The sequence below is a fragment of the Gobius niger genome (assembly GCF_951799975.1).
Source record: "Gobius niger genome assembly, chromosome: 14".
NCBI classification, from domain to species: Eukaryota; Metazoa; Chordata; class Actinopteri; order Gobiiformes; family Gobiidae; genus Gobius; species Gobius niger.
This window is the reverse complement of record NC_136865.1, coordinates 4,822,811-4,948,607: the sequence shown is the minus strand read 5'-3', so window position 1 is coordinate 4,948,607 and position 125,797 is coordinate 4,822,811. Positions and strand designations below refer to the sequence as shown.

At 44.1% G+C, this 125,797-nt stretch overlaps 8 protein-coding genes across 15 annotated transcripts; all 8 read left to right on the top strand.

The window, feature by feature from the left end:
• Positions 1 to 7,685: 7,685 nt before the first annotated feature.
• On the top strand, positions 7,686 to 11,749 carry LOC306974306 (homeobox protein Hox-A10a-like; the record flags this gene model as incomplete). Its single annotated transcript, XM_079571500.1, has 2 exons — positions 7,686 to 8,487; positions 11,475 to 11,749. The coding sequence occupies 2 exons, from the start codon at positions 7,686 to 7,688 to the stop codon at positions 11,747 to 11,749; spliced, it is 1,077 nt and encodes a 358-aa protein (XP_079427626.1).
• A 4,416-nt stretch (positions 11,750 to 16,165) lies between these two features.
• On the top strand, positions 16,166 to 18,089 carry hoxa9a (homeobox A9a). The gene is made up of 2 exons (XM_079571451.1): positions 16,166 to 16,775; positions 17,582 to 18,089. Exons 1-2 carry the CDS (start codon positions 16,184 to 16,186, stop codon positions 17,821 to 17,823), a joined length of 834 nt encoding a protein of 277 aa, XP_079427577.1. The 5' UTR covers positions 16,166 to 16,183; the 3' UTR covers positions 17,824 to 18,089.
• Positions 18,090 to 26,073: 7,984 nt separating this feature from the next.
• On the top strand, positions 26,074 to 30,805 carry LOC306974201 (uncharacterized protein). The gene is made up of 2 exons (XM_079571370.1): positions 26,074 to 26,402; positions 29,758 to 30,805. The coding sequence occupies exons 1-2, from the start codon at positions 26,156 to 26,158 to the stop codon at positions 30,102 to 30,104; spliced, it is 594 nt and encodes a 197-aa protein (XP_079427496.1). The 5' UTR covers positions 26,074 to 26,155; the 3' UTR covers positions 30,105 to 30,805.
• A 5,797-nt stretch (positions 30,806 to 36,602) lies between these two features.
• Positions 36,603 to 40,132, top strand: hoxa5a (homeobox A5a). Its single transcript, XM_079570736.1, has 2 exons — positions 36,603 to 37,512; positions 39,344 to 40,132. The coding sequence occupies exons 1-2, from the start codon at positions 36,831 to 36,833 to the stop codon at positions 39,589 to 39,591; spliced, it is 930 nt and encodes a 309-aa protein (XP_079426862.1). The 5' UTR covers positions 36,603 to 36,830; the 3' UTR covers positions 39,592 to 40,132.
• A 2,126-nt stretch (positions 40,133 to 42,258) lies between these two features.
• On the top strand, positions 42,259 to 87,667 carry hoxa3a (homeobox A3a). 8 transcript variants are annotated; one of them, XM_079571284.1, is made up of 5 exons: positions 42,259 to 42,408; positions 48,162 to 48,274; positions 68,732 to 68,795; positions 72,791 to 73,464; positions 85,908 to 87,667. In XM_079571284.1, the coding sequence occupies exons 4-5, from the start codon at positions 72,909 to 72,911 to the stop codon at positions 86,681 to 86,683; spliced, it is 1,332 nt and encodes a 443-aa protein (XP_079427410.1). In that variant the 5' UTR covers positions 42,259 to 42,408; positions 48,162 to 48,274; positions 68,732 to 68,795; positions 72,791 to 72,908; the 3' UTR covers positions 86,684 to 87,667. The 8 variants fall into 8 exon arrangements, with proteins under 8 accessions (XP_079427410.1, XP_079427414.1, XP_079427411.1 ...); XM_079571288.1 differs by lacking the exon at positions 68,732 to 68,795; XM_079571285.1 differs by lacking the exon at positions 42,259 to 42,408 and having other exon boundaries at positions 48,114 to 48,274.
• hoxa4a (homeobox A4a) lies at positions 49,937 to 52,089 on the top strand. Its single transcript, XM_079571394.1, has 2 exons — positions 49,937 to 50,609; positions 51,437 to 52,089. Exons 1-2 carry the CDS (start codon positions 50,156 to 50,158, stop codon positions 51,778 to 51,780), a joined length of 798 nt encoding a protein of 265 aa, XP_079427520.1. The 5' UTR covers positions 49,937 to 50,155; the 3' UTR covers positions 51,781 to 52,089.
• Positions 87,668 to 90,984: 3,317 nt separating the features above from the next.
• On the top strand, positions 90,985 to 93,873 carry LOC306973527 (homeobox protein Hox-A2a-like). The gene is made up of 2 exons (XM_079570450.1): positions 90,985 to 91,950; positions 92,790 to 93,873. The coding sequence occupies exons 1-2, from the start codon at positions 91,593 to 91,595 to the stop codon at positions 93,554 to 93,556; spliced, it is 1,125 nt and encodes a 374-aa protein (XP_079426576.1). The 5' UTR covers positions 90,985 to 91,592; the 3' UTR covers positions 93,557 to 93,873.
• Positions 93,874 to 104,963: 11,090 nt separating this feature from the next.
• On the top strand, positions 104,964 to 107,349 carry hoxa1a (homeobox A1a; the record flags this gene model as incomplete). The annotated part of the gene is made up of 2 exons (XM_079571418.1): positions 104,964 to 105,558; positions 106,259 to 107,349. The coding sequence occupies 2 exons, from the start codon at positions 104,964 to 104,966 to the stop codon at positions 106,639 to 106,641; spliced, it is 978 nt and encodes a 325-aa protein (XP_079427544.1). The 3' UTR covers positions 106,642 to 107,349.
• Positions 107,350 to 125,797: the final 18,448 nt, after the last annotated feature.

The window sequence follows — 125,797 nt, the reverse complement described above, 5'->3', positions numbered from 1 at the left end:
TTATTTTTTGGAAAGTTATAGATATTTGTCTTAACGTGTGTCCCGCCGTTGCAGTTCCATAACATGCAGCAGCCTGTTCTTAGCCTGGTGCTATAGAAAACAACAGTAAACACACTGTACTGTATAAGGCCTATACTCTCACAGATTCTTTGCATCGTTGGGCTGTGTAAGGCTAAATGATCAGAATACGTATAGGGTTTGAAATGAACAAACAGTGGAATATGCCTGTTCTAAGGTCAAAGAATGTCACACTACGGTAAAAAGATTAAAAATGTAGTTTTTTGCAGGTTATGCAGGGCTACTTTATCACCAGAACATATGGCTAAGTTAGCATTATTAGCCAAATAAGATTTGGCAAAAAATACAATTCTGTGTGATGTTTATTATTCCACTTCCTTATTGTGAATGGCCAACGGTTGTGACATAAGAGGACACGTAAACAAGTAAGCCTTACCGTGCAACCATACATAAGGGCCATAAGGGTCACTTGTTTTGGAACATTAAGGTGTTTGTTGTTGTTGTTTTTCATCAAATTTCCATGATTTGTACCGACCATTGGTAGTATCTTATTAAAGCTGACTTTTTCCTGTTCAAAATGTGAAATGTTTAGTTTTGGCCCAAAGTCATTTCGGTATCACTTTATTTGACAGTACCTTGATACATTATACACAACTAAATTTAGTACAATGTAATCTGCTCTGTAACATTCTGTAATAATTTGTATCTGTGTAGTGCGTACACAATGGAATAACTTGTATTAGTACTTTGTAGGTACATCATGTAGTAGGACACGAGACCCTTAGGTTTAGGGCTTAAGGTTAGAGTTAGAGTTAGAATTATGTCTTATTACATTATGTACCTACAAACTACAAATACATATTATTCCATAGGTATAACTTATTACACATTGTTACAAAGCCTATTACATTGTACTTAATTTAGCTAGGTACAATGTATCAAGGGTAGTGTAAAAAAACAAAGTGTTACCCTCATTTCTAGCTCTCACAATCCCTCCTGCACACAAGAATTGTTCATGAAAATGTATTGTATACATGTTTCACGCTGTGTACAGCTTTCAAGTGAAGCAGTGGGAACACCCACAAAATAAATTGCACTAATTTAGAGTCTACTTCTATTTTGCTTCTACAACAACAACTACTACTACAACTTGTTGTTTGCTGAGCTTACAGTACTTTGTGGTGAAAAGAAAAAAATATAATTTTACTCTACAACAACAAAAAGTTAGGTAGTAATGAGGTATTATTATTTACATTGTCGCCTTGAACCACCAGGGCTTTGCCAAACACTTGCCATTTGTTTTCCTGTAGCAAATTTAAAAACTACTATTGACCAAAGTGGTGAGCTATAGCTAAAGATACATACATGCGTGTATGTAGCGGCCAAAATGCCCTGTGCAGTGTCCGCTCTGGCTGTAGTGTTTTAAGGCGTCTCGGACGCGCGTCTTCCAAGAAAGTCCATAAAAATACTGTGTTCCAAAAGAGGTTTTATTGGCATTACCTTTAGCCATCCACAAACCACAACATACACAGGAGACTCCACAGCCAATAGACGCGGTCGAAAAACTGTGTACCTCTACACTGCAGCACCTGTGTGCCCTTCCTTCCCCGCTTATATAGGGCAGGTAATTATAATAAGGTACACACAGCGCCACACAGTGGCAGGAGGCTAAAACAGATACAAAAGGCATATATGGCTCCAACACACCGGCCCCTTAATTGTTTGAGCCTGGAGCGATAACAATTAAATACAAAATTTTATATGGAGCCATAACAAAGCTTGACATTCTGTACGTTTTACATTTCTTGGGAACACATTTTCAAACAAACCAATTATCCATAATCCAAAAATCTTGTCAATACTCAACATATTTCATAATTAGCATTAGCATTCCATCCTTGTTACTTTAGAATAAATACATACATTTCCACCTTTTTCTTTTGAAGGCTTTGTAACTCTTTAGTTGAAACAGTTTGTGGGCTTGCCAACCAAGCAGCAACAAAGCAAAAATCATCCAAGCAACAGTACATTTTTCAGAGTTCCTTGACTCTCCAGGAGTTTGTGGGGATAGCGCAACAACCGTTGTGATGTCCACTTCAAGATGGAAGTAATTTGTGGGCAGTGCATCCTTGGATGGGCCACTAACTAGCCCAAGTGGCAGCCATTTTGGAACTGGCCAGTCACTGTCCTCCTCCACAGTGACAGAGATGGCAGTCTTCTCAGGCTCCTCATCCTTAGAGCCTGCAAAAACCACCTCAGCAAGAGGCTGGTCAACACGTAACCTGCTCTCAATGTCCAAGTTGACTGAAGCCGATTCCATCAGGTCCACATCAGGAACCTGAAACTCCGGTTGGTGTTCAGGAGCAGCAGGTAGAGAACTGTGCGAGGATTCATTACAAGTGTGCTTTTCAGCGGGGTTACTGGCCCCTGTATCAGTACAAGGAACCACAACTGGGACGTAGATCTCTGGTCCTTCCCAGTCAATTTCTTCAAATTTACCTCCGGCCCCAGTATCAGCACAAAGACTCACCAATGGGACATAGATCTCAGGTCCCTCCCAGTCCAGTTCGTCAAATTTGTCACCGGCCCCTGTTTCACCAGAAACACCTTCTGCCGAGGCTTGAGTGTCATTTGGTTTAGGCTGGGGCTTTTCTTGAGCCGTAGGCCTACTGGATTTAGCAGATTTAGGCCTATGTTTCTTAGAAGCATTTAAAACGGCCAGTTTTGCAGTAACCTCAGCTACTTTAGTTTCAAGCTCCAGTTCTTTTAATCTTCTTTGAATACCAAGTTGCTTAGCTTCAAGCTCATATTGCTGTTCCATAAATGAAGCTTTAACCATTAGCGCAGCATGCTCAGCTTTTGCCTTCACCAGCGTAGCTGCAATCGAAGCTTTCATTTTCTTTAAACTGTCACGAGTGTCTTTATGTGACCTTTCACTTTTTATTTTGTCATTTTTATATCGAAGTGGGTTGTGCGCAGTTTTTACAGTGTTCTTTTTTACAGTGCACACCAAGTCCCGTTCCCAAAAGTCCGTATTCTCTCCGTGCGCCATCATGGGCAAGTCGCTTTACAATCAAAGCAAGCGTGTTTCATACCCCATGGACAATCCACGCGGCCTTCTCCAAACGCGTGGCGCTCACTGCGGGGCGGGCTGCTTCCTCGTGATGCTAGCGGCCTCTCCGTTGCAATCAATGAAGCTCCCGCGCAGTCTCCGTGCCTCGCCACCGTTGTAGATAGAGGACGCAGACCGTCTTCGATACCGTCCCTTTCCTTCCTCCTCCCGCCAACAGTCCGCCGGCTCGCCGTAGACCTGCGACGATCTCCGCTACGGTAGTTGGTGGGTCCTCTGCTCCAGGTAACCGTGCCGTGCCAATCACAGCAGGCGCCACCAACGCCCGGTGCCTGAGGAAGTTTTTCGACAAATGTAGCGGCCAAAATGCCCTGTGCAGTGTCCGCTCTGGCTGTAGTGTTTTAAGGCGTCTCGGACGCGCGTCTTCCAAGAAAGTCCATAAAAATACTGTGTTCCAAAAGAGGTTTTATTGGCATTACCTTTAGCCATCCACAAACCACAACATACACAGGAGACTCCACAGCCAATAGACGCGGTCGAAAAACTGTGTACCTCTACACTGCAGCACCTGTGTGCCCTTCCTTCCCCGCTTATATAGGGCAGGTAATTATAATAAGGTACACACAGCGCCACACAGTGGCAGGAGGCTAAAACAGATACAAAAGGCATATATGGCTCCAACAGTGTATATTAAACATTATAACGACAGCTAGGACAATAATATAAATTGGTGATTGCTTTTGTGTTAGTTGCTAGATGTCACGCCATATCGCCTTCATTAGAGAAAACCTTTGTGGTGAAAAGTGAAACGTCCACTCCTCTAAAAAAAAGACAGAACAGATAACGACTGAAAACGACAATTACAACAAATCTCAATGAAAAACCCTCTGCATGACTCCAAATTTTTATTTAGTTTGCATAAAAGAAGAAGAAAAAAAACACTGAACCAGTTTTGCCCCCACTACAGCTCACACCGGCGCTGCTATTAAACAGTCCAGTCGTGGTGTCCAACATTGTCACTGTCTGCTGCTCTTCCCCAAAGCCCTAAACGCGCTCCTTTCTCTCCCCCCCCCCCCCCCCCCCCCCCCTTTTGTCTCTCGTGAAAAATAAACCACTTCCGCTGGCTGTAATAAAACGCCGCGTTATCCTTCATAACTGCACTCGGGACGAACATGAGCCGCGTCCATAACGGCCTCTCTCCGGACTCCGGGCCACCGCTGCACGGGCCCCGATCAAAGCCAGCGGTCAGGGTTACCCGCGCGCAGGGGCGTAACGAGCGTGGCCGGCGTGAAAATGAAGATTTAACAGCGTCGATTAATAACTGTAGCGCGCGGATATCGATACAGGCCGCGGAGCCGGAGCGCTTTGTGCTCCACGCTGCACGTAATGAATTGGCGTATTTAGTTCCCCTCTCCGGCTCATGTGTCCCCTAGGCCACACCGAGAAGGGCACTTTGAAGCCCCCCCCCCCCTAAACTTCATTTGAGTTGATCTGGAATTATGGGGATTTGGGCAAAAGTTGACGCACGCTCTTCGTCTTAAAATCGAGCTATTGTCGCTTATAGCACGTAATTCACGTAATGTAAAGCATTCGCGTTCACATGAATAACCTCTAATTGTGTTGTACTGTTTTGGAGACGCAGCGATTTACGCGTATCCGCAAAGCGCGCGTTTCGGTTTCCTTTCTAGCTCGTGTGCCCCCTAAGCCAAAGCTTCTCCTAACTGGATCTGGCTATACTATATGTTCTGGAATGTGTGCACACTTTTTTACCCCTCCACCCTAATACCCAAGCACTGTATATCACGTAGCTCTGTCTTATTGTAAAGCCTTCGTGTCCCGCATAAATAACCCCCCAGATTCGTTTAATCCGCTTGAAATACGTTTCGCTTTTTGGGTCCGCGGCGACTGACAAATGTCCGCCGACCGCGCGGTTTAAAAAAAAAAAAAAAAAAAAAGGTTAAACAAGTCCGAGCTGTCAATGGGCGCGCGGCGCGAGGAGAATCTAAAAAAAGGCCTCCAATTTATGAATATGAGAGCACGAAAATCTCCCCACTGCGGCACATGCTGGACCCGAGGGGAGGGCTGCCTGCCGCTGTGGTATACGGGGGTGAAAGCGATTGGGAAGTAGGGGGAGAAGGAGGGGGTGAGGACACCTGGGCCTGGTAATGGCAAAGCTGGCCCACATTATCGTATAGACGGTACAGCAGCAGCAGCAGCGGAGGCAGCAGAGCGCACATGGCCAAGGACACAGCTAAGGCGCATAGGGGAAGTTTATTGTAGAGCTTATTGCCCCAAATTGGTGCATGTGAGGCGAGGGGGATGTTTTTTTTTCTTCCTTCTCTTTCTTGGGGAAGTACAGGGAGGACTTTGAGCTCCAGACGCCGTTTGGTCAGTCAGTCAACACTAAGTGTACAGTCCCCCCCTTATCCACCCCCCCGTGCCATGCCATGCAGTCACAACAGTGTGCGTGAAAAAGAAGCGCATCTATAAACGGGACACTTGGACACAGTTTGGACTCCCTTGTTCAAAGCGGGGTGGCTTTATGGAGGGTCATTTTGTTGTTTGAGGCGGAGGAGAGAAAAGTCCGGATTGCTGTCAAAAGATTCACTTCCGGGGTGGCTGTACTCTTCAACTTGTTTGTTGGCAGGCAGCGTATGAAGCATGATCGCGATATTCGATATAACCGTCTCATAATGCGATCTTTGACTACACCTCCATTAAATAATAATACATTTAAAAAAAAAAATTGAGTCAAAACCAACAATAAATACATAGGCTTAATAAATAGGGAAGAGCTCTGTGTTTGTTTGTTTTTTCGATATATTGCGGCATCTAGCTATATTGATATCGCATCACAGAATATCGCAATAATGATATTTTTTAGCAGTGTATTGTCCATGATTGATGCATCAATGTCACGTTTGTTGACTTTGCATTCTCCTATTGTTCGGAACTGGCTTTGTGCTTGTTTACACACACTCTTTTTATCGTTGCTATTTTATTATTTGTCTTTATGTAACTCCCTCCTCCGTGGTGATACGCCTTCGCTTTATGAAGTGCACCTTTTGCAAATGCTCCTGGCTTTAATTAACGTTTACTAGCACGGTCTTGTTTTACACATTTTTTTATACAACAATAAACCTCCTGCGATATCTTTAAAACATCTTGTAAAATAAAATCTGGGGTGAATGAGGTGTTATTTTTGAATAATACCACATTATGCATTTAAATGTACAAACTTAAGCAACATCGTTACAAATGCCTGGAAACGAAAATAAAATAGATAGTAATGCCCTTAGTAACTTCAGATGTTGCCTTTGTATTCCAAATAAAACTACAAACTTGCAAAAATATTTTGAAAAATATTGATATATATAATACAATATATAAAGTAAACAAAATAAATAAAATAGATAAAATAAATAAAATAAGAATATTAAAAAATAACAAAAATAATACATAAAATAGACAAAATAGATAAGATAAATAATTGAAATAAAAATAATTAAATAATAATAATAACTGAGTTATTAGTTGCATGTCTTATGCGCTTTTACGCACGACACTCACACACACACACACACCGTGGTATTTTGAACTCTGTCGCTGAGCCCCAGTCATAAACTCAAACTTTGCACCAAGCCCAGGTAAATCCAGTCCGTCAAGACCAGCTTTGGGGCTAACCCCTGCGCGCTCTGGACGGCCCTGGACGCGCCGTTTAAGCGCTTTGTTGGCCCCGTCATTTTGCCAAAGGCGCATTGGGCTCGGGTTCAAACGCTTTATGACAGCCCTGCTTTGTGACTTTATGTCTTTGTTGCGGCACAATCAGCTTAAACTTGGATTGTGGCGCTGCGGGCCACAACAGGACGGTAATGGGCAAATTGGGCTATTTTCATTTTCGCCTTTTTTTCGCCGTATTTAAATGTTAATCTAGCAATAAAACATGCGCATGAGCTGTAATTGGTGCCTCTTTCTCTTTTTTATTTTGTTCTACTGCATTTTCTGTGTCACGTGATGTTTGCATGAAAAAAATCTGTTTATGTTTTGACTGCAGAGCTTTAGGTATATGTAATCCCAGAAATGTGTACACAGCATCAGTGCGCAGTCTGGCTGAACAGAATGTTTCATGGATTGCTCTAAAATGAAGTGTGCCAAGTTTATGTGAGTGTTTTCAGGTGACTAAAGCCTTGAGCTATTTTGGCTACACCTGTAACGTCATCGCTGTAATATTTTGTATATTCCTCACAGAAGAACATGTTTTATTTGAACACATCTGTTGCAATCAATGCAATGTAACCTCATATAAAAAACATGAATGAGCTGGAACCTAAAGTACTCTTCCCGTCCACAAGCCGCAAATCAGTGTCGCTCGTTTGAGCCCAGCCGGTTGAGAGTCGGTTCCTGGTCGAGGTTAGTGCGGCATTGGGAGATTCTGATTTCTGTGTTGTCTCCTTTCTGCTCAGCTCCATGATGGATGTCTCTACGTAGCCTCAAAGAGGGCGGGGCTGCGCGCGGTGCGGCCCTTCCATTGGCCCCGTGCAGCTCGCGGCCGCAGGGGGGGCGCCTGTGATCACATCCAGCATGTTTTGCACAAGAAATGTCAGCCAGAAAGGGCTACTTTCTGCCTTGGCCCAAACCCGCTACAATAATGTCGTGTTCTGAGAGTGCGGCAGGGAACGCGTTCCTGGTGGACTCTTTGATCAGCGGCCGCGCTGACTCTGCAGCGGCGCACTACAGCGCACCTCACAGCGGCGCGGTTGACGTGCCTTACGGACTCCAGCACTATGGATACTTCCCAGGTACGGCCAAGAGGAGTGAGCCGGGCCCAGGTGCCTACCTCTCCAGTATGGACCTGTACATGGACGCGCAGAGATCGTGCCGCGTGGACGCAGACGCGGCGGCTCCTCCGTGCTCGTTCCCGCAGAACATTAAAGAAGAGAGCGGCTTCTGTCTGTACGAGCAGCCCAAATGTCCCACAGGAGCTACGGCAGAAGACCTGACATACTCCCGGCTGACCTCCTCCGCGTGCTCTCTCAGCGACACTTCTGGCGGCGGCAGGGGCTCGGTGCCAGTGCCGGGCTACTTCCGCTTGTCTCAGACGCACGCACACGCTCATAAACTTTACAACAGCCCCCAGCCGAACCCTTCCCTGCCTCACTATAGTCTGCATACCCCCGCTCCTGCCGCGCCTGCCGCTCCTGCCGCGTCTTCCGCTCGTTTTCACGCGCCTCCGAACTCCTCAGCCCAACAGCATGCGGCTGTGGAGGAGCAGCCTGCGGGCCCGGGCAGCACGGAGCCTCAGGGGAGCGAGGAGGCGCACGAGTCCACGGATGGAGAGGACTCTTCAGCTGAAGACAACGAGGAGCCGGACAAAGACGCAGCAGGAAAGACCAATAAAGGTATGACGTACACGTCAGGACGCACTGTGTTGGAGCAGCAGTGTAGATGAGTCAGTGCAGTAAAACAGCCCTAAGGCATCCATGATGGTCTCCCAATGTTGAATGGGAAGCATGCCTATGTCTCACTAATGCACGTTTGCAGTTCAATGTTATCATTGTCCAGTTCTTACACAAATATCAACGTTCCATTCCAAAACCACCCACATCAATCAAATACATATGACACGCTCCATCTGCATTGACATTTGACAAAACCTGGTGTGTTGTGATTCAGATGCGTTACACGGTGGAGCTGGCATGCCCCCTTTGTCCATAGCCATCCATGTAGCGCTTGGTAGGTGTGGCCCTGCACCATGTTGGATACATGACCAGGCCGTAAGTGTCAACATGTTATAAAAAGACCACCGACATATCCAGCATCAGCACAGTGCAGTTCACTCATCAAAGCCCAACAACAAGGGCAATGGACTGCAAGATACAGGTTCCGCGCTGGTACGGCCACAATACGTAGATAGACGTTTATTATATGTGCATTATCATCACATATTGTTCAAAAAGGAGAGAGATTACGCTTTAGTTGGACGTAATTACGTTCACTATCATCATTTGTCCACACGCTTTTGGACTTTGAGAGTAGCCAGTGCCACAAGAGCAAATAACAACAGTACACTGTCAGTCCCTTAGCTCTTTCCCACGCGCTGGCTCGGGCCTGCAGTAGGTAACGGGAGCTCGTGGGCATGTGTTCTTTTTTCTTTTTTTCTTTTTGGGTATTCTTAGGTCATGGTAAAGTTCTCCTCGCAGCTGCAGCGTCACCACTTTGTTGTGAGTCGTCACGTTTCAATGGCACTCGATTAGATTTGCCTGACCGCGTAACGCCGCCCTCTACGCACCCCCCAGAACGCTTTACCCATTTAAGAACGTGCACAACACACATTGACACAAGCCTTCTAGTGTTTACTATTCTGAAGTTCATTTTCATATATTTCTGGACAATGAGAGTTCCAGTTTACGTAAAGAGCCCAATGTCACCTTTTCTGCGACGTATGTGCGTAAAATCCTACAATACTAACAATGGCACCCTGTTAAACGACATATATGAAAGCGGCTCATGCAAACAGGGAAACGCAACAGGCCTTCAACTTAATTACAAAGTTACAAGACCTGGGGACAAGGCGTAAACCTGTGACAAACATGTACCCAATAAAAGAGTCTAGCTAAATATCATTCAAAGATGCGTCAACAGACACCACGATGAGCCAAATAATGCGTAAAAGCAGCGCGCAAAGCCACACAAGGAAAATACTGAAACATTCGTATTAGTTTTGAATTATAATCTCAACACAAACCCAATTTAGAACGCACAAATTCTCCTTTTCTGTGTGTCAGGATTTGGATTAGCCATGAGCGCAACGTTGCATTAAACCGTTGCAAAAAAAAAAAAAAAAGCAAAGACAGTTGGCTCAGAATGCTCTACACACACTTACAATTCTGCCAACCACCGTCTAGACTCGCCCCGTGCCATTTCTGTTCTAATTAAACCCACGCAAAAACACGGCACGTCTTTCAGCGGAGAGGAGTGTACTAATGCGTGCGTAAAAATAAAAAATAAAACACCATGCGCAAAAAGACCTATTCCGTATGTGCGTAATTGCTATCCATCACTATTGGCTAATCTCCAAAGCTTTGCCCTCGCAGTAATGCAAATCCAGAGGGTTAAAGTTGATGCTTTTCTTGGCCGGGGAGTAAAGAGAAGCGAAGGCGTCGCGCGGTAATACAGGCCCTTTGTTTCTAAATGATCTGCGTTTCCTTCCACTTTTACGACGCCGCAATAAAGGCGCTGTTGTGCTGCAAAGCGCCGATTGGAGATATGATCAGAGCGCCTCTCGAATGTACTTCAGTGTCACGTTTCATCGTTCGACATTCGGGGCAGGGAGACGATGGGATTACGCATTAATTACGCACACACACACGCTCACACAAACAAACTTCACACACCGGCTCGCTAACCTGCAACACACACTCCCACACGCAGGGGGCATGGCTTTTTGTTTGTGTTTAGTTTGCGCGCACTGGCATTAACAATTAACACCGGGCAGCTTTGACTATTTTCTATTTTGGTTTCGACTTTCACTGACAGGTTTGGCCAGTGCGTTTTATATACATGTAGTCTTCTTCGTTTTGTAAACAGAAAACTAAACGTCGTTGTCTGTCGTGCCCAGTTGTAGTCTATTCTATTAAAACAAAATAAACAAACAACAAGTCATAACAAGTTCAAAATGTGGAACTCGAAGTGCTGTAGCCACATTAGCAAAAGACTAGCCTCGGCGACCGGAGCAATAAAAGTTAAGGTCAAGCCCTGGGTGTAAACAGTGTTAGCCATTTTGGATTTCAACCACAGAATTTCATTGGGGGAAAAACAAAACAAAACAAAAACAAAATAAAGCCCAACATATTACAATTTCACAGAAGTTACCAGAGATAGTTTGCAGTTTGTTGACATTTATTCTTTTATTTGTATACACTAAAAACGAATCTGGAAATATTCTACCATTGATTTGAATAAGTCAAGGGAGCGCGTAATGAGCCAAGGGAGTGCGTAATTTTGCGCGTAAAATTAGATTGAAATATTTAATTTTCTAGTGATTCTAATTTATTTGGGAATTGTAGTTGCAAAGTTAGAAGAAAAAAAAAGAATGTAATGCCGTTTTCCCCTTGTCAAGTAAAGGTAATGCCAGAAAATATAATTCGACAGATATTTGTATTTGGCTAACATTTCCATGCAAAGAAGTCAGACACGTTGTAACGTGAGAAATGGCTAATTGTCGAGTGTGTTAACAGCCAAAGTCTTTGCGCGTTTGGCTGTTCAGTGATTATGGCCAAGCAGCACATGCACTCGCTGACATAACTGGAGTGTGTGTGTGTGCGTGTGTATTTGTGTGTGCGTATCCGTGTCATGTGTACGTGTGTCCCCTCTCTCCCCACCGCAGGCGAGTCCAAAGGTGACGGCGCGGGGAACTGGCTGACGGCGAGGAGCGGCCGGAAGAAGCGCTGCCCCTACACCAAGCACCAGACGCTGGAGCTGGAGAAGGAGTTCCTCTTCAACATGTACCTGACCCGCGAGCGCCGCCTGGAGATCAGCAAGAGCGTGCACCTGACGGACAGACAGGTCAAGATCTGGTTCCAGAACCGGCGCATGAAGCTCAAGAAGATGACGCGCGAGCACCGCATCCGGGAGCTCACGTCCAGCTACGGCTTCTCCTAGTGCTGCCGTGATTTATGCGCGCGCGTGAAAGAAATGAAATGACTCATCCCCTCCACGCTAACACACACACACACACACACACACACACACACACACACACACACACACACACACACACACACACACACACACACACACACACACACACACACACACACACACACACACACACACACACACACACACACACACTGCTGCTCCACTTGGTTGTTTTTTTTTTAAAAGAGGTTCTGCTCCTGGAAGGCAATGAGGGATGCTGCAAGTGCGTGGCTGCTACAATTTACACACTTTATTGCCCATTTTTAAGGTAATTTGACAAATTCAATCTTCATTAAATGCCATTCCAAATTACGCACACACTTGCATTTGGAAATGCATGGTGTAACATACATTTCTGATCGATTTAAACGCCCAAATATTATGATTTTGTTTCCCTAGTTAATTCCTATACCCGCCCTTCGTGAAAAAAAAAAAAAAAACTGGATAGGTTTCTATATAAATGTATATTTCTGTGTACATACATCACTGTGATTTGTGTAATGCCTAATAAATTATCGACAAAAAGAATATTGGGAATACTTTGTTGTGGAGGTGGTTTATGGTAATAGTCGCGTGCACATTGAACTGCGCTTTGCTGCGTGGCTTCAGTGGATATAATTCAGATATAGGCTGCTGTAAGGTGTGTGTGTATAGTGGAGTCTACCCGGAGCGGCATGGCCAGCCGGCTATTGTAGAGTTTTATGACCAGCTCGTATATGAGCCTTCTCCCTCTCCTGCGAGCTGCTTCATTCGTGGGAGAGCTGTGCAGACGAGGAGCAGGCCTGGCTCCCAGCGACTGTACCGTGGGATATACGAGACCGACGAGTCCGGAGTGGGTTTGGAGAGGACTGGATTAAAAAAAAAAAGGAAAAAAAATCAAAGGGAAGGTGAGTCCTCTCGTGTCCACGCTCTTGCTTCTGCTTCTGCGGTGTACGAGGAAGTCCTGCTACGTGTTGTGCTGAATGTGCTGAATGTGCTGTCACATGTTGTCCATAAGGTGTATTAGTGCATTTGTTTGGGATTGGTGTGTGCTCCCCCCTCCCGCCGCCGGACTTGACTGCCGTGTGGTTTAGGTAGTTTCATGTTGTTGGGGTCCTTTCTCTATCTCTGCAACATGAAACTGTCTTTATTGCTCCAGTTACGCACAGCGAATGGATAAACGTGGATTTAGTTTCTATATATTGACTTAGAGAAATGTGATACGCTTGTGGTCAGAATGTATCTAAACGCACGGCTCCCTTAAGGAAACGACCAGAAGCACGTGTTTCTATTCTCAAACAGAGGAAAAAAACGACTTACATCCCTGCCTTAATTTGTAACATGTGCTTACCATGCATGGGGAGGCGATCAAAGCCGCGCGGGTATTAGGAGCGATTTAAAAATGACATTTTTCCTGCGAGCCGTACAGTGACGCAGACGCGCCAGACAAGGCCTCGGTTACGACCACTGCAGCAGTGGAGGGGAAGGGGAAGGTGAATGGGCCAACAGCGACCTCCGCGGGGCAATGGAGACCGGATGCTTCCGCTGCGCAATAGTGGCCAGACAAAAGGAGGGGAAGGGCTTTATGGCGATATTGAGATCCGCCAGACAGGCTGTTATCTGCCGAGGCAAAAGAAGTCAATAGCCCCTGCGGTAAACTGTCCTGCTAAAACACACCCTGATTTAGGTTTACAGCCCTGAGAAACTATTGGCAAAGTGGCGTCCATTCCTGCTCCGAGGTGTTTGTCTCCTCGCAGCTGCAGCGCGGTTTTTTTGATGCTTAAAAATCAGATATAAAGTGCATGAGCATAATCTGCATGTGCAAGAGCCGGAGAGTGTTTCATTGACAGTCTGATGTGGCCTTGTGGGTGTTGGCCAAACCCTGTTTTTTATTCCCCCTGTAATAAATTGGAGGCGCAGTGGAATGGAGACGTGAGAAATCAAGGTGCAGCTTTGCCCCCAAGGTTTAGCGGAAATGAGACCCCATAAACAGCGCGCAGATCGATACTGGTGGGCTATCTTCAATTTGATAATCGCGCGACTCGGCCTGATATAAACATTAGCCTCTGCATTGTATATCAGGGAGGATGTGTTTATTACACGCAGAGAAATACTTTGATAACAGATGCACCGCAGTGGGTTTTCTCTCTAATATTAATCAATGATAAACTGCGGTGGACTGATGGAAAAGTGCGCATATTTACGCACAGTTTACGTCGCTGTGTGTGTGCTCATATGCGGCCATTTTCCCCACTAAATGTTGTTACATTTTGTATAGGCGTAACAGACATGATTATTTTATGGAGCAACGTGTCACACTGTTCAAAAATACACCACCGTTTTTTTCATCTGTTCTATATCACTTTTTTCCAAGTGATCATTTCAACGTACATTTATGAAAAGCACGGGTTTCCTGTTAGAGTAGTGACAAAAACACGACCATTAAAAGCGTTGAGACGAAAATAATGCTGAAAATGCTGCTTACGGCCTTGTTTTGTCAAATATACTTCGGATTTTACGCACACATTTGTACATTTGAATACACTCCTTATCAGTCAGCACTAACATACCCAATGCGTCTTGATAATGCAATAGCTGCACGGATAAACGCATGGTACGTATCTGTTGTTATTGTTTCTTCATTTTATTAAACGGGCAACATGATGCTGTGAAATATTTTAATATGACACACAGCTAACCCCACGTCACTGCTGTTTAATCTCGTGCGTATTTGCCTAAACCACTTTCACTAATCTGGTATTCAAACACAGTTGCGGAAAGCGGTGTCGCGATGTTCCAAAACCACAAGCACGACAACAAGCAGCTCTCGGTCACTTCTTCTTCTTTTTTTTTTTTTTTCCTTTCTTTTTTTGAATATACACGTCAGCCTACAACCGCGCAGTGCGTAATATCTGGCGCTCATTAGGGGCTTCGCGGCTCGGTCTGATTATGGCAGCGATGAGGGCTTTATTTTTAGGTGCAAACAAGTGGGAACGAGGCCACCAATAATTAGTGCAATATATACGACGTGTTATAAGCGGCTGCGTGAGGGACATATCGTCAATAAACGCAATACGCCGGTGATATTTTGGCACCTCCTTTGCGCCGCGGAGTTGATCTACGCGTTAATAGATGGATATACGACTCTGTGTACGCGTATTAAATGTGCATTACTCGCGTTTGTCGGGATTCCACAAGGTGCGTTCCGTGTTATTCAGTCGTGCTGGAGATCGGACATTTTATTATTCATTTTGTTAATTGTATATTCCTGTTTAGGATGTTTTTAACATGTTAATTTCGCAGCACATTGAATAGTTTAACACATAGACTAGTTTTACTCATGAATATTGGTGTGAGCTACAAGAGGTTTCCATTGTAGACAAAGGTTCAATGACATGAAAACAAAAATAAAGCCAGTTTTTGCGCAGTGTCACTGTTTCTATCTGCAACGTGCAATAATGAAATGTATACATATGATGAACTAAACATAGCCTAATTGCAAATATTTATTTCAAATTCATTGTATTGGGAAGGCTTCGACTCGTTGCACTGTGTAAGACGCCTTTGCAAAGAAGGAAAAAACGCTTTTACGCAGTGGGTTTGGATTATGCGTAAACATGAGACAAAACATTGGCATCTGGAGCTTAACGTTTGATTCTTGATGCAAAACCGGGTTTTATTTTTTAGCTATTTTTAGCAATACGTAACCCAACGTGGCCTGTTTGCTGCTCACATTCCGTGCGTATTTGGTGCCTAAATGTGTGTCATGTGGAAAACCGTTGTAGTGTAAAGGAGGAAAGAAAACGTTGGTATGTGAGCATCACCAAAAGGGAGAATCCAGTTGGTTGGAGCAGATTCAGCTCGGTTACATGCGCCATAAGCGGTGACTTTCTAACCTCCCTGCCTCCTTTGTACGCTGCAATAGTAGGGCGCTTACGTGTCCTATAAAAGTAGCTCGTAAAAATGGGCTTTCCCCCAAAAAACATAGTGTGTCGTTTCATTGTAACCAATACGAGTTTCTGACAGCGGATTGTGGCTCGAATTCTCTGGGAATATGCTTCATCCACACTGTGATTCTCATACAAAACATTGGATTATTATTAGCTTTAAACGTGGAGCTGGTTATGGGATAGGGCTGAGTATTTAATGACCAGAGGGATTGATTTATCCTTTATTGTTCAGCCTGTATGATCACGTGCGCGCGCTGCCCAATGGCACGGCAGCGTGGCTCCCCATTACTGCCCCACTGTAGTTGTGTGAGGGGGCCAAGTTGCTACTTGATTTCTCCACATTGTTATTTTGTGGGGCTGGCTTTACTGCCGTATGTGTGTGTCGTGTGTGTGCGCGCTCGCTATTTGTTTGCGTGGATCTGTCCCTCCGAGCGCCCGGTCCATGTGAAGTCGCTTTTTCTGCGACATGTCGACATCCGGAACACTAACCAGCTACTACGTGGACTCCCTCATTCTACCGGAGAGCGAGAATGAACTCTCCACGCCGCGATACAGCTCCGCTCCCGGGCTGCACCATTCCAGACAGACCTCCTCCTCATCCGCGGGGGCTATCCACGAGCACAGTGAGTTCAGCACCAAAGGCGCGGTGTTTGGAGCTCCGTGGAGCCATGTTCCCACGCAGTTCCCCGCCTCTGTCTCCTCCATGTACCCCCACCACCACCACCACCCGCACTACGGACATCCTCAGGGGTCGTTGGCCGCTGACACTGACCCTCGCTACCAGTCATGGCTGCTGGAGCCCATGTCCGCGTCTTTACCCATCACGAGCCTACCCAGCCACCACCACTACGGGCACGTAAAGCCGGAGAGCGTGCGCAGCGGCGCTGGTGGGGAGAGCGGGGCCGTGCTGAGCGCCTCTCACACGGCTCTGCTCCTGTCCGACTACGCCAATGGCACCGTGGCCACGACGTCTCCAGCGGACGATAAGGACGCGCTAGCCGGACTCGCGGCGCACGAGCAGAACGGGGACGCAGAGGACAAACCAGGCCTCGACCCGAGTAAGTGCACATAGAGGTCACATTTAAATACATTTAAATGTATTGTCAGGCACAATATTAACAGAAAAGCGCTATGATGCCGTTTGAAACCTGTGTCTGACCCATTTCAGCTTTTGGTAACAGTTCTCAGTCTATGTTGACAAATGAAATAAGTGACGTATTACGCAGTATAAAATAATTGAGCATGATCCATAAACTTGAATCTGCTCTGGTGGACCATCGTGACCAACAAAAAGGAACGGCATTGTGCAGTAGAACAAATGGAACCTATGTTTCCCTGTATATTTTGTGTGAGTTTGGTGAAGAAATGATCACACACACAAACACACACGCACACACACACACTCACACACGCACACATGCACATACACACAAACACACACACATAAACACACACTCACTGGTTCAAATATAACTGATGTGTTCTTTATTCTTCAGTTAATAAATGCTCTGTTACTGGATTGTATATTTATTAATTAAAAGTGAGAGAATCTATCTGAAATTTAAATGCAATTACAATTTAGGTCTAATTAAGTTCCAAAACAAAACCACTTTCACCCTTTTTGACTCAGCACATATTTATAATCGCAACAATGAAAAGTGTTCGTGTTATTTAGTCTCATGAGCAAACACTTATTTACAAACACAACAATGACGCATTACCAATTTCCAACTACATTTACGCACAGGCACCGCTCAGTCCCGCAGACACGGCCGACTTTTACGCAGCTCTCATCCTCATCCATTTGTAGAATATTACGCATTTGTAAATAATGATGCACTTGTATTCACTTGTGCTCCCCCAGACAACCCCGTGTCCAACTGGCTCCACGCGAGCGCCACGCGGAAAAAGCGCTGCCCGTACACCAAGCACCAGATCCTGGAGCTGGAGAAGGAGTTTCTGTTCAACACGTACCTGACCCGGGACCGGCGCTACGAGGTGGCCCGGCTGCTCAACCTCACCGAGAGACAGGTCAAGATCTGGTTCCAGAACCGCCGTATGAAAATGAAGAAGTTTAACAAGGACGGCCCGCCAAAGGACGAATAACGAGAGTGCTGACGCGCGGGGCGGTGGACGGCTATAGCCCCGGGATCTGCTGGACTCCTTTTTACTTCATTGTCTTACTGTTCTCTATAGAAGCTTAATTGTCTTGTTAAAAAGCATGTTGGCCTTCGACTTAACGCGAGTACATTTATATATTGCACAATTTGAGCGTGCTCCCCCCTCAGCCCTGGGTTGAACGAGACCTCGTTGTAAGTGTATTAGTTTGGCCTGGGTCCCGTGCTGTGAATGGATGTTTTTAGCTGTGCGCGCGCGTGGTTTGTTTTTCGTTTATTGTTGTCAGTTTCAGAGTCACTTTAGCTTATAGTTTGTATAATGTACCCATTCCCTCTAATGATTATAACAATAACTGCTGACCAGAGTTGAATCTAACATTGGGAATTTGAATAACAGGCGCGTTATAACCTTCTGAAAATGCCCCGAAATTAAGAGTTAACCTAATGATTGACTACCTATACATTTCAACTACCTACACTCACGTTTATGGCGTAGTGTTTGCTTCCACTGCAGCGAGAGTCAGGAAGTGTTTTAGTGAAGGGAAATGGAACACTGTAGGCTACTTAAGGAATACCTCACGGTCTGCTGACCGGTTCACTTTGGTTCACAATGTAATTTGTACTTATTTATTAAATAAAACAAATTATATCTGCGAATGCACACACGTAATGTGGTCATTGTCGTTGGTGTGCGCTTGATTTAAGCTCATGTGTCCAGAAGAGCTGGACGCAATAAACAGAGAACAAAAACAGATCTGCACAAAACAGTCAGTGGAAATACAGTGACTGTAGAAATGGTCGAAATGTAAAGGAAACGGTTTGGTTCCTTAGTATTTGAAATGCTATAGATTAACTCTTAGAAATTAGAACTGAATGTGCGTTTTATTATTCTCAGAGAAGAGTATTTTATTGTCTCTTGTCCACAGCCTTTACATGGATTAGACTTCTGTTCTGTGATTTGGAATCTCTACTTTGTGTTTGAACTGACCACACGATGTGAACTAGACAGTCGATAATAAATCTAATATTATTATAGAAAGTGGATGTATGGGTTTTAGTGAAACTCTCCCCAAAGCCTCGGGTGGATTTCTCACAGTGGACACTGCAGCTTTTACAACATTTCCAAATGCACACAGTGCGTGGATGGACACCGTGTGTGTTTCTGATTGGCTTCTTGGCAGAGGATGTTGTTAGCTGTATACAGCCATAAAAGACAATTACCGCCATAACCTTTTATGGGGTGCAAAGCGCTGCGAGGCGAGAGGACACAAAACAAGAAAAAAGACGTGCGGCCATTCGACAGCTGAAGCCTAAAATAATACACGGCCCAGAGTGTGTGTCCAGATACACACTCTCTCCATGAGGAGGATGGAGCAGACAAAAGGAAGTGAGATTTTGACGAAGATAAGGCAGCATAATTACTAGATATTAGCGCTTTGATATGAGGCTCTATCAGATGCAGAATGTGGACATATCTACACTTGTCGGTCTGCTTAAATTATAACCTTCGATGTTCAAGCCTGAGCATGTCCGCGCGTCTGCCTCGGAGGACGCAGAGCATCCAACATCCGCGCGTAAAAAGCGCCCCGATGCTCCAGACATCAGTGGTCATTAAGAACCGCGCGGATAAGCCTGGTTAAAGCCCAACCGGACCCTCGGTGCTGTTGTGACGCGTAAGGGCACACAGATGGACCAAACTTCAAAGACTCGAGCAAAGACAGCGCCATAAAAAGCGAGGTCTGCTCCACTGTCTGGCATTCCTGTCCCAATGGCTTTATGGCCGTCCAGACACAATTAGGCCGTTTCCACAATGACACCCATTTGTTTTTCCCCTGCTCATTCTGAGAGCCGCTCTGGACAAAAGGCCCAGCGGAAATAATCCCTTTTATTGGACTCTTCCCGACGGGGACGCGCGCGCGGGCTCACGGTCGTTTTGCAGTGGGGGGGAAGGCTTTTGTGTTTTACCTGGGAACCTTCCGCCCTCTGCTCCTCTGCTGCGGGCAGCGCCATAAACGCACGAGAGAGAGAGAGAGCGGGAGATGGGACTGAAAAGTGGCCCTTATTTAGAGCCGCTTTGAAGCTCTGAGACAAAAACAGGCGAATCTGGACTCATCTGTTTAGATATGGTCAAGATATTTTTTCATGACCTACAAGGTGCTGGTTTAGATGTTTTATTCCTGTATATCCCAGGGTTCGGCGACAGGAACTTCTAGGCCGAGAAACAATAATGTTAAATGTATAAATGCGATTTAAATTCCGAAAAATAACTTTATTTAATCATCGTTTTAAACTGCAAATTTAAAAAAAAGAAAAAAAGGAATCTAAGTTAAGATATCTCAGATTTAGTCTAACTGACCTGAGCGTGAGTTTTAGACCAAATCAGCCTGTCGAAGAAGGGTGTTTTTGCACTTAAAATAAGAAAAATAAACAAATATCTAAATATATACTATAATTAATCACTACAATATATATTTATTTTATTCTACCTTTGATACATTGCACCTGCCAAGTTAGCACAATGTAATGTGCTTTGTAACAATGTGTAATAACTCCTATGGCTTACATACACAAAGTAATACTGTGTATTATTAGTTTGAAGGCACATAATGTAATAAGACATACGATCAGAGGTGGCCCGGGGGCCAGATTCGGCCCACCTAACACTTAAATCCGTCCCGCAAACATGATCAATCCCAATATGCATTACCTTAAGTGGCTGAAAATCACTCATGTTTTCACAGACATAAAGAAAGATGATCCTGTTTCCCCTTTGAATGTGTTTATATGAGAATTGTATTGGTTTAAAACAACCCAATGTGCAACACGATTGACCCTCGTAAGGGAAGTTCAAAACTCTAACCCTTGCATCAATAAGTTTGCCCATAAGACCCCAACTCTAGCCCTAACCCTAAGGCCTAATGACATCATGTACCTCCAAGGTACTTTATTCCATGGTGTGTGTACTATAGGTTGTAGTTATTACAGATTGTTACAGGTGCATCAAGGTAGTGTGAAAATCTAACTTTAACCTTAAGCCTTTAGCCTTTATTGAGGGCATTTTCTCCAGTCCGGCTTTACCCAAATCCAAAAGCTTCTTGACTGTAGCTTACAGACTACAGGCCATTTGAAAGCTAAGACCTACAAAACTCATTGTAACGTTTTTGTTGCCCTGTCGATGCCTTTTTGTCACATGTTTTGACGTGTTCTTGTCGTATTTTGGTCACGTTATGGTTGTCTTTTTGGCGCTTCTTTATTGTGTTATTGTTGCTTTTCCGGCACGTATTTGTCGCTCTTGTTTCCTTTTTTACATTTCATTTGTTGCGTTTTCATCCTCGTTCAAGAAGCTTTTAGATTTGGGTACAGCCAAACTGGAGATAATGTGTTCGGTTCAGCAATGACATATATTTAAAATGCTTGTTCCACTCTCTGTAAACTCACAAAGACTCATTTGTAAAGGACTTAAGTAGAAAGGTTTGTGTCACCTTTATGTGGAACAGCCTCAGAGCAGGATCTGTCCGTCGAAAGTTCCCCTTTTTTTCTGTCCATTCTGAGAGTGTAATAGAAGTCACAAACGCCTCATGCTCCGGATCCTCCACTCGCTTAAAGGACAGGACAGTTTTATAGCTCCAGTGCTAACATAATTGCACGAGGGTTTTCTGATCATAAATTAGCCTGTAACACGATTAGCTCACACAATGTGCCATTAGAACACTGGAGCGATGCGCCCGTATACACTTATGCAAGTCTTCCATGAAAAATCGCCCGTTTCCAGCCAGAACAGTCGTTTACCACATTGACACTAAATCCAGACTAAACCAAGACCTTCCTCAGGACATTCCCCGCAATGGGCAAGAAAAGAAGCTTCAACATTTCTGATGCTTTCTCTTGGCCCTTTTCTGTTTTTGTTCTTTACAGCATATTGGTTTGTCAGAGTAGGAGGTTTTCAAAGCTGGACTGTGTTGCCTGATTTAAGAAGACGTCGACAAGATCATCTGAACAAACTCCTGCACCCCTGAATCAAATCTGTGCACAATAATGTGTACAATGGCTAAGAGGTAAGAGTGACTCAAACAAAAACCCGTAAGGAGACGCAGGAGGGTGAAGCCGTGTCCATATTTTTGTTATGCAGTGTTGACAAAGACTATGAACTAGTCCATCCTTCTTGGAAAGGAGATTTATTGAAAGCGCAGGGTCCTTACTAAAGAAAACACGACTCAAGGTGTGTTTTTCAAGAGGGAACGATACACTTGAGTCATAACGCTTAAATTAAAAAGTTAATGCAGCAAATAACCACTGCTGTTTGAGAACCACAACCCTCCAAGCTTTTTATACAGACATTCATTAGTTATGGTCGTGGTTATACGCGCAGAGCTTAATGTGGATTTATTTTATTTTGTCTTTTTCAAATGTTGCCAGCCATCTGCAGACCCTGTCCCTGGATTATGTTTGGTTTCTCCAGCTGCGAATGAGTGAGCATGTAAAATTTAAATCCTTTGTAAGTATACGGTCATTCCTAATATCGCCAATGTAAACAATAACAAGAACTAGCTGTTATTAATATTATTATTATCATCATTTTGGTTTATTTGGGCTGCAGAGTCACAGAGAGTAACTGTATTTGTACAATATTCCCAAAGGGAGTAGGTGGAAGATAACTTATAAATACCCAACCCCTCTCATACATTGTCAAAACCATATCTGCATAATTCATTTCATTTCACTGATACAATTCATTTCAGTTCACATTCATGCACATCGTGACTATAACAACAAGGCCATACACTTATACGCATGAGATCACCTTTGCTTTTACTAAGATACAATCGACACATGACATTTTGGGTCAGGGTTTGTCAGCGGCATATTCACGATTACTTTAGAATTAGACGCACAGATTCACAAAGGTCTGACTTTACAATGTATGAAAGGGCAAAACTAAATAATACCAGGAACAGGACCTTGGTTTCAATATAGTCATATATAAGACTTAAAATGGTACTGGATACTAGATATTTCGAATGTAATGAAAGCCCATTGGCGATAGACTCATCCATAAAATATTACATAGTGTAAATAGGCCGACAGTGTGTAATAGTAGAAAGTAAATAAATACATAAAATAATGGTATTATATAAAAGCATCTGTTTTCATGTTTTATAGTGAGGAACACTTTATAACTTCTCCTCAGGCCTGACTCGGCATGGAGCGGGACGTTGCCGGCTCGTCTCCACGGAGATGTCGCCGCTTTGCTTCGACTTTGCTTTGACTTTGCTTCGCCAACGTTTCATTACGCAACATGCTCCTCCAAATGCTTAATTGCTCGGTTAATCTCAGCACGGAATCCCCGTAATGTTCCGCAGTGTGGCTTTAAACTGCTCCCAAAGAGACTCTCGACACAAACCATTACGTTCAGAAATCTCCCAGCGCACGCAGTTCGGGGCGTTCTCCACTGGATGGCGACACTGGCCCAGAGCAGCGCCGCAAACGAGAGTGTCATAAACGCGTCTTCTGGCCCTCACAGCTGGGGTGGGTGGGGGGGTGGGGGGGTTTATGGGCTCAGGAAAATATCTGACGCATTTAAAACACGTAATAACTTTCGCGCCTGCGGACGGGGTAAGGAAAGCCTCATAGGAGAGCGGAGTGCGGGCGGCTGTGGAGCGGCGCCGTGTGCGTGCACGCGGCCGCGGAGCTGGCGGAGAGCGCGGGGAACAGCGTCAGGGGTAAGATGGAGAATGACTGGGTGTCTGTGTCCTAAACTGACAAGAGCAGCCAAAAAAATATAAGGGGGAGTAACGTCACTCTAGTGGAAGTGTAAAGTTGTGACTCACGTAAAAGAATACGCAGGGCCTAACCGTGCGTAAAAGTTGAATTGTGTGCTTGTTTTTTTTTATTTTTTTTTATTTATAACAAGAAAACAACCAAAGCAAGTCTAGCCTATTACAGCTGAAGTGATTTCTGTTGACATCAAGCTGGATGTCACGGATTTATCCACGAGCAACCAAATGTTTAGGTAAGACTACTCATACTTCAAAGTTAAGTTTGTGAAGTAAAACCAATGCGTGTGTGTTCGTGCGATGAAACGATATGCCAAGAAGAAGAAGTTACTCAAGTCAGTGTTTACAGTGTTCACTCATATAGACTTGTCTCATCACTATCCCTGTCATCAGCTCGGGCGCTTAGCTTTAATTCTACCATGTAAGGCGCGCACAGAGGGTCAACATTAAGATTACAGTGCAGGAAACAACAGCTCCCATTCTGCACTGAGGACTGGAGGGAAAATGGAGAAAATAGTTGAACCATCTGGGCTTCGACTTTAATACTTCTTTTTGAGTGCAATGATTTTATTTCAAAGTAATGTTAATATTTCTTGGGTGAATACTTTGCCAAACCCCCTTAGCGTAAGACAGGTAGGCTACTTCAAGATAGATATTTCTAAGTTCTTGTCAGTTTAAACGCCTCTGTTAATGTCTGCACTGTGCATTTGTGTAATTTACGTTTCAGCATTAGAGAGTCTTGACCGCTGCCCTGCACTTCCCACACACCAGCTCATCCGTTGGTTTCGATGTCGCCTGAAAATCCGTTTAAAAGATTTGGATACGCAGCGCCCTTTCCGCTTCGAGTAAAACGTGTGTGTGTGTTTTGGGGACTGATTTGCATAACTTTAAAATACGTTAAGTCCGCGCTTTTCCCTGTTTCGAAAAGCGCTTCAGTTATAAATGAAGCGGCCGCCTGCTGTGTTATATCACATGGAATCAGTATTGTTTTTGTTTATCGGATATTTACACATTTTTCTTCACTTTTATAGATTTTTTCCCCCCTTTTCACTTTTTTTCAATAAAGTTGCTCGTACAGACACCACATTTAACGCACATACAGCAATATTTTTTTTTTAGTTTAAATAATTTTCTCCCCTATTAATAATGTGTTTATTAACCTCTTATTAAGTGCATTTTCTCCAATTCGGCTAGACCCCCTGTATCGCCTCATTTGAAAGCTAAGGCCTATAAAACTGATGTTATAAAAAAAAAATGTTGTCGCATTGTTATTGTCACATTTTTTAAGCATTTTTGTCGTTTTTTTTGTGGTGTTTTTGTTGCTTTTTTCCTTCGTTGCTTTTTTTGTTGCGCTTTCGTCACATGTTTGTCACTTTTGTTGTTGTATTATTGCTGCTTCGTTGTGACTTTTTTTTTTTTTGTCGCTCTGTTGTGGCTTTCGTTGCGTTTTCATCCTCGTTTTTCGCTTTTTTTTGTTGTTTTGTTCCCGAGCTTAGATTTCGGTAAAGCCAAACTGGAGAAAATGTGCTCAGTTCTGGTGAGGGATTAAGAGGTTCAAAATATAAGCTTGTAAATTTAAAGTCCCCTCAGAAAACATATCCAAATGTCAACGAGAAATTTGTGTCCGTTTTTTTTTTTTTTTTTTTTTAATATACGAAATCATAAATAAAAGTGATCCATCTTTCATTGTGTCGGGAAAGGTTTGAAAATGCCATCACTCACTTGCAAAACTATTCTGCTTGATTTACACAAACACATCACGCATTACACAAAAAAAAAGAAGAAGAAGAAGAAGAATGTTGCGACTCGCAGCCACACATTTAAAACTTCAACCTCAAACTGTTGCGATCCTGGCCTTAAGTTTTATTCTCGGGTGTAATTTTTATGGTTATTTTATGACCATGATTATTGTTTTGGCCGAGCCCTGAAAGCCTCGGAGCTGGAGAGAGAGAGAGAGAGAGAGAGAGAGAGAGAGAGTCGTATAACGCTGACTGTTTTATTGCGCTGCAGTTAAACATCCAGTGCGCGCGGCCTTTTGTTGCTCACTCCCAAATTTCAAAACGCGCGGCTGCAGAATATTTCCACAAATAATAACCCAGCTGTAAAATGTGATCGATCACGTGTGTATGTGTGGATATACCGGCGCATTTATGAATGAGAGGTTGTTGTTGTTGTTGTTTTAGAGAGAGAGAGAGTTTGGAGAGAAGGGGGAGGAGGAGGAGGAGGAGGGGTGTGAGAACTTTTCGAGCGCCATCATGAAAAAGAAAAAAAAGAAAAAACAGCCAGCTATTGCTTCCCGATTGGTCCAAAGTGCGCGCAGGCCCGGGGCTCACGTGACCCGCGTTCCTTTTCGGCTGCGTGAGTTAAAGTAAAATGGCTTTTGGCGTAAATCTCCCGACCCCGTATTGAGGCGGTGGTAGTGGTGGTGGTGGTGGTGGGGGGGGGGGAGCGTATATCACCGCGGCTCGTAAACACGACACTCAGGATTCTGGGCCAACAAATCAGAGGCGGCTCTCTCTCTCCAAAGACTAGGAGGAAAAAAAAAATATGACTTCGCATTTTTTGGAAGCGGTTCGGGCTGCGTTCCCGGTTGTGGACGGCTGTAGCAGTAGTGGTGGTGGTGGTGGTAGTAGTAGCTTGCTTGGTGCTGCTGCCGTTCCTTTCCCAGGGCTCTACGGTCATGGCGCTCCGAGCTGGGAGGGGGACCACCGGGACTTTTACGCGCGAGGAGGACAAGTGGGGGATCGTCAGCAGCTGCAGCAGCGGCGGGTGTATCCGTGGATGGCAGTGGCAGGTACGTAACCACCATGGCGCGCGCGCACACACACACACACACACACACACACACACACACACACACACACACACACACACACACACACACACACACACACACACACACACACACACACACACACACACACACACACACACATACGAAAAGCCAGCTCGGGCGAAATGTAGGTCACTCGATTTCTGAAAATGCAATGAAATAGGGAAGGAGGTGCTTTTTTGTTTTCGTGCAATAGAGTAAGATTAAAGGCCCTGTACCTGTTTTTTTGTTTTGTTTTTGTTATAGCAAAAGCAGAGGTTATTTTAAAAAGACCTTTGTGACCATCTAACTCAAACATTATTATTTTTTCTATCGACGGGTTGTTGTTTACATTACTGTGACAGTTTGGTCCCTGAAAGCTGTCAAACTTTCAAACTCATCCCTGTGAAGAATTGGGATGTTAGAAATGCGTTATTGGGGGAAGTTGCAATATGACCACAACTGTGTGTTTCATTGTCACGGAACAAACAATAAAAAAAAATAAAGAAAAACAGCTACTGGGCCTTTATGTAAGTCATTATCATTTTCAAGAATATTTGACAGGCTGTACAACACACGAGGACACTGATGAAATGTAGTCAAGCAAGTAATATGCATATATATATATATATATATATACATATATATATATATTTATATATAATTTTGTGGTGGGTCGTTATCGGCGTTAACATGCTGCGTTAATCTAGTAAAATGGCCCACATTACCCGTAAATAAATACTTGGGGACTCCTGCCACAACTGTCCCATGCGAGAGACTTTTTTCTTTAGCAGGTCATAGTTGCAGCAGAGGAGATTTAGTTTGTCACCAGAAAATTGATTGACACAAAGCTACTGACTGTAAACAGTTCATTAGGACCTCTTAGTTCAAAATTAATGTTTAACTGAATAAACAGTTAGGAAACACAAGTGCATCTTCTTGAACATGAATTATTTTCATCACCAATTATCATAGTAAAATGTTCTCAAGCAGTTTGTGATGCATTTTGGAAACAGGAGATGAGCCCCTGGTCTAACGCACCACCTGACTAGAGAAACTCGTTCTCAAAGACTTACTTTTAGTCATTATTTGGGGAGCACACATATTCTGAATGGCTTCGGCAGAATTCAAGCGAAACATTTTAATCTAGATTAATCTAGATTAAAAAAAAATAATCTATGCCCACCTCTAATATAATTATATTTCACAGACACGTAGCCTATGTAACGTTAAATATTAGCTTGACTTGTCTAAATCAGATGAATGGATCAATGGATAAATAAAGACAACAATGCGCACAAATGCACAGATTTTTAATGAAATCCAATGTAGCAAAACACACCGTTTATGTGTGTGTTTTTTTTACCTGAATAAATTGTATTACTTCGGCCTAAAATGGATTCGACTTCCTTTTGTTGCAGCTAAATAACTAAAGGAGGACATAAAGCAAAAATGGTGCCAAATGAAGGAGCATTTTAGACATTTAGCCCCAAACCTAACAATACAGGAAACAGCCCATAACACCGAACGCAACGCGCAAATCGTTACACTCCGAAGATAAACCGCGCTTCCCAAACGCCTAAATATTACCCACCGTATAGCTTTAATTTCCAATGGCGCAATGGAATCGTAAAAGTTTTACTGCGCAACTAATGAGAGCTGCGCCATAAATTCATTTGGCTCCCGGGTGGACTCTGCCGCTGGGCTTTCTCTCTCTCTCTCTCTCTCTCTCTCTCTCTCTCTCTCTCTCTCTCTCTCTCTCTCTCTCTCTCTCTCTCTCTCTCTCTCTCTCTCTCTCTCTCTCTCTCTCTCTCTCTCTCTCTCTCCCCTCTCCTCCCTCCACGGCAGTAAAGCAGCGCAGGCGGCCTCCTCCTGCGCGTAAATCACCCCTTCTCCCCTTTTTTCCTCCCTCTAATGGGGTCCGCAGTGCAGAGGGGGGGTTTTCGGTGTGGAAGGAGAAGGAGGAGAAGAAACCGGTCCGTGCGCATAGCTCGGATCGATCCGCGCTGGCTGCCTAATATTGTCGGCGACGTAAAGCAGTCAGGTGGATTTAGAATGCGAGAGATTTGGAGTTGTGTTTTTTTTTTTCTCTTCTTCTTCTTTGAGTCAGGGGAGAGCTGTCTCTAATTGGAAAAGCATGTCTGGTGTCACACAAGAATGAGACCAGCCCCGTTAGGTATAGAGCGAGCGAGAGAGAGAGAAAAACACTTCAAATAGAAGCGCATGTCTGGAAGGTCACGGCGGTGCGTAAAAGGAAACCCAAGCCTCGTGCAAATCAAAGGGCGGTTTGAACAGTTTTTTGCTTTAATTTACTGGCTGCTGAAGTGCAGGCTCAACAGAAATGTGCAATATTTTTGTCAGCTAAATTGATTTCTGCCTGGATGCGTCGCGCGTATTTCTTTTCAAACCAAAAGGGGCCTGACAGTCAAGTTGGTTGGGATAATAAGGGCATTTAGGGCGGTATCTATTTGACCCAGGCTATAATTATTTCTCAGCTTTCATGATTCACGTGAGCTTATATGAGGAAACCAAACTGCGCTGTTTTACAAAAGAAAGGAAGGACATATGTTTCAATCTCATTGTCCAGTTTTGGTGCCAGCTCATTCCCTGCGCATTTCTGACAAATCCGAAATTCTTCACAGAGAGAACCCCCCTACAATTTTCAGAGAGAAAAACTGTCACGGTGCATGTAAACAGGCAACAACAACTTCTAGGCTATAACAGGTAGTTCAGTAAGATGAGAAAAAAAAAGATACGAAAAAAAGGCTTTAATCATAAGATTCACTGCGCACAAAGGTTTGCTCTTACAATTACTGAACGCATTTTATTCCACGACCTGGAAAACAAAATTCAGTATAGAGAGAGTGTTTTTAAAGCATTAGCCTTTGTATTGATGGATTCTCGGGCACATGACTTGTCCCTGTTATGGGCGCCATTTTGAGAGTTCAAAGGATATAGAATGTTTCGTTTTGGACTCTCACTCACTCCTCGTTTGACATCACCGTCTTTAAAATGGCTCCCACGACATCATGGCCCCCCACCCCCCCTTGTGGTTGGCATGGATACCAACCATTTCGTGACGTCACACAATAAAAATGACCCCATCTTAAGAACAGACACCTACAGCGCATCTATAGCGTGCTGTGTTTTTGTTACAATTTCCTGACGCGTACGTGACCCAACACACTCCTTTATGACAAACAAATTAAATCAATTGTAGCACACATTTTGAGTCACGCTTTTTTTTTTTTTTTTGATGATGATAACCTTGTAAACGTGCCACCCTGTCATTGTGATTTAACGCATCCGCAACCGTTCCATGTCGTTTCTGGCCCAGATCCGAGCAGGAGACGCGGGAGGCAGACGTACTCCCGGCACCAAACTCTGGAGCTGGAGAAGGAGTTCCACTATGGCCGGTACCCGACCCTCAAGAGGCGGGTGGAGGTCTCCGGCGCGCTGGGCCTCACCGAGAGACAGATCAAAATCTGGTTCCAGAACCGTCGGATGAAGTGGAAACGGGAGAGAAGCGTCTTCCGCGGCCCGGAGGCGGAGCAGCCGGACGGTCGGCCCAACGACGGTTCCGTAGCGGCGGTGGCGGCGGCGGTAGAGGGGTCAGCTGATTCTGGGACACAAGGAGGAGGCAAGGACAAAGCGATCAAGCAGAGGAAACAGCGCGGCAGTTAAAAAGGTGTTTGGAACTGACGCGTTATTGCACTAAAGCTTTTTTTTAATGCGTAATTATGGTGAAGCTATCGATCCGTTTTAATGAATCGCTTCAACTGAGGAGCCAATAACCATTTGCACTTCCCTCACACCCGCGCGCACACTACTGAATACACACCCCTCTCTTAGCAAAACTACCTAGCTCATTTATTCACACACTGACTGGCGCGGATGTTGAGAGAGAAACGAATGAAACGTAACGATTCGGCGTAAACCGTTAAGTGCCTTTTTGTTGGTTTTGTTTTCCCTCTGTTTACGCACGAGTGTAAGTTTTGATATTGATGTCACCCTGATGTTCCCGGCTGTTAGCGCGAGCCCCGCCGGGTGATTTGAATCGAGCCACGGCTTAAGGGAAGTGGGCATGCCTGGGATATATGCGTGAAGGGTGGGAGACGGATGGGAGGGAGTGTTTTTAAAACTAGAGCCATATGGATGAAGTTGTTTCATGCCGAATAACTATGCCATTTCCACAAAGCGTTATTATTTTTAAGGTTTTTAGGAAAATGGAAGTACGATTGAAAAACAGAAACAACCTTAGATGGCTTAGACATGTTTCTTCTGATTGGCTGGGGGCATAGTAGTATGAAACACAATTTGTTTAATAACATTAGCAATTGAGCATGGGGGCACAGACGATGTGGATACATGGGTTATGTCATGTTTTAACTCTCATGTTGTCAATAATTCCTAATAAAGATTTCTTCTCATGACGTATGTTTGTGAATCTTTGATATAAATATATGGAACACACAGGTTTACTCCCCACCTTAACCGAGTGCATTTTCTCCAGTTCGACTTTATGCTAAAGCTAAACAAGTTTACAGCCTAAAGACCAACAAAAGTGCTCAAAATTGATCCTTGCATTGTTGCTGTGTTGTCATTGGATTTTCGCCACTTTTTCATTGCTTTTTGACATTGTTTTGTTGCTTTTTTAATTGCGTTTTCGACCCATTTTTGGTCACTTTTTCATATTATTTGTCACTTTTTTTTATTGTGTTTTTAATATTAATTTAGTCTTTTTTTGTCACTTTTTCATCGCATCTTTTCCCATTTTTTTTGTCACATAGTTGCCACTTTTTTTGCCACTTTGTTGCGTTTTCACCCTCGTTTTCCTTTCATTTTTCTTGCGATTTTGATGCTTTTTCCAAGAAGCGTTTAGATTTTGGGTGTATAAAGCCAAACTGGAGATGGTGTGCTCGGTTCATGTGGGTTCAAGAGGTTAAGAGGAACTCATTTCAATCTTCTCTAAGAGCTTTTACATATGGTAGGTTGATAATACAGCTTTAACTGAACACACTCTTTATTTTTGACCAAACACTTCTTCGGACTTGGTAACAATATACCTACTTCAGGTATACTATGATGCGGAATTATGACCACTCCAGCACAAATAAACCCCAAGCAAAATCATGTTATATGCATATTATTAAGCATGTTATTCCATGTGGTAGTGGATGAAGCTTGTCAAGAGCCTCTTGACAAGCTTCATCCACTACCACATGGAATAACATGCTTGTCGGTAAAGCTATAGGTAGGCAGATGTTAGGGATGTATTTAAAACAGATACATCGCAATAAATGAGGCGACAAAAGCTATTACGCGCAAATCTGACACAACCGTGAGAAAAAGAAGAAAAAAAAAAACCTGCGCGCAAGAAAGCTCTCATAACTATTACAAGTACTGTCTCTCAACCGGGGGCGCATTCGAGGTCGAAACGTGGCCCATAGCTCTTCATTAGTGGCGCAAACTCTGACGGAGACAAACGGCATTTTCTGCGTCGGGAATGCGAGCTATGAGGATGCGAGACGGGGCAGGCTGCGGCGTCTTATTAAAAGGAGAGGGAAGTGACTGTTGAACTCTGCGTCGCCTCCCTTTCCCCGGGTAAGATGGCGCCTGGCCGATGACCCTCCTCCCCCTTCCCCTCTCCCCTCCTTCTCCTCGCTTCCTCTCTCCTCTTCTCCCCCCCCCCCCCCTTGCGCAGCTCTGCCCCATAAATCCGCCGTTGTTTATGAAAATTTACAGCGCCGGCTCTCCAACTTTACGACTCTACCCCGCATCCCATTGGTCCGCGGGCTGCGGTCACGTGCTCCGGCGCCGTGAACATGAACTTTTTTTTTTCCCTCTCTCTATAAATATATATATATTTATATTCGGATAGGAGCAATACGGCGCGGGGCTCATTTGAAAACGCGCGCTGCTGTCGGGGAGATGTTTGCAGCAGTGAGCCTTACACAGCGAACTGGTCCAGGATTAAGTGGATTTTACGATTGTTTTTTGTGTGTGTGTGTGTGTGTGCTGTCTTCTTGCGTGTGGGAGGGGATATGCGGATGGACCGGTGCGTCAGTGACCTTAAGGCGCCCCTGGAGGTGTTCCAAATGGGGGACTCTGGATGTGCACCTGCCTTCCTTCCCTCCGCGCTCTCTCTCCCTCATCGACTGCGGTTCCATTTCAGGACGCGACTCACCAGGTAAGATCCTATGTCTTGGTCTACATGTACATTCGTATGTGTTTTTTTTTTTTTTTTTGTCGCCATGATTCCTTGGCTTTTTCCTTTCCTCCATTTCACAAGCCGGATTGCGCAAGGCTTTGGGACGGTTGGTCGTGTTGTAATATGTAAACAGAGCCTTTGAATGTCTGTCTGTCTGTCTGTGTGTGTGGGAAGTCATTTTAGAGGATAGGAGGGGAAGGAAAAAAAAAAATAGTGCCTGGACGAACGCTTGGTTTGGCGCCCTCTTGTGGATTCGCGGTGGTTCTGGTTCTGGTGTGCGTCATGGCTGACCCTGATTTCGCACAGATTATATGAGCAACTAAAACTATGCTCGGTTGTTCATTTTGAAAAGACAAACACAAAACTGTAGCACGTTATGGGCACTGCGATTTTATTATTATTATTATTTTAAATAATTTATACATTTTCTAGCGCTTAAGTTTGGCAAATCGCCGCACAATTGTTGTTTATCCCTGATGAAGCATCCATTAACTCAGTGAGAGTCAAACAGGCCAAACTGAATAAAGAAGCTACAGTTTACACTTGCTGAAATGCAACTTTTTTTTTTCTTTATTGCACCTTGACGCAACTTCTCCAAATCTTGCACACAAACCATAAATCCCTCTGCTCGTGCGCCACATGTAGCAACTGTATGCGTTTTCATAAGTCCATTACTGCTGCAGAAATACAGGTCAGGATGAAGTGGTGCATGAATCGTTGCCATTTTCATGCAACACCAAAATGCTCACACAAGGAATAGTTTAACCGAGATCTTGTATTTATGAACCATCGAAAAAGAACGCTATTCGGCAATTTGTTTATGACATGGAGCAATGAATACGGAGTAAACAAGCAGTACGGCCAATTCCCCTGCAGGGATGTCGCGACACTGCTGTGTTTCATAACAAAAAGCGTCAGCGTGGATTTTCTCATTAGTTTTAATATTATGTGTCATTTCATACTTGTTTCCAATAAAAAATCGAGGGAAAACACGAAACACGAGCTGTGGCCCTTTCTCCAGGCGCATCCAACATTGCTGTGTCGGTTTACATGGCTTGGCTATTGATACTTCACCGATTTGGATTGTTTGAGTCCGTGCGTAATTGCCTTCCCCTCTATGTCATCCCCTGCGTTTGGCCTTTACGCGTCCTCCCCTCTTGTTCCATGCGTTTTTAGCGTGGCGCCTGCAGAGTGCACTGCCCTCATTCTGATACCACAGAGAAGAGAAAGGCTCTCCCCCCCCCCAGTAATCATTTGGCCCCTGTTTGGCCCCTGTTTTCTCTCCCTCACTCTGGCGTTTCCTTCCTCCTCATGTCGCTCCGGGTGTGTCCCTGCCTCGGCCTGGGCTGCTCCAAAGAAGGAGGGGAGGGGGTGAAAACACTTCGTGGGAACTTTGTCGCCATTGGCCCGTCGTAAATCAGCCCCAGTCTCCTAACCCGAGTTTTGTTCCTCGCAGATGTAACGCGCCTTTAGCTCTCCCCCCTTGAAAAAGAGCGCGCTCATACCTGTTTCCCCAAATAATTACAGTCCAATCCAGTCTAAGCGCGCAGGACCGGGCTTGTGGTTGAGGCACTAGCCGGCGAGGCGAAGGACAAGTCAGCGCTTTGAGAAATGCCGGCGCCATAAAAATTCCTGAAGAAGAAGAAAAACAAACGGAGAGAGAAGAAAGGGTGGAGAGGAGGGCGAGAGAGGCCAGAGCCCGAAACACTCCCGTCTCACCAAGGCGTGTATACTGCAGGAATCTATGAGGCGCTTTCAACACAGCCGCAGCAGTCACACCATTACGCACAAAACAAAAGAGAATGCTATGGTTTTGTGTTCCTGCAAAATCTACAGGATAATGCGTACAACATTCTAAAGGGCCGATAAATAAAATGGAGGTAGTGGGCAGGTAAGAAATATTTCCGTGATAGTTGCTATGGTAACTGTCAAAATGCAGATTATCTTGTTTTTTGGCTCATGTCTCTGTCATTACTTGACCACAAACAATTTTGTCATAAAGGTGTCCAAAAGTGGTGACAATATTCAAAAGCATTTGTGTGATGGTGGTCAGATGTCAAGTTTGTGAATCCAGTCACTTCCAAATAATGATCTATTTCAATATTTGTCCATTTTCTTTTTGGAGGGGATGCCTTTCAAACTCTGTTTCTCTCCCATAGTGTTGTATAGGTCACGTTCACGTTCTAGAATGTGATGATGTCATAATGTCAGATGGAGGGCAGGTGCCAATACAACTCTGTAGGAGAAATACAGTTTATGTAAAAGAAAAAATCTCCAAAACGAAAATGGACAAAAGTCAGTTAGGGAGGTGTTTCGACTGGACAACGTCACTTTCATGCGTTTGAATATTATCACCACATTTGGACGCCTTTTTGAGGAAATAATTGGACTTTAGTCTATACGTACTGAGAGAGAAAATAATGAACTTCGAGACAGTTTTTGTTTCATGCATTCACCCAGTAATGCCTGAGATGTAAGACAAAAATATAATAATCCACAGTTCGCCAGTTACTATAGTTACCATCATGGAATTTTCAGTCACCCTCCACCTCAATGTTAAACTATAGGCTCATAAGAATGTGGTGATGTCACGTGAACGCAACCTGTTTGTCCCTGCCCTCCATCTGATATTATATTACCCCTGTCAACATTATCTGAAAGTGTCTATGATGGAAAATGTCTGTATAACAATACACGAGGGGAATTCTCGCCTAAATTTAAACAATCGCATCCACACATGCGCTTTTTTACGCATGGCAGTATAGGTCCAGTCCTTACGGGGAAGAAACGAATCATTATTATTATTTTTTAATGTCGTCAATATTGTGGACACTTTTTCAAAACACATAACATTGCATTGTTACATCTTGAAATTCCCCCCGAATCTCAGAATTTATTTAATTTTCCACACGCTGTAAAAAGCAGGACCATGAGATTTGAAACGAAATTCGCGAAAGAACCGACTCTCTTTTAAATGATTCGTTTATTTGAGGAAAAATAAACTTTCAAAATGTTTAACTATATAGTTGTATAACTATACCGTCATGGATGGTCGAAATGCAGTAGGCTGAAGGGATAAAGCGTATATGTCCCTATACCCATGTTTGATTCAATATAAATTTACATTATGACACGAAAGGCCTCACAAACCTCCATGACGATCCCCTCACTTTATATTTAGTTTTGTTTTATCAAATAAAGCAGCGCGCGTTGCAATAGTGCATCAAAACAAACGGCTGTATTGTTTTTGTATCTGTCTACATTAAATGTAAGTGTCATTTACAGCAGGGCGATAAGTCATAGGTCACTGTGTTATTGTGGCACAGATGCACTAAAAGCCACATAACACGGACTAAGCGAGTTGTATAACCCAGGCTTTTGCCATCGGTTGAACTTTTTTATTGCGTAAAACTAAATAAAATGTTCGTTTTCGCTCGTTTTCGGTGAACCTTATTGACTAAGCCTCTCCCAGCTGTTTCTTTATCATAATGTGGGCGCAAACTATCTGCAGTGGTGCCTTTTTATTTCATCATCCACACACGATTTGCGCTCATGGCCTCATCATAACGCGCGCAAACAGATTCTTTTGCATTACCCCCCCTCTCCCCGCGTGTCGTATTGTTCGGCACCCGCATCGCACCCTTGATTTTCTTTTTGTTTTGTTTTTTTTCCTCCTCTTTGCCGCATTGCTCGTTAACCTCCCCGTGACCCCGTTTCGGAGGAGCGTTCAATGCGCGGGTTCGGCCAGAGGATGGCGCACTGCGACAACCCAAAAAAACTTCGCGACGCTCCAGAGCGCTCCGGAGTTGTGGGCTCGAGCGTGAGCGTGAGCGCGCGTGCCCGACTCTTCCCCGAGACCCCTCCCTCTCCCTTCCCCCGACCGCGCGCGCGAGTTTACCTCTGGAGGTCACCGAGCAGGATTTACGACTGGTCAACAAAAGCACGTGACTCTCAGCCGTAGCCCCATATTTGGGTGCCTACGTAGGAGCCTGGAGAATCAAGTCCATGTCCCACTCATTTCCATAATTCATCATAAATTGTTCTGCTGAGAGGCGGCTATAGGACGCGCTAAAGCACAAATCACTCCCCGAAAGCGCGCGTCTCTATGCTGGGGTTTCACCTGAAAATAAACGACTGAAAAAGGCGCAAAGGAGAGGAGGAAAAAACAAGGGGCAAAAAGGTGTGGAATTGTTCAACAAATGAGCTCGTATTTTGTGAACTCATTTTGCGGACGCTACCCCAACGGCGCGGACTTCCAGTTACATAATTATGGCGACGCGGGAGAGTACAGGGACTCGACGGGAATGCACTCCGGCAGGTACGGCTACGGCTACAACGGGGTGGACCTGAGCGTGGCGCGGGGGGACGGCGGCCACTTCGGCGAGCGCGCGCAGGGCTGCTACTCCCCCGGTCCCTCTTCGTCCTCCTCTTCCTCCGCGGCGCCCTCCATAGACCCGGGCAGGTACGCGCAGCAGGGCAGCACCTCCACTGCCCCGGCCGTCAGCAGAAACAACAACAACGAGTCCCCGCTGCCCCTGTCCTCTCCGCCACCGCCACAACACCAGCAACAACCGCTGGCAGTACCCTCCGAGCAGCTGCCCTCATGCGCCTCTTCCAGCGGCGGCGGTGGTGGTGGTGGTGACGCGCGGCCGGGGAAGAGTTCGAGTATGGGCAGCCCGTCGCGCGGGGCAGGAGGAGGGGGGAACATGATGCTGAACCGGGACTGTAGCGTGGCCAAAGCGGCGGCTGTGGCGGCGGCTGTGGCAGCGAACTTGGACGAGGAGAAGCCCACGGGCAGCGCTCCGGGCACTCCTCAGAGTGTGTCCGACGGCTCGCAGCCCCAGATCTACCCGTGGATGCGGAAACTGCACATAAATCACGGTAAAGAAAAAGTTGACCGCGTAGGTCGTCTTTGCTTTGCTTCCTTGTGCGTAATGTTAGCCAGAGTGTTTTACTTTGTACAGCTAAAATGGTGTTGGCATACGCGCAAAACTGAGCTTATTCCCCCCCTGTTAATGTCAAAGCTAAGCGAAAACTGTTTTAGCTACACATTCTGGAAAGTTTTGACAGCCTACAATGTTATAGCCTGCATTTGAATAAGTTAGAATGACTGGAATTAAGAATATATGACATTCATTTGGGTTTTCAGTGGAACAAGAAAAAGCTGTTTTTTCCCTCAAGTGCAAAAATACGTGTTCCATCCGCAGATAATTGTACTGACCTGCTCGAAATCAAGGGCACGTCCAGTGTTACTTATTTTTGAGATGTCTTTTTCTAATCATAACAAAGCCAGTTAAGTGTCTGACAAACTTACTTGACTTGTTTATGATAACCGGATTAGATAGTGCATCAAAACGTGGAAGTCGAGATACAGAATGGCCCTCTTCACCTGTGTCAGAACTTGTTTACGTATCAGGTGTGAATAAAGCCAACGCAAATGTTTCTTTTTTTTATGTGGGGGAAGCAATGGAGTCAGGGACAGTTTAAGAACGTGTGTGTACATCCCCGTGACATACGTGGCACGGCGCATTCAGGGGGGGGACATTGTAAAGGTTGAATCAACACGTTGGCCTCTGATTGAAGCCATCACAAAAGGGCTCTCTTTTTTTCCTCTTGTGCCCTATAATGTTCTGTGTGTGGACCTCGGTGCTTTGTTCCCAATGCCCGGGGTGTTTTCCTGCTCGATAGGCACTTAATTTTGTATATGATAATTAAGTAGCATTCTTCACTGTCCAATCATTTGAAACATCTAGCCCAAAAAAAGAAAGAACGAAATGAAAGCCGTGCGTAAAAACCGTGCCATGACTTGTGGCGTGTGGCAACTTCGTACTGTTTTATTTGGAGCAATGTCCAAATCAAGTACTAATAATGAAAAGATATAATTGTCACTCCTACCATCATTACGCACATGCATTTTGTGCGTAATGCTGTAATTGGGGTGCGTTTTGTTGCCACGGACTGCTATTTATTCGGTGGTGAAGCGTGCGTAACGGCCTTACTTAAATTAACTCTGCCAAATAAAGAGAGATCCAGCAATTGGTGATCACTGCATTTGTTTGTGGACAGTGCATTTTACATCTCGATGTCAGTGTCATCTGATTTCAGCACAGTTTGATCAAATCATCAGCGTTAGGAGGAGCGAGTGAGGATTTACAACAACAAATCTATTAATTCATTTGAGAAACTGCGTTTGGCTGAAAAATTAGGGGGGAAATTTTAAAACAGCCTTTAATTTCCCTTATTTGCAGGCTCATAATGACGCGCCAACTTTGTGCCAAGATCTAAAACTAAGGGGATATTTATGGCGCACGACATGCTGCTTGATTTGAGGGGGGGAAACAGGCAATTTACTTGAAATAAGAATGTTTGGCCTCGGTGAGAGTTGATAAGAAAACATATCTGTCAGTGGATTAAGTCTTCTGTTAATTCAACCAATAAAACAGCAGTTAAGCCTAAAATGACGTTAAATATTATATAGCATTTAAAAAGGAAATCACAATTGTAAAAAAAAAATTAAAACAATCTTATCAAAGTGGCAGATTTTTCCTTGGCAAGTCAGGATTACTGAAAGCTAGATAAAACATTAATAAATCCAGTCATTTTAACGTATCAAATGTGATGCATTGCTGTGTTGCTAGTTTGACCGTGTTAAAATGGCATCCGACAATTTCAAACGTCCCTCCTTTAAACATCCTTTTCGGTTTCCATCCAGAACTCTCCGGTCCGGACGGGAAGCGAGCCCGCACGGCCTACACGCGCTACCAGACCCTGGAGCTGGAGAAGGAATTCCACTTCAACCGCTACCTGACGCGCAGGAGGCGCATCGAGATCGCCCACGCACTGTGCCTCTCCGAGAGACAGATCAAAATCTGGTTCCAGAACCGCAGGATGAAGTGGAAGAAGGACAACAAGCTGAAGAGCATGAGCATGGCGGCGGCGGGAGTGGGCTACAGGCCTTAGAAGAAAAACAAAAAAAAACAAAAAAAACACCGGCCACTGTCATTCATATATCACCCTCATGTAACGGGAGAAAATATGAATGTGTCCAACCAGACTGTGACCCCAAACCGTCCATTTTCAACTTGTTTGGTTTTATGTACTAAATGTGTCGTGTTCTAATAGACTTCAAAACCAGCCACAAAATAAAACACAATATTGTCGATGTCCACGAGACCAGTGGACACAAAACAAGGACTCTTACTGTTAATGTACCCTCCCCGGTTCAATGACTTTTGTTCTTATGAAGTAGATGTCAATTCCGACTGTTTTTATTTTTTTGTTGTTGACTTATTGTGTAGAAAAAAATATATAGTTGTCATAAGTTTGTGATGGTCCAAAAAGAAGCTCCCGGTGTATCCGAGCCGAAGAGGAAAAGCTCTGTTGTAACCTCTTGACCCCCACCTGAACCGAGCACATTTTCTCCAGTTTGGCTTAGCCCGAATCTAAAAGCTTCAGGAAAACTGCGTCGAAACAGCGACAACAAAACGAGACCAAAACGAGGATGAAACGTGACAAAATAGTTATGAAAAGGTGACGAAAACGTGACGAAAACGCAACAATAAAGCCATCAACAAAAAAGTGATGAAAAGAGATAAAAATGTGGCTTTTTTTTTTTAAGTCAAGAAAGTGACAACATCGCGGCAACACCGCAAGGAAAAAGATCAGTTACTATCTTTCGGTGAGTTGTGTTGGTCTTAGCTTTCAAATGAGGCGTTACTCGGGCCTACAGGCTGTAAACATTTTGATTTGGGAAAAGCTGAACTGGAGAAAATGCGCTTGGTTCAGGCAAGTAAGAGGTTAATGACTCGTTATTGTACAATGTGTAACTATTTGCGCTTTCTGGTCCTCATTTGGAGATACTTCAGTCTTTGTAACGTCATTTAAACTAACGGTGCAACTCCTTTTTGTACTTATTCCCATTGTTATTAAAGCTGATGTAGCCGACATTACGTGCGTAGCCTCCCCTCACGCAGGTTATCAGGTGCTTTGACATAAAACGCAAATCATCGCTCACATTCGGTCCAAGCTGCTGTTCCTTATCAGCGGACGTCAGATCGTATGATTGTTTGACAGTAACATCAGTTACTAATTATGCATCTTTCTGTATTTGTATCCATCGCAAAATCCAGCAGAACCGACAATAATTCCGTGTGTAATGCACAAAAAACTCTTTCGCCTGTGCGTAAAAGCACTGCGGCCGTGCGTAAAAAACACACCCGCAAGCCATTTTACGCACACATTTCTTTACATTCCAGAAAACCAATGAAACTAATACATTTTTTCCACGTGTAATTTCACTTTTAAGACGAGACATCCCTTAAACCACTCTTAAAATCGAACTCGCTCAATATTTTGCCCGTATTTTGCTTTGCATTTGCAAAAAGGCCCCGACTTCACCCGCATTTGGTGTCACCTTTTCCACTTCGGTTTGTTTACCTTCTGTTGTCTAGTGGCTTGTACAGTTCTGTAGAGTAGTTACCAAGAAAAAAAAGTCAATGTCAGTTAAATTATTTCTTGAGCTAAAAGGCTAAAGCTCGAAATGTAATAATAATATGAATAATAATAATAGCCGATGTGAAGAGGTCCATTCTCATTGTAAGTATAATGGTTATTAATAATAATAAGGATAAGCAACCAGTCAATCTCTCCTCTCTGTATGTAAATGTGCGTATTTATTTGGTTGGTAGTCGCTTTTTTCCCCCCTGAATCACAGTGACCAGCAACAGAGTTTGGTTGGCGTGCGTCATTTACCTGTGTACACGTTAACATTGTTTTCTTCTTCTTCTTGTAACTGTTCGCCATTTTGCGCGCAAGCACTCATTGTAAATACCATTTGCCTTTTTACGTACTGTATGTATGTATGTATGTATGTATGTATGTATGTATGTATGTATGTATGTATGTATGTATGTATGTGTGTATGTGTGTATGCGTGTATGTGTGTATGCGTGTATGTGTGGGTGTATGTATGTCACGTATCCATTTGTATTGTTTTCCTTTTTTTTTTTAAAGACTGGAAGTTAAGAATATACTATGATGAGATATCAATAATAACAATGATGTTAGTGGCCAAGAAGACAATAAAAACTTTCTACCCAAACAACGCCTGCTGTGTGTGATGTGTGCGCGCTTTTACCCAGGTCTGGCCTCTCTCTCTCTCACCCTCTCTCTCTCCCTCCCTCTCTTGTACTTCCTGACCTCGACGTAACCCCGACGTGACTGTCGCTTAAACCCCGAGTACATTACCGCGTATATTGGCTGCGAATTCTACACGCATTAACGCGAACATCAACAGGTTTTTTCCCCCCCTTTTCCTGACTCACCTTTCTCTGCTTCACGGGGCCTCCCTTCCGCTACTTTCCTTTCCTCCTTTATTTTTTGCCGTAAACTTTATCGTGAGCCCGCGTGTCTGTGCGCGCGTGTGACATTTGGCTCGCCCCAAATGAATGGCAGTCCTTTTTTTTTTCTTTTTGTTAAGTGTGTGTGTGTGTGTGTGTGTGTGTGTGTGTATGTGTGTGTCTATGAATTAGATCGTAAAAATCCTCCGGAGCCGCGGCCAGATAGGCTGCACTGGCCATAAAGCGGTCACGTGGTGGCCATTAAAGTAAGTTTTATGGTTTTGGGGAGTTGACAGTATATTGCACATGACATATAATCCCCGCGACGGCCGGGGCGCGCTCTGATTCTCGGGCTCGGGGAAGGAGGCTCGGAGAAGGAGGCTGGCCGTGGAGCTATAGTACAGCCAACAACGCCGCCGCTTCGTGTCGTGCGCTGCTGGTAAGTTTTCCTTGTTTTTTTTTTTTCTTGCACTCCGCAGCTCCAGAGTGGGACAGGAACAGCGCGTTATTGTATTCGCCGCCCGTATCCGTTCATATTAGCCCATTAGAGTCATTTGTCAGGGGCCGTGGCGCTGGATTGGAGCTGGGTCTGGACTCTCTGGGGCAGATGTTATACGCACAGGCTCGGGTCCATTTAATTGCTTCCTTCCCTCGTTGTTCGCGTCCATCCGCATGCAGCGCCAGTCATAATCCGTTTGTACGTGCTGGATAATTAGCTCCTGGTCCATTTCCACCCTCGATTCTATTTTTTTTCTTCCTGGACCTAACCCTGTTGTCGTTGTCGGAAAGATAATCCCAGATCCGCAGGCTTCACTCCCCCTCCACTCCCCAGTAATGATAGTTATACCTGATCACGTTGGCTAACTTGAGTCGAGTTGAGTCTGTTGTTGGGGGGGGGGGGGGGGGCAAAACTTTGTTGTGAGTTTGTTGGGAAACTGCGCCAAGTAAACACGAGCTAAAGTGCGCAAACAAGCAACACAGGGGGGAAAAAAAAGAGGAATTCCGCTTTGTGTCTCCCGCGCCACGTCACGTTGGTTCAAAAGTTCAAGCCATGGCACTGGCCACTCTCGCTCCGTCCTGTGACCTCTGTCCAAAGCCCGGTCAGGACGGGGTCAGTCAGACGCACACACACCAACACAAAAAAAGACCATCTACCTATTATTGTTTCTTTTCTGCGGATTATAGTTTGAAGTTTACTATGGCTATCAGTCCCTCTATCCCCGGCACAACTTTCACAATTGCTTTGACCTTGCAGACTTTGACATGTACCCTCCTGTATATGGAGTTTGTAGCGAGAAGAGACGATTTGTATGTAGAAACTATAAACACGTGACGATTTTGGAGGCGATTTGCCGAACAAACAGCCGGAATAAGCTTAAAAACAGTGGCACTGGCGGTGTGTGCGTGCATTTGATAACAAACCCCCTAACAAAACCATCTCCTGCTTGTGTGCCTTGGCAGAGGAGCAACAGATCTCTCGAAAATGGGCTTTAGAATAATAATCAGGCATATTTCATAAGATGTTTCGTCTTCATTTGCTCAACCAGTCCCGAACTTTACTTTTTAATAGATTGGAGTCATTTAGAACATGCCTCACATGGAACCTTTGTTAAAAGTCACCTTAAAGAAAAATCATCCCCCCCTCCTCTCTCTCTCTCTTCTCTTCCCTGTCATACACTTTGGAAACGCACACGCACACACCACACACACAAAAAGCCTCATTGCAAGCGCCCACTATTTGTAAATGAAACGCGGTGCCAATAATTCAACGAGGAGAGACGTTTGCGCGCGCTGTGTTGGCTCACAGACGCGAGGAGAGAGGGAGAGCAGCAGCAGAGGCAGAGGCAGCAGTGGCAGCAGCGATGGGTTCATCTGGAGGTCATCCCCGGCACCAAGATAAATCTGCATCCTCCCGAGCCACCAGCAGAGCTCGCTTTAGGCCAAGTTCACTGTCATACCGCGAGAGTGCCGTGTGCAGGAGAGGGGAACAGAGGCGTGCAGTAAAACGCACTATATGCAATGCACTAATGTTTCTGCACTTTTTTCTCTTTTAATGAAAGTAGTAGAGACAGAGAGCCCCGTGGTTGGAATGGCGTGCGTAGAAAAAAACAAAAAGTGCGTCAAAACGGGGGATAGCCTCAGACAAAGACCTTTGGCTGCTTTGCTTGATGTAACTCTAATGAATGATTTGCATAAGGCTTGGTGCCATACACCGGGAGCTTGTTGGAGAACGTCACAAAGAGAAGCCCTCGGCTCTAATTATGAATTTGTGCTGAAACGAACGCCCCAGCCATGGCAGGAGATACGCACGGCGCAGGAATCATTTTTTTTCCCCCTTTGGAGAGGTCGACACCGCTGATGAGGGGAAGATAGCAGGAAAAATTGGGGTCAAAAGTTGAGGCAGTGAACAGTCTCCGTCATCTGTTGCGATGCCAGCCCCCTTATAATAGCGATCTAGACTGCCCACACAAAGGAGCGAATAGCTTTGTATTACATATGCTGCACGGTGCACTCCAGGTGAACCCTGGAAGCCGAGTGACCCCGGCGTATATAGGCAGCGACCCCCCGTCCGGCCCCCCAGCAACAAGATGGAGTGGCTGGCGTTTTATTAGCGGGCGCTTGATTGGTGAATTCCTTTTGAATAAATCGCATTTGATATGTTTAGGGGGACGAGAGGGGCGCGCATTTGCATTCCGAGGATTGATACTCTCGACCCGGTCACAGGGTAAAGGCAAAGCCCGGGCGGCCCCTCAGAGCGAGCCCCCGGAGCCCTTAAAAAACATTTAGCCCCGCTCTTCCTTACCGCCTCAATGCACGCCTTTATGCGCGCACAAATGGCACAGATGTCTGCGCACAGGCGAGGATCAATTTTGCACCGAAATCTGATTTTCGTATGGCGCAGTGTGTGTGTGTGTGTGTGCGTAAAATACAAAACACACCACAGGTCATTTCAACTGTTTTAAGTAATAGGAGCGAGCTTATAGTTTTCAAGGCCTTGTTATTAAATTGTACAAATTTGCATAATAAATAAAACGCGATTATAAACGAACTCATCGTGTGTTTCTACGTTCAAATCTCCGCACGCGTGTTGTCCTGATTTCGCTTTGTTAAGTAGCTCATAATTACTGTCGTTTGTGAATAAATACATATTTGATACATGAATCTGCGCCGCCACTGTCTGTTCCAGCAGCCTCTCTGAATTACGATTAGGCCTCTTTTTTTATTTTTTAAAGATGTTTCATGGAAAACGTCTAAACATTTTGGTACGACATTCATCACGGAACCAAGGCCTCTGAAGAAAAACAAAAAGGAATTTCAATACTATTTTTGGAATCCTGTGAAATCTCTTCATTGGAATAGATTTCAAATGTATGTAAGATTATATGGTCCATTATATATTTGTGCATATATTAACATTTTTAATCTTACGCACGTTCCACAAACATATTCGTGCAATAAAGCGTGTCGTATTCAAAAGCATATTTCTAACTCAAAACAAACCTATAATTCATCAAGTATTTATACGAACCAAAAGCTACAAAGCAGCACATCAGATTTTTCACATAATATTGTGTATTTGTACAACAATACACTTCTAAAACACTGCCTGGTGACCTTTTGACCAAACACTAAAGATCATTGCTTATATCTACACGGCTTGTTTGATAGTATACATAAACGTCGCTCGTAAAACGTATAGCTCTACAGCCGTGAAATGCGAGCTTTTGTCCCGCAGACATTGGTCAAGATGTAGGTCACCGTCCTCCATTGTCTAATAAAGACGTACAGCTTACGTTTTTTTCCAATAGGCCTTTGATTTCGCTCGTATCGATTACTTTTCCAACCGCATTATTCACAATCAGCTCTTAAAAAATATACATATTTCACACGCCCGACGCGCATTTACCAATCCGCTTTTACGCGCGCCATTGGTATTGTCAATACTGAGCGTGGTTGAAACCCAAAACAAACAGCCAGGAAAACATTAAACACGTTTGTAGCATATCATTTTAAAAAAAGCTGGAGGACAAAAGGGAGAGAAAGGGGTGCGCTTGAGTCCTTTTGGCACGGCTCGGACGGACGCGCAAGGCCATTTTTTTTTTCCTTCTTCTTCCTTTTCCTCCGTCGTCAATGGAGCTGGCTGTATACGGACAGACGGGAGACCTTGCGCGCGCCGTGTGCCATCACTCACCCTCGTCTCGTCGCAGGCACTTCTCTGATAATCTCAATTTACAGTAACGTGTCAGCGTGATGAATCTTCGCTTAAACAGAGCTTTACTTCGCGGTGCACGCTCCGGTGGCATCGCGCTCGATTATATTGTTGGACAAAAAGGAAGCGAGAGTGAGAGACTAAAGTAAAGTTAGAACTGTTTATTTTTTACGCACAAGCCTAGCATATTTCAAGAGCCTCCCCCCAAATTAGTATAGTTTTTGTTTGTTCCTTACGAATCCCGTCTCTTACGCAGTGGCTTTGAGCGTGGGTTCAAATTAATATTCACACACGTGACTGCTTCATATCTATATTTTTACCCTTTACTCTTTGTTTTGTTGTAAAAAGAACTCTGGTAATTAAAAGAAACTTGTACAAGTCATCATTTGGTCATTGTCCGTGATATGCCATGGCAGATTGTGTGCGTAAAACTAGCTTGTTTTGCTAATGGCAGTCTATAGGCATGGATATGTTGTCTATTGTGTAGCGTTTGCAGGTGTAATAGTGACATAGGGAAGGGTTATATCAGTTTTACGCACAACCATACGCTTCACGTCTATACAAAATGTGATGTTTTACTTGTTCTTTGTGCGCCTGGTGTATATACGTTGGTTTTACTTTTCAGGCTGGGGTCAGGCTAGTTTGTCAAAGTTGATGGTGGATAAATTCTCAATCTATTCTCTATTTAGTGTTGCTAGGGTATAGTACTTGTCATTGGATTCGTTCCATTGGTGTTATGGCACAATACATGGCTTTCAAAGTCGTTTCGTCTTCGCGCGTAAAAGTAGACTCCATCCTTTTGTTTTGGTTATAGGCAGTTACATACATGACGCATAAGACTTACATTTTCACAAGATCATCGTCAACATAGTTATATTCAATTGAAGCTAGCATTTTGTTCCTGGCTTAGCTTGATTTCATTGACTTTCTATTGTTTATTATTGATCCTCGGGCACAGGAAGATTTGAATTGCTGTCATGAAAATACAAATGAGAAACAACACCTCTTTTAAACTAGACCATAAAATGTACACAACAATACGCAATCTACAATACCCAAACTACCCATCTTCATAAAAGGCCCGTTTGACTGATGCAAAACTACAAACGCAGGAATTCCCCACTTCACACCAAAATCCACACAAGTCTACGTTATTCTATTGCCTCTCCTTTTACGCGCAGACTCCCCTGCCCCGTATCCACTAAATCGCGTTGAGGGGAGCAAAAGAGATTAATTCCCCGGCAGGATCCCAATCCAGAACGTGCTCAACAAGTCGAGTGACCCGTGCAAACAAGGCTGAGACCGAGTAAGTGGATAATAGCACGACGTTTTAAACAGGGCCTTATATGCCGCGTGTGCGCGGAGGAGTATAGGGGCAGCCGTGACCGTAAATTTAGATATCATGTGAAGTCGTCTTTGCTGCTGACATTATGGTGACTTATTGCCTCTCTGGTGGTCTCCTTAAGCCTATAACGGACACGCTGGTTATTTAGAAGGAGCTATAGAGGAAGACAAATCAAAGGGCAGATAGATATTTGGAATAGCCTGAATACTTTGAATCGCATCTACGTTTTGCCAAGCTTGTAATCGCAGTTTGCTTGGTGTTAGCTTCATTTAAGCACCATCCTGCTGCTGCGGCTGACCTGCATTACGCGCTCCCCCCACAAGTCCAAGTCCGGGGTGAAGCCCGGGTCAGCGCGTCTAACAGATATGAAAATGTCCCCCTCTTTGGACAGAAAAAAAAAGAAGGGCACGCCTTGTTGTTTAACAAAGACTGTCAATGCGCAAGATTAATCAGAAACAAACTGCAAACGGTGTCACTCGGGGGTCAGGCAGAAGTTATCTGTGTGAGGGAGAGAATGGGATCCGTGGGGAGCAGAAAGGGGGCAAAGGAGTGAAGAAGAAAAGACAAAAAAAAAAGGAGAAAAAAAAAAGCATTCGATATTTTTCCCAAAAGTTTGCTGTGGTATTTGTGCGCGCAGGGCCCGGGGCTACGTGGACAGTGCGGGTTCACACTCCGTGACTGGACTAAGGGGTCGGCAGCCTGGACGTTGGCGTGGACAAGGAGCAACAATGGCAACCGCCAGGATACACGGTAAGACTGACTTGTTTATTAAAATTCTACATTTGAGGTCACTGGATACTTAGTTGTAATTTTGTTTGCAACTTTTTCTTGGTGTAAATTGACCAAAGTTTTGCCCACGTTGGATGGAGATGGCTGTGCGCTTTGTCAGTCAGAGAGAGTGTGGTCCAAAAGTGCCATAGCTTTTAAAAAAACAAACATATTTTCACAGTTTTGGATAACAGGGCTACTAATAACACAAGGATATAAACTTTTTTCTTACATTTTTTTCTCATCATTTGGGTTACTTTTTCATATATTTGTGTTTTCATTTACTTTGTGCGTTGGGAGTAAGAATTAAACCTATAATTTGGCACAATGACAGAAAATATGCGCTGAAATATGTGTGATCAAAAATGTTTTGTTTTTACCTACATTAAAGTTGCAATTTTTGCCATTATTATTATTATTATTATTATTATTATTATTATTATTATTATTATTATTATTATTATTATTATTATTATTTTTATTATTATTATTATTATTATTATTATTACCAAGCTCGGCACAACAGACCCACATAGCAACAGTATAATCTAATGCAGTAAAAGCCTGTGCCGATGCGTAATGCAATTGGAAGTACGTCACTTGTGGACTGCGCGCTTGCTAATTGTTGGAAATTGCTTCTGTTAATGGAATTTAAACATGGAGTGGGCCAAAAGACGCATCCCAAATTGCACTAATGGCCACTTGCGTGAGAAGAGGCATAAAAGGGCAAAGCTCTTAGATGACATATTCAAATGTAAATCCAAATCTGGACCCAAAAATACATATCGTGCCCCGTGCCTTTTACGCGTGGGTATATAGCGTGTCACTTGCGCATTACGCTGGTGCAACTCCGAGCCGTTTCATTGCTCGTATAGCCCATTAGGTCCTTGGATTGGGAGCTGGCATCTGCTCTGGGGATGCGGTGCGTCAGTGCGCCTCGCCTCCCCACATGTGTCTCCAAAGTGGGTCCAGCTTTTTCCCCCTTGTTTTTCTTGCTGGTGCAAAACGCTTTTCTAATGGCACACAGATAGAGCGGAGCAACGGCCCGTGATGCGCCGGTCTGACGCGCGCCATGTGGCCGGAGTGGACAAACTGGGGCCACGGTTGGGCAGATGTGATTTCCAGTGTGGATTTGAAGCGAAACAATGTTTATGTAAAAAGTGCATGGTGATAGGGAGAGTCTAGTTTGCGCACAGTGGCGGGCTGCGTCCATCATTTTTCATGTATCGATGGCTCCGGTGCACGTCCTATGTCGTTTTTACGCACGTCCCTGAGTGCGCAGCATCACTGGAAGCGCAGGAGGCGAGGTCCTATCGTGTTGCTGTTACATTGCAGGGTGGAAAGTGGAGTGTGAAGAGATGAAATAGCTTGTTTGGTGGCTCCCGCGGTTCATATTTCACGTTTTGACGCAACACATGACCAAACATATTTGTCAACATCCACCATCCACCGGGAGCGCCCTTTTGTCTGTTGTCCGCGCGCATTCTCGACCGTGTTTTCCCCCACAATAAGGAGAGATGTTTTATTTTGATTTTTTTTCCCCCCCTCCCCGCCACACGGACGGCCTCACCCACCGAAGTTTGGCAGTAAACAAGTTGGGGCTGATTGCATTTTCGCTATATATACCGTGATTTAATAAGCAAAACACAACGTAAGCAGCGAGCGAGCAGCGTCGGTGCTGCCAGTGCCATGCTCGCCATTGGTTCCTGTTTACATGATGCCCACAGGACACGACGTGATTGGTGGCGCCGCGCACGTGACCAGGCAACTTTGTACATTTGACAGGGGGAGTAGGAGGGTTTTGTGGAGATCAGTAAAAACGACAGCGCGATAAAAATTAGTATTGTTGCACTTCACAAATTAATGACCATGAGTTCCTACTTGATAAACTCCAACTATATCGAGCCTTCGTTTCCGCCATGCGACGAGTACCAGCAGAGCGGCTACATCCCCAACCCCGGCGACTACTACGAGCGACCGAAGGAGACGGGCTTCCCCCATCACGACGAGGCATCCTACCCGAGGTCAAACTACGCCGACACGGGATACGACTACGCGCCCGCCGCCCCTGGACTGGAGGATTTCGGCGAGCACGCACCGCACCACCACCACCACCAGCCCCAGCCGCAGGTCCCACAGAGCCAGCAGCAGCAGCAGCACGCACCTCCGCGGCTCTCCTCTGCGGGCCCGGACGTCTCGAACGCGAGCGTCGCGAAAGACTGCAGCCTCGCCGGGGAGGTGTACCCCGGCGCGGCGAGCAATAAGGGCAAGGAGCCGGTGGTTTACCCGTGGATGAAGAAGGTGCACGTTAGCAACGGTGAGTGCTTTATGTTCCATCTCTGTTTGCACAAGCCCCATTGAAGCTGCCCCTGTTTTTTTTTTCTCTTCTCCTTAACAGCTGCGATTTACGACTATCGAGCTGCGGGGTCGGTAATTAGGGACCCTCGTAAATTTTATAGCCAGTGTTGCGTCTGGAGGGGCCGTTCGCGTTTGCTTTCGTTGCCCCCTTTTTCATAAGAATCTCCTGTAATGCAACTGGACCGGAGCCAAACGCTTAATATGCGTAATATCCAGACCCTGCTGGTTTTTTTGTTAATCATCTCTGCGGTTATGGCGTGATACAGCATCGGTCGCGCTCCATTGTAGCGAAGGGGGCAAATAAACTGCAATTTGAAACGTGCTGGAATGCTTTAAGATGGCACGAGCACAACCGGATTACGCGTCCGTATAGCACATTATCCAAACTTGTAATTTTTTTTTTTCTTCTTCTTCTTCTCCCAGTGAGATGGGGTTGATCGGTTGTCGAACAGTGGCTGACATCTGTTAAGCGCCTCTCATGGCTGTGTGTAAAGGCAATGCTCCACATGTGCCCCCAGAGTCCGTCCACTTGTGCGATGAGCGTCTGAGCGGCCACTATATCGCAGAGATACGGCAGACAAACGGCGTGTCGTGCCCCTTATGTACACACACATACGCGCGCGCTCCCGAACTGCCCTGTCCAGTTGTAATACGAGCCCTCTCATGGCATTTATGGCGCGTTATCAACATCACAGACTAGACAGACAGGCAGTCAGTCAGTCAGGCAGGACACCATCCCCATGTGTGTAGAGCCACCTCCATAACACCTGCTTCCGTTCCTTGTAGTCAGCGCCAGTTACAACGGGGGAGTGCCCAAGCGGTCCCGCACTGCCTACACCCGCCAGCAGGCTCTGGAGCTGGAGAAGGAGTTCCACTTCAACCGCTACCTGACCCGGCGCCGGCGCGTGGAGATCGCGCACACCATGTGCCTGTCCGAGCGCCAGGTCAAGATCTGGTTCCAGAACCGGCGGATGAAGTGGAAGAAAGAGCACAAGCTGCCCAACACCAAGATCCGCAGCTCGTCGTCGTCGTCCTCCTCCTCGTCCGCCACCTCCGCCTCGGGGCCCCTGCAACAGCCACAGATGAAGACGGGCCCCCAGCCGCAGCTCGTGCCAACGCCCGGGCTATAGTGCAACGAGCTCTGCACTCCGCCTAAACACAGACTTACACAACGTGGATCTGATGGACCAGTATTTTACACTTCAACGGTGTTCAAACCCATGTCTTTCCCCCTTTACCCCCTCTGCGCTCTCCGTAAAAGCTTGAATTTGACCTTTAATTGCCCCACAAAGGCAAGCGAAGCGTTTCTATAATGTCGAATGTTATGACAGAAGGACAATTACGCACATTTTGCATAAAAGTCGTATCATATAAATGGAGTCAGGTGAAGTACGTTCTCTTTTTTTTGTTTTATTTTAGTTTTATTTTTTGTTTTGTTTTCTCTCATGGAAAGCTCTAATAAAAAAATACTTGAAAGATATTTAGCGAGACTCGACGCCTATAGGAACCACATTTTTGTAGAGGCGTAGCTCGAGAGTAACAGTGTAGTTCGGCTTGAATGTAGTCCAGGTGACTTTGACATTTTGACTGTAAATAGGTGAATCCTAATGAAGGCACAATACGAACAAGCATTGTCGTTGTAGTCGCTGTTTTTTGTCGTCTGTTCCGTCGTGTAGATTCGGTTCTGTGTTTCCTTTTAGTGCGTCCCATGTCGTGCTGTATTCTCTACTGTGAATATCTGTCCGTGTTGTCCACCTCCCCCCCTCTCCCCCACCCTCCCCAGTAGTCGTGATGTGAGCTCTATAGTTTTGTCTTTGTGAAATAAATATGTGCTTCACTTATAAGAATGACGTGGCTACGCTGTTTTGTTTTGTTATGTTTTGTTTTTCTTTTCCCTTGGACGCCGTGCGTAAATCAAACCTGACCGTGTCACTTAAACGTCTCGTTTTTATGTTTGAAAAAAAAAAGAAAGAAGAAGTGCAATGTTGCATTTCTCGCCCCTTCATTTAATTTCATTTATGCTGACAAACGTTTTTGGTGCCGCAACCTTTTCGGAATCTTAAACACTTCAGTTTGGAGACTCGTGCGTAAAATGGAAATACATCGCGCCTTGTCAGGTATAGACTATACAAAAGCGTGCATTTAATCACACTCTGCTTTGGGTTCTCGCCTAAACAAAAACAAAAGTGCGTTCCGCGTTGGTGATAGGATTTGTGTGACTGTAAACCTGCATTACAAAGTACTAAACTATAATCCCTATTACGTCGTGGTGGAGCTTTAAACATCGTAGAATGGACTGGGTTACGTTGGGGGCGTTTCGCTTCTATCTTCAGGAGCTCCTTCCCGATTTATAATCAAATGTAAGATGGTTTCAAACAGGCAAATAGACCTTTAGCTTGTGTGTTTAACAAGCGAGAAGTGGACCACATTTAAATTGCTACAAGGGGAAATTCCTGGTCGACTTGTAGCCAATGCAAACATCCATATTTACACACAATTCATCTGGAATGTTTGTGTGAAAGTCCTGCGTCCAGAAAGTCCAAGAACAGTTTCTTGTGCGTTTTTCTATAAAGAAAGGGAGAAACAAACACGAATTGAGTGTGTTTGCCATTGATATTTTTAATTGCAAACATTTCCATCTTTATATTACACGAAACAACACTGACACGCAGCACTCCTGTAATGTAAGTCTATGCCTCATGCGTTAAAGCATGCCTTATGCCTTTATTCCCGTCTATAAGGACAGAAGGCGTATGCGTAAAAGACAGGCATCATCTGCTGCTGAAACAAATTCGGGAGTCTTTTTGGAAATCAAAGTGGCGAGCACAGATTGCTGTCCGTGGCCCCAGTGTATCCGGCCACACACGCATTGTTCCCAGGCCGCTCGGCCACTGGAACATCCCCGTGCACCAGAGTGCGAGCCGTTGGCCAGTACCTGCTACATCCAAACAATGGAGTTCACCCAGAGGACACGCACGGAGCTGGCCAATCACCGCCTCACAGCACTTCAGCCGACCCCTGACCTTTCGACACACACTATGTTAAGGCCATATATCAGAGCAGGGGCACATAGGCAAACTTTTCTTTTTCCCCCCCTCTCGCTCGTTTAGGTTGAGATGTAGCGAGAGAGAGAAAGAGAGAAACAAAAAGTGTGTTTTCGGTGTGAATTTGATGAATTCGGCCTCGAAATGATTCTCAGAGACGGCCCCACGCGCGATCCATCACGGCGCGCAGATGTGTCAGGGGTGAGACAGAGGCGAGATATGAGCGGCAACATGCGTCGCTCCGGCGTCTCAATGAAAGCTCCTAATCGTCTGGATGACAATGAATTAATAAAGAAAAGGCTTTCCAGGGCGCACCGTGGGTCTGGTTCATTAGGGAAAGCGTTTCCCAGCGGTTCACGGCGGAAGATCTCCCCTTTTTTGGGAGGGGGAAAGACCGAAAGAATTTAGAAAATCTACCGAAGGGATTTCACTGTTATCCTTGACCTCTTTGTTGAAAGTATGGAGTTTGTTCAGGTTTGCATAGAAGGCCGACTACTGATCTAGACGCGTTTTTCTTCAGATAAATAAAAGGCCTAGAGATATATTTTATTTCTATAATTTATCTTTTAAATCTTCATAATCTCAATACCCAGGCTTTTTTGTTGTGCGTAAAGTATCCAAGCCCATAAGAAATAGGGACATAGTTTTACAAAACGTAATTATTAACACAAAACAAAGTGCATTTTATTTTTAAATTGTTGCATGTCTTTCCATTGCGCCTATTTCTGTTCTGATATGTTTGTGTAATCTCTCAGTCGTACAGGAGTTTCCCATCGTGGAAACAAATGTCGGTAACACTTTAAGCGATACATTTTACCTGCCAAATTCAGTACAATGTAATGTGCTATGTAATAATGTGTAACAACCTGTACATACAGTATGTACACACACACACACACACACACGATGAAATGATATGTTTTGGTACTTTGATACACCGTGTATGTAATAACACATAAAACATTAACCTTAAGGGTCTTATCACATCAACTAAAATGTATTTATACAGCACATTTAAAAACAACTGTTGTTGACCAAAGTGCTTCACAAAAAGGTCTACAGTACAAACATATAAAACAATACATAATATATATATACAGGCAGCAAAGCACTGACAGCTCAGATTCTGGACATGATATGTGCTAGGCAGTGTTACAAGCTTTGGAGTAGAAATGTGTCTTATGTCTTATCACATTATGTACCTCCAAACTACTAATACACATGGTTCTATTGTGTATGTACTAGGCACAAGTTATTACACATTGTTACAAAGCAGATGACTTGTTTTAAATGTAAAGATAAAGTGTAACCATGTCCTATAGAATAAGCTACTTCCCAGTTGGCGCACTTTATGATCGGACTATTTCGCTTTTTGGTTGCGTAATTACGACCTGCCTGTATTTATTTTTTTAAATGATTGCTCATACAGGCTATCACCAAACGCTTTTGTGCCTGTAAAATAACATTTCCCCTTGGCGCCTGAGCTGCAGACACCAGGCTGGATCAGAAGATGGCGTCCCACCATTGACTCTCCTCCTGAAACCTTTCCAAAGCAGAGCAGGCCCCCGTTCAAAATGACAACCCCTCGATCCTCGCGTCGCTCCGCTTGAACAGAGGTCACTTTCCCCAAAACGCATGCATTTTTAATCCGCCTTTCCTTCACGTGATCCGTATTGAATTATGGATGGCGGCGGTGGGTCAGAAATAGACGCGGGATCGTGGCTATATTTTCATTTCTCGCGCTTCTCCCTCGGCGTCCGCAGCTCCTCTCCCACTCTTTCTCTCTGACCCCCGACGTGACCGCGACCACAGTGAGTACGAACTTCCTCCAAATGCGTTTTTTTTTCCAGCACTCAGTACTAGCGCGTACGGTTAACTTCACGTTCTCCGTGCGTTGCGCGAGACAAATCGCATCGCGGGGACGTACTGTATGCAAATTTACGGTTAAACTCCCATCCCTCTATTTATCTATATTACACCATCGCCTATATTAGCCTTCCATTAGTGTTCTACAGTAATTACGCGTCGTGATTGATGCGTAATGTGTGCGTCAACGTGATAGCAAGCGGTTAGGACCCTCTGTTTCCCGCAGATTGACGCGCTGCTGGTATAAATTGGCACAGTTGGCACCGAAGCGCAGGGCTAAGCAAAAAAGAGCACAAAACCCCCATTAGGGTTTTCAAGTGGATGGTCTTAATAGGAGTCGACAACACTTTGCTGAAGTCAGTAAAACGAGATGGTGGTGAATGTGGAGGTTAAGTTTTTAACTGTGGTGGAATCAGGACAAACGTCAACATTTCTTAGGGATAGTTTCACGTGCATAGCATTTCCATTCCAATACGAATGGAATGGATGTGGTCAGTCTCATCAAACACCCCAACTCTTAAACGTGTTCATTTTAAGTTTAGTGGCCCACTCTGACTAATAAGTGCAGCGTGGTGTGATAACTTTATTCCAACACAGCTCTCTTTACGCATGACTGTTTCCCTATTTCCCACATACACACTGCGAATGGACTCTTTGTTCTTTTATAGCCATTTCTTGAAAGTTTTGAGAATGGCAGTAATTAGTGGCCCTGAGTGAGGCATTCTATTAAAAACACATGTTACTGTGGTTCTTGAATGGTCGTGAATCGTGTGTTATTTTGAATGCGCACCGCTTTACTGCGTGGAATCGGGACTACGGATGGAAAGTAAACTGGTGGATTGTAATAATAATACGTATTTGTAGCTACAACAGTTTTTTCTTATTGCAAGTAAAATTAGATTGATCATTTCCTCTTTGCGAGCTAAAAGATCCTGGCAGATATGTTCACAATCAATCCATTTTCCAAATCAAGGTTAAATGTTCTTGTGACCTTGAAAACCTGACCCCATGTTTTAATAATGATCTCACCTTTAGATGTTTGGGCCAAATGTCGTATTTCTAAATAAAAATCGTGCCAAAGTGAATAAAGAATGATTTGCGCATTTCTCTGGCCAAGGAGGAAACAGCATGCAAATGGCTGGGGCCTGTTTGCAGATGAATTGATAAAATATACTGTTATTGCCATCACAAAATACATAATGTGTCTAAATCAGAGACGAGGACGTCGACGTTGCGCAACAATGCAGTTTACAGAAAGTAGTTGAGCTTTTGATTTTGTTTATGCCATAATAGGCTAATATTTCACCTTGTAGGATCAAAGTGCAACAATATTGTTTGTGTGTCCCCTCAGTGTCAAGACATTATTTTTTTTGGGCCCAGCTGTTTTCGCCTTTAACCGTGAAGACATTGTCAGACACAATCCAAGTAGCAGGCATTCTCAAAACCAAAAATCTGTTCAAAACAATTCAACCTGCTACTTGTATTTCCAGTGTTTGACAATTCGCGTTGAAAGGCGAAACGTCCACTGTCATACAACACCAGTACAGACGACGACCTGGAAATAACCCTTCTCTACAACTGAAAATAGTCACATTTTTCGTTTTGTGTTGTACAGACTCTTTTAAACGTAGCTTCCCGTCGTCTTACGTGACCTATATCCGCCTTTTCTTGCTATATTAATGCGCCCACAACCATTTTCCAACAGCACAATCCCAATAATCTCGTTCATTCTCAGTCGCCGCATCCTCGCCTGCAGCTCTAGGTTTAATCCAGTGAGGAGGAGTAGATCGGGTAAACACTGCTGGCGCTGGTTTTCGCCTTGACGTTGGCCCCCCCTCTGTCTCTCCGTATCTCCCCGTGCGCGCAGAAGAGCGTTCCAACACTAACCAGAGGCGAGCTGTTGAGAGCTGCCTGCGGGCGGTGTCGACATGTCTGCGGGCTGGAGCTGGGGATGATACGGCCGCCGGTCTGGCCCTCGTCCAGGCTATTGCGCGTTGAAAGGAGAGGAGGGCGCACACGGTTTGCGTAAATACACGAGCATTAATCATCCTACTTTTTCGTATTATTATTAGTTCCATGTGTGTTTTCGCACACATGGAACACGTTTTTTGTTTTTTTTTGACGGATGTATTTAGGGACCAAAACAAACGAAACAAGGCGGTTGCATCCACGACTTTTCCATATCGAAGGAAGGCAAAGCGTAAACATAAAATGGAGTCTACACAACCTTGCGTTTTCTTTCATTCATCTCAAAATTTACACAAAATACAACATTTGTTTACGTAATAACAAAACTTGGACGACACACGAAGTGGCCTGTAGGCAAGGCGAGTTTATTTGTAAAGCACAACGGGTACAAAAAGTCAGAAGCGTGTCAGAGTCAGAGCAGAGAGCCGTGCGTAAAAGGGAAGAAAGGTAATACGCTTAAAGGGAAACGGTGAAACATGAGAATTAGTCCACGGTGACGTTTTGTGAGGACTTTTCAACTCAAGTCTCAATGGAATTCTGTGCATCCATAGGCGTAAACTGTAGAAAACAATTTCTTCAGTTTTATGTAATAAGACAGTGTGTTGAGGACATTGCAAGCTTTCATTCGCCTTACAGAACTAAATTAAGCTCAAACCCACACTTTCGAGTTAGAAATGAAACAGAGAAATTAGCCAATCAACAAGATGCTTATAGATTCAAATTTCACCAAAAAAAGGTATAGCTAAAGCGAGAATAACAAAAATACCAGATAGAAGCAGGCAATTTGGCAAATCTTTAGAAATGGACACGTGTAAAATAAAAGTCAGCAACAACATATACATATTTTACTTTAACATAAAAAAAAAAGGTGAGGGCAAAAAACCAAAAAACACTCCAAGCTCCCCTGGATGATGGGACAACCCGAGAACCGCGCGTAAAAGGAGTCATTTTCTACCGTCCGTCATCCACTCCTCACCGGGTCATGGAAGAGTTCACGTGCGGTGCGGAAAGGCAACGCAGGGGTTACAACGTCCATGCAGCTTCCGTGGAGAACAGCACCCCTCTCCGAAGAGTCCGGAGACACAAAGGAAACGCGCAGAAGAAAACCTCACCAAACCTTACGAGTAAAAACCGACCGTTACAGAATACTTCCCGTGCGTAAAAACAAAAAAACAAAACGTTCGATCCAAAGCGCTCCCAAGTTTACGGCGCTGCGTTAGATCGTGTATGAGTTGGAGTTGGAGCAGACAAAGAGCACGCCGTCTCCGTCCATGACCCAGATGATTAATAGACGCAGTGGTTGAGGATTTTTTTTTTTTCCACGCCCGCTGTGGAGAAGGAAAGCGCCAAAAAAAAAAAAAGGAAGAAAAAAAAAATCAGAGGAGCCGTGACGCGCAGCTTCAGCGGTGTCATATTCCCGAACATGCAGCCTGTCACAAAAGGCGCATTAGCGATCACGAATCACGCCTTTGACAAATATTGATTCATGCTGGGGATCGTGTTGCATTGTGGGTTTGGATCAAAACGGACGGAGTGACAGTGAGGAGGGCAATTATACATGTCTTGTTCACTGCTTGTAACTTTTTGTTAAGCCCTTTACCCTATAGGGCTTACCCAAATCTTAAAGCTTCTCGACTGGAGCTTAAAGGCCAGAGTGACGCCTCATTTGAAAGCTAAGGCCTAAGCTCTTGTCTATTTTTTATTTTTTTTTCCATTGTGTTTTCGGCGCCTTTTCGTAAAGGTTTTTGTCGCATTTTCGGCGCGTTTTCATCAAGTTTGCATTTTTTGTCACGCTTTTGTCACGTCACGTTTATGACACATTTTTGTCGCGTTTTGTAAAACTTTTTGTTACTTACGTGTCACGTTTTTCTTGTGTGTTATATTACAATAAATAACTAAATGCGGCCAAAACACCACAAACAAGCAATGAAAACTGGAACTTAAACTTAACAATGAAAACATAGAAGAAGCTTTGCAGGCCTTAGCTTTCAAATGAGGTGTTACACTGGCCTATGGGCTGAAAGTTCTTGGGTCAAGATGCTTCAGGATTTGAGTAATGCTGAACTATAGGAAATGTGCTCGGTTATGGTGGGGGTTAAGGGGTTAAGCACTGCAGCATTTTGTTGTTGTTAAAGGGCTTCATGGAGTAAACCAGCCAGACCGGTGTTTCTCAAACTGAGGGTTTGTTTCAGGTACATCGATTTGAAACTTTATTCATAATACAGCTTTAGTAATGCGGTTAAGTTCTGTGTTTAGACATGGATACACCCATTTTAGAGCTTCTTTAAAGGCCCTATACCTGATTTTTTTTAAATGATTATTGCAAACAATGAAAGAGAAAGACATTCAATAAAAAAAGAGCACATTCCATTGTACTAAATTTAGTTTGGTGCACTGTGTCAAGGGTAGTGTCAAAATAAAGTGTTACCGTCGACTTGTGATTTGTGTTTTCAAGTGAAGATTCCGTTCACAGTCCAAACACGTCCAGTTTGAGGGAAGCCTAAAGTATAAACTACAACACCACAAAGATCCCATGCATTTATATCACCTTGTTCCTCATTTGGAAGCTAAGAACCTCCAGAGTTCGGTCCCTGATCTTAAACTCCGAACAAACAATTTTCGCATAGTGTGAAAAAGCTTTTGTTTCTGTGAATAATCAACATTACTGTCATTGAAACCAACTCATTTGAGCATCTGTCGTCACAAATGGGTCGTGTTTATGAAATATTTACCAAAAAATCCTAAATCTCCTGCTTTTAACAAATACAAAACACATCTCAATCTAAATGATGAGACTTAACCTCACCATTGACCCCATCTTTACCTTTTTACCTGCGTCACCCCCCTCTCTCTCCGCTGTAACCCCATCCGTGTGAGGGGGCCAGGGGGGACCGTGTTCGCATAAGTGCTGCCTTTGGTTAGAGTCACCTCCGCTTTCCTGTTACTGACACGCACAGGCGCAATGGAGACCACCTGCCTCCTTACAGGGGAAACACGGGGATCAAAAGCCTGTGTGACTGTGGGAGCAGTTATGGCGTAGGGGGCGACATTGAGCAACTTATCGGACGGGGCTGCCAGTCAAAGAGCGTGAATAAAACTCTCGACAGGACATGGTTATAGTCACATGCTGGGACAATCAATGTAAATGGGAAACACCACTCTTATTAGTAACCGTTTTTTAAATCCTGACAGAGGTTATGTCTACTGTAGCAGGAACATCAAGTTTTGCATTTTTGTTTTTAAATTAAAGAGTAGCACAGACGTTTGACATGCATTTATTTAACATTGTGTTGCAGGACTTCATATACATGCAAAGGTTTGACTTTTTTACAGTTGCATTGCATTTTATAGCATATTTTTTTCTCATAATGGAAAGAAATGAGTCCTCCTTTAGTATATTGTAAACTCAGACATTTGTGTTGAAAATAAAAACAAAAAAACACTGTCTGTCTAATTATAAAGCATTTGTATCAATTTCAGAAACTTATAGCTAGTTTTAGCGCATTTCTGTGACAGTGACCCTGAAAAGTGACCCTGCAAGTTGTGCCTATAAAGTCGCCCCTGTGAAGAATTCGGATGCTATGCTAGGATGTTGGGAAAGCTAGGAATGAGTTTGGACCACAACTAATGTTGACATTTAGTGGCTTCCTTTTGTGGTGTGTAATATATATATATATATATATATATATATATATATATATATATTTTTTTAAATCTGGTATAGGGCTTTTAAATCAGAGAAGGAAAGAGAATGGTATATTGACTTTGCTATGTCCTAAAATATTTTAGTTTGTCTGAGCACAGCCTGAAAGAAGAAAACAGACATAATTTGATCAATATTTAGCTCGTAAACTTGAAACAATGAACACACTATAGAATGAAAGGTGCAAAATAGTGCTAAAGGCATACAAAGTATTTTATTTTTCAGGGTAACTTTGTCTTACATAATAGACTTACCATGTGACCATGTGACATGCTATTAGCATTAGCCTCACCGGCCAATCGCAAGATGGCCGCCACATTTGCCATGTCAACGAGCTTATCTAGAGTTTATTATAGCTCTTGCAGTGATTGCGATTCTTTCAATACCAAGACATTTCTATACTGATGGGTGAAACTAAACCTGCTTAAAGGCCCTGTACCCGATATATGTACAGTGTCGTGGTTTAGTCAGGTGCAAAAACATCAGGTAAAAATGTAACTTATAGAAACAACTACACCACACTACAACGTTAAAAAATCATCATCCACACAAAATCATCCAAAATAGACTTTAAAGGAATAGGCCACTGTTTTTACATACTGAGATATGTTCTTACCTTAGCTTTGACGAGTTCTTTAGGACCTGTCTGATCTTCACCCGTGCCTTCAGTCACGTAAACACAGCGCAGACGGCGTTAGCATGTAGCCTCTCCCCCTCTCCTCTATAGCTCCAAAACAGGTCAAGATAGAAGCTACCAAGCTCTTCCACGTTTTCCCTATTTAAATATGGTTACGTGAAGTGTTCCACTACAAAGTATAATACACAAAAATTAACAATGTGGATTTTCTAAGTGGATAAAAGGGGGAACTATAACGTAAGGTGTAATAATACCAGGAGTAGTTCGAAATCCGCGCAGTAATCTTCACTTTACTGCGCAGTAATCTTCACTTTACTGTGCGGATGCCAAACTGCTCCTGGTATTACTACGCCTTACATTATAGTTCCCCCTTTTATCCGCTTAGAAAATCCACATTGTTTAATTTTGTGTAGTTATACTTTGTAGTGGAACACTTCACGTAACCATATTTAAATAGGGAAAACGTGGAAGAGCTTGGTAGCTTCTATCTTGACCTGTTTTGGAGCTATAGAGGAGAGAGGGAGAGGCTAAATGCTAACGCCGTCTGCGCTGTGTTTACGTGACTGAAGGCATGGGGGAAGATCAGACAGGTCCTAAAGAACTCGTCAAAGCTAAGGCAAGAACATATTTCAGTATGTAAAAACGGTGGCCTATTCCTTTAAAGCCATGTAGCGCAAATTTTTTCTTGACAAACAGAGTCAAATACAAGCATTTGTTACATTTGTCGCTGTTTCTGGTGAAAAATACACGTGACTTCACTCTGTGTGGATCCCCTCGATCTCCCTCAGCCCTGACTCGTAACTGCGCAGGGGGCGGGGCATCACTGGCTCGTCTCCATGGAGATGTTGCTGCTTTCCTGCTTTCGAACTGAAACCTCTTCTTCTTTTAGCTCATCTTCGCCAAAATGACCAACGATAACGGTCTAGGTTGAAGACTTGAGAGTTATTTGTCTATTTTGTTTATTGTTTTATCCAATGAATATAATCCAAATATAAGCATTTATTTTATGACAGATATTTTCATCCTTGAAAAATACCTCGTAAATATACAAACACACACGTACATGACTCCAAAGACATGACTGTAACACTACCAGGAGTGGGTGTGTCTCCAGCTCGTCTCCATGGAGATGTGAGTAAAGTCTTCCAGATCCATTCTTTAAATACCCACTGTAGAAATAACATTTTCTGTGTCGAGCATGTGTTGTACAGATGAACACAGTATAGGTCAAAATGTTACGCGGTGTGCCTTTAAGTAACTATGAACACTTGCACCTGAACGCACCCAGAACGTCGAGGACAAAACCTGTGTCCCGTGTTGCTGAGTGGAGTGCGCTCAGATATCAGCAGGGACACATAAACAGCAGTCGTGGACAGGAGTGAGACTAATTGGAGGCAGTAAAGTGTAAAGTGCGTGGTGATCACTGCCCCTCTGTTTCCTATTGTGTCTCTAAGTGATCGTTTACGTGCTCCTTTTACACAGGCCTGCGAGAGGCTATAGCCCCGGCTAACGGGTGCTGATATATAGCACCTTTAAATGGACACAAGCTTTGTAAATGAGTCTGTTAGTGCGTCCAGCCAACGCGTGTTTACGGCTTTATCCGTCTAACAAGTGGGCCACCTGAAAGGAGCAGCACACGCAGTGCTTAGAAAGGACATATATACAAACGAGCTCTCAGAACTTTTTTAGACCTGATTTGATCCTGATCTAGGCCTTGTGCTATTGGAAGCTCAAATATTTTATGAGGTGGTCCTTAGTGTGAAAACTTTGAAAACCAAGCTATGCTACGTGGAACAATATATTTCTATACTGCACTCAGGTTGAGGTAGCAATAGTCTTGTAAATATTTGTTCAAATAAGAGTTTTGGATGAAAATACAGCTGAAGTTTTGTTTAATGAACATACAAAGATTTAGAACTAAAATCAGACAGACATAAGATCAAATAAACATGAAAGAACACAAAAAAGAGTAAAAGAATAAAGGAATTAAAAAACTTTTCCCCAAGATGTTTTTTACATCTTTGCAAATGTTTGTCTTGTCACAGTTTTATGTATATAGTATAGTATAGTATAGTATAGTATAGTATAGTATAGTATAGTATAGTATAGTATAGTATAGTATAGTATAGTATAGTATAGTATAGTATAGTATATTGCTATAGTATTGTACTGTACTATAGTATAGTATAATAAAGTATTGTACTATACTATAGTATAGTACTATACTATAGTATATAATGTAGTATAATAAAGCATAGTAGTATAATATAGTATAGTATAGTATTGTATAGTGTAGTATAATAAAGTATAGTATAGTATGGTACTATAGTATAATACTATATTATAGTGTATAATGTAGTATAATAAAGCATAGTAGTATAATATAGTATAGTATAGTATTGTACTGTACTATAGTATTGTACTGTACTATAGTATAGTATAATATAGTATAGTGTAGTATAATAAAGTATAGTATAGTATGGTACTATACTATAGTGTATAATGTAGTATAATAAAGTATAGTAGTATAATAAAGTGTATAGTATAATATAGTATAGTATAGTGTAGTATAATAAAGTATAGTATAGTATGGTACTATACTATAGTGTATAATGTAGTATAATAAAGTATAGTAGTATAATAAAGTGTATAGTATAATATAGTATAGTATAGTGTAGTATAATAAAGTATAGTATAGTATGGTACTATAGTATAGTACTATACTATAGTGTATAATGTAGGATAATGAAGTATAATAGTATAATAAAGCATAGTATATAGTACAGTAAAGTATAATATAGTAGTATAATAAAGTATAGTATAGTAAAATATAGTATAGTAAAGTAAAATACAGTAGTATAATAAAGTATCATATAGCATAATATAGCATAGTGTGCACTAGTACACTAGTATACCATATTATACGATACTATGATATATTATACTTTACTATACTACACTATACTATACTATACTATGCTATACTATACTATACTATACTATACTATACTATACTATACTATACTGTACTGTACTGTACTGTACTGTACTATACCATACCATACCATACCATACCATACCATACCATACCATACCATACCATACCATACCATACCATACCATACTATACTATACTATACTATACTGCACTGTACATAGTAATATATTCTTTATAAAAGACGGCAAAAGTCCAAATTATGCATCACATGAGACCAGTCTCTCAACATAAATACATGCTTTAGAATTAGATTAGACTAAACATTTGATTTTATTTATTTTATTCATTTAGAATATGCAAACAACTCAAAAAGATAAAAATATATTGACATCTTAATACATTTTTCAAAAGGCGTAAGTAGAAGTAGAAGTACACTGTACACTGTAACAAATATAATTCAGCATTCCTTCATAAACAACCAAGTTACACTTTTATTGTCAGTGACCAGGTTCACAAACTCGGAATTTTATTTGGAGCAATCATGAAACATAAAACATGAAACATAAAACATGTAACATAAAACATGTAACATAAAACATGTAACCTAAACTATAAAACTTTCAAACTATAAGTGGATGCTTAAAGTAGATTAAAAATCATTGCAGCTGTACTATTCATAGCCATTTATTCTGACTCTTTTTAAATTGCAGAATGTTTGCCCCACAAAACCTATATCAAGATCAAATCACGGTTCAAAAGGGCTTAATTATAGACTTTTAAACTAGAGCTAAATTGGAGTAAATTGTGTCTGGGTGTGAACCATTTTTAACCGAGAAAACACCAAAGATCTTATGCTGTGTGATAAAACATATAAGAAAACACATGTATGGTCAAAATCTGTCACATGGAGCACAGAGCAGGTCCTGTGATGGACCTTATGGAGGCAGCAGCCTTTCACGTGAATACATCATAGAATAATTGACATTTCTGGGCTCCATATTTGCACAGCATTGCTCTCAAATTTATTGCGCGGGGATCCCCCATTCACTCCCCCCGCCCGTGCCCCCCCCTGTGGGCTCGCAGCGCCACTGTGCAGTAATGCCAGTTTTGACGTGACTCTTTTGGAGAACTACTCGGTGCATTGATCAGTTCTTCTATCACCTCTGAGCCCAGGCTGGAGCCCGCATTAGCCTCTAACACAGACCGCATGGCATGGCACCCTTTTCGCCATGACGCTTTTTACGCACGTCCCCTCCACTTTAAACCACGCTGCTCCGCGATGCCTGCCTGCCTGCCTCCATTAATGATTCACGAGCTCAAATAAAAGGCGATTTAAGTTAGGTCACGTGAGCAGCGCTCGGAGGAGAGGGGGGGAGAAGAAGGAGAAGAAGCTCTACTTTGGCGTGGCGGTGTGTGTCATGGCACTTGCAGGGGAAACGAAGCCCCCTCTGATCGGACGCGCGTTATGCCCCGCTTTCCGTGAGGGGGTTTTCCCGGCCGTGCACGGGGTTTGATGTGTAACCCGCGCACTCCACGCACTCCAACGCCGCTCCTCGTGCTGCTGCTGCCGCCGCTGCTGCTGCTGCTGCTGCTTCTTCTCTGTGGATGTATCACGGCTGCTGCTACACCGCTACTGCGACGGTTGCTGCGGCGGCGGCTGTGGTGGCGGCTGCTGTCACGGACGGATATGTTTTTCCACGCGGACAGCGCCGGAGCCACACGGGGAGGATGGATTTTATTTTGAGGTATTTCCGCCGATTGTTCGTTACTGCCGTGAGTTATGGGCGCGAGGGACAGGGGTCAGGGGCAGAGAGAGAGGAGAGGAGAGATAGGAGAGAGAGAGAGAGGGGGAACCCGCAGTGGCTTGGGGTGGGGGGGGGAGGACAGGTAGCGTAAACGAGCAAACGAGTCGAGAGATTTACAATTATGTGTCACTTTTATCGTTAATTGAACGGGAAACGGTCGTAAATGCGTCGCGAACTTGGGGGGGAAAGTACAAAAATAAAGTAGGCAATGACGTTGATTTACGCGCCCCGCGTGGACCATTTCTGTGCCTCCTAAAATCACTGTGTTGTGGCAGAGCGCAAGGCGTTTTGTCACACGCAGACTGGCTAAAACGCACGATACGCGCGTAGGGAAATATTTGTCGCAATTGCGCACAATCGATACGAGTTCAAACCCGTGAAATGACTCGCACACTTGATTAGAAAGCAGAGAAAGGGGGCGAACATTGCAAAGTGCAGCTACTAAGCGCCTTTCACAACGTATTTTCTTGAACAAAATTGTCGCAGCGATACAAGAAGCGACGCGTTTGTTTGTAGGAATAGCTGCGATTGTTTTAAATCAAATGCAAAATTTAGGATGATTTGCTTTGGAAGGAGGATTGTTACGCGCAGGCCCGTATTAGAAAAATGCAAATGAGGCGGCCATTTCTTTAGCCTTCATGCTACACGCCGAATAGTGGAGCCGGTGAGGGAAAGGCGAGGTGGTGGAGAAAGGCACAAAACAATTTCAAATAGATAAAAAAAAAAAAAAAAAAAAAGGTGAAGTAAACATCGCCTGAGAAGGAACTAAACAACACCGATGCTGCTTATCCGTGATAAAGAATGGCCCCGTCCTCTCCACACACACAAAAAAAAAACTGACGCCCGAATTACGCACCGTTTAGTCTCCAAACTCTGTATATTTCAGAATGATCCATCAGTCCGCGGACTCGCTCCCTCGCATCAGAATTAGGCACACACACATACCCACGTACACACACATACGCACACACACATACGCACACATTTGGGAGAGGAGAAGAGCTCTCTGGTCTGGTGTCACCCCCTCGCAGCGCGCCTCGCCTTCTTCCCTCTCAGGGAAACGAGCACATAATGGAAGACGGAGTGCCTCTGCGGGCCGGCGCTGGGGTCAACGGCGCTGCGCGGTGATTTATGGGCGCGGGGGCTCGGGGAGGACTCGGGGAAGACTCGGGGAAGAAGCTGAAGGAGTCGGATAATGACGGTTCGAGCGCACATGGCCGCTTAGGGGAGCGTGGTTTTTATTTGCTCCGAAACATTTTTTTTTTTTCCTTTTTTCCATTATGAGCCTTATCTTCTTTTCTTTCTTTCTTTTTTTTTTTTTTTTAGCTCAACAAATATTTATTCAGCCTGTGTAATCTGTCCCCTCAGTGGCTATTAATAATCCCAGCTCCGTGTTTGCATGGTGTCCACGCTACTGTGGGTTTTTACGCAAATGGCTGCATGCAAATTATGAATGCATGCCTTAAAAAAAATCCAACAAAAATATAAAATAATAACACAAAAAAAGGTAAATGATGAAAAGCCATACACATGATTTGTTTTCTTGTAATGGGATAACTTTAGTTTAATTTTTCAGTGTCATGTCAAAGCAAACGTTTGTGTGCGCGTTGCTTCTTAATTCCAAAACCTTTTTATCCGTGAACTAGCAGCTTCTAGAACAGAATCACTCCCTGTGACACGTGCTTATTAATAAAGTTCTATGCTACAAACTCAACTCACGTGACGAACTGGGATGCCAGAAATGCGCTCAGGAAAGTTAGGAACGCATTTGCACCACAACAACTGGATAAAATCCCCCCAAAATCTTCTTGTAAACCAAAAACAAACCCCTACAAAAATCAAGTAGGGCCTTTAAGGTGAAATGAGAAGTAAAACTAAAACAGCGATCCAGTATGTGAGTTTTTATTGCGTGCGCATTTTAAAAGAAGAATTACGCACAGGGTTTTTGGAAGCGACTCCCAAAGCGCACAGCCATCTCGCCGCTTTTGAGCTTTCTTTGAGGGTTTTCGGACGACTCCATGTCTGGCAGATTCAAAGTGTGACTAAAATGTGACCAGATCACACACACATATATATATATATATATAAAAATGGTCTGCTGAATTGTCCCCGTGTTGCAGAAATCCAGCCGTGTGAGCGCAGGCCTCCTCCTCCTCCTCCGCCGCAGCCCCCCGACTGCCTTCGGTAAGTCCATACATCTTTATTGATTTGCGTTATGAATGCTCGATGTGGCGATATCCTTATTCAATTCCTAATAAGTAGCCTCACACACGCACCCGAGTCTTCCCCTCCACACACATACACACACGCACACACACTCTCTCGCGGCGGCGTAATTCTTCCTCATCCACTTTGTCATTTGTCACTATATAAACGCGGCTCTCCTTTTTTTTTTTTTGGAACGCCGCCTTCCACCGGTGTAAGCCATCTGCCCGCGTTTGCACTTCAAAAAAATCGCGGCTTAGGCTACTCTTTCATTTCACCCTTTTCGTTACGTGGGCCGCAGGCAGCAAACCGCGCGTAACAAAAAAAAAAAAGGGGGATAAAAAGAAGACGAAAGAATCAGCGTTTCGAACAAAAGAGTCAATAATTAGACAAAGTGGATGAATGGAAAAAGCAGAGTCGGCCAGAAAAATAATCCTCACACACACGTTTTTTTGTTGCTGCTGTTTATCCCACTCACTCACTCACTCACACACCCACGTACGCGCGCCGTGCCTGTCCCACATTTGGAAATATGTGCCAAAATCAGCAGTGTTGTCTTTTACGCGCGCTGTGAAAAGTCTGTTTCCAAGCCGGCTGCCATTTGGTAAATCCATGCATGTCCTTTTTATCCTCGGCGCAGGCAGGACTCCTCCTGCTCGGTAGAAATAATATAGAAATTCGAACACAGATTTTGAGGCAACAAAATATTGACAACGAAGTGCATTGTTTAGCGGTTTGAGAGTGAGTGCGTGTGTGTGGCAGATTGCAAACAAACGACAAAAGAAAAGGGCGACGCAGAATTGTTAATGATTAAGCGCCGCTGAGAAGCTCCTTTATGTGGCGGGGGTTCGGGCTGCGGCGTGTAGTCAGCGTTTCCCCCTCTTCCCCCTGAAGGAGATGATAGCGGGGTTTTTAATGGTAAAAGGTGTATTTGTGGCTGGGAATTATGCGCTATACCCAGACAGCGTGTCCCGTTTTGCTTGTCGAGCGGGGGGGTGGGGGGGGGAGGAGGTGGAGGTGGGAGAGAGGAGAGGCAGCCTCTTGATTTGAACTGGCTTTTTCCAAGGCGCTAGTTCATTTGCATAATTTTTCTTGTCTATGGTGACGCTGTGGTTCGGGGCAGTTCACTGGCGTGTGTGCAACGGTACTGGGCGCGCGTTGGGGGGGACCACATAGTTCCAGCGGCGTATAGAGCAAGACTAAAGGCTTCTTACTCCCTTTCTCCGCTCCGTGGACGAGCCCCGGCTGTCTATGACTGTGGCACGGGGGGGCAGATAAGGCTTATCACGCTGACCCCGCTGCTCACGCCTGCTTTCGTAACCTACCCATCCACGTCGAGTGAGGGGGAAGAGGGAGAAGGGAAGGGGGAAAAAAACGCGAAGGGGTTCCACTCTGCTTCTTGTTGTTGTGGCTGCGCGGAGAGCTTGGTGCATGGCTGGGCTGGGCTGTCTCCGACTGGCCTACTGCCTTAACTTTTCTGTGGATTACTGCTTTGATCGATTTCCTCGCTGAATGAGAGAATATTGCCGGTCGCTGCTGCGCACTGCTCGTCAGAGGATAAGGTAAGCAGGCCAGAAATAGGCTTCCCTCGCTTTTGTAAATGGCCGAGTTTGTGTGTCGCGCTGGTGATTTATCACCGTACGACTTAGATCTCGGTTCAGGAAGAGTTCACTCACATACACACTGTGGAGCGGTGGATCCGCGCAGCGAGGAGCAGGCAGGAGCTGCCTTTGTCTGCTTCACATCTACCACGCTCCGCGAGGCTGCACGGCCATGGCTCGGCTCTGCGGAGAGACTATTGCTCTGAAAAGGATTTGGTGCGGATGTTTCCCCGTAGTGCTAGTAGTAGTTGTAGTAGTAGAAGTACAGTGTGGACACCTTCTTTCAGCGTGTGGTTGGGCTCGTACGCGCAGGGAGAGGGTGCACGGGTCTCGCGTTGTGCGTTGAGTTATGAGCCTACAACAAACCACGGTCCCATTTAATTACTAATACAGCTGTTTCATTTATTTATGACCGTATGATGAATAGTTACGACTCCTCACACCTCCAGGGCACAGCGCTCTGTGTTTGGACGGACTTCCAACGTTTTGAACAGCCATTAGTGCCATCATATGATCATTTTGATCGTTTTGTTGATTTTTAGACTCGATTTGGCTTCGGTTTACGCAAATGGAAAAAAAGCACAACAACACTCCTTCACAATGTTACATTAATAATAACACGTGGACTTTTAGATTTTAGTTTAGTTTACATTATTTATTTATTTATTGTTTCCATTTTGCGTGAATGTGCAGCTGCGTTGTGGTGATAGTGTTCTTTTTTCGGCAACAACCCCAATGGTATTTTCCTTGCATTTGTTTTGTCCTTTTTAGGACTTTTTACATTATTACTATTGAACCCACATTTCAACATTTTGGCTTAATGCACATTTGATCAGACATTGTGAGATTATGGATTAGAAGGTTGATTCTGGAAAACAATGGGGCCTATTGCCTTTTGAAACGCATGACTTTTATGTTTTTGCCTTTGTTAGTATTATTATTATTTCTACTTGTATGTATGTATTATTATTATTATTATCATTATTATTATCATTATTATTATTATCATTATTATTATTATTATTATTATTATTATTATTATTATTATTATTATTATTGTTATTATTATTATTATGCGTATTATTTCTACTATAAACGGCTTTACTCTCTGTTTTTTTGTCGCGCGTAAATCCGATCTGCGCGTTAAAATCCCCCCAGATAAAGGCGCCTCCACCGCAGTCACATTTCCCTCCATTACTCTCGATATTGTTTATGATTTCCATAACGATACAAGCCCGGGGAACGGCCTGCTCCCCGCAGCTCACCTGTCGGGATAACTCCGCTCCTCGCAGCTGCCCCTTTTTATCCTTTCCGTGTTTTTTTCCTCCGCGCGCCTCCGTTTATCCAAACCCCCCGTATACATCACGTCTCTGCGCACATACATCATCGCAGCAGCGGCGGCACCGTGCCGACGGACAGCCAGCCAGCCAGCCAGCAGCCATTATTATGGGCCTGCATGAGAGAGGAGGGTTCACAGTGTGGTCACGGAGACGCGCGCCCGGTTTTTCCGGTTTCCTTCATTTATCTCTTTGGAGAATGCGGCTGTTTGTTTACGCTTTTTTTTTTTTTTTCACCAGGTGGCCTCATGAGCGGGCGGCTGCTTCCAAAACGCTCACTCCCATGTCATATTTTCATCGAATTTAGTGCAAATCAGGGTCACTGTGGTTACTATAGCCACGAGTTAGAGGACCTACACCCGGATTTTGACGTTTACAAACATCAAGATTTATCGTGGGGATGCGTTTTAAGGAGATATTGTCACAAGCAACAACTAGCTGCTAGTTCACGAGTGTAAATCGGCTTTATAAAGATATTTTCTCATACTTTTCTTCTTTTATGAACAGTCTACTGAGGGACAATGATTTTTATGCCACTGCTTGAAAGAAAATCGGGAATAGGGCCTTTGTTATGGCCTATAACATTGATATTCTGTTAGTATTTTCAAGTGAAATGACTATAAATGTCTCCTCCTGCGCCACAGAAAGGCGACGACAGCTCGGTTGGTAGAAAAACATTGTAGCGGGGAATATGTGGTTAGCTGCCGCAGCCCAAATAAACCCCCTATGACCCGCCGCGCTGCGCCTAACAAGCAGCGAGGTTCGGAAATGTCACGCGTTTCTCATTAAATAAGAAAACGCTTTTGTCGGCGATTGCTGCCACAGATGGTGATATAAGTTTTTTTTTTTTTTTTTGGTTTTGTATTTTTGGTGCGTGCCTGATGTGGCCCGTGCGCGGAAAAGCCAGAAGGTAAACGGGTAATAGTCCCCCTTGGCCCGCGCGCCCCATAGTCCGCCGTGTCAAGGCGCGCATTGAGAAATAAGATGGATCGCACAGCATTTCTTCCCCTCACGCTCAGCTTCTTGTAACCCACAGGTTCACCCGAGGAGGCCATTGGCGGAGAGGCGTCACGTGACCACGGGGGTGCCAATGTTATTCTACGAGGGTGTCAGGACCCTGTCAGTTTCGGAAATAAATATTGGGAAACGGCGAGATGCAAAAGGCGACCTACTACGACAGCTCGGCAATTTACGGAGGCTACCCGTATCAAAGCGCAAATGGCTACGGTTATGACGCCAATCAGGGCCAATACTCGCGCGCCTCTCATGTGGAAAGCGAGTACCATCGACCCGCGTGCTCCCTGCTGCAGTCCCCCGAGCGGCCGGGAGACGCGCGGGCGGAGAGCGCGGTCATCCAGGCGGCGCGGGCCAAGGTCCTCCATCCCGAAAGCAATCAAGCGCAGGGCCCCGCGTCGGCCGCTCCACCGCCACCGGCGCAGCAGCAGCAGCAGCAGCAGCAGCCCCCCGCCCCCCCGCACTCTCCAGGCGATGTCAGCCAGAGCAGCAGCAGCAGCGCGAGCAACGGGCCCAGCTCCGGAGCCGCCGCTGCCGCCGCTGCTGTGGCTGCGCACGGGCCGGGCGGGCCCAAAGCCGGGTCGCCCACCACCGGTTCCTCGTCCTCCACGCGCAAACAGATCTTCCCCTGGATGAAGGAGAGCAGGCAGAACACCAAGCAGAAGACCACCACCACCACCACGAGTTCCAACCCAGGTACTTATACGCAGAGCATCCCCCTGCTCCCACGCTTGAGCACCAGTAACAGAATAGGATTGTGTCGCAAAACCACACATAAAAGTGCCATAACATTCATGAAACACCAGCAATCATTATACACATTCAATTAAAAGCCCTATAACGGCATATAGCGCACTTGTAGGCCTTTAATGGAAAGGGTGTGCACGCACATTTAAATGGCATTACAAAAATGGATATAAAGATGTCAAAACAAGTCATTTGGTTCAAAAGAAAAGCTAATTTAAATTGAATATAAAAAAGATGCCCCACAATCACTTTTCACAGTGGTTTCCCCTTACAAATATGAATTCACCATCATGTTTTATATACACTAACCACTAAATAGCACATATTCAAACATTTCCCAATTACCCCACGGTCAAGTCTGCTTAACGTAGTCCTCATTTCAGGCTGGTTTGGGTCCTGCTTTTGTCTTTGTCTTTTTTTTTTTTTACTAAATGGATCCTATTCTCAACACCTATATTCCACATGGTTATATGACTTTATTTCCTTATGTTGTTCCTCTGCAAATTGAAGATGCTATTTGACAGTGACAACATTTGCGTTTCTTTTTCTTCCAAAATAATCAGTAGTCTCTGTCTTGCTAAGTGGCCTTTGAGGTTAAAATATATCCGTGAGTAATTGGCCAGAATGATTCAAAAATGGGAATTACGGCGTTAGTTGAGAATTTGGGGTCTAAACTTTTCACCCAAAATCCTGCAATGTTGAGGAACTCTTGCACGACTGCGATGATTCCCCAAAATATCCGCACCGTGGACCAGCTCAGCGTTAAAGAAACCGCTTTAAAACACACACAAAACACGCTCTCCAGGTTAATATAGAAAAGAGTGATGCGGGATCTCGAGTCATTCTCTTTCACCTCTTAACCCCCCGCTTTAACCCAGTGCACTTTCTCTCCACAAAACTCATCTGAGCTTCTTCCTTGTTATGATTGTCACGTTTTCGTTTATTCATTTCCCCTTTGTGGCTTTTTTGGCGTGTTTTGGTCGCATGATCACGGTTACATTACACACACAAAAAGTCGAAATGCGGCCAAAACGCGACAAAAGAGCAATGAAAGCGCGTTAACAAATGTGGCAAAAAAAGCAACGAAAATGTGACAAAAACAACAAAGAAGCTTAGGTGAGTTTTGCAGGTCTTAGCTTTCAAATGAGCCGTTGCACTGGCCTATAGGCTGCAAGCTCTACAGTCTATATAAGTTGAGACCATTTACCATTTGCCATTGAGCTCTACAGTCGAGAAGCTTTTAGATTTGGGTCCAACTGGAGAAAATGTGTTTGGTTAAAGCGAGGGTTAACGAGTTTAATCATGTTGAAATGCTCTCGGCCATTTTTGTTACACAGAAATAGCACATGGGTTAAACACATTGGAGAGGAGACCCCTGCTCTAAGAAGTGCATATATTTCGAATGAGGCGAGACGTTTGGCACATTCACTTAAAGAAACAGGCCACCGTCTTTCCATACTGAGATATGTTCTTACCTGAGCTTAGACGAGTTGATGTGTACCTGTCTGGTCTGTGTGTCCGTGGAAGAGCTTGGTCGCTTCTAACTTCCCCCCCGTTTGGAGCCATAGGAATATACTGGGAGAGGCCAAATGCTAACAAGACCTTTGGTCGTTTTGCGTGACTGAGTGCACGCACAAAGACCAGACAGGTACACATCAACTCGTCTAAGATCAGGTTAGGATATATCTCAGTGTGGAAAAACGGTGGCCTGTTCCTTTAAAGGTGCATTATGGAACATTTTTGAAGAACATAATTAGTGCAGATTTGAGCTTTTAGTGACCCCGCGGTGGTTAACATGGCACCTTTACTTTTTATCAATGATGCCCCGGGATCAATTGTTTTTAGATTTTCTGGTAGGTTTTCACTGCTCTCACCAGAAAATCCACAAAACCCTTCACCCCTTAAACAAGAGCATTTTCTCCAGTTCAGCTTTACCCACATCTTAAAGCTAAGCTACAAACCTACAAAACTCATGCAAGCTTCTTCCTCGTGGTGATTTTCCTTTTTGGTTATGTTTTCATCATGTTTTTGCTGCTTTTTTATATGTTTTGGTCAATTTTTGCGGCTTGATCACAGTTACATTACATGCACACACACACACACACACACACACACACACACACACACACACACACACACAGCGGCCAAAACACTACAAAAGAGCAATCAAAATGTGGGGGAAAAAAACATGACAAAAAGCAATAAAAAGTGACAAAAAGTGAACCCCAACAAAACGACTAAAACGTGGTAACACAAGATGTGTTTTGTAGGTCTTAGATTTCAAATGAGGTGTTACACTGGCCTACAGGCTGTAAGGTCCATTCGAGAAGCTTTTAGATTTGGGTAAAACTGTAGAAAATGTGCAAAGATAAGGGGTTAAGAGGCCACTGTGATGGAACGTTAATCCCACCCATGCAGCCAATGGGTCTCAAAAAGGTAATAGGTTAAAATAAAATTGCATAAAAAGTTCCACAATGCACCTTTAAAGGAAAGACTATATGCTAAATCGACCTTTTAGAGCTTGTTACCATGTTGCGCATCTTTGAGTAATCATGGGATCTGCTCCGGCGGCCTTCCTCCTCATTGAAACAGCTGCGCAGCAAAGGGGAGCGTGAAAACCAGATAGTGAAACTACACGGGATATTTAGTTTCAGTTGTTTTAGATCAATGTTGCATTTCCTAACATGCAAAGTGTAAGATAGTGATAAAGACACATACAAGATCATCACCAAATACCCGCTCTGTAAGGCTCCATTCGAACGCGGGGCTCATCAGGCCTAATGCAGGATCAGCGTCCCATCCCACAGCTGGAGAGACCCCCCCCCCAGTGTTGTATACGAGATGAAACACTAGCATTAGCGTGTCTCCCAGCGTGGAGCCCTCTACTGTATTTACACTGACCGTTTGGCCCCTCTCTGACCTGCCTAATGTAAACAGCCGGTCCCACCGGTCACATTCCGCTCCCCCCCCCGCCCCCCTTCTCCCCTTGTCCCGCGAGACAGCAACCAAACAAACAACCGGTGCTCTGCTGCAAGCAACGACCCATTGTCCTGTGTACTCCTGGCTGAGGTGGACAAATACAAAAAGTACAAAACGTGAAATCGAGAGAAGTATGAGTAAAAGACATCCTCGTACTTAGATTTAGCAGAATCTAGATTTTGCCGCTGTGACATCTTTACCTTAGCGTCGCTCCTTAACCATGACATGAGCGAGTCCCATTTCTGTCTCTCTCTGTTTTTTTGTTTTTTTCTGGTCGGGACATGGTTTACGCTCAAATTTCACATACAATAATAGGGCCATTCTAGATCCGGTGAAGGCCTGACTTGAGCTTGATTTAGGGCTGGTGGTACTCGGGCTAAAAAGTCTGAAACCACACTTTAAGAATTCTTAGATTCTTAAAGTGTGGTTTCAGACTTTTTTGTGGAGCTTCTCACACGACTTTTATTCGTCAAACTGCCACTCAATCATTAATTCTGATACAATAGGACAGTGCAGAGTTAATTAAACAACAATAACAAAGGTGAAAGCTTTAAGGACTGAGGAACAGGATAAAACGAAATTCAAATGTATTGTTTTGGTGGTGATATAATTCATCGACACATCATAAAATGAAGAGTGGAAATGTTCATATTTGCAACAATCTGAAAAAAATATAACTAAATAAATTGATATAAACAAAAGATGCTAGAAATAAGAAGTAGGGGAGGGAGGGGGTAAGATGTGCCACTTTTTTTTACTTTGGTTATTGTGTAAAAACAGTGTAATATACATACAGAATGTGACTATTTACATATATTTTTGGGGATATTTTGTATTTATTTGAATCTTCAAAAGTCGTCTGGAATATTTGGTTTTAAAGACGTTGGTCTTCAGAAAAAAGTGTCTTGTGGCTCATTTTACCCAAGGAACAGGGGAAGTTGAACCTTCAGATTCACAGGTGAAATTTGACAATAAACATTTTTACATTTTAATTTTAACACTAAACGTTTTTACATTTGATGTTTCCCATTAGCAATTTTATGCAAACAAAAAGATCATTATACAGTTTATTTTTTCTTTTCACATTGTTTATATTTATTTTGTCTCTAAAACTTCCCCAAATAATTCAATATAATATATATATTTTAATCCACTAAACCCAGAACCACCAATAAACAATGCAAAAACGATTAAATTGTGCATTAAAATACATTAAGAGTTTGTTGTCATTGTTACTTATGAACCAGAGGCGGCTCTTACCCTCACTCTTTTTTCTTTATTGAAAACACCAAGATAGTTGTGTTTATTTAAAAAGATCTGCCTAAACTATTAATCTGCTTCTATAACCAACAAAATGATCAACATCAGAAAAAAAAAAGACCGATATGTATTTGGTTTTTTTGTACCAGGTCAAAAATTCACTTTGAAGAGTGAAAAACACTTGTGCCATTATTCTTCAGTACATTTTTCCAATATTTTGTCAAGTTCAAATAATGTAAAGATGAAATCTATAATCTTACATAAAAATAAAATGGGTGGTTCATCTTAACTGGCTCGACTTACCCCACTCTCCCCTTCACTCTCCGCCATACCGCCTTTGCTCTGCCCCCTCCCCGTCCCAAGACCTGGGAAGCTAAGCAGGGAAGGGCCTGGTACTTTGAGACCGCTTGGGGACACGAGGAAGCCTGGGTGAATGTAGTGAGTGAATGAGTGGGTGAGTGAGTGGGTGGTGGTGGTCGGAGGGGCCGATGGCACAGACTGGTTGCCTTCCGTCAGTCTGCCCCAGGGCAGCTGTGGCTATAACAGTAGCTTACCACCACTGAGTATGGAGTAAATGAATTATGACGACAGTGTAGCGCTTTGGGAAACTTGGTAATACAGGCTTGTAAAGCGCAATACAAGTGTAAGGCATTATTATTATTATTACTCTATAACATTGTATATTTTCTCCCCAAAGTTGTTCCCAAGCTCTCGCCATCCTGTGACGTCATCTGCATACCCTCCATAGAGTAGAAAAGCAAAGCCCCCACGTTTGCGCCTCTTCCCCCCCGCGGTAAATGAGCCGGATTCCGCCCGTGTGCCATAATGGGGCCCGCCGCTAATGGCAGCAGGAGCGCTTTAGCTTAGCAAATTAGCCGACGTATAGATGCTCGTTTGCCAAATGACGGCGCTCGCTCTCTCGCTCGCACGACTCTCCCGGAGGGCGTAGGGTGGGGGGGTGGGGGGTCGCATTTGCATTCCGGGCCCATTAGACGAGGCGCGAGGCTTAATCCACCGCCGGGTTTTTAACGTTTTTTCCGCGGCTAATCTGGTAATAAATAGTTCATTAGCGAAAGGCGCTATAGCTAGCATCGAGCGTTCCGGCCACGCAGTGATGCAAAGGTCGTTTAGGCGTATATACGTCGAGACGATGCCTTTGTTCCCCGCAGTAAAGAAGGGTAAAATAGTTGAGAAATCCAGGCGTGTCTATAGAGACAGTGTTAGACAATGCATTCCGGCGATTGGGTTCATTGTCGTAAATACAGAAGGAACTGTTTGGAAAGAATAGGTCGCGTGCACATGTCGTGGTTTCAGACACATCTTCCCAGCTGTGAGTGTCATTTTGGAGGAGCTTTCGTCGTTCAAAAGGGAGAGTGTTTTGTTCTGACTTCTTGGTTATAGTTTTCTTGTGAAATAGTTGGATGTCAAAGCAGGTGAATGTTCCTCCACTGTTTGAAGCTTTAAACAAAGTCGCAACCCGAAAGAGACTCAAAACTACGACTACAGTTATGACCTCCATTGAAGGCTGCGAAATGAATCAATAGTTGAAAAACGAACTGGACGGAAGAAGAAATTCTGTATTCGGACTGTCCAAAAACATTATGGCTACGCAATACTACATCAATGACAGTGTGAGCTCTGTGCCCCGAGACTTACGCAACACATATGTGAAGAAAAAAACCCTAACTGAAGAAAGAAAAGAACAAACATCTATGGGCCATGGGCTATAACCTTTGAGCGGTTCTTCTAGGTACCGTCTGTTATTTTTCCATCAATGTCACCAGATCTACTTCTGGACTCAGGTTTTCATTATTTACTGGCAATATCAGACCAAGTCATTGAGTGTTTACCCCTAAACTAGTCTGGGCACGGACTTTGTTAAAGGAGCAGGCCAACATTTTTATATACTAGTATATGTTCTTACCTGAGCTTAGACGAGTTGATGCGTACCTGTCTGGTCTTTGTGCGTGCCCGTGAAAGAGCGTGGTAGCTTCCAACTTCATGCAAAGACAGGTACGCATCAACTCGTCTAAGCTCAGGTAAGAACATATAATAGTATGCAAAAATGTTGGCCTGCTCCTTTAAAGCTTTGGCTGAAGTCTCTCCTTTTATTTTGTGCTCATTTACGCATATCAATTTATTAACATACGTGTTGTGAGGAAAATATCGCGCTGAGTGCTCGTTCATTTAACGTTTTCATACCAAAATAGGAACTTTTATGCCTCAAAAATGGCCTTTTCAGCAACAAAACAATGAATCTGAATAATGGATAGAGCCAGGTTTAAATGTAAGGGTTTGTTTAGTTTTGGGTTGCCTTAGTTAATAAACTAGTACTGGGAAAAGTCTTTAAAAACAAATCTGTAAAAAGACCAGTCTAGGAATAAGATATTGCAGTCATAACAGTCCTACTGGAAAACCCTTCAAAATCTTGTTAGGGACAAAAGCAGAGAAAGTGTGGATTCCGTAAGGGCTACCTTGTCGCCAAAATGAGTAACAACAAAGTTATAACTACCCTTACAAATCGAGGAGAAACTGAGACTCACTGCAACAATCCAGCACCTTATTGTGAAAATGAACCAACGATTTGTTCCCAGTTGAAACTCTGGCCTGCCTCATCTCCTCTTAACAAGATAATGACATGTTCTAGTGTATTTGAACTTCTTCTGGTTCTGAAATTTCAGACTTTAATCAGTCAGTCCATGGTTTTGTACAGGCCAATATCACAATGGAAGTTTCCTCAAAGGACTGTACAAACATTGAAGCGATGAAACAGAAGAATAAACAAGATCATGTAAAGTTCAGCTAAAATGAAGCATCCAGGCAAACATAATGTCCAAATAAGCGTCCTTAGACTCTCTGAATGTCTAAATGCACTGACCAAAACAACAAAGTATCCATTGGATGTAACTTAACTGTTCGTCTAGGTGCAGCAACATGTGCCGGAATCAAAGCTAAAGGCGCTTACAACCAAAAGTTAGAGCGTGGGACCTTTCTCTTGTGGTCAGGCTGTGTAGCTCTGGCGCAAAGATCCAAATGAGTTTCCCCCAGTGCGCTCCCCGACGCACCATCCTTCACTGCCCGTCCCTCAAACCTGTCATATTCCCGTGTACTGTAGCGCCCGAACACATGTAAATACCACGGCCCGTCGCCCTTTCCTTTCTGTCTCGCCTTGACACGTTTACCCCCACGCAATCACACCGGTGTTTTATGTCCCTCCAATGGCTCCTAAAGCGCGCACTAACCCGCCCCGCGCTCCCATAAATAGTGCAATAATGATCCGGGTTTATATGTCGGCACAGGCCCCGCCCATCCCCTCCACGTGGAAGAAAAAAAAAAACGGCGCTTTCATCCAACTAATGGGCCGGGGGCTTATGTCACGCCGCATTCCGCCGAGCTCCGGGTGACAGGGAGCCAGATGGATGAGCTGCTTGGCTGGGTGCCACGCTTGGAAGTGGTCTACAGCACCTTCGGATTTAGGAGTCTACGGCGCGGCGCTACAGGTGGAAGTCATTCGGGAGATTCGGGGCCTCTGTGCTCTTCTGACGTGGAAGCACCGGCAGGCGCTATGAGGAATGATCACCATGTTTGATGAAAATTATGTTATTGTGTCATTTGACTAAACCGTGTGGACCGTTTTCAGAGAGTTGCAGGATTTTAACCTAAAATTGCTGTTGATAAAATGTTGTCATTGCTACCTTTAAATCAATGTCTTTACATCGATGTTTGGCATTCTTTTCGTAGCTGAAACAAATCCAAAGAGTCAGGAGGAACTCTCACACACCAAAATTCTGCAGTTTTAGAATATTATCACTGTCAAAATAGATCCAAAAATTATTATTCCTTTCTCACTCTTTACATAGGAGGAGTTGTTCTTGGTGTCACGTTGGTGAATTTGGGGCATTTCTCTTTAAAATATGGGATCTGGTTTCGTAGGAGCGCTTTGTGAATCTGACCAGAGACGTCTTACAGTGGTGCTTAGCACAGCTCGAAGGTCCTGGGTTCGATTCCCACCTGGACGGGGCCTTTCAGTGTGGAGCTTGCATGTTCTCCCTGTGTCTGCGTAGGTTGTCCAGCAACACTGAGGGTGGTTTAAATGCAGAGAACACATTTCTCTACAGAGATTAATAAAGTATAACTTAACGTTTACTGAAGACAATGGCTCACTGTTTGAACCAACGGAATTGGGTGGGAAAAGTCTTGTATTTAGACTGTAAACCTACTAAAACATGCACAAAGGCATATTCGTTGTATGTTGAAAGGAAAGTTGTTATTTGGGTCGCGGTCAGGGACACGATTCAGAAATGAAAATCTATAGAGCTCAGTCACATTAAGCTAACGGAGACATTGTCTTGAAGCTAATGTCTACGTCTGTGGTCTATGTTTGCTTGTCCGTCCACACATAAATCTAACTATACCTTACTTTGGCCACATTGATAAAGACAACATCATCTGATTAGGTGGGATCGGGGACAAAGACCTCAAAAGGGGACGAGACAGGTGGGCACACTATCATCACAGCTTTTGATGTAGATTAGAACAATGTTGAAGTTGGGTCCTGAAGCCACCAGTTCAAAAAGCACCAGACTAAACCATATGAACACAGCACAGTCCATTTAAATCAATCAAAAAAAATCATGCGAAATTCCTTTTTAGTCATCAAGTGTCATAAGAAGATATGAAAAGATACGAAATTAGGACCAAAAACAAGGTGAAAATCGTGACTACATCTGAACTTTTGCACGTTTTGATGTGCGTTTGGTTCTTCTTGGATTATAGAAATTGCATCACCTTATATCTCTATAACAGTAATTTGGCGATATATTGAACAGCCCTCATGGGAAACAGGAAACTTCCCTCATTAGAATCCATTCATGGATTTCAGTGACATGACTTGTTCCTGTTTCCAGCACTAAATGGACTTTGTTGAGTTTGACACATCCAGCGTATTTGGCTCCGTCTTGAAACTTTTGCTTCCACCTTCTGATGTCACTAAGGGGCGCGTCACTGAAATGTCAAACCCCACTCAGCAGACTTGCTTTCTTTATTTACGCACTCACTAGCCCACACTATAAAGTGCTTCCTGGTTTATACTTCACTACCTCCTCTGTGCCTATATTTTCCAGTTCATTCCAGTTTTACACCAGTGCAGTGGCCATTTTGGGGAAAAAGTGGACAAAAAAATTACGTTCTAGAAATAAAATATACTAAGTGGAGATTTCCATATTGCAAGGGCTTGCTCGTGACCCATTGGTACAGTATGGCATATCACATCCTATACCTTAGCTCCTAATGATTTGTTTTTTATTTCCTTATAAGGAAATAAAAAACAAATCATTAGGAGCCAAGGTTCCTGCAGTTGGTCAAGTTTAGCAATATAACATGAGCAAAGAATGAATTCAGTCAACACCTGACTGTCGCAGGACTTTGCCTACAGTTACTATTAAAGGTGCATTATGTAACTTTTATGTTGTATGAGTGGTCAGCATGGCACCTTTACTTTTGATCACACTGGTCTCTCAGATGCTCCAGGATCAATTGTTTGGAAGGTTTTCTCTGCTGACGGAGCCTCTCACCAAAAACCCTACAAAACAACTGATCCTGGAGCGTTGTTGAGACCACCGTGATCAAAAGTAAAGGCGCCATGCTGACCACTCATAAAGCCACATGGTCACTACAAGGTCAAATACAAATCAACTTTCTCTCTTTTTTGCACAAGAAGTTTCACAATGCACCTTTAATGTGTCATCTTTATTAGTTATGTCGCTGCAATTATTTTTATAATCGGTTTAAATATTGCTTTACATTAAGGGGACTTGTTAAGTATCAATAAGGTATGGTAATTGTTTAGGGCTAGGGTTTGGTTCGAGGTCAAGATCACAGCATAATAAGCTTATTACAAGCATATTATTCATGGCCTATTAATTACTAATGCTTTAAACAAGCAACCCCTTAATATAAAGCCTTACCAAATACTTGGACTTGGGTTGCGGCATGTCTTTACAAGATGAAGGTGTGTCTCAGAGCTGCACCACAACCACAGTGTTAGAGTGTGAGACTTGTGTTGTGTGTTTGAAAGGAAAACTAAATGTCAAGATGCAGAAAACCTTTGACCATGTTCCCTGCCGTCCACCGCCACCCACACAGATCTTACACATATTTTCAGAAACTGCAAGGACTTAGCTTTCAAATGAGGCACGGCAATGGCCTAGAGAAAAAGGCGACAAAAACGTGACAAAAAAGCAACAAAATAGCATGAAAAAAGCAATAAGAAAGCCATGAATATGTGACAAAAACAAAATTAAACAAAAATGTGCCGGAAAAGCAACAAGAACTCAACTAAAAAGCGACCAAAAAAGCAACAAAAACACACATGATAACATGAATAAAAAGGGACAAAAAAAAGTCAAAAAAGAATTGAAAACATGAAAATTGAGGACAAAAAAGAGTGAAAAATGCAACAAAAATTAAACAAAAATTGCAACAAACGTGATCTAAATGCTGCAACAACAAAAAAAGTAGAATAGTTTTGTAGGTCTTGCAGCTTTGTGACTTTCAAATGAGGCATTACAAAGAAGCTTTCAGATTTGGGTAAAGCCGACCTGAAGAAAAAGCTTGGTTAAGAAGTTAATTATTAATAATGATAATAATAATAATGCATTGGTTTTACATAGCACTTCTCTGCACTAAAAGGCGCTTTACCTTGCATTATTCATTCCCTCCATAAGGTTTGGGAAATAGTCACCTTGAGCCCCCCTTATTGATGGGGGCCCTCCGCACGTGCCCCCCCTGCTCACACCGAAAGACGGCCCTGGCAGCAGTGACGGTAAAGTGCTGGCTCTGCAGTAACTGCACAGGGTCACTGTGCTCACGCTCCGGGGCTAAGGTTAGCTGCTATTGACGCGCTCACAGGAGATGGGTCCATTCCACACATTGATTAGTCGTTGTCTCGAGCTGCCCCCCCTCGTCACATAGGCCAGATTTATTCAGCGTTTGGTGCTTTTGTGTACATTTTATCGTCTTCATCTTTTGACGTTCCCAGTTTGAGTGACAGGCCTGAATTCACGGCACAAGAGTGTGGGTTACCTAGGCAGTGACAGAGAGACTTGACCGGAGTGGGAGATGTCAAAACACAGGACTTGCCCCGATGACAGGAAAGAGCTCCAAGCGGTTTGGGACTTTTTCAGACGAGTTGAAAATAGCCTTTTACTGATGAACGAAAGACAGAACTTCTCAAAACAAGCCTTTAACAGATCATTTGAGAGCGGGGTGGGGCACCAGTTCAGGTTTCTCACACGGCCATTGTCCCTCCAACTGACCGCTCCTGGTTTTAGCCGCCGTTCTGAAGGAAATTCCGACATGTGGCGAGGAATTTTAAAAGCACAATATGCAGGATTTCCTCCGAAACGATTGTAATCAAAGCTGGTCCATGCCCATCCTCTCATCAGGGCTCTGGCATCACGAGGAGCCCAGGTCTGAGGATGTGGCCTTTCCTTTGCCCAAATGTGATGTGAGCTGTGAGCAACACAAGCTTAAATACACTCCATCTCAAGCTCTAGAACACAGACATGGAGATGGTTTACAGATATGGAAATCAGCAGACCTGTGATGTTTGGACTGTGTCATGGGGTATAGGCAAGTTAGCATTATGGAGGGACGCCTTTCATTGCCAAAACACCAAGGGCCGGACCTCACCATTGTTGCCCAAAGTAAAACATTTTCTGTGAATAATCTGTTTTACATTATGTATGACCTATGGGATGTTTTGACTGAAAATTAAAAACAAATACTGACAGTATTTCCCAAATGTTAGAGTACATTCTCAGGTATTTGATCTCTTTTTGCAAAATAATATTTCTCAAAATCCTGGGACCAGAGGTTCTGTGCTGGAGGGCCAGATTGGGCCCCCAGGCCTGATGTTGCCTAATGAGTAGGTTGAAATGTATAAGTGGTTCTCAGACTGTTCACAGCAAGTACCGCCTCATAAATGTAATCAGTCTAAATGCATTACTAAATCATAAATGAAATTGAAATTTAAAGAAGTCTGAACCTAAGCCCAGTGGTACACGTGCCACAGTTTGAGAACCACTGCTCTAAGCTTCTACAGTCAGGGCCCTATTGTGTGTGACCCTGACACTCTGCTGCTGTCCTTGCAGTGGAGAGCTGCCCCGGGGACAGGAGCCCGCCCGGGGGGTCGGCTGCCTCCAAACGGGCCCGGACCGCGTACACGAGCGCGCAGCTGGTGGAGCTGGAGAAGGAGTTCCACTTTAACCGCTACCTGTGCCGACCGCGGCGCGTGGAGATGGCCAACCTGCTGAACCTGACCGAGAGACAGATTAAAATCTGGTTCCAGAACCGAAGGATGAAGTATAAGAAGGACCAGAAGGGCGTGGGCATGATGCCCTCTCCAGGGGCGCAGTCCCCGCGGAGCCCGGTGGCCCCCGGTGTGGGGAACGGAGGAGGGGGCGGTGGGTACCTCAGCTCTATGCATTCTTTAGTAAACAGTGTTCCTTATGAATCCCAATCACCGCCGTCCTACAGTAAACCCCACCAGAACGCGTACGCCATGGCCACGTCATACCCCCCTCCCCTGAACAACTGCCCCCCCTCTCAGCCCCAAAAGCGCTACCCGGGCACCGACTCGGCCACGCCCGAGTATGACGCTCTCCAAGGCAACGGTACCTACGGGGGGACGCACATGCAGGGCAGCCCCGTGTACGGAGGATACATGGACTCCATGCCCAACTCGGGGACGTCGGTTTTCGGCCTGAGTCACCTGCCTCACCCGCCGAACATGGACTACAACGGAGCAATCAGCATGGGCGGCGGCCAGCACCACGGGGTGTGCGAGCCGGCGCCCACGTACACGGACCTAACGCCGCACTATTCTCAGGGAAGAATCCAGGAAGCGCCCAAACTGACACATCTGTAGCGAACATGGCGCAGCCTGCCCACTCCTCCAACCCCCCCTTCCTCCCCCCTCCTCCAACCCCCCCTTCCTCCCCCCTCCTCCTCTCTCCTCCTCCTCCTCTCCTGCCTCAGATCACTCCGCCCCATTGTCTCTGATCCGCCAACCTCCAGACGCATCACCGCCGCTTTGTTTCCATCCGCCTCCTCAGTCCTCCCCCGTTCTTCGGCTGTGCTGTTTCTTTCTCTCTCCCCCCCTCCCCTCCCTCACCACCTTTTGTTTATGTCGCCATAGGTTTTTTTTCTTTTTTTTTCTTGACGTGTGAGGTAGCGCTATAGGTAAAAAAAAAATCACTACTTTGCCTGATTTCGGTCTCTATTTGTTGTCCCCATTGTCAAAAGAGCTATGGGCTGTAGAGGTAGGTAGGTAGGTAGTGGCTACGGGTGGGTAGGTGTAGTTTAGGTCCAGGGAGGGAGGGGTGGGCACATATTTAATCTTTTTTATCCCATTTTCTTTTCAATCGTCAACAAACAGGGTATTATGAACTTGTGTTATGCATTTTAATGTGAAAGAAAAAAATGTCCTATTTTATTTATCCGCCATTGAAGAATTGTGTTTCTTTTTGTCGCATTTTGTTGCACTTGAGATGGTTTTATGAGGGTCCCCCCCGTTCTTCCCCCCACTCTCCCCCTTTTTGCTTGTGGACGTTCAAATATTATTTATTTTGTTGGGACTTGATGTTATTTTGTCAGTATCTCGACACGTCCGCTCCACTGCGCTTCTCCGAGGAGGTGGTGCTGTTTTTTTTGTTTTTTTTTGTTTCTTCTGTTTCTTCTTTGCGAATTAATATCAATCAGCCATGCCATCAGGGTGGAAAAGAAGGACACACACACTAAAACGTTTTTTTTTTGTTATTATTATTATCTTTATTGAAGAAACACCGTCCATTTTGTCCGTTTTATTTCTGATGTGTTACATTCCATGCTGCTCCAATTTGAAGAAATAAAAGTCAACCGTTAATATAATCCTACGGCACATCGTATTTCATTCATTTTACGCACAAAAAAACGAGCCAATCTTTTGTTTTGAGTAGTTTATTAATTCTTACATAAAACATCCATAAGAATAATAAAAAGAATAACATCAACGCCGTGGGAAGAAAAGACACACACTCACAGACAAACAAAACAAAAAAAAAGGAGGAAAAAAATCCTCACGCGGGTGGCCCTCTCCTCGCCCCCGTGTCGCGTGCGTGGGCACATCCATAATAATAAAAATGTCACCGGCCGTGGGAGCCCTGAGAGCGGAGGGAGCCCGCGAAGACGACGAGCACCAAATGAGAAATCGTTTGAGAAATAATTCGCCCGCGCGCTCCGTCAGTCACGCGGATGTGCGGGGTAACGCGGCCTCAAAGCGTGTTCATTTGTCCCCTAATTTTTCATATTTGGGGGAGAGGAGATGTCAGGGCTGAAGTGCCTCGGATAAAAGGTGCAAGAGTTGAGTTGGCTTCTGTATCTTGAAGGATCAGGGGGAGAGGGAAAAAAAAGAAAGAAATGGAAAGAAAGATTGATGTTTTACGCGCAAATTACGCACGGCTTAAGTGAAACAATCTACAATACGCCACGCTTTTATTTTTGTTTTGATTGAGAAATCTGACTTTGCTGAAATGTTTTAAGGCCCTGTACCTGCTTTTGTTTGTTTCTTGGTTGGTTGTTTTTGCTGCATGGAACAATGGAACATTTAAAATAGTTAGTTGTAGTCCAAAGTCATCCCTAACTGTTTTGAAAACATCCTGTGTTTATAATCACGTTTCACAACTTCCGGGCTGCCATACTGTCACTGAAATGTAAACAGCAACTACTATAGCTGCAGTTGCAATTAAATGTACAGCACATATATCTGCTTTTACAATATACTAAAGTACAAACGCATTTTATTCCACCACTAACTAAAGAGAAATAGGCTGAGGGCCGTTAAATATCCAAATGCCAAAATATCTACATCCAGAAATAAATCTAAATCGTCAAAACATGTTAGGTTTCTGCTCGTGCTATTTCCGCAGTCAGTTGTATCATATTATGATTGATACACAGGGCCATGGACATTATGTCCCTGACATATGGCTAGCAGGGGAACCCTCGAACAATTGAACCATGGTGTGTCAGGCTATTTCTGCATCCAACACACACTTTCGCAGCCAGCCCCTGATTCCAACCATATGGCTTTACGCGCAGGTACCACATAAATAACACTTTGCAGGATTATTTGTGTCGATCCTTTTCAGAAGTAGCTTTTAAGTCAAACCATGGAACGAATCCTTTTTTTTAGAGAGCAGCCACCCACTCGTTTGCCCCACACACACTCACAAAAGAGGGGGAAAAACACGCTGGAGAGGAGTGGAAAAAAATGCAAACAACCCATCCATCTTTCGTCCAGAATCTTCACAAAAACGAATAACGTCCACAGCCGACGGAGGCCACGTTTACGGCGCGTAAAGCTTACAGTACTCACCGCTGGGCCGCCTCTCGCACGGACCATACAGCAGAGAGAGGGAGCATGATTCATTTTTTTGTCTGCTAGAAAACATCCCTTCCAGCGACTTCTGCACACACACAAAAAAATGTGGCTGCTAATCTGGAGTGGCCAGTGTTTCTCGCCGCTTCCTGGCTGCATTTGATCCGGGGGAGAGCTAGAAGCTTTAAATGTGCTGCGAGGGCACCCGAGCTGTCAGACCTTTTGGCGAGTAAGATTGATCGCGCGCAGGCTTCCAGGACTCTTTGTTTGGTATATAAGCAAAAAAAAAAAGGAAAAATGAGAGCAGACGAAGGCGTTTTTCCTCTCTCTCTGTTTTCTTTCTGTTTTATTCAGCCAGTCATGAATTTCCTTTCCTTTTCTTTTTGTTTTTTGGGGAAATGTAACATGCTTGTTTTGTTTTTTGCTCTTGTCAAAAAAAAAAGGTGGATTTTCGCGAAGGGAGAGCATTCGTGGGGAAAAGCTAAAGTAAACATGGCTGTGGGAGAAGCCATTGAGGAGCATTACCATAAACACATAGGAATGCGCTGGGAAAACGACCAAACGAACCCGATCTCATATGGGTTCAGCCGCTACGTTATTTGCCATCAGCTGATTATCAAACGAACATGGGCTCTTTCACTATACACGATCTATCGGCCCACACGTGGGCTCCCTCATAGGCCTGTGTCCATTCTAATGATCATTTCTTTGGGAAATCGCTCACACCCCAAAAAAAGGGTTGTTTCGGTGCAGTTTGCCTTGGAATATCATTACATATTTCTGAGGAGGCCACATGTAACAAAAACACCGCGCTTTAACAAAGCACAGCATCCACGTACACAGATGCGTGACCAATAATGGAGCATGGACTGAGCGCGTAAACGTGAAAAGATGTCACGAAACATGGAAATTGCGCACATCTGTCACACGAGGCAAACGAAAGGTCATGGGAATTGTGATTGTACTGTATTGTAGCATTGCGTCAGATAATGGCGCGTTGGTGCGATTCAATAACACGTAACTCTCCACGCGATGGCTTGGATTACGCCGTGATTTCATATTCAGGTCAATTATATAATGTAATCATATGCAAAACACGGCGTAATCTAAGTATGGGCGCGTGTGCATCGTTTTGGGATTAGGGGGACGCCTTCTTGGATGGCACCAAACACGCTTTGGCTTTTTTACGCACAGGACAAAACCATGTTGTGTCACCGTGTGTTAATTGGTGACCAGTGCCTTTGTGCGTAGCTAGAACCAGGATTTGCTTTAGTAGCCAATACATTAACACAAAACAACAACAACAACAAAAATCGCTGAAAAATAAAAACAAGAGCCCACACCATAATAAGATACGATTGCTAACCGTTTTCATTTTTACGCGGAACGGTTCGTCCCCGTGTGAATAATGCCTGTTTGGTTTAACGACACAGTAGATAGGCCCACCCATGCGTCATTTATAGCATAAACGAAACGCCAACTCGTCTTTAAATATCAATTTAGGCGAGTACAGTGCGATGATATGGACAGAGAACAGTCGTTGCGCCTCCAGCCAAGAACCTTAACGCGCCTTTATGGGCTCCAAAAGTGTCATATCAGTCAATATTAACGTAACAGAGAGTTGCTTTTATTGCCACGCCGCAGAGCTCAGGCGAATGTGTCACTATCCCTGCGTTTCTTTTCTTTTTTTTTATAGCCGGGCTTGACGTTTATGGGGATCTACACTTTAGCAAGAGGGGAGCTGTCCACAGTCTCCATAGCATCACATTGCGTTTTCCTTTGCCTCTGTGGTGTGAAGTGTGTGTGGTGGTGGTGGCAGTGGTGGTGGTGGTGGTGGTGGGCGTTCACGACTGACAAACAATACGAGAAAGGAGGACGAATCCGCGCGCATGCACCCTCCAGCCAGCCAGCCAGCCAGCCAGCTAGCAAGCACTTCCCTGGAATCGACAGCCATTCTTAAATATTTGAGTGGAGAGTAGTAGTAGAGTGGACGTGAGGAGGACACACGGGGACATGTAAATAAATGAGACGTGTCCACTTTAGCGGCAGCAGCAAGAGCAGCAGCAGCTAGACTTTTCTTTTTTTCTTTTCTTTTTTTTTTCTCCTTCCCTGCGTCTTCTCGGATCAATCAGACAGACAGTCCTTTTGATAAAACCCCAAATTGTCATTGGGCAGAGGTAATCATGTGACAGGGACTCAATTTCAACCTCCATGAAGTCAATAGTTTAATAGGAAGCCCGGTTCCACCACACATGCAGTGAGGGAAGAAAAAAAAACGACATATATATATACAAAAAAAGAGAAACCTCAACGCGTGGGGAGTTATGTTTGCATGTTTTCCGCCTCTCCGTGGATTCGGATTCGGGAGAGTTCGTAGAATCGTGCGTGGCAAACTTTCCTGGGCGCCGAGCGAGTGGAGATGAATTACGAATTCGAGCGAGAGAGCGGTTTTATCAATAGTCAGCCGTCGCTCGCTGAGTGCCTGACATCTTTCCCCCCTGTCGCTGATCCATTCCAAACTTCATCAATCAAGTCCTCGACGCTTTCACGGCCGACACTGCTGCCTCCCCCCTTCGAGCAGACCATCCCCAGCTTGAACCCGGGCAGCCACCCGCGCCACGGCCGGCCCCGGCACAGCCCCGATGGGTGCAGCCCGCTGCCCACCGCCTCGCTGCCCCCGGAGTACCCGTGGATGCGCGAGAAGAAAGCGGCCAAGAGGAACCACCCGTCCAGCGCGAGCGGCGTCTCCAACGGGGCCGTGTGCTTCTCTCCGAAAGGTTAGTACCTCCACGACTGCAGGCCTGGGGGGAGCAGAGTAGAGGATAGCAAAGTTAGTTAGCCTTATTTTTATTTTTAATTCACTAAAAAACTATTTGTACGCGCTTTGGAACAGTTTAGGGACTTGTGCGTAAATGCGCTTATTTGAATAATCACTGCTATTTACTCATTTGTATTTAGTGCCACTTTTTAAAAAAACATTAAAATCAGACTCAGTCATTTCAACACACTATATGGAGAGGCTGTTTAGCATCAAAAGCTCCTCATAAACCTCACATTTCCGTGCGACACAATCAGCCAAGTAAATACAACAACAACAAAAAAGGCAAAGTTAAGTGTGTGACTGTGCTGTGATGATTTATTCCCCCCAAAGCGCGCCGTGGAAGACTTTTTGATGCGTGACAGTAATGAAGAGTGATGGTTGCCGAGGAAGCTAGCCCGAGCATTCATTTTAGTGTCCCACACAAGAGGCCAGCTTTACCCTCTCCCTGCTACTGTGGAGAGCTATATGGTGTTTAAAGCGGAATTTAGGACCATTTGAATCCATAACTAGGTCATAGCTTTGGGCTGTTTAAAAAAAAATGTCCATTATGTTATATGGCTTGTTTTATTTTCCAAAAATATATATATGTGTTTTTCTTGATTTAAAAATAGATTTAGATAGATAGGTATCATGTAATTTTAGACTCATTCGTGCGTCTTGGTGCATTTACGCGTTTTAGGGAGAAAAGATGAAAGCAGGGCTGTGTTGTGCATCAGGGGCAGCGGCCATTTTGCTCGAGTATGCAGTGAGGGGTTGCCGCACTTGTTTATCTGACCGCGCTCCATGTGTGTCCAGGCTCGCCCGAGATCGCGGAGAGCGGCTTGGGAGCGGCACTGGGGAGCGGCGGAGCTGGAGGGGCCGCGGCCGGTGGATGCGGTGCTGGAGGAGGCGCAGGAGGAGGAGGAGGCGGCGGCTCGCGCAGACTGAGGACCGCGTACACGAACACGCAGCTGCTGGAGCTGGAGAAGGAGTTCCACTTCAACAAGTACCTGTGCCGGCCGCGGCGCGTGGAGATAGCGGCCCTGCTGGACCTGACCGAGCGCCAGGTCAAAGTGTGGTTCCAGAACAGGCGGATGAAGCACAAGCGGCAAACCCAGACGGGCAAGGACGGCCACCGGGAGCACCACGGCGACGGCAGGGACGGGAAAGGCCGCGGGGCGGGCGAGGAGAGCGAGGACGACGAGGAGGAGGGCTCCCTTTACGAGACGTTCCAGGCGCACAATAACAACAATACCAGTGAAATCGCGTTTGCAGCCGCGCCGATGGGCAGCAATGACAAAAATCTCAAACACTTCCCCGCGTCTGCAGCGGGATGCCTGTCAACAATGGGGCCCGGCTCGGCGGCATCTGGCCTGGACAATGACGAGTGCAGTCCCCCGGCCCTGGACGTCTCCATACACGACTTCCAGCCCTTCTCCGCCGACTCCTGCCTGCAGCTGTCCGATGCCGCGTCGCCGAGCCTGTCCGAGTCCCTGGACAGCCCCGGTGACCTGTCCACAGACACTTTCTACTTTTTCACGGAGTCTCTCACTACAATCGACCTGCAGCATCTAAACTATTAACCCCCCCTTCCCAATTCCCTCTCCTGCGGTAGTGCGCGTTTGGCAGGACTCTCCTAACTTTATAACTGTTTGTAAATTGGGCACATTGGTTTTGTTGATATTTGACAAGGTAAGGCTCGATTTTTATTTTGAAGTAAGTTGTAATTACCACAACAGCTCTTGCCATGGAATGACGCGTGTGTGTGGATTTACGAACTCATAGACCTATTGGGGGAAAAAAACCTGCTCCTTTTTATTTTTGTATAGCTTCTTGGATATTTTTGTTAGAATACATTTAACTTGATACAAAACTGTGTGTGTCTTCCTTGCAGTTATTATTATTATTGCACACGTTGAATTACGCACGAAATAAATTAGTCGCATTATGCAAATGTAACAACAGGTTGGTTGGGAGTATAATTAAATTAGTTAGGCGTCTTAATCGACTTTTACGCACGGGTTTTTACGCACATGCAATAGTAATTTTGGCACATTTAGGCATTTTATTTTAACATTTAAAACACGAAACGGGACATTTTTGCATTTTTAAAAACAGTTCCCCATTACTTCGACGCGCGTAATTATATCCACGAGTCGCATAGGGAATGTTTAAAGAAATGTCAAACTAGAAAACAAACCTGTCATTTTCACGTCAACGCCGCACATTGCACGCAGCATGTTTAAAAAGCTACAAGTAACCGAGTGTGTGGGTTCCCAAGTGAGCCGTGTGTGTGTGTGTGCGTGTGTGTGCGTGTGTGTTTGTGCGCACGCGTGTGTGTGTGTGTGTGCCTTCGGGAGCCCCATAAATCACCGCGTGGCGTGAACGAGACGGACATTAAGGAGAGCAATTGTGTCGTAATGCGCACAAATAAAACCCCACTTACATTTTCATACGGGACTACCCCCCGATTTTGTAGCCCTTTAGAAAAAAGAAGAAAAAAAAAACAAGAGTGCACGTTTGGGCCATAATTCATTTTTACGACTTGTTTAAACACTGCCCCGGATAGTAGCACCGCCGCAACTCCAAAGCACACCACTCCATTAACCTCTTTATTGACAAAGCGCTCATAGTTTTCCTGGACGTTCACATTTTTTTTATGCGTCACCCGAATTAGCTGCAAGTTTTTGGAACGTTTTTTTACGCACAAACTGTAAATTGCACTTGTTGATTCGACTTAGGGGACTTGTCTCATAGCTGTGTTCTGTTCTGTTGTGTTGTATTGTATTGTGTGGGAAGCACAGTTAGCACAACACAGCAGCCACCAGTTGGCACGGGCGCATCGATCGCGCGTAAAAAGAAAAAAAAATGTCGTGTACCAATTCATAAGCTGCCAGAGCACGGCCTTATCGAATCATCTGGAAGCCATAAGTGGAGCATTGATTGTGGCAGCGTTAGCCTATATAGAGCGCGAGGGGTTGAAGATGGGGGCAGGCGGGAGGGTCAGGCACGGGAAAAAAAAAGAAAAGAGGGGGCTCTCTGTACACTCCCACGCACACTCACGAACCGGGGAGTGATGGGGGCCTCGTTTTGTACAATCTAAAATAAAAATCGCTCCAAATCAAGAGCGCGCCATTTTTACGCACGGGTCAATCAAAAGAAGCGGGGACTGTTTAGATTAGTTGGCATTTGTGGATAGACCCAAACTTTTACGCACAGGTCACGCAAAGTGTAGGATGTGGGAGGTTTCGTGGGAAAACAGTGAATGTATCCGCCTAAATTCGCCGTTGTTCACCAAATATGTCGAGAGAGGAGTGATTACAAATGGCACCACAGTGAACCAACATGATTGAGATTGAGATAGGGTTCTTAGTTGGGAGACACTGAGGATGGTCTTTTTTTTGTCTCTCTCACACGTTTTGGGTTGTTATTCCAAGTATTCAAGCACCCTGGGAAAAAGACAGCAGTACAAAGCATTCAATACTGGATTCCTCTCATAGCGCACACAGTCACTGCTGTTGCGCAAGCAGCTGGAGAGAGAGAGGGAGGGAGGGAGAGGGAGGGAGGGCTCTATTGACCCCAATGCGCTCTCTCTCTCTCTCTCTCTCTCTCTCTCTCTCTCTCTCTCTCTCTCTCTCTCTCTCTCTCTCTCTCTCTCTCTCTGGTGGGAAGGGAAGAAGTTTACTCTGCTCTCCAAAAGCTTGGCTGCGGGAATTAGAATGTCTATATGTAGACTTCTGACATGGGCAGACATGGGGATATGCTTACTTTATACTATAATTAATCAAGTCAGTGAAACCACGTCACTTAAAAAGTATACCTCAAGGAAATTTGTTTCTTTCCCATCCATCCACTTTTGGACAGTTTCCATTCTCACATGTTCACCTGAAAAGTGCCATATAGTTGCCTTCCCAATAAGTCTAAGCTTAATTTTCATTTCATTTAAGCACCATGCAATTCAATATTTCAGACATTTCCATGTAAAATTGCAATTTTTCTGAAGGATTTTGTTGGCTCGTTGGCTTTATTAGGCAGGACAGAACTGAAAGGAAAAGGGTGAAGAGCGGGGAGAGACATTCTGCAAGTTGTGGGAGCTCGAGTTTACGGCGCTGAGCACAGAACATTGGTGTTGTCGGCCGATGCATCAAAGTTTGCTGCCAGTTTAGATGCGGAAATTACTATACTATAAGTCTTCTCTTGCTGGTCTGGCTTAAAGGTACTATCTCTAATTTTTACCCATTTCGTCAGAGTTGGACTAAATATGTATTTTGTTGAAATGCCTTTTTAGTCAAAATGTGTTAAAATAGGTATTTTTACCATTACGACTGCGCTCTGGAGTCAATATGTGACTAAAAGGTAAACCCCCCTTTGTCATTTTGAAATGGCCTGAAAATGTCACACATCAACAAATCATAATACAATGTAAATGTCCAGAATCTGGCAGTTTTTTTTTGCACAAATGACTACTTTTAAAACAAACTTTTATGGAGCATACTCCACAAAAGTTTCTTAAAAAGTCTGGTATAGGGCCTTTAACTTGGGGCGCTGGATTCAAATGCTATGGGCCTGAGTTTGCCCACATGTCAACAACACACCTCTTTTTTTTCCAATAACTATTTAATGACTTAATAAAACATTTCTTCTTATTCAAAATGTGCACCAAAATAAACCCATACTTTCAATCCGATTTTGTCGCCACAATTGCCAAACTATTTGAAATGCCTTAATTTTGTACAAAAACATGAAATATTAAATGAAAGTAAACATATATCTTTTATGTGAGGAAAAGTTGCAGAGTCATGTCTCTAAGTGTTGTTTTTTTAGTCGTCTTCACCTGTGGTGTGTTGCCTTAATGATGCTTTACAATGACACTTTTGTCGGCCATTTGTATGTGCGTAATTTTTCCGAAATTTCTTGAACCCATAGTGAAATTTGTCCTCTGCAACTGTCCCATCCTTCTACCAATGGCACCGCCTTGGTACCTTGTTGGAGGATTACCCTGGTGTGCATGTTTTGGGTTGAACATGGGGGAATGTGGAGGGCAAACCCACCCACAGACACAGGGAGAACATGTAAACTTTACTAAAATGAAAAGTTGCTTCACACGAATTACTGGTGGTCAAATTACTCCATATTATTACTCGAGTAAAAGTACAGATACTACTGGTCAACTATCACTTCAATACAAGTAAAAGCTGCCCAGTCACACTATTTACTTAAGTGAAAGTGCAGAAGTATATTTGTGATAGAAAATACTCAAAGTTGCATTATGGAACTTTAAACACTTTTTATTTGTGCGTATTTGACCTTTGACCCAGGGGCTGTACGAGTGTTAATGACATCTTTACTTTACTCCATGACGCTTCAGTAGTTTCATGTAGGTTTTCTCTGCTGATGTGGAGCCTCCTCATGGTTACTCATACATTCCATCCACAAAACCTACCAGAAACCCTAAAAACAACTGACCCTGGAGCGTTGTGGCCACTGTGACGTCGTGCAGTTACGCACAAATATCCAGTTTTTATTCCTGTATAAAACGTCCATAATGCACTTTTAAAGACACACTGCGTAACATTTTGGACGATACTATTGTCAACACAAATCAGCAGCTTGACACGGAAAAGTAAAAGAATGTATTTGGATGAGGACCTAACCCATTTGAATCTCATGTGTGGCTGCCTTTAGTCGACATCTCCATGGCGACGAGCTGGAGACGTCCCGCTCCGGTAAAATTTACAGTCAGGCCTGAGGAGAGGTGCAAACATACAGGCTTGTTAATTTGGTCTTTTTCTTTCTTTCTTTCTTTCTTTCTTTTTTAACGTGTTTTTCAACAATAAAAATATCTGCAATGAAATAAATGCTTTGTAATTAATCTTATCTATTGAGTCGAATGTTACGCGGTGTGGCTATTAAGTAGAAAGTAACCTTTGCAGCCTCAAAAACACAAAAATCACGAATTAACAGTACAGGGACAAAGCTTCGTCCTTGTGGTGAGTCAGTGGCATTTGACAGCACCACCTACTGTTCTGGAGTGTGCATTAAAATGAACCAACTTTTACTTTGGAGTCTTTATAGAAATGTTGCGAAGTAAGAAGGCGTTATATTTCATCTTTCAAAAGCTGCAAAAGCTCTTGCCTCACAGGAAGAAGGTTCTGAGTTTGAGTCTGGGCGGGTTTCCTCCACGTGCTCTGGTGTCCAACCCCCCCCTCCCCCATCAACGCTATTAATGACGGTTTAAACTAAAGACATAAGGATCACTTGGGAACGTCACGTGTGCACAAGAAGAAGAAGAAGAAGAAGAAGAAGAAGAAGAAGAAGACAGTACAGATGACTGGAGTGAAGGACGACAGGACGGACAATGGCCTATAGGTAAGTCCTTAAATAGAAACGTAGAGACTGACTTCAAACCAAGCCATGGACTAGAAAGGTATTGGAAGCACTTTAGTTAAATGGCATGGCCGAATGGAAAAGCATGGTACCTAAAGGTGTAATCGTTTGGAAATAGTGGGAATTATCTGGAAAGAGGAAAGAGTTAGGCTGACTCGTGCTGTAAAGCCCAAACCATGAAATAATGAGTAAAAGACATTCTGTTCATGGTGTTTATTGAACCTTCTGACAAATAGAGGAAAAATGTAGTGATTGCTTTGTTTTAATTGTTATCATTTTTGCTCCATACAAAAAACACATATAATGTAAAACACATATAAAACACCCATCTAATATATAAGAAAATAAGTATTTAAATAATTTAACTTTAAATATTCATTGTCATATAAAATCTTTAATTTGTGATCCTAAATAAGAGATGTATGTTTCTTTATTCAATGCATAATCCTTAAAAAGTGATACTGCATATTCCAATGGACAGATTTGCAAATGATTGAGAAGTTTTACACTGCATTAATCCTCTAAAGATTGGACTTGGATCACAATATTGATACTTTATCAAGTATCAAAATACTTTGAATACTTGTTACTGCACTTTCAATCTTAACACTTCAGTAAATGTCAAATGGCATTTGGTTTATAGCTTTAGACACATGACTTTTTACACAATTTAAAGGCACACTGCGTAACATTTTTAACTCTACTGTTGCCGGCGAAAGAAATCATGCTCCTAATGACCTGCTCAACACAGAAAATACTATTACTGCAGGGGGTAATCAAAGAATGGATTTGGATGAGAGCCTAACCTGTTTAAATCTCAAATCCTACTGCCTTTCATCACATCTCCATGGAAACGAGCTGGAGATGTACCCACTCCCGATAAAGTTTACAGTCACATCTTAGCAGGGGTGAGCCTCATAAATGTTTATTTGTACATTTATGAGGTATTTTTCAATGATGAAAATATCCGTCATAAAATAAATGCTTGTATTTAAATTGTATATATTGGGTAAAATTCTACGCGGTGTGGCTTTAAGGTAGACATTTCACTTATCACAATTACTTACTATATTGCAATACATATCGGATTGGCCCCTGAGTATCGTGATACGTATCGGATCGTGACAATATATATATAATAAAAACCTTGTGCTGGCAGCCATAATTGTGTCTCTCTTCGGACCCTCTGCATTTATCTGATTGTAAACAGATATATATAGATATTTATCTGATTGTAAACAGATATATAGATATTTACCTGATTGTAAACAGATATATAGATATTTATCTGATTGTAAACAGATATATATAGATATTTATCTGATTGTAAACAGATATATATAGATATTTATCTGATTGTAAACAGATATATATAGATATTTATCTGATTGTAAACAGATATATATAGATATTTATCTGATTGTAAACAGATATATAGATATTTATCTGATTGTAAACATCAGGTTTTTGACAAAAACAGAAGCCTCTGTATCAAATACAACACAAATGTTGATATTGGAATCATCACAGTCATTTTGGCAAAGACTCACGAGACACTCATTGAGAAGCACCACTTTTGAGCAGCTTATCAAACATTCATTCACCTCCGTTACTCATGTTACACTGGAGCGTAGGGTTCCAATAGCATATTTAAAGGAACGCATAGGACTTTTTTTTGTGTGATTCTTTACGGACACGTCTGGAGACAGAGAATGTCGATTCACAATCAGTCAACTTAAAGGAAAGGAAAAACCGCGCTGCTCCTCGTGAATCCGAGCTTCGCCTGTCGGTCATCGGTCGGTTCGTCTGTTGTGATCGTGGCACGGGGGCCCCTGGGTGTAGTTTGTAGTTAAAACAGGCAACATTAACTATAGTTGTTATGGCAAACGGACAGGAGCGGGTTATTTACGAGGCTTTCGCGGTGTAAATCTCAAAATGAGGCTCCCAGTGCAAACAGAAGAGGAACCGCGGTGGAACAAGGCCGTGTAAACCTTGCATATTAAACATTTAAGGGTCAATTGGCCTCTGGGGTCTCCATCATGAAGCACAATCAATATGTCCATACTGTCTGACCCCCAGCCCTCCAGAGATGGCGCTGTTTCTTCCTCCCCCCCTCTCTTCCTCTCTCGCTCTCTCCAGTGGTAACTTATTAGGACTTAGTAAACAGGACGAAACCAGAGTCTAAACTAGTTTTACTTTTGATTCAGTTCATAAATAGTGCAGCAAAAGTTAATTGTATGATAATGAAATATTTTTAGCTAAATTTAAGAACCTTGACATTTCAGCTCGGTATTTGTACCTTTTTACTCTCTCTTTCTCCCAGCCGCTCTATTCAATCCTCCCTCTATTTTTCTTCTTCAATTATTCTGCCTTTCTTCTTCTCAGTCTCCCTCTCTTCTCTCTCCATCTCTCATTTTTCCCTATCCCTCCTTCTCCACCAATATCGGCCCCTTGCTCTCTCCTTACTCTCTCCCCTCATCCTCTTCCTCTCCTTTATCCTCTCCCCAATCTCTCTCTCCCTCCTCCCCTCTTTGTTCACCTCTCCCTCTCTGTCCTCCTCCTCTCCTTTCTCCTCCGCTCCATATTTTTCTCCTTATGTTCCATCTCTCTCTCTCCTTCCTCCCTCTCTCATTTGTCCTCTCCCCTCTGACTCACCCCCTCTCTCCAATTCCTCCCTCTCTCTTTTTTCTCTCCCTCTCTCTCCACTCTCCCCCTCTCCTCTTCTCCTCTCTCTCCCCTTCCTTCCTCTCCTCTCTCTCCTACCTCCCCCTCTCCTTCATCCTCTCGGTCTCTCTATCCCTCTCCTTCCTCCTCTCCTTTTCCCTCTCCCCTTCCTCCCTCTCTCTCTCCTTCCTCCCTCTCTCCCTTTCTCCCTTTCTCTTTTTTCTCTCCCTCTATCTCCACTCTCCCCCTCTCCTTTTCCCTCTCCCCTTCCTCCCTCTTTCTCTCCCTCCTCCTCTCCCCCTTTCTCCCTTTCTCTTTTTTCTCTCCCTCTATCTCCACTCTCCCCCTCTCCTTTCTCCTCTCCCCCTTCCTTCCTCTCCTCTCTCTCCCCTTCCTTCCTCTCCTCTCTCTCCTACCTCCCCCTCTCCTTCATCCTCTCGGCCTCTCTATCTCTCTCCTTCCTCCTCCCCTTTTCCCTCTCCCCTTCCTCCCACTCTCTCTCTCTCCTTCCTCCCTCTCTCCCCTTTCCCCTCTCCCTCTTTCTCTCCCTCCTCCTCTCCCCCTTTCTCTTTTTTCTCTCCCCCTCTCTCCACTCTCCCCCTCTCCTTTCTCCTCTCCCCCTATCTCCCCTTCCTTCCTCTCCTCTCTCTCTCTCTTCTCCCCCTCTCTTTTCTCATCTCCCCCTCTCTCTCCCCTTCCTTCCTCTCCTCTCTCTCTCTTCTCTCTCCTCTCCTTTTCCCTCTCCCCTCTCTCCTCTCCCTCATATCTCCCCCTCTCTCTCTTCTCCCTCCTATCTCCTTTCTTCTTTCTTTCCTTCCTTTTCTCCTTTCTCCTCTCCTCCTCTCTCTCTCCCTCCTTTCTCCCCCTCTCTCTCTCTTCTCCCTCCTCTCCTTTTCCCTTTCCGCTCTCGCTCCTTTCTCCTCTCCTTCTTTCTTTCTTTTCTTCCTCCTCTCCTTTCTCCTTTCTCCTCTCCCCCTCCTTTCTCCCCCCTCTCTCTCTCTTCTCCCTCCTCTCCTTTTCCCTCTCCCCTCTCTCCTCTCCTCCCCTCCCTCTCCCTCTCTCTGAACTCCTCCATACATTCTCCCCGCGGCCATTCATCTCCTCATTTACCCCGGACAGCTTTATTTGATGAACTTAACTCGATCATGAGCTTCCCCTGTGCCGCGCCGGGCTACATGCTACATCCCGCCGCGGGGGGCTATAGCATGCTCCCATAATGAACACAGGCAAGGGAGGGCTTATTATTAATACAAGCTCAGCCTAATGCGGGTAATTCAGCCTCGTCTTAGCGGCAACTTTGACCTCACGACGCCGCACAATAAGTGTGGGTGTTCGCGATCGCACTAATAAACTTAAAAGCACGGTCGTTAGAAATGTGGATGTGACAGGTTTACAGTTTATGGGGAAGTATGTTGGCGCGCGGAGAAGGGTCCCATTGCATTATGGGATATTGGATGCAAAATCATTGTCGTGTCAGGTTTTATTTCGCAGCCTCGGTTTGAGACGTCCCATCTCTGGCAGAATGGCAGCGCGAAATAAACTGTGGGTTAGTGTGGGGGTTTTTTTGGACAAAGATCATGATGAGGTATTGGAGATCGTGAGGAAAGAATCGCGGTATTTGATAATTGAAATTGCCATGACGATATTTTGTTTCAACACAAATATTTATTTTTATCTTTTTAGTGTCAAGACTTCAAATGATCCCAAATCGCTATATTTGAAAAATAAAATATCTGGCTAGAAATGAAAATAAATTGAGTGTTGTCAAAAAAATGTGTAAAAGTCAGTTCTTGATACATATTTTATTGTGATATGGATACTGCATCAGCTAATACCACCTTTTTACTTTCTCTCTTTCTCAGTCTCCCATCTCTCTCCCCTCCCGTTCTTTTCTATTCTCTCTCTTTTTCTTCCCTTCTTTTATTCTCTCTTTCTTGTTCTCCATCTCCGTCTCTTCTCTCTCCATCTTTCCTTCTTCTTCTCTCTCTCTCCTTACACCCCTCCATCTCCTTCATCCTGCTCTCCTCTCTCTTCTTCTCTTCTTCTCTTCTTATCCCCTTCTCCCCGATCTCTCCCTCCTCTCCTTTTTCATATCCCCTCTCTCCTCCTCCTCTCCTTTCTCCTCCTCTTGTGTATCCGCTCCCACTCCCTCTTCTCCTTTATCCTCTGCTCCATCGTTCTCTCTGAATTTCCCCATCTCTCTATTTGCTCTCTCTCTCTCTGCTCCAGCTCTCTCTCTCTCCTCCCCTTCTCTCCTTCTCTCTCCCTTCTAACCTCTCCTTATTGCTGCTTTTATGTTTAGTTTATTAGTTTATTTGAGCAGTTAACAAGAGCTTATAAACGCCCACCCCCAAAATCCATACAATAAAATAATACAAAGGAACATAATGCAAAACGACAGCAAAAACTAGATTATACATCGTGATATGGTTATTGTATCAGCTAATATCACGATAACAATGATTCTGCGACGTAAAGCGCAGCCCTTCTGCCTAAATAATGGCGACTTTTGATCATTTCAACCATTCAAATGTGCCATTTGGACTGCATGGGATCAGATATCTCTGAAGACCCTCTTAAAGTTACTTGCTCATCAAAAGCAACTAAAGCTCAGACAAGTTCACATTCATATTTTGACTGTTCACTTTGAGCCCTAATTTGTGCTAAGGCCTCATCTCCACTGTACGTCCCCATAAAGTCACCTGCACCTGCATGCGGCTGCTTCAACTCAAAAATCACATGTAAAAATGCCTTGACAAACAGCTATGTTGACTGTATAGCTTTTGTGGAGTTTGCATGCTCTCACTGTCTTTGATTTTAACCTACAAAAACATGCACAATAGGCTAATCCATAGACACGCCGAACCATTATCCTCAGCTCAAGTTCGGCGCTGATGTGCCTCTTTCACAGGGACCTGTTCCTGTATTCCTGGACTGCACGATATATCGGCAATTACGTGGCGCAAAAGCCATATCGCAAGAAGCCACAATAGGTGTATCGCACAATTATTCATTAAATGTGCGGATTCAGTTTTAGCCAAAATTCTTTGAATTTAGTTTTGCCTTCTTTGGGCATTATGGTTTAGTGCTTTGTATGTCTCTTTGAGGCAGTTTGACGAAGAATAATATCGATATCGCAAATATCGCATTTTTTTATGTTCTTTCCATACTCAAAAGTCCAAAAGATTCCACAAAAGTTTAAACTTGTTTATATCTTTCACTATAAATTCATTTTTTTTTTTTTTTTATTTTTTTTAGAGTTTTAAGCCCATTTTTATCCAAACACCCCACAATCTGAATACATAAGATACTTTTACGCCTCACCTTCTCGGTTCTGTTTTACGCAGCGCCAAAACTTGCCTGCGCACCATCTTCCCAGCCTTTCACTTCAGCTGCCCCAACGTCGCCTGTGGCAGTGACACCATGAACCCCATCCATCTCACCCAGGACACGACCACGGCCCCTCCAACACAAGATGTGTTGTACCCCCCACATCTATACATCCGTCTAACGCGCTCCAAAAAGTGCTACCATACCTGGGTCACGGCGCGGGGTCGTCCTCACGGAGCTCCATGTCTGACCGGGGGCAGGAGCGCTGTTTGCCTGGTGGCTCCTGTCCCGCTGCTGCGCTCCGCTTCTGCCTCTCGGCTCATTGTTTGCGCTGCCAATACATTAGCGGCGACGCGCGTCACCTTGATCGACGAGTGGCCTGGAATTTAAATAGCCACTCCAAACGCCGATCTGTCACCGGCTTCTGCGCGAGGAGAGGGAGGGGAGGGGGGGGGTCTCACTGCTGACCCGTCCCCCCTCGTGACAGCCCCCCTCGTCCTCCGTTCATTGATATCACCCCCTCCCCCGCGCGTCTGATCATCCGAAAGGTAAAGGTTGGCACTGGTCACTCGGGGCACGCATATCCACATCTGACGCCGCGATGCGACCATGAGCGGCTTCCTAGACTACTCTGTGGTGAGCGGGGAATCCGCTTCGTGCTCGGTCCGGGCCTTCCACTCAGAGCACGGGATTACGAGTTTCCAGTCCTGCGCCGTGAGCGTCAACACCTGCGGGGCGGATGAGCGCTTCATGGCCAGCCGGGCATCACCACCGGACGGGATCCCTACGGCAGCTGCTGGCCCCCAGGCGGGATCTTACCAGCCTCTGGGAGTCAGCTACGGGGCGTGCGCCTCTGGCTACGCGCCGCAGACTTTTTACAACCACTACGCGCTGAACCAGGAAGTGGACGGGTTCCCACAGTGTGGCCCTTTACTTTACTCGGGGAACATCTCTTCCTCTGTAGTAGCTCAGCATCGCCAGAGTTACACCACGGCAGCGGGCACCGCGCCCCTGGGTCAGCTTCAGTACGCGCACACGGCCTACGGAGGCGGGCACGAGCAGGGCGCGTTCCCTGGTTGTGCCAATCCGCTGTCACCGCTCCACGCCGCGCACCTGGACACGTGCTGCTCACCGCTGTCCGAGAGCGCAGCCTCCGCTCAGACATTTGACTGGATGAAAGTGAAGAGGAACCCGCCCAAGACAGGTGCGTGCAGGAGGGAGGGAGGGGTCAGAGGTCAAACAACTCTTCAGGGCTAAGTTAAGGATGTTGGTGAAACTGTTTTGTATACTGCGTATGTGCCATGGCATTGGACCATAAATAAATCAGCATAATGTGAGGAGAATATGACCTGGCACACTCTCCTCTGAGGTTAAATTCCATGCGTAAAAGTCGTTCAAGTTGTTCTCATAACTTCCCTGAGTGAAGGGGCTTAAACTGTTACGATTTATCTGTTGCTTTGAACTGGGCTCACTGGTGTTTTGCAGAGAGAACAGAGAGAATACGAACCGTTTCTGATAGATAGTGTCCCACTTATACGTTTAATTTGTTTTTTATCAGTGGTATCTGAATATTACTTCGGATTAATTTCTGCAGCAGGTCCTCCATGTCATGTTTTGTTGTAGCTAAGTGCACATTTATGCCCATTAAAGGCGTCTCGATGTTCCCTCTCATCAGTCATGATGACCTTTTGACCCCACAGTGGGATCATGCATAAGTAAGTGAGTCAGTGCAGAAAAGATTTACGTATCTGTCAGCATGAAAACTGTATTTATTTTGAGTTTTGATCTGAAAGAAAGCCTGACTGATAATCACTGGCAACTTTTTTTTGTTTAAGTTGTGCGTCTTTACGCACAACTGTCCGTTGTCACATGTACCATGACTGACTCTGACTTATTGCGCACAGGGAGGTCCGGGGAGTACGGTTACGGAGGCCAACCCAACACCGTGCGCACTAACTTCACCACCAAACAACTGACTGAGCTGGAGAAGGAGTTCCACTTTAATAAGTACCTGACCCGAGCGCGGCGCGTGGAGATCGCCGCAGCTCTCCAGCTGAATGAGACTCAGGTGAAAATATGGTTCCAGAACCGGAGGATGAAGCAGAAAAAGCGGGAGAAAGAGGGGCTTCTCCCCGCCAAACCCTCCTCCTCTGGTGACCTGCCGGAGAGCGGCCAGGACAAACTGGACGATGGTGCGTCAGAGAAGTCTCTGTCCGCGCCCTCTACGCCGTCACCGACATCCTCCACGGGATCCTCCGCTGGAGCTGACCCCTACTCCTCCAACTGACCCTGCACCTGACCGTGGCCACACGCCACAGTTTGGGACAAAATACAGGCCACTCTGTCGGACCAAGCGCCACACATGGGGTGTATCCAAAATGTGACAATTTAGTTTCCAGTGTGAGGCCTATAGTCCATTTATATTGTAAAGTATCATTATCATTATCATTATTAAGACACTTTATTGTTGTTCCAATCACCTTTAAGGAAAGCCTCTAAGTTCAAACTGACCTTTTATATTATTAACCAATCAAAAGCTTGAGGCGCGCGAGGATGACTGTCCGGTGCTGTATATTCTGTGGTTACTGATTTGAACCCTCTTTACTCGGTACTTGTTGTCTGTTGTTGTCGCATTTACAAACCCCCCACACGGCAGATAACTGAAGACTGTGCATTTCTACTCCGGGTCTGTGCCCAACTTTCTTGTGAGCCGCACATAATCAGTGCCGCGCAAATACCTCATACATGCCAAAGATGTTGCACTGGGTGTCGTCATGTCACGTGGGCATCACCCAATCAATGAGGCGGCCTTGTTTACCGCTCCGTGTCACGTGTGTGTCTGTGTGTCGAGACGGCGAGACTGTGCGTAACGCGCAGAGCCGTGTATGTCCAAAGCTTTAACTGTGAACTATTTATTCCTACCAAATGTTTGTCCAAAGAGACGTCTACGGGTCAATCATGTGTCATTAAAGTGCGTTTAACTCTGTATCTCTGAGAGTCCCCTCAATGTATGCGTCCCCGCGCGCTGCCGGTCCCCGGGGCGTCGCGGAGGAGGATGTCATTTGCGATGACAACCTTATCGAGCCAGGAGCTTATTGAGGCGACCGGGAAAAAAAAGGAAGGAGAAGCAAACTGTATCGACTGAAAACATCGAGGTGAAGGTATTGACAAAGATGAGCCCCCACTGGCCCCCGGGGGCCCCTGTCAGCGCACGTCCCCGGGCCCTCCGCTTACACAGAGGTCTCGTGTTTATCCGACCGCCGCGCGCAAACTGACAACGTGGAAGTCGATCAAACAAAGGAGAGACAACGGAGCCAAAGCACTTTCTTTTTAGGTCATGGTTTTTTGATCAGTCGTATTTTTTTTATTGATATTTTATCAAGTATGAACAATAATAATAATAATAATAATGATAATAATAATAATAATAATAATAATAATAATAATAATAATAATAATAATAATAATAATAATAATAATAAAAAGAATAAATAATAGGTCTAAAGTAATGCTATGACTTTCTTTGCTCTGTGGTGGGACTTATAGTTTGGACATAGGAATTTAAACTGAGCCACAGTTATGCAGCTATCACACAGTATTTGTACTTGTACTTCAGTAATATTATTTAGAAGTGACACTACTCTGATTTGAGCAAAACGTTTAATTTCCGCCACGAATAAATGTGAAATGAACGCCTTAATGTTCACAAATTATAATGAACAAATAAGAATCCAAACTCCTCCAGACAATTCTAACGGCGCGCTCTTAAGAAACGCCCAAATGTCTACGTTATTGTCGTATATGTCTACGTAAATATTTGGGCTACTCTGTAAATGTGCATTCCTCGTGAACGTTCTAGTAAAATGGGAGATACATTTTTCATACTACTGGCTTTCTTTTATTTATCTATTTTTACGGACATACTTGTCGCCAAACCGAAGCTCCAACCTAAACGCACGGCGTCCTCCACTGTTCCAACGTGCCCGCCGTGACGCGGGGGCTGTTTTAATTCCTGGAGTGCACGGTGCGAGTCCTTCTCTCCTTTAAAGGTTCAGCGGGACTTGAACGCGCCATGATTAATGAGTCACGTTCACCTTTTTTTGCGCCGGGATCCACCTGCAACGCTGCCATCACTTCAGACAGAGTCCCCCGCATTCTCCCCCTGTGCACAGCCGCCCCGGGGAGGAACAGGACAGGCAGGCGAGGGGCCATAGGGGGTATGGGGAGTTGTTACATTTGGAGAGTATGAAGCATTTCTTCAAAGTTTATACCGTTTACGAGCTTCTCTGATGTCGAGCGTCACAGATATTTACCCAAGAAAGAGCAACGTGACTTTGAAATGATTTGACTCGAAGTGGCCCGAATAATCACTCAAGTAAAGAGGAAAGTTGCTTGGAAAACACGGTGCGTAAAAGTCCCATTTACGCTTTAGTCGTTTTAGTCAAGTGAAAATTCCCAAAGAATATTCCAAAAACAAATCAAAGGAATACATTTCAACCTGAAATAAAATGTATTGAATTGAAGGTTAAATTATCACGATGCTTTGGACACTTGATTTACGCAGCGAAACGAGTATGCAAAAGTAAAAGCTACTCCAAGAAGTACAATCACTTCAAAGGGTTGCTAAGGTCAAATCTAATGCTTTATAAGTGAAAGTAGTAAAGTAAAATCTACAAATGTGTGCGATCATTTATTCAAAAAAACGCAAAGTCCGTTATTAATTCAACTACACACCGTTAAAAGCCGTATCCAACTTCATTTTACGCACCAACATCTCATATCAAACACTCCAAAAATATATAATAACTGTTATGTTTCCACGGAGAAAAGAGCAAAAACATGGATAGACTTGTATTTGGAGGCGCAGATGTTGCTGATGATGATGATGATGATGGTGACCCGAAGCCGGCCTTTACGCGCACGGGGTCGAGGTGAGTCCACTGTTTCTGGGTAAACACGCGGGCCTGGAGGGTGGAGCCGTGGAGCTGAGGGCCAAACATGAACTTTACATCCGCCCCACAACACACACATGCACACACGCACACGCACACACGCGATGGCCTTCTCTGACCAGCGATATTTACGGAAAAAATAATGGCACAGAGCCTCGGGCGCGCTGGCGTGTGCAGGTTTACGTCGTCAACTGTGTCCTTTTTTTGTTATCAATTAAAACAAGGTCAGCCCAGTTTGGCCTGTAATCCTCATGAATGTAGATGTTTATTGTTTTGTTTTTTATTATTTGGTACATGCTTTTTAAAAACAAATGCTGATTTTAATATTATTTTGTTCTTCTTCTTTTGTCTTATATTTATCCAGGAAAGTCCCTTCTTCATTCCCGGGAAAGTCATGGCCCCAGAGAGGACATTGTACATGTTTTATGTCATGCTATTTTATTTATTTATTGTAGTAGTATGTCCGGCGAAGAAACTCAGGATTACAGCCCGCGTTCCTTGTGTAGGTACAGGGAGCAAGACTTAGTAATTACACATGTAAGTACAGGTCATTTTCACATTATAGTGCAAGTTTTAATAAAGTGGGTAACACTTTATTATACACTACCCTTGATACATTGTACTAAATTTAGTGCAATGTAATGGGCTTTGTAACAATGTGTAACAACTTGTACCTATGGGTTAGATACACAATGGAATAATATGTATTTGTAGTTTATAGGTACATGTACAATGTAATAAGACATAATTCTAACTCTAGCCCTAGCCCTAAGCTCTAACCCTAAGGGTCTCATGTCCTATTACATTATATACTTACAAAGTACGAATACAAGTTATTCCATTATATTGTATCCAACCCATGGGTACAAGTTATTACAGATTGTTAAAAAGCCCATTACATTGTTCTAAATTTAGTTAGGTATTATGTATCAAGGTAGTGTAAAATAAAGTGATACCATAAAGGGCAACGAAGCTGTACACCTTTGGCAGTCATACTGTAGATGCGCCAGCTTTATAAAGTCTCATAAATTGAGCAAAAAACGCATAACTAACGTGCACCATGCCTTATATGTAACTCAGCACGGGCTGTAATTTAATCGCCACGTACACCTTTGTTACACTTTGTAGACCAGTAGATTTTGCACTTACGTGTGTAAATACTTTCTTATTACCTGGCTGTGATCTAGTGTTACTTAATTTTCTTACATTATTGAAAAAGAAATACAAAATCTAGAATGAAGACGAAATGTATTGAAACGAGTCAGAAACATCAACATGTAAAATAATGTGGATCAAAAGCCCAACAAAACTACTCAAATTTGAATCTTATGCTCAATTTGACTTTTTTTTAGTGCTGGGATGGGAATCAAACCAGGGGCACTGTGGCTGTGAGGCGCGCGGCGTTACTCACTGACTGCGCCACCCTTGTATTTTTCTTCCTCTGTAACGTGACCAAACTTGAAACCACGCTCGTTTTTTTCTTCATAATTAAACACTAACAATATGTTTATAGTAGCGGTGGTGAGTGCGGGTCGTATCCAGGTCAGAAGTCGTGCGTAAAACGCCTTTTGGATGATAAACGACACAAGTTCCAAGCCTAAAAAAAAAAAAGCGCACGGCTCATTAGAAACGTCAGTAGTTTTTCTAAAGACTGGAGGTCACGCACGGGTCACGCGGCTAGTTGTCACACCAGCGGCCGCGCGCGCGCTCCTCTCACACGGGCGCGCGCACAGGCCAACGTGTGCGTTCGTTCATTCATTCCTTCATTCCGCAAACCGCTCTGGTTGTGTCTGCGCGGAAGCCGAGGCCCGCGGTGCCAGGTTAAAAGACCCGCGTGCCGTGATGTTTGGAGAGGTTAGGGCGCGCGCACGAGGGGAGGCAGATGTTCCGAGCCGTTCCCCGGGAATGCGGGGCTTTTTGTAAGAAACATCTCATTTGGCACAACCTTCTCCTCGTGCCAAACGCCGCGCGCTCGAAACAGATGGAAGCGAGCGAGACATTTAAACACACATTACCTCGCCAGATTTCCTTTAAATATTAGACAGGCGACCACGAGCGACTTGATGTGGCAAATATTAATTCATTATCAAAGGGGGAATAGTATATTTGGTGGATTTTTTCCAGTGAGGTCAAATGACTGTCCCTGACTCACTGTGGTAGAAATGGCACGCTACAGAACACTCTTCCCTCAAAGGCACCATAAGATTATTATTAATATTATTACTGCGTGTTCACAGTGATCTGAGCCAGTTCAAGGCATTTTTCTTTTTTGTCCGTGTTTGTGATGGGCCAAAACATTACATTTCAAAGTGCTTTAGCTTCAAACATGATATGCGCTTCAAAACAGGTATGCGTTTTGTAAAAAAAATAAAAATAATAATAATAATAATAATAATTTTGACAAACAATGAATACATTTAAACAAAACAAAAAAAATCTTGTATATATGATGAAACAATGGTTAGAATTAAGGAGTCTCAAAGATAAAACCATAATAAATCAAAATTAATAATATGTCCCCTGTACCTTTTTGTTGCAAATACAGATGTTGCGAAAAAAGCCAGCGCCGACCGAGTGTCCGACAAGAAAAGTCAGTAAGAAGGTTCTAGGACTTTCATTCGGGTACATTGGAGTGATCCTCCATATCGAGTCCGTCTCTTTCTTTACCAAAGCTTCAACTACCTCGATCTGATCACTTTCGGCGCTCAGACTGCCTCCGCTACAGATCTTTAGTTGCTTATAGCTGGCAGCTGCATCAAGTGGAAATCAGCAGAGCTCCTGAGAAACTCTCTTTGTGTGTGATTTATGGCATAGTTGTACACTCATATGCAACAATGTGATAGGCACAGTTTCACCTATTTTACTCCCCTTCCCCTATACAGTGCCCCCAACAATTTTACATTTATCCCTCCCTACCCTAACCCTAGTACCCCCCACTGTACAAGTACTGAAATATACCTTACATCACTTCTTAAAGGCCAATTCAGAAATAGTAATACATACATAGCCTGATATAACTGTGTCATTTAGCAATCGAGACTAAATACATAAAAATGGGACGAATGTACATCTTGTCAAAGGTAATGTTGGAGTTGTTCAAGCAGATGTTTCCAACAGTTGTAATATTTTTGGCTCATGCTCCATGAATACGTGCTGCAGAAAGCTTTAGCCGCCCAATTTCTCTGTCTGAAGCAAGAAGCTCCCTCACACTCAGAGCTTCTGTTGTTTTCCAGCGACATCATATCTTTAAACAGAGATTGTTAACTGTTAAATTCATGCTCAAAGTGTCATTTAGCAAAAGCAACCGTAGCAAGTCCCAATATGTTGGACAGAGTTCTATAGCGACATTCTCCCCGACATCAGTTTAGTTCAGGACAATCCCATACCACATGGTGCTCACAGTATGGGGTCTTCTCTGAGCTTCATTTGATGTAATTCCCTGGGATGTAGCTCAAATCTGTGTTTACATTTATAATGGATCATCCGGGATGGTGAGACGAGAAGGGAATATTAAAGCAGATTTTATTCCGATCCCACAGAGAGTTCTCCTTCAAATCCATTTTCCAGAGCTGCTCCACAGGCAGATGTTTATGTGATGATTCCACAACAGCTCTTCAAAGGTTTGAAACGATACCAACGTCGGCTCCAGACAAACTCATGCGCCAGTTTCACCGATTCGTTCATCATTTAGGTGCCGCACGACGACATTATTTAGACCAGTGGTTCTCACCTGGGGACCTCAAACCCAAACCCTGGCGACACTAGAAGGTCAAATCTTCTAAGGTGGTGCTTGGAAGGCGGGATCAGGTGGTGATCAGTGTGAAAAGCTTAAGAACCCACTGCTCTACGGGATTTCCATGATGAGGATCTGACCAGTCGCACCGGTGCAGCCATGTAAAATATTTAGTCGCATTCAGAACTCACTCTGGAGCTTGTTAGCACCGACATGGTTGAACCTACCAATATACATCACTCCAACGACGCTCATTCACTTTCACTCACTTTTACTATGCACAAAAAACAAAACAATAGTAAGGTCCATAGTGATCAATCTCCCTCTACAGAACTACAAACTGTATATGAAAAGTAGGCCGTGGACAATATGAATGCGTGGTCACGATACCTCTTTTAGAGCTCCGACGGCCCCAGAATACACGGAACAGGGCCGTACTTTGTCAAACCAGGTCTATTTTTTACCACAAGTTCCCAATGTTTACCAATGCACAAAGACGCTATAAATAAAGTGAAGTGTCTCAGGAGGCTGCGGTTTTCCGATGATCATTTATGAGCAAATATATTCATGTATTTAGATATAGGTTTGTATCTAGAACACGACGACAGAGGTTGTGTCTGCGAAGGTTTTTGATTTGTGATAAACTCATTGATATGAATTGAAATTAAAGCTGTTTTAGGACAGGGGCCAGCTTTGGATAACCCTGTGAGTCACTTTAAAGCGATACTTGATGCGGTGGATTACGTTTACTGTTTTGTTCCCTAATTTGACCTAATTTCAGCTATTGTGCACTGGGGAAGTACATACAGAAGCTATAGCCACTTTTTATATTAGACTGAAAAATAAAGAGAAATCCCCCATCTAAATTCTATAGATGTTGTAGAATTTCAAATGATTCATGTACAAAGTTAAACATCAATTACTTTGAAATGATTTCGAAAAGACGTTTAATGGAAGAGAAGGGAGGTGCATTAAATAAGTTCTGCCTTTTTGAGCCTGTATTATTTGACTTAAGTTGTATTATCAGAGTTATGATTATGTACATAACATGTTTGAAATAAAGAATCAAACAAAAATTCCATTGTTGTAACTGAGAACCGTCAAAAAAGTAGATTTATTAGAATTTTTTTTTTTTTTTAGCTCAAATTACTGTCATTACTGACAATCCACACAAAACCAAAAAAGTCCAACATCTTCTCTGTCAGGGCATATGAACTAAGATCTTTTACGTAAAAAGGTCCAAAAGTGCCGACAATATGAATAAAAAACATGTTGGCCACGAAAAAGGACTCTGTGTCAGAAAATAGCTCAAAACGTCAGCTTTGTGAATCCAGTCACTTCCAAATAATGATCAAATACAATATTTCAGTCAACCAATCAATGGTTTTGTACAGCCCAATATCACAACAGCAGTTGCCTCACAGGGCTTCACCGAACATCAAGGCAGTAAAACAGAACAGTAAACTAATCGATGTAAAGTTCAGACAAATTAAGCATTCGGGCAAACATAAAGTCCAAACAAGTGTCAGCAGCAGGTGGTGACGAGCCGCATGGGTGTCCCCTGTCCTCAAACCAAAAAACCCAGAGGGAGAAAAAAGAAACCTCGGGGAGAACAACAGAAGGAGAGATCCACTCCAGATGGAAGTCCCTCAGCAGACGGGCCATGATCAAAGAACGTCCAGTCCTTGTTGGAGCTTCAGTTCTTCTTGTCCAATCCCTGTAGGCGGGGTTCCTCCGTTCGATCGAGACAGGCTTCTTTCAAAATCTTTTGCTCTAACATAGCTCTACTGGCCCCTGCCCTCCCCCCTACATTCTGGCTTCATCAAATTCCTGAAGGTTAAATGCAGGTTAAATGGCTCCAGTTTGATTTGTATCCTTCTCTATATTAATCTAAATGTTTGCCGACTGTGTTCAACATGTTCGAAACCAAAGGAATATGTATCCGAAGTCTTTGCGGAGCTACTTGGAAAGGTCCTGGAGAGTTGGATCTTCTTGTCCGTGTGCATGAGTTCTCCAACGTTTCACGCACCTCAGACAAACACTTTGCTTCCAAGTTCCACCAGGTCAAGCTCAAGATCAAATCAGTGCTAAAACCGTGTCCAAACTAGAGAAAACACCGAACCTAAATGCCTCACTAGAGCCTAAGCACCACCACCGTTAAAGCCATCAGTCAGCGTCATTCATCTCCGCTGCCATACAGTACATCAAGCCCAGCCCTTCATTTGCTTAATAGATGGCGGGGTCAGAGCTCGGGGGCCGTTCCTCCTCCCATCAGTGTTCATTTGAGGTGAGAGCCGGTCACGATTAAGGCCACGGTTCCCCCCCCCCCCCCCCCCCCACACACACACACACAATCCATCTCCCAGCCAGGCCCGAAAAACGTTGTCGTCATACACAGAGGCCAAACCACTTGAGCTGGCAGGGTTAAGACGAATTTGTCAGCTGTCTGCGGAGGTGTGAACGGTGGAAAACCCCGTCTGTACTGTAGCCTCGGGGCGCAGGCGGTTTGCATGCGCGCAAAGGGAGAATGCGGTCCGGCATGCAAACTCAACAGGGAAATGTGACAACGAGGTAAATCATCCGAATCCGATGACTATACCAGGGACTGGGTTTGAAGGATTGATACCGACAGGCCGTGCATTAGAGAAAACTGAGAATGTTTAGTTCATGTGGACTTCTGTCTGTTCTGCTGCTCAAATGGTGGAAATGTAAAAGATCTGTCAGCATGGCATTCGTAATTTCACAGAACATTAATATGGAGAAGAAAAACAGTAACACATAAGCTCTTAATTGGTATTTATAAGGCAGATATTCCTTATTTTGCATGACCTTATTCAACATCTTTATGGCTACTAACTAACACTTTCCCACATCACTTCAGAATGGGGAACATAAGCTACGATAACTTGATAAAGAGGTAATTGGAAATAAATGGGACGGTGTATCATTTGCTTTTTTGCTTAAAGGGGGGCTATTATGCTTTTTTCAATCACATAGCACCAGTCTATATCACACTACAATGATGATCACACCTTCTGTTGGTCTGTAAATGCAGTAAACTAGAATAACTGCCTTGTATAAAATTGCTCTCTCAAAATGGCTGTAGCGAATGTCTTGAAATAGGCCTCTGTCTCTTTAAGAACCTCTGACTCTTTCCGACATCAGTGGGGAGGGGGTTCTGCTGAGGAGCAGTGGTTGGTTACTCGGCTGGTGACGAAAGCTCGGAGGCGTCTCCAGGAGGTGGGGGCGTTCCTAGGAGGACTCAGGCAAAGCTATCCCTAAAATGGCCGCCATCAGAGTTTTTACAGATTACTCCAAAATACGTGAATGTGCCAAGGCAACACTTCAGGCATGTTTTTAATAAGGGAATGACATAATAACATGATGGAAAGCTTGAAAAAGTCGATTTTGCATAATACCCCCCCTTTAAGAGTTGTCCTTGTTTATCGAGAGATAACGAATGGGCAACAGTTTTTATAGTATTAACCTGTTTGACGACAAGTTTGCCAAACCCCTTGGTCACGGAGCTAGGGTTAGGTTTATGCCGAATTTCCACCAGAGGAATTACAGCGCGTAACTTTTTTCCACTCTCACCTAATTTATCATGATATTTACACTAGCATTGTTGTACACGCCTCGTATTGAAGTGAGGCTGCGGGTTCTAATTTGGATGTGAATACTCGGCAAACTCGTTTCAAAGGAAACATCCGATGCCCTGTCAGAATAAGTTTTCTGCTCATTTTTCGACGTAAACAACGCGCCCTGCCTCCTTGTGTTTGTTATGGACGGTGAAAAGTTGATTGTGGAGGTGAAGTACAAAGACAATGTCACGGGTATGCAGCATGGCGCTCAGTCACCACAAGTTTAGGTTACGGCTGTAAGTGCATAGCAGAGACAGAGGAAATACGCACTAATGAAAATGTGCACGTATGCTGCGCCGCGTACCTCACATTAGGAACGGCAAATATGATCTGAGTTGTGTTTCACTCACACAGATCTTACACATAGTTTTAGAAATTAGGAGGTCTTGGCTTTCAAATGAGGTATCACACTGGCATATCGGCTATAAGCTCTCCTGTCAATACGCAACGATATAGTTAATGTTCAACAGGGTTCTAGTTTTGGTCTGATAAACTGTAATTAAGAATTAATAAATGTGAGTGTGAGTTTGGAGCTAGATGTTGAAAAAGGTCGTGCAAAACAAGGACTAGTAATCGCTTTATAATTACCAATAAAGAGCCAATTAGAATTAAAATAAAGTGTCACAGAGATAAACAATAGTTGTGATTGTAAGCAGGCAATTTGGTAGTGAAAAACCTGGTATTGCACATCGGCACCCCAAAAAAACTTAACTGGAGCTAAAATAAATCTATTCTGAACCATAATTAACACATACAGTACCACCAAAATGTACACTGACCCCAGTTGAAAACAATGGCCGGCAGGGTTCTTGTGTTTTCAGATCAAGTCCCTGAAACAAACAACTTTTTTGATTGTCTGAAATGTTTTTATACTGGACAGTTACCGAGGAACATTTGTCATCCTGTGATATATTGAATAGCTTCAAGAGCTGAACTGACAAATAACTTAATGTCATTGTAGGAACAGGGTTCAACACATGATGTGAGGCATTTATGTTTGCGTCAACACTTCCTCTTAAAGTGATGATTGACGTTATCTCTCTTTCTGCAATCTTGAAGACTATCACTTTAACATTCCAAAACATACACAGAATTAGAAGAAGATGAAGTGGTGATTTGCTTTGGGCCACGATTGCGAAGTTTGGCCCCTGGTCCTTTGTCTGCTTGGGGATTTTTGTGGCAAAATGAGAATCGTATTTTGCCACTTTTTCTCCCTGGGCCTAAGCTTTAGCTTGACATGTGCTGGAAGAGTGAGTAATGAGAAGAATGTCCAGACATACAAAGATGTTTTTAAAAAGATACATCTACATAGATGTATCTAGTGTTTTGAAATGCTGCTCATAGGATGTACTGCATCAGCTGACTGAGGTCCAGCCCCTGTGGTGCATGTGACCACTGAATGCAGTTTAAAAGCTGCATCCTGACACTTTACTCGAGTACTGCCCTGACGATGGCCTAATGCGGCTGAAACATGTATGCAATGTTTTAATCTAATGGCTATGCTGCAATAAAGGCCTTTTACCAATACTTTTCTTTGAGTGCCTCAGTTTTGTATCTTTTTAAAGTCAAATGCTGATCCCTGCACTGAAGAGCACCAAAGGAAGATCTTTCGAAAGAACCAGTATATCCAAGCAGCACTCCTGCGTGTTTTAGTTTGCTTGAATACAAATATGTTTATGTTTCACTGAGGGTGTTGGGAGAGTTTCTTTTCCACATTATCCACAATTCTACAAGTTTCCACAGTGGTTCCCCTGTTAGAGACAGGAAGACATGTCCACAGCTTCCTCACCTGTCTGTATCACAGGCACACCTGGCTCCACCCTCAAGACACACCCAACACACCGAAAAAATACTTTCCACACCCTTATACCAAGACACACAAGGAGAACATAGCAGAGACTATAGGAAATAAAATAGTGTTTCGAGGTTAAGGTGATATTTAGAGACAAGAAGATATTTGACAACTAGTTTAGTCTTTACCTGACTAAATGTTTGCAGACTGTGTTTGCAACTTAACCACTATGAGAAAAAGCATCTATAAATGTGACTTGCATAGTTTTGCCAAGACCGTGATCGAGCTTTTGTTGAAATATCCGCTTTTGGGAGCTCAACTTTGTCCTGGACTCGAACCTGGGACACGTTACCACCAAACCACAATAAAGATTGAGATGGAAAGAGTTATATCTCTTGGCTGAACATTTTAAATCAGGTTCCAGATGGTCATATTCGAGAAGTATCCGCGCGCTCGAACTGATTTCCTGCAGGCACGTTCACAACAGCCCCGCCGAATGTCTGAGATGAAGTTGTGAAAGTAGTCGCCGCGGTAACTTGTAAGAGTGATGGCGCCGCTGGGTCTATAGTTGTCACCGAGCGCAAGATAAAACGCGCGCGAGGCACGGACGGGCGTTAGTCAGTCATCCGGCTATTGGCACGTCGGCGGCATTGACCACTCCCCGTCGGTGATTGGCAGCTAAAATGAATTCTCCCATCGACAGGCGCGGGGCCCGGCGTGCCGATAACGGCGCGGCGGGGATTGACAGCATGATGGAGGGAGAGGTGGAGCGCCGAGGCTCGTAGAGGTGACACGGCGGGGCTGGGTGATGTCTGGAGTGCACCGCAGCTGGAAGAGGGTGACGGGGTTTGGAGATGACTCCGCTCAGGGCGGTGCTTCATTTACGGCGACGGTCAGGTCTTTAGAGGGGCTGGTGCGGTTAAACCAGACCAGTGTGGCATCACAAAAAAAGTCTTTTATCTTTAGAGCCCAGTTTTAATTGGTCCAGAGGCAGCATTGAAGGAAGTGACTTGGTTGGTTCAGCTCAAATAAACGATTTTTTTTATCCCCATTTTTGTACAATTAAAATAGTTTCCCCTGCTTTTTCTATTTATTTGCTCAGTGTTTTCCCCACTTTGCCACAAATATTTTTTTTCATTTTCCCAATTTGTTTCCCACCAAAAAAAATAGCAAAAAGATAAATTTTTATTACTGAGATTTTCCACAAATTTTTGCCCCATTTTTTTTTTAAAGGAACAGGCCTCCATTTTTACATACTGAGATATGTTCTTACCTGAGCTTAGACGAGTTGATACGTACCTGTCTTTGTGCGTGCCCTCAGTCACGCACAAAAACCAAAGATGTTGTTAGCATTTGGCCTCTCCTTATGCATTCCTATAGCTCCAAACAGGTGTGAAGCTGGAAGCCACCACGCTCTTCCACGAGCACAAAGACCAGACAGGTACACATCAACTCGTCTAAGCTCAGGTAAGAACATATCTCAGAATGGAAAAACTGTGGCCTGTTCCTTTAAAGACACATTTTCCGGCTGTGTAGTTTTATACATGTAAATGCAGTCGGCTAAATAAATCCATTACACATCTAGTCAACTGTATATTTATATTATTGTATTCAATATTGTTCAATAAATAACTGCTAAACAATAAGTTTTTGGGCTCAATATTTATCGTCTGTAAATTTATTCACCTTTTTTTTGGCAAAACTTGAAGCCGAAACAAATTGCGTTACATTATATTTCATGTTTATTGCAGCTTATGTGATTTGATCATGCACTTTTAGAACACGGGTTTACTGTCATGTTTGTGTCGAGAATCGAGAGTATCTAGTATCTTTAGAGTCAACGAAAACCGACTTGGATTATTGCCAAAGAAAGGCCTTTGTCAGAGTATTTGCTTGATGAGAAGTTACTGATTCTGTCCGTAGTGATAGTGCCGCCGATCCCTGTCCAGCCTCACACATCAAACAGAACTGGAGGGTTGTGGAGACTGTCTCTGTCCACTCTCTCTGTGTTGTTTGACCAGTCCATCCTGCTCCGCAGCCTCCCGACCCTCCTTAGATCTCTGACATCTGAGCTGTCCGGCACAATGACCTCTGACAAACTGGAAACTCAGCCGATCTCCGCACGCAGGAGAGAGACACCAAAGGGTGTGAGCGAGCGCTGATAAGGAGGAAGCCTCTCGATGGAATGTGCATCTTGAATGTTCAGAGTTACAGGCAAAAGAAGAAGAAAAGAAAACCTCCAAGGCACGTTTTGTGCTGCAGAAAGAGGAAATGAAGAGGTCCAAAGGGCCTCACATTATGGTAATTTAGCAACAACCATTCCTAATGACATTTCTGCAAGTCCAATGTACACCGATACAATTTGGAACAAGCTGAAAGAAAAGCAGTAATTGGTAATTGTAAAAGTGTGGTCTTTGAAAGCACGGAGGAGCGTCCAGGATTACAACATGCTAAGTAATCAGAGCAGAAGCTTTACATGATGACAAGAGCCTCGTCTGCTAATTTATAGGGTTTTACGGGCTGACGACCTCTAGGGGGCGCAAGAGTGAGACAGACAGGTGGAAGAGATAGTGCGACGAGGAAGAAGCTGGTTGTGTTTTGAACAGTTCTTGTGCACATCATACACACACATTCATCATGGGAAAGAAAGCGATTGATGACTTTTCTAGTAAGGGTTAAAGTACTTTTGATTTCTTTATCCAGGCATGTTACTGCTGTGTTACTGCTGTGGTACTGCTGTGGTACTGCTGTTCCATGTACCATCTTTCTGTGTAAATATCTCACGTTACAGTGCTGTTTATTCAGGTGCACTCAATAGTCTGCACAGTACTGGATATTTAGACTGAAAATCAAGGACAAAATAAATACAGATTTTTTTCAGTGTTAAAGAATACACGCAGCTAAGCCACATGTGCGTGAGATAGTTTTCTATTTTAAGCAGTCAGGCAATCTTTACCTGCGCCCGTATTTACGCTACGCTTCAACTAAATTAGAATCAAGTTCTACTTTGGGCGCATATACGCAGCAATGTTGGGCATTTTACCACTGCAAATACAGGAACACGGTATGAAGTGTCCATCGCGTGGAAGACGTGAGAAGTATGTGTGTTCGTGATGGACGATGAGTGTCCGGCACAGCTAGGCTAGCAAAGCAGGGGTCGCCGATATATGGGGATATATTATAGATAACTGTATTACTCACCCATTTTAGAGGTGAACATATTTGCGTAGTCTGTGTAAATTGGCGCTTTGAAAATACGCGCCGCGTACGTCACTGCCTGTCACTGCCTCTGGTGTAAATTCGGGGTTATGCTTTTTGCAAGTATTTGGTAATAGTGTCACGTCTTCATCACTGTCTTACACTTTGTTGGTTAGAAATTGCAATAATGATCTGAAACAGCGAGAGCAAAATATCAAATAGTTTCACTTTCTGATATTCACATAATTTCCCTATAAGCCCCTCCCCAGACCCCTCCTCTCGCTCCCCTTCGCTGCGCAGCTGTTTCAACAAAGAAAAGAAAAAAAGTTGTGAAACTATGGCGAATGTTTTTACTTTGTGATGAAAGGATAAAGCTTAGCAAGAGATTGAGAGGTGAGGAAAGCATTTCCTGGATATCTAAGGCCTCAGGAGGAGCTTTTTGGGAGCTGATAAGACCAGCCACCGCATAGGGAAGACTCAAAGATTATGAATGGGTGGAAACACAACTCCCGGTACGGTTACGTATACGTACATTTTGAACGTAACTCTGTCTTCTTCCATAATGGAGCTTTGATCTGTATTCCCTGAATGTTGCTGCATAATGACTGGACTCCGTAATTGTCCTCTGCATTGTCAAAGTCCATAATCCATCATGGCACCAAAGTGTGTTCATCACGGCGCCATTGTTTCGTTAGCATGCCGTTGGCAAAAAAAAAATATTGCCTGTATCATGTTTTTAGCATTTCAACACGCCATTTCCCCTGCTGCCAGAAAGGTGCACAAAAAGTCCCCCCCGCCCCCAGCCCCAGCATGCACATGGTGTAGTCACCATCGCAGCCCACACTGTACAATGAATACCGTATGTCCAACCTTAACCCCGTAAACGTACCTCGAGACGTCGCGTCCTCATCTGCGCTGCGTTTCATCTGCACGCCGCCCGACAGGCCATCTGAGAGAGAGGCGCTTTCCCCCGCCGGACACCCCGAAAAGATGTGAGGTAGCCCCCCCCCCCAACGGCAGAGAGAGCAGAGCCAGGCCGCGGACATGTGCCCATCCATCACCCGGGCCCGCGACCTCCGCCTGACCCGGCCCGCCAGCCAATCAGCGCTCAGGATTACACACACACGCACACACGCAGGCAGAGCAGGCAGGATGCTGCTTTTGTACGCGTTTTTTCCCACCATCCTTTGTTACCTACGTGACTAATGCGAGGGGCAGCACCTGACAGACTGGCAGGGTGTTCCGAAGCACAGATGAGACGGGGTGTTTGAAGGAGGGGACGGCTGTGAAGAGTGAAAGATTAAAGAAAAACAATTGTGCAATAAGGTGGGATATGATGCTTTTTTCTTTGGAAATGACTGATCATTTCAACCAGGTCTTGATGGATGGATAATGGCACTGACACTCAGGTTTGTTTGTGTGAGTTTTGCTTTAGCGAGAAAAAACATTTCTTACCGCGGGCTACAATTAGCTACAATTTGTGCGGAAACGGGCGCAGCAATAAAAAGGGAATAATAGCAGCTCAAATCATAACAATAGATTATGTGAACAGTTACATTTACTCAACTGCAACATGCACTTGAGTCACTTTTATAGTGACTGTACTGCTTTCTACTTTCTGTCCATTATCACGGACCTGCATAAGCCTATAGAGCTGGGTGATTTTCACAAAAACGTAATTTACGATTCGATTCGTTTTTTTCCTTCATTTAAAAGAAAATAACTGTATATATATTTTAAATATATATATTTATTGTATTTAATTAAAGTGCATCAACAATAACAAAATTGCAAGGCAAACCCTTTCTCTAACTGAAAAGTCACTGTGCAGTGTGCCACAAAGATTGTTAAACATCCAAATTATTTATACTGTACTTGGATTGAGCTGAAAAAACAACAACAAATCCTGAGGGAACTCTTAGTTGAATTGAACATGTTAACAGTAACACCATTCGCTATAAAAAATGTAATTGCATTTTAAACATTCTTTGTTCCTATCAACAACAGCAGGCTTGAGGCAAGCTCTGTGAAAGGTGACAATACCCCCACCCACATGGGGGGCGCTAGTTGCTGGAATGGTCAGGTATTTTCTTGCCAGACGACTGAGTCTTGTGAAGTTGTGCTGATGCTGCTTCCACCACTCAAGTGGGTCAGTGTCAGGATCCACCTCAGGACCATTTTGTCCTTTACTGACTGGTGGGACAGTGATGCAGATGCTGCTTTCTTAAAGAAGGCAGCTAAAGTTTTCCTCTAGGTAGGCTATGTTCTTCTTGGCACATTTGTACAGCAGGGCAGAGAGCTTAAAAAAGTCTAATTATTAAAAAGTCTATTATTTTTAAATATGAATCTATTTGACCTTCCAACTCGATTTTTAAATCAAATTGATTTTTTCCCCCAGCCCTATTAACTATTGAATTAGGCCTAATATGGAGGAAATGTACTATTTCCACATCAGTGACTAAACCAAGTCCAAACTGTAGCTACAAGGCTAACAGTGTGGACCAATAGTGGGAAAAGAAGTGGAACAATACAAAAGTTGGACTAAACATAGAAAACCTAGGACTAAACCTATACAAAGAAGCCAGGTCCACATAATAGCAGCTAAAGCAGGAGGAGCTAATGCCTCAAAATACTTTTTACTCTGCATAGAAGAACATGTTTGTCACGTTTGACCTCAACAGCTTCAGTTTCCACTTGCAGGGGCAGCCAATCAGCATTCAGCTGGTGCTACAACATCGTTTTTTGCTTTGAAGCAGAGCTTCACAGTTAGCCAATCAGAGGCTGCTTTCTAAAAGCAGAGCTTCAGTGGGATTTCCAAACAGCTTCAGTAGCTCTGAAGACGGCACTGAAACATCTGACTTTCTCTCATAATTTAACACACTCAAGTAGATTTATCCTGACATTTAACACTTGAATTTACAAAAGAAAATGTATTTTATTTGGCTTTTTTTTTTAGTGAGATGGGGAATGTAGATTTTACTTCTACCACTTAAAGCACTGCTTTATTTTTAATTCCAGTAAAACACCGTGGTGTTCCAGGTGTCAGCCCTCCGACTTAATTTGGGAATCGCCTTGAGCGTACTGTACCGGTCGACAAAAGATATCAATGTTTTCCATTTTGTCCTGAGGTCTTTTAGTACAAGACTTTACATGCATACCAACATGTCATGTGAAGATCCGTGTCAGTATCACCCAAGACGAGCGCCAAGTCGGCCTTCGCACCACTCCTCTCTGCAATTCTGCGGCGAAGGATAGTCGGCGAGGTTTCATTAGACGTTTGATGTGGTCAATATCCATTTACCTGGACAGGAGAAGAGACCGGAATGCTATCTGGGCATCTGTTCCCATCATAGTCCACTGCCAACTTCTCTTGCCAACTCTCCTATATAAACCAATTTACCTACAAAATGCCACGGGCTGATTCAAAATCCAAACGGTTGCAGCTGATAATAGAAGAGCCAGGTCTTTGAAATGTGCTCCAAAGCGTTGAGTTTCCATATCATCGCAGGTGCACGTGTTCGAATGTCCCGCAGCCGTATGCTCCCACATGCAGCGGTCTGAGCATGTCTGAGTGACAGGAGCCTGCGGCGGACAAACTACTGCAGCCGAGGTGTGCTCAGAGATCCACTGACACCAAATGAGACAAATAAGTGCGGAGGAAAGAATGGGTTTCAAACGGATGCGCTACGGCGCTTTGACCTTGACTGGTCGCAGGTAAGAAACAGACCCAGAGGAGTTTTAAGGCCAAATCCCAATCGTCTTATTCATTGAGAACAACAGATTCCCCATTGAATGCATTCACTAAGCACTGGTAACTGTTACAAAAATACGGATCAAGTTCGGATCAAGTTCCACGGTTCAGGTTGTACCAAAGAAACAGGAGAGTGAACACCAACAACATCCGGATTTTCAAAAGTCCATCCTCTCTGCAGGGACTTTGCTTTAACGTAATATTTCATTATTTTGTTGGACAGTATTGCTTCAAAAGGAGGCTGAGAGAGTGAAACGGTTGGAATTACCATACCTCGTTCGTTCAAATACTGTATTGACCGTGTGGGAGATCATAAGTTAGTGTTAGAAAACATCTATGAGAAAGAAAAACAGAGGGCCTTCCTGGTCTCTCGGGT

What these genes read in the sequence shown, in the direction of transcription:
- hoxa9a (XM_079571451.1), top strand. Translation starts at nt 16,184, where the DNA reads ATGTCGACATCCGGAACACTAACCAGCTACTACGTGGACTCCCTCATT. An exon ending in CAAACCAGGCCTCGACCCGA is followed by an intron (nt 16,776 to 17,581) that starts GTAAGTGCACAT and finishes GTGCTCCCCCAG; the next exon opens with ACAACCCCGTGTCCAACTGG.
- LOC306974201 (XM_079571370.1), top strand. Translation starts at nt 26,156, where the DNA reads ATGACTTCGCATTTTTTGGAAGCGGTTCGGGCTGCGTTCCCGGTTGTG. An exon ending in TCCGTGGATGGCAGTGGCAG is followed by an intron (nt 26,403 to 29,757) that starts GTACGTAACCAC and finishes TTTCTGGCCCAG; the next exon opens with ATCCGAGCAGGAGACGCGGG.
- hoxa4a (XM_079571394.1), top strand. Translation starts at nt 50,156, where the DNA reads ATGACCATGAGTTCCTACTTGATAAACTCCAACTATATCGAGCCTTCG. An exon ending in GAAGGTGCACGTTAGCAACG is followed by an intron (nt 50,610 to 51,436) that starts GTGAGTGCTTTA and finishes CGTTCCTTGTAG; the next exon opens with TCAGCGCCAGTTACAACGGG.
- hoxa5a (XM_079570736.1), top strand. Translation starts at nt 36,831, where the DNA reads ATGAGCTCGTATTTTGTGAACTCATTTTGCGGACGCTACCCCAACGGC. An exon ending in GAAACTGCACATAAATCACG is followed by an intron (nt 37,513 to 39,343) that starts GTAAAGAAAAAG and finishes GTTTCCATCCAG; the next exon opens with AACTCTCCGGTCCGGACGGG.
- LOC306973527 (XM_079570450.1), top strand. Translation starts at nt 91,593, where the DNA reads ATGAATTACGAATTCGAGCGAGAGAGCGGTTTTATCAATAGTCAGCCG. An exon ending in CGTGTGCTTCTCTCCGAAAG is followed by an intron (nt 91,951 to 92,789) that starts GTTAGTACCTCC and finishes ATGTGTGTCCAG; the next exon opens with GCTCGCCCGAGATCGCGGAG.
- hoxa3a (XM_079571288.1), top strand. Translation starts at nt 72,909, where the DNA reads ATGCAAAAGGCGACCTACTACGACAGCTCGGCAATTTACGGAGGCTAC. An exon ending in CACCACGAGTTCCAACCCAG is followed by an intron (nt 73,465 to 85,907) that starts GTACTTATACGC and finishes CTGTCCTTGCAG; the next exon opens with TGGAGAGCTGCCCCGGGGAC.